The sequence below is a fragment of the Lontra canadensis genome, unplaced genomic scaffold (genome assembly GCF_010015895.1).
Source record: "Lontra canadensis isolate GAN:19392208 unplaced genomic scaffold, GSC_riverotter_1.0 scaffold44, whole genome shotgun sequence".
NCBI lineage: Eukaryota > Metazoa > Chordata > Mammalia > Carnivora > Mustelidae > Lontra > Lontra canadensis.
In genome coordinates, this window is record NW_022631038.1 from 5,545 (window position 1) to 117,815 (window position 112,271).

Here is a 112,271-nt window from a genome sequence, read left to right on the forward strand (position 1 = left end):
GGGGTGGGGGAAGCCCAGCAGCCACAGGTCCCACAGGTCCTCATGGGACAGCCCTTCATGAGTTCCAGGTGTCTAGATGATTCTTGGGCATGGCCCAAATCTCAGCTTCTTCATGACCCAGGGCCAGCCCAACAACCATGGGTCTCACAGGTCCTGTCACAGCACCAGCAGATTGGGCCTGCCATGCCCCTAGACCCCAACCCTAACCCTAGGTTGGGCTTTAATGATTCTGTCCCCAGAAGTCTGGCATCCAAGCCCTACAGATGGGGGACACCTGAGCCATACCACAGGACTCTGTCTGCCACACAGAAGGCAACCATGCCATTTGGAACTTCAGAAAGGATTCAGAGCAGGAGAAATCTGCATTCTCACCTGAGGTCACCCCCACTTTCAGAAGCCCCTGGACACAAACCCAGATCATTTCAATGACCCTATCTTATGCCCTCAACCCAGACTCCTAGGAAGCTAAACACAGCACCTTAAAATCTGGCCTGCCATACCCCTAGACCCTAACAGTAACCCTAGTTTGGGTTCTGTGATGGCCATTCCCAAGGGTCTGGCTCCAAAGCCCCAGATATCAGGGATACCAGAGCAATACCAGAGGACTCAGCCTGCCACCCAGAAGGAAACCATATCATTTGGAACACTGGGAAGGATTCAGAGCACAAGAAATCTGCATGCCCACCTGAACCACTCCCCCATGCATTTTTTGGGCCCCTGGACACAGACCAGGAACCTGACCCATGCCCTCAACTCAGCCCCCTGGGGAGCTTATCTCAGGGCCTTGAGGTCAGGCCTACCATGCTCCTAGGCCCTAATCCTAACCCTAGGTTGGGTTCTGAAGGATCCATCCCCAAGGGCCTGGCTCCAAAGCCCCAGGGATTTGGGACCCCTGAGAAACACCAGAGGACTTATTGGAATGAGAAGGAAATGGTATCATTTGGAACTCCAGAAAGGATTTAAAGCAGGAGAAATATGAATGAAAATGGGAGCCAATCCTAGTGAACCCACACTTTCAGTGACACCCTGAACACATTACTCTGAATGTATATGGACTAAATACTCCAATCATAAGACACATGGTATCAGATTGGATAAAAATAAAACTACAAGGACCAACGACATGCTGTCTTCAAGAGACTCATTTTAGATTCAACATCACCTCTAGATTGAAAGTGAGGGTGTAGAAAACCATGTATCATGTCAGTGGGCATCAAAAGAAAGCTGGGGTAGCAATCCTTATATCAGACAAGTTAGATTTTAAACCTAAGAATGTAATAAGAGATGAAGAGGGGCACTATACCATAATAAAAGTGTCTATCCAACATGAAGGTCTGTCAATTGTAAATATTTATGTCCCTAACTTGGGATCAGCCAATTATATAAACCATTTAATAACAAAACTGATAAAACAATAACAACATATGAATAATAACAACTACTGATAATAAAACAATAATGATAGGGGACTTTAACACTCCATCACAGCAATGGACAGATCATCTAAGCAGAAGGCCAATAAGGAAACAAGGGCTTGAAATGACACACTGGACCAAATGGACTTAGCAGATATGTTCACAGCATTTCATCCTAAAGCAACAGAATACACATTCTTCCTAGTGCACATGGAACATTCTCCAGAATAGATCACACACTGGGTCTCAACCATTACCAAAAGATCGGGATTATTCTGTACATATTCTCCAACCATAATGTTTTAAAATTTGAACTCAATCACAAGAGATAATTTGGAAGGAAGCCAAATACATGGAGGTTAAAGAGCACCCTACTAAAGAATTAGTGGGTCAACCAGGATTTTAAAGAATTTTTTGAAATTCATGAAAAAATGAGAATGAAAACACAACACTTCAGAACCTTTGGGATGCAGCAAAGATGTTCCTAAGAGGGAAGTACATAGCGACATAGCAAGAAACAAGAAAGGTCTCAAATACACAACCTAATCCTACACCTAAAGGAGCTAGAGAAAAACAGAAAATAAAGCCCAAGCCCAAGAGGAGAAGAGAAATAATAAAGATTAAAGCAGAAACCAATGAAATAGAAACTAAAAGAACAGTAGAACAGATCAATGAAACCAGGAGTTGGTTCTCTGAAAGAATTAATAAGATCTATAAACCCTTAACCAAACTTATCAAATAGAAAAGAGAAAGGACCCAAATAAATAAAATCATAAATGAAAGAGGAGAGATCACAACCAACACCGAAGAAATACAAAACATTATAAGAACATATCATGAGCAACTACACACCAGCAAATTTGACAATCTGGAAGAAATGGATACATTCCTAGAGACATATAAACTACCAAAACTTAACCAGGAAGAAATAGAAAACCTGAACAGACCCATAACCAGCAAAGAAACTGAAGGAATAATCAAGAATCTCCCAATAAATAAGAGTCTAGGACCAGATGGCTTCCCAGGGGAATTTTACCAAACAGTTAAAGAAGAATTAATACCTATTCTTCTGTAGCTGTTTCAAAAAATAGAAGTGGAAGGACACTAAACAATACATCTAAACTCTTTCTATGATGCCAACATTACCTTGATCCCAAAACCAAAGACTCCACCAAAAAGGAGAATTACAGACCAATATCCCTGTTGAACATGGATGCAAAAATTCTTACCAAGATACTAACCAATAGGATCCAACAATACATTAAAAGGAATATTCGCCACAACCAAGTGGGATTTATTCTTGGGCTGCAAGAGTGGTTCAACATCTGCAAATAAATCAATGTGACACATCATATTAATAAAAGACAAGAACCATATGATTCTCTCAATTGAGGCAGAAAAAGCACTTGAAAAATACAGCATCCTTTCTTAATTAAAACTTTCCACAGTGTAGGGATAGAGGGCACATACCTCAATATCATAAAAACCATATATGAAAAGCCCACAGTGAATAACATTCTCAGAGGGGGAAAATAGAGAGCTTTTCCCCTAAGGTCAGGAACACTACAGGGACATCCACTATTGCCACTGTTGTTCAACATAGTACTAGAAGTCTTAGCCTCAGCAATCAGACAACAAAAAGAAATAAAAGGATTCAAAATTGGCAAAAAAGTCAAACTACCACTCTTCACAGATTACATGATACTCTACATGGAAAACCCAAAAGACTCCACCCAAAAATTGCTAGAACTCATATAGGAATTCAGCAATGTGGCAGGACATAAAATCAACATACAGAAATCAGTTGCATTTCTATTTACTAACAATGAGACAGAAGAAAGAGAAATTAAGGAATCGGTCCCATTTACAATTGTACCCCCAACCATAAGATCCCTAGGAATAAACTAACCAAAGAAGTAAATGATCTGTACCCTGAAAACTATAGAACACTTATGAAAGAAATTGAGGAAGGCACAAAGAAATGGAAAAATATTCCATGCTCATGGACTGGAAGAATAAATATTGTTAAAATGTCTATACTACCCAGAGAATTCTACACATGCAATACAATCCCTATCAAAATACCATCAACATTTTTCACAGAGATGGAACAAATAATCCTAAAATTGTATGTAACCTGAAAAGACCTTAAATTGCCAGAGGAATGCTGAGAAAGAAAGCCAAAGTTGGCGGCATCACAATTCTGGACTTCAAACTCTATTACAAAGCTGTGATCATCCAGACAGTATGGTACGGGCACAAAAACAGACACACAGGTCAGTGGAACAGAAAAGAGAACCCAGACATGGACTCTCAACTCTATGGTCAACTAATCTTCAACAAAGGAGGAAAGAATGTCCAACGGCAAAAAGACAGTCTCTACAACAAATGCTATTGGGAAAATTGCACAGCAACACACAGAATAATGAAACTGGATCATTTTCTTCAATATATACAAAAATAAAATCAAAATGAATAGAAGACCTAAATGTGAGATAGGAATCCATCAGAATCCTAGAGGAGAACGCAGGCAACAGCCTTGATATTGGCCACAGCAACTTCTTGCTAGACACGTCTCCAAAGGCAAGGGAAACAAAAGCAAAAATGAACTTTTGGGACTTCATCAAGATAAAAAGCTTTTGCACAGTAAAAGAAACAGTCAACAAAACCAAAAGACAACCTACAGAATGGGAGAAGATATTTGCAAATGTCTCATAAAATAAAGGGTTAGTATCCAAGAACTGTAAAGAACTTATCAAACACAACACCCAAAAAGTAAATAATCCAATCAAGAAATAACCAGAGGACATGAAAGGATAGTTCTGCAAAGACATATAAATGGCCAACAGACACAAGAAAAAAGTGCTCAACGTCACTCGGCATCAGGGAAATACAAATCAAAACTACAATGAGATACCACCTAACACCAGTTAGAATGGCTAAAATGAAAAAGTCAGGAAACAACAAACGTTGGCAGGAATGCAGAGAAAGGGGAACCCTCCTACACTGTTGGTGGGAATGCAAGCTGGGGGGATGCAGACACTCTAGAAAGCAGTATGGAGGTTCCTCAAAAACTTGAAAACAGAGCTATCCTATGACCCAGCAATTGCATTCCTGGATATCTACCCTAAAGATACAAATGTAGTGATCCAAAGGGGCACGTGCACCCCAATGTTTATAGCAACAATGTCCACAATAGCCAAACTATAGAAAGAACCCAGATGTTCAGTGACAGATGAATGGATAAAGAAGATGTGGTATGTATATACAATGGGATACTACGCAGCCATCAAAAATGAAATCTTATATTTGCAACAATGTGGATGGAGCTAGAGGGTATTATGCTAAGGAAATAAGTCAATCAGAGAAAGACAATTATCATATGATCTCACTGATACGAGGAATTTAGAAACAAAACAGGATCATAGGAGAAGAGAAGGAAAAATAAAATAAAATCAGAGAGGAGAGAAATCATAAGAGACTCTTAACTCTAGGAAACGAACTGAGGGTTGCTAGAAGGGAGGGAGATGGGGGAATGGGGTAACTGAAGGAGAGGCATTAAGGAGGGCATGTGATATAACAAGCACTGGGTGTTATACGTAACTGATGAATACGGATTCATCTACCTCTGAAACTAATAATATACATTATGTTAATTAATTGAATTTAGATAAAACGCAATTTAAATATTTAAAAAAACAAGCCAACTCACATATTCCTCCCCCACTCCCAACACAAATCTAAACCTGACCTTTGCCCTAAATCGTTGTCCTCAAATCGGCCCTCTAGGGAGGTTGCCACACTGCTGGCAGATAGGACATTCCAAGCTTCTGGGCTAACCCTAATGCTAGTCATGGCTCTGGGACTAACCAGGCCCTAAGCCTAGGTCAGAAAAACAGAGGACTGAGGACACCAATCCAACACTAGAAGACTCAGCCAGCAATGCATAAAGAAGTCCTGTCATTTGGAAGACTGGAATGGAGATAGCACATGAGTATCCTGAATGAAAACCTAAGCCAGCCCACCCGTCCACCCACAGTACCTTCACACAACCCCTAACCATACCCTATTCCCTAACCACTAATCCTAACCCTAACCCCTGACCGGGACCCTAACTCCTAGCTCTAACCCTGCTGCCCCAGCCCAAGACATTCAGCCTTCCTCTCAGGCTCAGCCATGCCTTCTCTGGCCCTCTGTCCTCCCTGCACCCCCCGTCTACCACGTTAGGTCAAGGCAAACCGTGTCCTCACACACCCCCAACCTTCCCACCTCCCGTCTCACCCATCTCTGGTCTTGCTGGACCCAAAGCACCAGGGGAGCCCCCCAACCAAAGACTATAAGTGGCTCCCAGGTTTTCAGCCCTCTGGGATCCCCCCAACACACCCTGACAGTGGTGGTGGAGATGCAGCTGGAATGTGAGCTACACTGTCTGCTCATCTCACCTTCACTGAGAAGGAAGGAACTCTACCCATGAAACATACTGTGCATTTATGCTCTTGAAAAAAAAGAACCAAAAACATCTTCTTGGGAACTTTTATCCCAAAGTGTCTTCTCTAAGGCCAAAGTTCAGTAATGAAATTTCTTTCAGCACATTTTCCTTTTATGTGAGTCCTTACGTAAGTCCTTATATCAGGTTGTGCATAAAATGAGGTATGCAGTTTGCCATTTCTCTGAAGTTTGAGCCGCCAGGAGCAGAGCACCCCTGACGTTTAGCATTGTTGATTTCACACTAGGTTGAGTTTTCCCGCCGTTATCTCAGACCCAAGGACAGTGAACAAAGGCAAGATGGGTCTACACACTTTGAAACATCTGCAGCAATCTTAAACCCAGGTTCCCACAGAAGTGAGCTGAAGGTTAGACCTGAGTGACGAATATGGGGGGAAGATAGCAAGTATCCAAAAGAAGGTGTCACGGAGTCTGCGACCTTCCCACCTGCTGAGAGTGAGCCACGCCCAGCAGAAGGGAACCACACCTGGGCCTCCCCCTCTGTCTGGGCTGCACTCAGTTGTCGCAGCAGCTGCACTGAGCCAAGGCTGGAGGGAGCAGCTGGCCATGGATGCCACCTGCCAAGTACCTATGGGACCAACTCCCAGTCCGCAGCTGAGGTTTGACAATACTTGTAATTATTTGTGTATTTACTGTGACTGGTAATGTGCTCAGTGTTTTGACTACATTCTCTCCTATTTTATCTTTTTAAACCACTTTATGAAGGTATAACTGACATTAAAGAAAACCTGTAGATAATTAATGTATACACTGATGAGTTTGGAGGTGGGTTCTACCTGTGAAACCGTCAGCACCGTCTATCCCATTAACATACCCATCACCTCCAGAAGCTCCCTCCTGCCCTATTTATCTTCACCACCATCATCTTCTTCATCATTTGTGTGTGTGGTAAGAATTCTTAACACAAGATTCATCCTGTTAGAAAATTTTAACTTTGCAGCCCAGCATCATTACCTGTAGGTGCCCTGTGGTACAGATCTCTCAGGACTTACTCAGCTAGCATACCTTGCAGGCTTGGCAGCTCTGGCTGGCTCCTCTCCATTTCTGCGGGACCTGGGGTGGAGGAGGGGATGCTGCTCCCTGTCCTCACAGCTGGGATGTAGCAGAGGGCTGTGTCCTCCTGGTCTGTGCAGAGTTTACACGCCAGTGGGTAGTCGCTTTTCTCCTGCCCTTGTTCCCTCAATCACACACCCGACATGTCAGCCTGCCTCGTAGGACCACCCATGGGTTGCAGAAACCTCTATCCCATGGGCCTCCCTCTGTCTCCTTTCTCTTAGCACTCTCTTCTCCCTTTTTCCAGTGCCCCTCCTTGCCTTCCCACTGAAGAAAGAGTCCGGGCAGGAGTAACGACACGCCTGCAGGTGCCTCCGGCTGCAAGGCGGCTGCTCAGAGCGCTGACTGCTTCACACATTCAAGCCTCCTAACAACCTTGGGTAGGCAAGTACCACTATTATACAACCTTCATTTCACACATGAGGACACTGAGGCAGAGCGGGCGAGGCAAGCAACCAGCCCCACACACGATGAGTGGTCAGAGCCGTAAATAACCCAGATAGTCTTAACCCATGCATCACCTACAAGGAAGGTTCTTGTTCCAGCCCCCCCAGGAAATGCAGCCACATCCCACCTCGGGTCCTAGGAGACCCTGCTGGATCCTTACCATGATTCCACTCAAGGCTTTACGTCCTCGAGCCAAGTTACTCCAACCTAAGATGGCAGGTCTGCGAAACACCGCAGACAGACTGGGAGAGCCCACGTGAAGGAAGAGGAAGGAGCCGCTGCCTAGCACAACAGCGGGAGAACTCGGGGAGGGAGAAGATGCGTGAGGCTGGGATGGGAGAGCCTGCGGACCTCGCCGGCCCCTTCTGCGTTCGAGCACAGACTCTCACCTAGTTCGAAGCAGCATCAGGACTCGCCTCAACCAACGTCTGCCAAAGAAAAGGAACGGAATGGCTAGGTGTGTTCGCATCACTGAGGCTGAGCTGTCAGAGGCAGACACCCGCACCCTCTGCTCTTTTCTCCAGCAGGTGTGTGCTCCGGGAGCCATTCTGGACATTTGTAGATGTTATCTGCCCTTTCTCTCCACAGAGGAGGGAACTGAGAATCCCAGACCTCAAGTCCCCCGACCAGGACCACGCCCAGTCTACAGTCAGAAGTTCGGAATGTCAGCATCCTAGGGGGTTCCACTGCCGATGGAGCTATGGCTGAACGTCCTGGCCAAGAGCCAGACAGGACCCTTTGGCAAAGCTGGGAACCTGCAGTGAGCTGCCTCGTTAGTAGGTTACTCACTGCGGAAATGTATACTCAGGACAGGCGTTGCAGAGTGCAAAAGGCAATGGGGACGGCAACCCCCCACCCCGAGACTCCAGCCCAAGAGGTGCCCCCGGCTCACCTACTGACAGGTCTCCTTCAGCCTCAGGCTGAGCTACTCTGACCAGGAGCTGCCTCTGGAGTGGACACCAGGCCACACACTGCGTGTGTCTGGACCTCCTGGGACGCAGCTGCGCAACACACTGACAGCCCGAGGGGAGGTGTCTGTAGCAGGGTCGGGGTGGGGAGCTTCTGGGGATGTGGACGGGGAGACGTCCTGGGCTTGGAGGAGGAGTGTGGGGCTGTGTCTTCATCAGACCTTGGCCACGCATCAGCTCCACGGCTCAGGGACGTGCACAGAGCAGCCGCTGCCTCATTGGTAATTGCCCTGCTTTGTCTCTTTCTAACCCAAACACCACAGCCTACACCACCAGTGAGACCGACGCCACACCTGCTATATAGCATGAAAGTATTAAAGGCAGCAGCCACTTGACAATTTCTTCAGACCCTGCTCCACAGCCGAGGGGGGAGGGGTGGGCAGTGCCTGCATACATGGCGTGGCCACTTGGCTTTGTCTACACCCAACCCACACACAAGCCTGAAGCCAAAAGAATCACCTTCAGGTTCAACCTGGATACTCAGGCTCCTTCCACATGCATGTCCTCCTGCTGACCATCCCAGTCAAGTTTGGAGAAAACTACAAAGTCGGGGCACACAGACCATGGCGCGGGGGTGGGGGTGGGGGTGTTCAGGTGCAGATTCCACTTCAGTGGGTCTGAGTGGGGTGTTACTAACAAGCGCTGGGCCTTGGACCGCACTGGGCCCCAAGCGTGAGGGAAATGGTCTCACTTCCACCAAGGACAGAATTTTGTAGCTTCCCACCCTCCCTCCTCCCCATCTCCAAGCCCTGAGCTGGCCAGTGGTGCCCTAACCTGCCCCATCAAGTACAATGCTGTTCACCTCCCATCAGCCCCTTGTCCCTGCTTCTTAATAAATCTTGGGGGCTCTCCCCACCACATGACTGCTGTTCTCAGCGACTGGCAACAACCACAGACCTCGATGTGGTTTAGGGGACTTCTCTTTGAAAGAAAGTCAGCACCTCTGTGCACATAGTGTGTATCTCCCTGACATTTAAAAAAAATTCTACTTGAAATTTAATAAAATTTGCATTGATAATAAACCATTATACCATGTCTTTTGGAGCTTTCAGACCAGAGGACATCCTAAACCTTTTGTCTGGAATGGTTTTTTAACTGACTTTCTGTGGGAATGTCTTGGCATTTCCTCCTTAATTTGGAATTCGGTCTTTATGTCTGGACCCCCTGGCCAGACTGGTGCTTCTCCTATGGGCAGGGCTGTAACTGTGTGTCTCTGCGGTTGTAGTCCCGGCAGGTATGTAACAGGATATTTAGTGAAATGAAGTAAAAATCAGATTCAGAGTGTCACGGTTTGGCAATCTGTGTTAAAGGCTGTGTGTGCTCCATGGCATAGCAATTCCATTTTTTGGAGTCAGTGCTAATGAAATAATTAGAAACAAGTGAATTCAAGAAACACAATATTTTATAAAAGCCAAACATCGGAAATACCTTGTTTATCCAAAATGGAATGATTAAAAGTCCATACATGCAGCTCTTAAAAACCGTATTTCTTGAGAACACTCAATGAATATGTTCCTTAAATAACAAGAGATGAAAATAGTAGGTCGCAGAACTGGTTAAAGAGCATGATCACAATTGTGTAAAATATGTGAATATATACACAGAAAACGGAACAGAGATATATATACCAGAAGTTTAACAGAATTGATTGCTGACTACTATAATTATAGGTGACTAACTTTTGTCTTTCAATTCTTTGTATTCTCCAGATCTCTTTTACAATGAATGTATAACAATGTTACCATTATATAACGTACTTACAGTAAACTTTGTAATACTTTTAGGTACCTAATTGTCCTGTCTTCTTAGCTTCATCCCAAATTCCTGAAGGAGTTTCAGAACCCTCTAGAAAAGAGGTTCTCCGTGACGTTGCTGACAACCGATTCCATCTTTCTCCTGAGACACTCTTTTTTCCAGCGGCCTTGCGGAAGGCTTCCCTCTGCATCAGCTGGGCCTAGAGGTGCTTCCGACCCTCTCTTTATTCCACCTGTGCGGAAGTGCGCCTGAGCGGTTTGCCTCCCTGCAGAACCTTCGTCGGGGACCATCTACCACCCGGCGGCGGGTACAGACAGGAGTCAGTCAAGCCTACACTGGCTCCCGCATCGTCCAAGAAAACAGCAACAATCAGCCCAAATCAGCCTCCTGCCCTGGCCGCTCAGGGCAGGTAAACAAAATCAGGGCGGAGGCGAACAGGAGAGAGAAGTTTTGAGCACCCAGGTGGGAATGAGACGCCCGGGGTTGGTCCAAGCTGCTTTTCCCTGCTCCGGACGGCGCAGACACAAGCGCGGACCTCCCCCGGACTCAGCCGCTTCGGGGGCGGGGCGCGGGGGCGGGTCCTTGGGGCGCGGGGCGGGACCCGGGGCCCCGGGGCGCGGGGGGGGGGGCCTTGGGGGCCGGGGGGGGAGGTGGGGGGGGGCCGGGCCCTCGGGGGCGGGTCCTCGGGGCGCGTGGCTGGACGTGGGTTCTTAGGACTCGTGGAGCGGGTCCTCGGGGGCGGGTCCTCTAGGCGCGGGAGGGACAGGGGCCCTTGAAGCTTTGGGGGCGTGTCCTGGGGGGCGTGGAATGGGGGGTTGGCGGCCGGTCCTTGGGACGCGGGGCGGGACATGGGTCCTTGGGGCTCGTGGGGCGGGTCCTCGGGGCGCGGGGCGGAGACTGGGGGCGGGTCCTCGGGGCGGTGCGCGCGGCGTCCCCAGCTCCTCCCGCGCGCGGCCCCTGGAGTCCCGAGGCGCGCGGCCAGCCCAGCTCCGGCCGCCGCACTCGGAGCGGCGGGGCGGCCGAGCGAGCGCGGCTTCGGGCTGGGTCGGGGCCTGGGCCGGGGCCCGGGCCGGGGCGGGGGGCGCCGCCCCCAGCGTCCTCCTGCAGCCCCTGGAGCGAGGAGCCCGGGCGAAGGCGAGGCTGCGCGGGGCCGGAACCATGAACCGGAGTTTCCACAAGTCTCAGACCCTGCGCTTCTACGACTGCAGCGCGGTGGAAGTCAAGAGCAAGGTGAGCCGGCGCCGGCGCTCTGCACCCCCGCGAATGAATGAGCGCCCCGCGGGGGGGCGTCTGGGCGCTGCGGGGGGTACGAGGGCTGGCAGCAACTTTGGAGCGCGGGCGCCGCGGCGGGATGCGCGGGGGTCCCGCCGCCCTTCTCGCACCCGCACGGACACAAAGCCCGGCGGCGCGATGGGTGCCGCTGGAGCCCGACGCTGGGAGGGCCGAGCGGGCTCCGGACCCCCGCGGGAGCGGCTCTTTTGTTCCACGGGCGGGAGACGACCCAGCGCGCCGCACGGTGGAGGGGCGGCGTTTCCGGGGCGACCCGGGGGCTGCTCGGAGTGGGGCCGTTGGGGAGCCTGTGGGGCCCGGGCCGGGGGGGAGGGCCGGGCCGCGCCTCCTCCTTCGCCGCGGAGGAGCCTCGGAACGCGCGAGGGGTGAGCGGCAGCCGGCCGGGACCCCCAGCCCCGCCGGCTCGCCCCAGGCCCAGGCTCTCCCGGCGCGCCCGGCCGGCGGCCCCTCCCGCTGCCCGCGCCCCGGCCCGAGCGTGCCCCAACTTGCGGTGTCTGTGCGCGTTCGGCTAATTGCCGGATAGGATCAGGCGCTTCTGCCCTTTGCGGGGGCGGCTCCTTAGAGGCTGACGCCTTCGTCTGCGAGGGTCTTGGTTCCTGTTGTTCAGGGTCCCGGAGGAGGGGCTCCTCCGGCCCTTCGCTGCTGCTGCCTGGGAGTCGGCCCTCTCGCCCTTTCTCTCTGCCTCCCGCCTCCTGGAAAACGAGGCGGAGCAGCCTGAGGGCTTGGGAGAGGGGCTGGGCCGGAGGGTGGGCTCAGAGCTCCCACTCGGTGCGGGGCGACTGTGCCTAAGGAGCTGAGTCCGGCTACCCCCCTGCGCAGGCCGCCTCTGCGGGTCAAGGGCCGTAGGGCTCCTTTGGTAAGGGGTTTACAGGGCCTCCAACGAGGACCGGGGCCGGTTTCTCCGCAATGAATCAGTGAGTTGGATTTCATTCTCATCTTGGGGAGACGGTCTTTCTATGAACTCCTCCTCGCAGCCTTCTCCCTATGCTAATTCTGTGACCCTTGCCTGGGACTCAGCCCCTCTGCAGCCCAAGGGTGCCCCCACCCTCCTGAATCGCATGTGCCCGCTGTGAGTTTGGGGAGGAAAGAACCGCAGGCATGAGTGGGAGCTCCAGACAATTGTTGGTTTCTTCAACTGGGTTGGGAACGTGGCTGATCAGAGTTCTTTGACCACTCTCATAGGCACTGAGCACATGCGGTGGGTCTTTTTAACTTTTTGAAATCATCATGGGTTCACAGGCAGTTGTAGGAAACAATAGAGAGTCCCAGGAGGGTCCGTTTTTATAACGGGGACGTGGTCACACGCCTTGTTGGGTGTGCATTCCTGCCATTTCCAGCAAGCACAGTGCACACACAGAGCACTTACAGCAAGGGGCCCTCCTGCTGCCCCTCCAGTGGCCCTTTGATTTTAAGTGTAGATTGACTGACATTAAGCACTTTTCCTGAGTCACACAAGCCACATTCCTAGTACACCAAAGCCACATGCACCTTGCGGCTGCCTGATGGCAACAAGCTCCAGACCGTCTGTCTAGAAGGGGTGATCCGGAGGCAGGGCCCGCAGCAGGGCTTACGCCCCGTTCTGGGCTGGTGGCCTCGCATGCAGGCTGCTGGGAGAGGGAGGGGAAGAGCCTTTGCGTCCCCTCCAGGACGGCAGTGGGGGGCTGTGGATGTCCTGGCTGGCCAGTGGGCTGCCCCAGACTGCCCTACCCCTCTAGCTCCCCAGTAAAGAAGGGTGCTTGGGCTCAGGTTCAGATGCATTGACTGTTCCCCTGGAGGTAAGGGGCAGAGCTGGAGTTTTGTTTGAACTTGGGAGCACCCCTAGGAGAGCCACACCACCCTGGGTGGGCCCTGCTGAGCTGGCTGGTTCAACACACACACACACACACACACACACACACACACACATACCATTTTGGGTGCTGGGACTTGCCTTGTTTGTCCAGAGAGTCCACTTGGCTCTTCCCTCCGTACACAGCCTCCCACTGGCCCCCTTAAAAATTAATATTTGCTACCATGAACCCATCTCTGCCAGGAGCCTTTACTGCAGCTGCTGTTGTCAAAATACAGGAAGCAAAACTTGATGACAATGAGGTCTCTGCTCATGTTCGGTGAAGCACCAGAACACCGGGGTTTGCAGGTGGCAAAAATGGTGCTGGGGGCTGAGTGCAGCCAGGTCTGCTGCCTCCTACTCTTTGGAGCTTTCAGGAAAGTTATTTGACCCTTCAGAGCCTCTGTTAGTCTATCTGTAAAATGGGCACTGTTCCTGTTCCTCTCACCTCCCAGGACAGAATGAAGTGATGACTACAAGAGCGTGTGGAAGGCCGCAGACTGCCCACAGTTGGAACGGTCAGTCCCCACAGTTCAGGGTTCTGTGGCGTTTCAGAATATTGGGTGTGAAACTCACCTCTCCTGCTCTCAGAATTTCTGGCCATGTGCCACAGCTACTCAACTTCCAAGGCCTCAGGGACATCGTCTTTACCCGGTGGTTCTCCCCATTACACAGGCCCTTATGTTCCCCAAACATTTCTGCTTTAATACGTGTGAGTCATCTACTCCTCCCCAAACCAGCGGAATGCACTTCTGCCTTCTCAGTTCTGGCACCGAAGCTGCCATTTGCTTGACTTTTGCCTCTCCTCCCATAAGACCTGCCGTGTGGAAGGAGGGGCTGTGCATAGGTCTCGGGGAGCATGTCTCAGGCCCAGGGGAGCAAGTCTTGGCCCCTTGTAAGGTTAGCAGGAGGACCAGTGCTAGGGGAGGCGTCTACAAGGGGCGGAGTCATCACAGGTCTCCAGCTCTGTGAAGGAGCACGCTACCCCCGTCCGCAGTGTGTCCCCTGCAAGCCTCTGCCTTCTGGTTGGGCCTCAGTCACTCAGGCCACTGAGTCAGTGACTCAGTCACTCAGTCACTTAACCTGGTGGTCTGTTGGCCTTGGTTATGTGGCTTTCCCCCACCTGAAAGGCTCTCTGAGAATCCGCCCTGGGCGCCGACCCTCTCCTACCCAGCCCATCAGATGCTGTCTGGGCCGAGCTCCCGCCATCCTCCAGCCCCTGCTCATCTCATGGCCCCTTTCCCAGTGCTGGCACAGGACGACTGTTCAGGGCAGAGACCGAGGACTATGCGTACAGCCCCAGGCATGCCACATCCATTGCGTCTGGGGACAAGGTACTACTGATGGTTTTAGTCTAGTGTGCTGCTTTGTTGAAATCATGTTGGAGGCTCTTCTGTACTCTCAAGAAACACTGTCATTGCTGAAAATTTAGAGACCACATCAGGCACAAAACGGGGTAATTCTCCCATCCGAAGCTGAGCCTCTCTTGAGTGTGACAGCCTGCCCTCTGGACCCTCTAGGTGCACACTTCTGTCTTCTATAGAATCAGAGTCATATTCTACAGGCCTGTGACGGTCTAGCCTGAGTCCCCCTTCAAGTGTTTTGTCATGTCATTAGTGTTGTTAAAGAACATATTTTTAAAATTACTACCTGTGTTCTATCTTGTGTGTAAACCATAATTACTTTAACCAGTATCCTATAGGCTTCATTTCCAGTGTTTTCTATAATAAGCAATGCTGTGAAAAACATCTCTGTACTTACACATCTACACAAACATATACAGAGTAGAGGTTTGTTACGTAAAGAATGGGAAGAGCTCTCTTTTTGGGACGGATCCCCAGAAGCGCACTGTCTGTGCTAGCGGAGCTCACGCTTTGAAGACTTGGACTACATGTTGCAGAATTTTCCTGCAGAAAGGCTCTTGCACACGTTTACCTACCGTCTCCTGTCTGTCCATCCTCTCTCTGCCCTCCCCCCCTCTAGCCCTGGGTGTTTTCTTATTCTCTCCCAATCGGATAAGTGGAACCCCGTCCCATGGTTTTACTTCGATGCTCAAGTTATCAATGAATTGAAGATTTTTGTATTTGTGGACCACTCATCTGTTTTTAGCTACCTCTCTCTTCCTGGCAGTGTTACCGTTCTTACTTTTTATGGAGTTATGGGACCTGCTTGACAACAGGTTTTCCAAGCAGTGATTTAAGCGTGCGTGTTTCCCCTGGTCCTCAGACCCTATGTCTGGCTGAGGCTGTCTGCTGCTGGGTGCTGCAGGGACACGTCTCTCCATCTGGTGGGCTGGGGCCTGGGCCAGGCCCTCCCCACAGGGTGGTTGAGCACTTGCCTCCCGTGGGCTGTTGAGAACCGCCTGACGAGGTTTGACTCACCTGTGTGTGTCAGCTACACCCTTTTAAGATTCTGGTTTTGTACGTGTGCATATCTGTTCAAACAGGTTGGGTGACTTGATGAGGGAGGCTGCCGCTGGAGGAGACTCTCACCAGGGACCCCAAAAGCAGTTGGCAGGCTGGTGGGTGCCAAGGGGGTTGATGTGGACCTCTGGCCTGGGAGCAGCAGAAAGCCCAATGAACTCTCCCGGGGCAACTAGCCAGGGGTTCAAGCCCTTTCCTAGGACTCGTGGCATTGAGATAGAGTTCTCCTACCTTGAGGAAAGGGGTGTCAAGATTGGAAGGTGGAACCATTCAAGGCATCAGAGGCTCTCACGTTTGTGAACCGTGTCTAGAATCAGCCTGACCCTTTCCCAGTGAAGGGGCTTCCCACACTTTTAGAGACAAGCAGGGAGCTTGGCATGGCAGCCACAGAAACCACCATGACCCCAGCGGTAAAAGGGAGCATCAGGGGTGGTGTCAGACCTGTCCAGCTGGCTGTGGACATGCTTACTGGCTCACCCCTTCCTCTTGGCACATTTCTACTCTTCTGTGAACCTGGGGACCAATGGCAGGGACCGTGACCTTTTTTAGCCCCAACACACAGCCTGCAGCCTTCCTCTGAGGCTGCCCCGGTCACGCTGGGGGGGATACAGATGGTCCGGGCTGAATGCTGCCCTGTCTATAGGTTGTGCTCAGAAATGTTTAGGATTATTTAACTGTCCTTCCCAGTGTATAAGTGGTACACCTGCAGACGCTGCTCTAAATACATTGCACTTGCAAATTTCAGTCATTAACCTCCATCACAGCCCTGCAAGATGGGTTCTGTTACCATCACTGTTATACGAGAGGAGCACTGAGGTCCAGGGAGCTCTGTGAAGCCGCCTGAGGTCAGAAAGCCTGAGCAGTCTGGCTCCAGAGTGTGTGCTCTTGGCCATGAACTCTCAGTGGCTGCTGGGGAAGGAGGGCTCCTGGTTCCTCCTCCTCAGACAGGCCCCGAGGTGCAGGTGCCGGTGTTGGTGCAGGTGCCCCAGGTACAGTGAAACAGACCCCTCTGGGCTGCCTGCAGCTAGTGCTGGTAAGGGCAGCTCCTGTGCTTTGTGGGGGAAAGTTCTAGTCTTACGTCACCACAGTGGGTTCTGTGGCTTGGTCTCAAGGGACGTCCTCTATTCGGTAGGTGTCCTTAAAAGTCGGATTCTGCCTTGTGCTCAGCCATTCCTTTATTCATTTATGCAGCGACCACTCTGCCGGGTGTAGGGCTTGTGCTGGGGGATGAAGAGAGTTAAGATAGAGTAGAGACGTAGGGTCTAGTGGTTTGCTCTGGCGAGTGAGAAGACTGGGGGAGGGGAGGGTCCGTCATTCTAGTATCCATAGTGTCACCAAATCACTGCTTCACATCTCCTGGAGCCCAGAGGTTTCCCAGGCCTCCCAGCCGGCCTGCGCGCCCAGCAAGGGCCCTCGTGATGTCAGCCTCCAGGAACCGTTCCTGTCTCTTTCCCAGCATCAGCAATGTTGAAGTTGGCCATGATTCCTCTGAGATAAGTCAGAGCACCTTCTCCCCTCATTGCCTGCACTTTTCTAGTCTCGGGGCTGTCCGCTGTGCGAGACTGGGAGGTCAGCTCAGAACACTAGCTGCATTTCTCAGTAGCGTAGTCCAAGGAAACTCTTGGCATCTACAGTGTGAAGAGCAGTGTTTTGCATACAGGAGGTACCCAGTAAATGCTGGCTGAGTTGAATTCAGGTAAGGAACAACTCCATTTTCCCAGGAGCTACTAGTTCAGAAGTTGTTAGGGTGCTTTAGAAAAGAACTACTTTTTGAGGAAGGTGAGCAAAGCTTGACTCACCGATGGGATTATTTCCAGGGCACCTCTGAGCGGGGTCAGCGGCCTTGTTCATTCCCTCTGAGTGCCACGGGGGACAGAGCAGACAGGAGCGGGGGAAGGATGAGCTGAACAAAACAAGAGAAACTTTGGAAGTCAGAAGGAAATGGACTGAAAAGTCCATGTTGCTATCTCTGCGGTGAGGTGTCTGCCGAGTTCCTCAGTGTTTGAATACAGGCCGCAATCTCGGGTGGGGGCGGGAGGGAGGCACAGCCCACCATCCCTCTCTCTTCCCCAGGCTGCGTTCCTCACTGGGGCTCCAGGCAGGAGCTCGCCAGCAGGCTCCCCTCCTCGCCCCCAACCAGAGCTTTGGCTCTGTATTTTGCAGGGAGTGTGATGCATTTCACTTGGGGAGAGGAAAAACAGTTTTGTTGCTTACACAGTTTGAAAACCACCCCAGGCCACATGCAGGTCCCAGCTGTTAAATCCCCGGTTTGGGTCCGCAGGCCAAGCTTCTTCCAACCCGCCTGGTCCTACCCTCACCGGGCCTCAAGGCTGAGAGAGCGGCTGTTCCAGGAGGCTGTTCCAGACCTCCTTCACGTGGTGGCCTCTCTACTGTGTGACAGGAGCACACCCTCATCTCAGGCAGCCTGACGAGCTGGTGCGTGTTTGCACACCAGGCGAACACTACAGATCACGGACGGAGCGCTCCCGGATCCAGGAAGGTTCCCTCATGTCCTGTGTGGTCAGCATCCACCCCTGGTGTAACCACCGTCAGGGTCTCTGTCACTGAAGGGGACGGTGCTGGTTCTCGGACGTGATGTCACGGGTTAGCCTCGTGTCCACAAGGGACACTGACCTGTGTAGATTGCACCCCAGGCTGCGTGCGTGTCCCTGGGTGGCCACCTCCAGTTTGGTTTAACCCCCACCTGGTGAGGTTGTTCTCAGCTCTAGCCCAGACTCGACGGGATTTCGTTGAAGTGGCTGTAGGAGGTCTGACCATTTGGGAATTCCGAAAGCCTTGAACCACAACTTATTAAGAGTTTATTGATTAATAAAATAAATCAAGAAGAGATTCTTTGTCTTGCAGAATTTAAGGCCCCACCGCTGGTGTGTAAAGGGGCTCTTAGCCTCTTGCGGCTCTGTGGTTGCAGGTGCTGCTGTCTTCCTTGGCTTTCCTTTAGTCCACACCAGCTTCCGTGGGCCCCTCTGGTGGGCCTGGCGTCGTGGGAGAAGCAGAGACTCCAGATGAGCACAGGTGGGCCTGGGGGCTGCTCGACGGGTCGCGGGGCATCTGTTGCGCAGGCTGTTGCGTGAGAAAGGGAGATCTCCCCCCACGCGATTGTCTGAGCTTCATGTCCAGAGCGAAGGCCTCATGGGCCACCTGCAGCTTGGCGGGTGTGGACAGCTGTGAGGGCAAGCGTCAGACCGCCCGTGCCCTGGGAGGTCTGCCGCCTCGCCCCCCCTCGGCTCGCTCACACGCCCGCAGGTATGACCGTTGCCTTGCAGCCCGTCCTGGGGCTTTGTCCGGCCTCCTGGACATCCCACAGAGAGCCGCGAGTCTGTTCTCCGTTTCTCCCATCGGCTCGCTTGCCCGCAGGCGGCTCAGGCGCCGGCCTGCCTACAAGGCAGAGCTCTCTTGGTGCCTTTGCTTCTGAGACAGGGCAGGGACAGACAAGGGGCCTCTTTCTGGGGACGCGTGCTTCGTGGAAGGACCCCGAGGCCCCTGGGTAGAGGTTGCGGGAGGGAGACTTGTGAGGGCCATGCTGGAGGGCTTTGGAGATGATAGTCATGTCTGTATCCTGTTTTCCACGGCATGGGGGCCCGAGCCACCGGCTCCCCACCCACGGGTCCTAACCTCACTTCCCTCTCTGGTCTGTGATGATAATGGGGTGTTGCTGTGGGACAAAACAAACTTCTGTGTCTGTGGGATGGTCCCTCACGTGAAGGAGGAGGTGGCGCCCCGCCTCTGGGTTCTGGTCCCCTTGGGCCCATGAGCCGCTGTACCCATGCAGGGTTAGGGGCACAGAGCCCAGGCTCCCCGGAACATGCTCCCGTGGACTGGAAGGTGACGAGGGGCTCTGCAGGTCTGGGAGACCCTCCTGCAGGAAATGGGGTGTAGAGGACCCTCGTCCAGTCCTCAGGAGATGAGCTGCCCCAGGATCCCTTCTCCCCATGAGCTCGGCGTCACCGGCCCTGTCCCCCCAGCACACAGGCTGGGAGCAGTCTCCCCGGGGCGTGGCCCCATTGCTGGTCGGTCAGTGATGCCTCTCCTCAGCCCAGGCGGTGGAGGACTAGTCACGGCACAGCCTGGAGAGTGGCCCGGGCTGTGCCACCACGGATGCCCCACACTTGGCCTTGATTGTGTTTCTGGGAGGCACGTAGTCTCGGGCTCCCTCCCAGCCCTGGGAGCCTCCACGAGCCCAGTGGGAGCAGCTGCCACCCGGTCACACCAGCAGGAGGAGAGTCCGGGCGGTGTGACCTGTGTTCAGCTACAGTGAGGTCTCACGGTGACAGCCCCTTTCCGGGAGCACCGGCTGTGCGGGGCTTTCTGCCAGCGTGTGCATGGGCTGGGCAGAAGAGGACCCCGGGGACTCGCCTGTCAGGTCGCCTGACCGAGGTTCCGCCTGTAAGTGCCAAAACCAGGTCTTAAACCCGCAGTCGCTTCCCGTGTGTTTCATGTCATTCCCCGATTACACCTCTGGAAGCCAGACACCACCTACCTGCCCGGCCGCACTCGGCAGTCATATCCTCGACCTGCACCCCGGCCCCACGCCTCCTGACACTGGCTCGGGGCTGTGCGACTCCCTCAGCATCCCGCACGCACCCTGTGAGTACCCCTCTCCCAGGCGGCCCTGTGGGCCCCAACTTGTGCTGCGGAGATGGCAGGGACAGGGTGAACCTGACCAGCTCTCCCACGTCCTCCTCTTTGTGGCTGTGAGCAGAGTACCGTGGCGACTCCCCTGCTCCCTGGCACCCCTGGACATGCCCCTCAGCAGATGCCCCTTGAGTGGCATGGCTGCGGGTGCATAGCGGAAGGGCTGCCCGACTGTGTGGGCAAGTGTGGGTCTTTGAGAAGGGCTGAGACCACAGCCCTGTGAGCGCCCGTGTGTGATGCGTTTCTCCAGGCACTCTGGTGAGCAGAGGCCCCTCTGCTGGGACCACACTCGCTCAGCATGCACATATATTTGAGTCTCACAAAAACCCTATGAAAAATGTGTTTTTGTCCCTTTTTTTTTGAAGGAGGAAATATGCTCAGAGAAGTTTAAATTATCCAGAGGCACAGAGCCAGAAAAGGACAGTTGGGAATTTGCCCCCGCAGGGCCTTGTGCCTCATGACTCTGCCCTCCCATCTCTATGGGTAAGACATCACTGGTCCAGACCCCATCCCATCTCAGCCCATCCCCGTCCCTGGAAACTGCCCCCTTTTTTGTGACTCGTGAGTTCATACTAGGATGTCCCCTCGCTTCCTTAAGGGGCCAGGGTTCCAAGCTTCCGCTGGAGTGGATTTCCGCGTCCGAGAAGTCCCATGGAGGCAGGGCCAGGTGAGAAACCTGGCCTTCACCTCCTGCGTCCCTCCACTCTGCCAGCTCCACCTCTCAAAGCAGCCAGGTCTCCTGCACCGTGACCCTCAGCTCCAGAGCAGCCAGACCCGCCCTCATGGTCCCACCTGCCGGCAGCCCTTCTTCAGGCTGGCAGGCTCAGACACCCCTTCCTACCTGGGGAGTCTGCTCCCAGTGGGGTGTCCCGGGGCTTGACTTCTGTCGTGGAGTCCTCAGTTTATCACTGGAGCTCGTTGGATCTTTTCTGCATTCTCTCCGGCATCAGCCCCAGTTCTTCTGTTCACTACCCTCGTGACTGTGGTCAGGGATCGCATCCTTCCAGGTCTCAGTCTCCTGGCCTTTAAAATGGGACCAGTGACACTCGTGCATGGCTGTTAGGGTTAAAGAGAGCTTGTACAGAAGGCATGGCACTGACCACACCTGCTCTACCATACTGGAAATCCCTGCCAGACAGAAACCATGGACCCTGTTCCTAGATCTCTGTGTCCTCCACTCTCAGCCCTGCCCCACATCTCCGTTAAGCGGGGCTGGGTCCATGGACGCAGATCATGTGTGTGAGCAGAGGAGCACACGTGTGACCTGTAGCACACACACGTGCTCACTGAGGTGACCCAGGTGCATTGGGTTCTCCATCCCCAGCACCCTCACAGGGTTGTTCCCCTGAGTCGTCCTGTGGCTGCCACAGCTGGGCCATCATCCCTGCAGGTTGGGGTAGGTGGATGGGGCCCAGGAAGGGGCCAGGCTCTGCTGTCGGCTACACCCCATCTGACTCACAGGTCTGTGGCCTGATTTTAAACTGTTTCATCACGTCAGCTCAGGAAGTCATCCCACGGCAGGTCCCACGCTCCAACAAATGCCACATGAGAATAACAGCCTTTGCTTCCGGATCATTCTGTGAAGGGAAGTCTTCCCACCATTTTCTCTGGGGCAGACGCAAGCACTCCTGCTCCTTGACCCTGTCCCCAAACAGCCTGATATGGCTGCATCACTGTGCAGACAAGCATCTGAGATCTGTCACGTCTGGAGCTGTCTGTGCTCCTTCCACCTGTGCTGTGGCCAAGCCGCTCTGGTCCTCTCTTCACCTGGGTGTTTCGTTTCCTTAGACACACAGTTCGAATCAGGGCCTGCGTCCTGTAGTTTCTGTGTGTGCATTTCTCAGTTTGGAACTACACATCCGCATGTGTGATCACCGCCCAGCACTGGGCTCTCAAACAACCGTCAGCCCCATGAAGGCACTCGGCCCTGGCACCAGGTGCCACGCACACCTGGCATTCAGTAAGTTTTTGTTCAAGGAACCAACCCTAAACAGCAGCCCCTAGCAGTGACTGGCGAGATGCCCCCTGGGATGGGCACAGCCCTGCTTTTCAGACTGATGTGTGCCTGAGTCACTGGGAGTCTAGTGACTCCCTCCTTAAGCCTGGGGCCTGAGGTCACCCATCTGCAGCCGTTCCCAGGTGACAGTGCTGCTGCTGGCTCAGGCACACACGTTGGGGAGGTCCAGCCCCAGAGAGCCTGGCTTCACTGGTGGCAGGCGGGCCCAGAGTGCTTAGCTCCCTTGCCTCTTGGGTTAGGCAGGAGTCACAGCTCTGGGCTGGGCCTTGTGGCTTTGCTCTGTGCTGCACCCTAAGGATCACACTAGATTCAGCAGGGTTCGAACTCAGGACCCTGGGATCCTGACCTGAGCTGAAGGCAGACGCTTCACCGACTAAGCCACCCAGGCGCCCAAGACAGCATTTCTGTTGGCTTAATTACATTTCATCCTGGGAATGTGCTTCCTCTGGTGAAAATTTAACATTTTTGACAACTAAATATTTTGGTGAATGTTTTCCCTGAAAATCTTTCTGATGACTTCCCCCTTTGCTCTCTCCTGAGGGGCCTGGAGGCGGGGCCTCAGGGGTGTGGTGGGGGGTGGGGCCTCACTGGCCGCAGTGGGGAGTCTCCGTTGGTGGGGGGGGGGGCGGGTGTGGTGACACCGGGTCCCTAATGTTGGGCCGAGAGGTGCCCCGCCGAGAGAGCTCGGGCGCTGCGGGGGTAACCAGGCTGGATAACCAGGGTGGCGTGGGTGCGTCAGCTTAAGTCTGCGCTTGTCGTGCGCGAAAGGACAAAGGAGCCCGCGGACGGCCCATGGAGTATCTTTTACCCAAGACGGCGTGTCCCTGCGGGAAACGACCCTAGGAACCCTGGGCTTCGGGCTCGGGCCCTGGTCAGTGGGAGCGGGGGTCCGAATGAGACCCAGTGTCCAGGACCCTCCCGGATCCTTCAAGATGACAGCAGTTTCACGGTAACTGAGGAGTCTAGGCCTGGAGGGCATTTTTTAGGTAAAACAAGTGCTCGTTGTGTTAGGGCCGCAATCAGGAGCAGAGCGCGTGTGCTGGGACCGGCGCTGTGCGGGAGCCTCCCCGCGCGCTGCTTCCTAGAGCCTCCCCGCCGCCCATCCTGCAGGCAGGATGCGGGGGTCGCCCCATCCCCAAGCCCCGGCCGCGGCAGTGCGGCCGCCCCTAACCCGGGCTGTGTGGGGGAGACCCCGCGGTGACCCGCGGGGGCTGCGGGGAGAGACCAGCCGGCTGCCTTCCCCCGGCGCGTGGCACCGACCGACCCGGTGCGCTCGGGGAGGTACCACGCGCCCCGGCTCTCTGCGGCGGGTCTTCCCGCTGGCGCGTAGTTTTGGGGCCTCTTCTCGGCTGGGCTCCCCCCGCCGCCTGGTGCCGAGAGCAGCCCCGCGCGGACCGGCCGGCGACAGCAGGAGCCTCGCGTGACCCTGGTTATTCAGCAAGTGGGTCTGGGGCCGCGGGACTGCGGGGCCTGGGGCAGGGCAGGCATGACGAGGAGACCCGTTCTTTCCCTACGTACCCAGGGCAGGAGGCGTGGAAACAAGGCCTCTCTCCCACACACACCTTCGGGCGTTCCGGGTGCGGCGGGACCCCGCGAGCCGCCGTGTCTCCACTGCTGCGCCGTCGGAAGTGGGGTCACAGCCTGCTTTCCGCACCGACGGCTCTACATGGTTGAGGACCCTTCCGGGTCGCCTGTCACTCGCCTGCGTGCAGATAGTCGTTGGGACACCGCCTCCTTGGGTTTGAAGGTGATCACGCCCCGCTTCGCGGTGACACCTGGCGTGGGGGAGGGGCGCGTGACGCTGTTGTTTGGCTTCAGATCTAACCCCCAGGCCTGGGCTGGTGTGTGGCATGGGACCCGGCTTATGACTTCATGCTCCAGTCTCCTCCTATGTTCCTGTTTTGACTTAATTAAAATTCTAGAATTTTATATTAAAACCAGTTAATAGAAGTTTAATTCCTCAGTTGAGTGAAGACTTGTGTGCAGGAGCGATGCTGGTCTAGAACAACCGGCCCTGCTCTCGGGCTGTGCTCCTTTGCTGCTGTCACTCACGCGGTAATTACAGACTGGTGGCCGCGTGGGGTTTGGACGCATCTTACAAGTGACTCGGTTACTGAACAAATTTTAGCTGGTAAGGACTCTACCTGAATTCCTGGCTCCTGTGGCCTTGCGGGGTGAGTCTGACGACACCCTGTCATGTCCCTGTGGGCCCAGTGACTTACCCTTCCTCACTCAGGGGCCTCTGACAGCTGGAGATGCCTCCTCCACAAGACCACAAGCATTCAGAGAAGGAATGTTTTCACAGTGGAGCAGATAAGTGAAGAAAAGCACAGAGAGGGTCAGTGTAGAGGGTGTATTACTGTTTGTTTAGAAAAGAAGGACTGTGGATAGAGTTCACATACAACGCCTTCACATGGCTTTGAAGGGCACAGACAGCTGAAATCACTGGTTCCTGTAGGGAGGGGGCTGGGTGGCTGGGAGACTTTTTACTGAAAACCTTTTGAATTTTGAGCTATGTGGTTCTATCCCTATTCAAACCATAAAGAAAAACATACCAAGCAGTGTGGCTCCAATTCTTTTTTTAAAGCATGCGTGTTGGAGGTATGCAAATACACATCCTCACACACGGCTCAGGTCTCGGTCAGATGTCCCTACAAGGGCTCTCACGAGCCGGCCCGGGCACTGGACCAGCCCCAGAGCGGGTGAGCTCCGGGCTCCAGCTGGCACCCCAAGCGTCATACCAGATGCTAGACCCCGATTTTCCTCTTTTTTTTTTGTCTTGCATGAATTTTGCTGGTTTCCCTGTGGTGGCTCTGTTCACAGGCATGTATGGGCAACTTTTGTGCTATTTCAGAGCAAAGACTACCTTGCTTTAAATGCATAAGAAGGAAGAATACTTTTTTTTAAAAACAGCAAGTTTTTTAAGGAAATGATGAAAGAGGATAGACATTGAGAATTAGAGAACTTGCCCTTCAATTCCAGTTTCTGTGAAAACCACCTGAAGAGGGAGACGAGCTGGGGGTGGGGGGCAATCGAGTCAGACGCTGTGGCAAAGAGAGACCATGAACCCGCAATTGCACCCCAGGGTTTGAGCCGCTTGCCTCCGTGAAGGGATAATACCTCTCTCCCAGGTGGCTTGAGATTAAAAATGGTGTATGCGGCTGCCCCACGAGACTGTTAGAAACACAAATATGTGTGAGGCTTCAGTCTTCAAGTGAAGGAAACAGAGATGAGTCAGCCCTCCCTGTCCTCTCTGGGCGTGCAGGGACCTCACGTGGGGTTCAAGCCCCTAAACGCTGCCCCAAGCTGGAAAGACAGCCGTGGAGATGGCCTCAGTGAGAAGACCGTGCTCAGCTTGGTTTTCCTCCTCTTCCCTGTGACTTCAGCCCTCACAGGAGGGATGACGATGAGCCAGAGCTGCCTCTCAGTCATCAAAAAATGTGCCATTTTAGAGTTTTAAAGAAAACAGCACCTGAGCGAGTTTAAGAGGAAATCTGGGGACCATGTTTTCCATCGTAGGAAGAATGACTTTTCGGTTAGCTTGGAGTGGTACCTGCTTAGTGCTGCAGATGGGAACTGAATCAGAGTCAGGAAATGGGGTATTTTTTCCAGCCTGGAATCCAGGTGCTCTGTGACCTTGGGCAGATGTCTCACCCTCTCTGAGACCCTCAGTATAGAAGCTGGAGGGGCACTTCCAATGGGGAAGCTTAAAACTTAATTGTGCACATGAAGACAGGCACTGCAAACAAGCCTTTTGTGCTCTGCCATGTTCTACAGAAAACGGATTTTTTGTAACATACAGGAAAGTGTAGAGAGATCTCATTAGGTATCAGGAAAAAGAAAATTTTACATTTTTAGTATTTTTAACCTGGAAAATAAGAAATAATCCTGGTAGCACTCCTGGAGTCCCGTGACACTGAATGATGAGAACAGACTGGTACTGTCAGAGTCTTGTGACTCCAGAAGTACCATCTGAATGGAGTTTTAGTTTCTGAAGAGAAGAGGGACTGAGGGCCCTTTACAGTTTGGAGCAAGGGTGGAGATGGGTGTGAGGGAAGGCAAGTTCTACCCTGCACCGAATGCCTGCCCTCTGTCCTTACCAGTTCAACACCGTGGGACCAATCCAAACTGGAAAAGCCTGCCCTACCAGCTTGGACTGCATCTCACATCCTGTTTCTGCTCTGCAAACCCAGCAGTGATGGGGAGGGGGCTTCTTAAAAGTTTTTATTTTCTAAACTGGTGTAGGCTGACAACACATGCCTGGACACTTGGTCCCTTAGGGTTTCCTGTATGCCAAGAGCAAAAGCAGGGTCTGCATTGAACCCGTCCGATGTCACTCTCTGGGCTTTCTGTGTTTCTGAATACAGCTTCCAATCAGCCTTCAATTGGCTATTTAAAAAAATCATTCTTTGAGGTAAAACTTAAAAAAAAATAAATAACGGCTCTATAAGCTATAACTCACGTGAAATAAAATTCACAACTTCAAAGTATAAATTTAGTAGTTTTTAGTATATTCACAGAGTTGTGCAGTCATTACCACTATCTAATTTGGGAACATTTTCCTCACCCCAGAAATAACCCTCCTACCCATTAGCAGCCATTCTCAATCCCTTCTCTCCCAGCCCCAGGCAACCAGGAGTCCGTTTGCTCTGTGACTCTGCCTATCCGGTACCTTGCACGTAAACAGGCTCATACGTGAAAAAACCTGTATCTGGTCTTTTGTGTCTGGCATCTTTCACTTAACATGTTTTCAGGGTTCATCTTTATTGTAGGACATGTCAGTACTGCGTTTTGGGGGGCAGTGTAAGGCCAGGATCCACTCAGGAGAGCCTGGCACTGTCCAGGGAAAGCCCACGGCCCCATGCCAAATGTTACTGCTTCAGACCCTAGTCTTGCTGCGGGGTCAGCGTGCCTGGTGTAGACCAAGTAGAGGCTCCCAGCAGGTAGGAAAGCTGGCTGCCTCTGGAGTTGTCTTTTAATCAGAAGAAACAAGTTACAAGCAAGCAAAAGTACACTTTGACTACCATTTATGTACACCTCCGTAGTTCCATTCAGTGGTGCTGCTTGTTTCTACCGTGGATTCGGGTACTGGGCTTCTATTTCAGCCTGAAACATAGCTTTAGTATTTCTTATGAGGCAGGTCTGCTGGTGGCAAATTCTCTATTTTTGTGTGTTTCAGACTATCTCATTTCTCCCTCATTTGTGAAGGACAGTGTTGCTGGGCACAGAGTTCTCACTTGACATTCTCTCCCCGACCCCCCCGACATGACATCCCACAACATTTTAGCCTCCATGATTTCAGACAGGAAGTCATTCATATACTTGCGGATCCTTTCTATGTAATGAATTGTTTTCCTGCTTTTAAGATCCTCTCTCGGGCTTTGGATTTTGACAGTTTGCCTATAATGCGTCCAGGTGTGATCACATTGAGTTCATCTTAATTGTAGATTGGACTTTTCGGTATGTAGATTAAATTAGATTTGGGAAGTTATGGACTTTGTTTCTTCAGATATTCCTTCTGCCTTTTTCGCTCTAGGTAACCATCCAAAGTAAAGACTTAAAAAATCTTTCACTGAATGAAAACTGTTTAACCCTCCACAAGGCAAGTGTGGCGTTGGCTCTTTTGCTCCTTCTTGCCGTGAACGTCCACACTGGGAAGGCTTCCCTGGGCAGTGAGTAGATGGGACTGAGGGCTCTGAAGGCACACCAGACCCCAGCTCTCAGACTCTTACCAGGTCGTGTCTTCCTTGGGATGCGTGGTAGCCAGCCACAGATCTCTGAGACTCTGTTCGTTTTTGTCTTTCTACTCCGTAGATAGTACAGTCTCAAACGACCCATCCTCACGTTTGCCGATTCTTTCTTCAGCCACGTCTAACCATCTGTTGAGTCCCTCTAGGGAATGTCTTCACTTCAGTTATTATATTCTTCAATTCCAGAATTTCCATCTGTTTCTCTTTTTTTTAATGATTTTCATCTCTTTGTTTATAACGTGTTCCTTGCTTTCGTGGTTTCCGTGAGCTCTGTAGACGTGGTTTCCTTCAGTCATTTGAACATAATTATAATAACTGATTTCAGATCTCTGTCTTGTGAGCACAGCCTCTGGGACCCTAAGTGACTGTCTGTCTGCTGCTCATTTTCCTCTGCATGGAGGCCATTTTTTTCTGTCTCTTTATAGATCTCATAAATTTGTTGAAAACTCAACATTTTAAATAATATGATGTGGAAATCAAACCCTTCCCTCTGAAGGGTTTGTGCTTGTTGCTGCTTTTTATTTAATGACTTCCCTAGAGTAATTCTGTAAAGTGTATTATTGTCATGTGTGACCACTGTTAGGGTCCTGGTCAGCCGGTAATTGAACCAAGATTTCCTGGAAAGATTTGAACCAGAGGCTGTGCTCTGAGGCTCTTGGGGCACACCTTTAACACTCCAGCTGCTTACAATTCGCCTTAAAAGCCTTCGCTCCTGACTCACAGAACCCCAAGATCAGCCAGGTAGGAGAGATTAGAGCCTTCTCGGGGCTTTACCGATCACACTGACAGCCCTGCCTGTGTGAGTGGCTGTCCGTATCATAGGAATGAATCCGAGCTTGTCACAGCCTCCTGCGGAAATCTTATTCCCCTCCATTTCTTTTACTGTAGTAAAACACACATCACGAAAGATTTGCCGCCCAACTGTTTTACGCGTGCGGTTCAGTGTCCCTAAGTACATTCACGGTGCCGCGCAGCTGTCCCCACCATCTCCAGAACTCCTTTGTCCTGTGAAACTCAAAGTCTGCCAGTTAAGCAGTGACTTTCCAGTTCTTTGCGCCCACCACCTGCTTTCTGTCTCCGGGATCCGATGGGTCCAGGGACCTCGTCCGCGAGGATCGCACGGCCCCGAGTGCCCCAGGCTTGTCTGTGCGGTGGCGGGGCCAGAACGGCCCTCCTGTTTGAGGCTCAGTGACGCGTGTTAACCTGCTGTGTGGGCGTGAGCCACAGCACACTTAGCAGTTGCATACATTCTGAACATGCTCCCTTTTTACAGGTTTTTATACTCCACGGATCGTGTCCTCTTTTTTTTTTAAACTTTATTTATGAGGGAGCGAGCAAGTTGGGGGGAGGAGCAGAGGGAGAGGGACAAGCAGACTCCATGCTGAGAGCAAAGTCCACTGTGGGCATGACCTCAGGACCCTGAGATCGTGACCTGAGCTGGAACCAAGAGTCAGGCGCTTCACTGACTGAGCCCCCTCTGTGGACAATGTCTTCTGATACAGGAAAGGCAGATTGCCCTAAGTGCAGTGTCTGTTTCTTCTTCTTCTGCGACCTGTGCCTTTGGTGTCCTATCCAAGAAACCATTGCCAGACCCAGTGTCCTGAAGCTTTTGCCCTGAGTTTTCATCTAACCATTTACAGTTGTAGGTCCTACATTTAGGTCGTTTATCCTTTTTGAAAGACTTCTGGTAATGGTGTTACCTAAGAATCCAACTTCATTGTGATAAGAGCATCTTATTTAAAAAACTAAAGGCATGGAATACAAATCTTGTATTTTTACTTCCCCCTTATATCAGATCACACAGGTTTCCTCTAGATGCAATAATTAGCAGGTAGGATTCTTTGTTATATAATTCTTGGTGTCCTTACCAGAAATTGAGAAAGTGAATTGTGCCAAGGGTTTGGGCAGGAAATCATACAAGCCAGTTGTTTCCAGTATTTTGCTTCTAACAGCATTCAAAGTTGTCCTATTTAAAATGTCAGCTAATAGATTATCAAAAGTAATTTTAACAATAGAGCACTCTATGATTATTTATCTTTGGCACACGACCTGGTGAGAGTCCGAGAGCTGGGGTCTGGCGTACCTTCGGAGCCCTCGGTCCCATCTGCTCGCTGCCCAGAGAAGCCTTCCCAGTGCTGACGTTCACGGCAAGAAGGAGCGGAAGAGCCAACGCCACACTTGCCTCGTGGCGCGTTAAACAGTTTTCATTCAGTGAAAGATTTTTTAAGTCTTTACTTTGGCTGGTTAATAATTATCTACGAAATGTTGTGGCTGTGTTCTAATCATGATTTAATCATTGTAATGACTCGGGCTAGAACCTTCTTTACTGCAAAAAATCTATTTTATGTTACTTTATAGTTCTGGTGAAATACACATGCATTATATTTGCCATTTTAGCCAGTTTTCAAGCACGTGACCAGCCTCAGCTCCACTCACATTGTTGTACATTCAATCCAGGACTCTTTCCATAGGCAGAATTAAAACTCCATACCCACTGACAACAAAATGTAGAAGCATTCTCCACACGTAGAGCCTTGTGGCTATGTGAAAAGGAATGTTTAATTCAACTTATCTGTTTTTCTTGCACAGAAAAGTGATAGGGCACTCAGGCATAAATTATTATGATAAAATGTTGGGGCAGGGTAATAGCAACAAGAGACCAAAGAGGAAAAGCAACCCTGTGGAACCTGGGATCTCCAGAAGAGTTTGCTTATTCTATTTTAAAATGCGTGATGGTGACATCACATCACTATGGCATTTAGATTTCATTGACTGTATTTGAAAGATTATCTGATATTTATTTTTAAAAGAAATATCTGCAGAACGCCAGAAATTGTGTCCTTTGCAACTGTTTGTCTTTCTTATGAAAAAGTCAGGGGCGCCTGGGAGCTCAGTCCTTACGCCTCTGCCTTCAGCTCAGGTCATGATCCAGGGTCCTGGGATAGAGGCCCGCATCGGGCTCCCTGCTCAGCGGGGAGCCTGCTTCTGCCTCTGCTCCCCACTTGTGCTCTCTCTCACTATCTCTGTCTTGCTTTCTCTCAAATAAATAAAATACTTTAAGAAAAAAGAAAAAGTTACATGCTAACTTTAAAATATATTATCCTTTTGATCATGGTAGTTTTTTGAGTTCTTCAGGGGCACGTGATGTTTGAAGACCACTCCAGTAGTGTGTCCGGATCCCTCCGAAAATGCCTGAGCTTTCCCTGGAGACCATCTTGAAATGCCCAGAATCTCCACTAGGGTGGGGGGTCTCCCCCCAAGGCTCATGACCATGTAGTGACTGCTGAGGGTCAGACCTGCTATCCCAGTGTCAAACTGGCTGAACCCCACAAACGGGGCTGTCTGTCCTCACTCCAAACCAGTCAGGACTTCAAAGCTCAGTGCTTACTAAGGAACGTTTTTTAAGAAAAACCTTCATATGGCACCTGTTCTAGGTTAGCAGGCAAGTTAGCTGCCTGAAACCGCCCATCTTCTCTTCCCTGTGTCCTGACCACAGCCGTGACATTTCCCCTTAGAAGGACCAAGGTGCACAGAGTAAAGTAACCCACAGAATGGGAGGAATCATGCCCATGATAGTCACAGAGACAAACTGTGTGATCCCACTCATGTGAAGGACGGGGAGGAGTCGTGGTCCTAGAGTCCTGGGGCAGGTGATGGCGAGGGACTGGGAGAGGGGCTGAGGCATCGTGTTCGAGGGGACAGACTCAGTCCACAGCATCAAAGGCACATGGATGGTGGGGACCTGGCACAGATGGTCAGTTTTATGTTATGTGTATTTTGCCACAACAAAAATGTAGGGAAAATGCTAATATCCCATTTCATACCTCTTTTTGCTAAACTTGGAGGTCCATTCAACGTATGAAGCGTGTTTGCCATTCTGTGGGATCGACTAAGCCAGCCTCGTTATCAAACAGGTCAGAGTAGCTTTATCTGGATTTTCATTTCACATCAGCACAGTAGGACGTATTTTGAAGGAAACTAATAGAAGTGAGAAACAGCTTAGCTGTGTCTTAGACCAAACGGGCTTGTCCAACGTGCTGGTCCTCGCTGCTCAAGCTGGGATGTGGCCTGGGTCCCACAGGGGTGAGAGGAGGAGAGGCAGCCCGAGTTGCTTAGAGCATGTGCATGGCGTCCAGTCTGGGGAAGAAGCGCGAACGTCGGAGGTGCTCACTGCTCTCATCAGACGGGATCCAACTCCCTTGACGTGTTTACTGAACGGGGGCGCACAGGGATTCAGGCCGCTCTGCAAGCTAACTGCTGTCAGGACTGAGGTGGCGCAGGGGGGCGGCTGCTGTTCAGACACACGTTCGTGATGGAATGGCACAGCCCAAGCTGAAAAGGACTCCCCGGAGTGCACGTCATAGGCTCGGCCCTGGGCGTCCTGATGAGTCTCGTGGCCGCGGGGTGCCGTCCCCGTGTGCAGAGGCCAGCCCGTGCGGCGTGCGGGGACGAGTACGAAATCACTCCTGTCTTTAAAGAATTCGGGGTGGGACTTTCAGGTTTGCTGGGCTGTGCACCCCCATGGCAGCAAAGGGGGAAGCCCCGCCGCACCCCCTTCACCCCGCGTGTGGGAGGCAGACTGGAGGAGCCATGCTTCCTCACGGAGGGTGGCCGTTCCCAGACCGACGTTTTCGGATGTCCCGCTGTTGTGTGCCTGGAAGTGTTTTATTCCCGGGGCAGTGCAGGGTGGGTGAGGACTTTGTTTCCTTTTGCTTTTTTGCTTTTGCTCTGATTCTCAGAGATCTGTGGGTGGGGAGATTGGGAGATGGACTCCCCTAAAATCGTGGGTTTCGTATGTGCGGTCCCCAGCCCGACAGCACCCGCTTCTCCTGGGAACTTGTTAAAAATGCAGGTCTTGGGCTGGCCTCCAGGTCAGCACAGTCGTGACCTCAGGGGGACTCCAGGTGGTTCTGATGCCCACCTTGTTTGAGAGCCACACAGACCCATGTGGTGGGAGCGATTTGCCCTTGACATAATGTCTAGATGACGTAACGACTCGTTCAGCGTAAACTTCATTGGACGTTTCGTTTATGTGTATTTCGGAGCCACTGTAATTGGTTTTCAGTTACATTGAAGAGCACTCGTCTGTCCTGCCTGATGAGTAAAGGCCTCTGTAGCCAAGTGAGGGGCAGCAAGCAACCCACCCTAATCCGGAAAACCGTGGGCCAGACTGGCGGTGTCCTCAGATGCCAACACGGTGCAGCCCATGGGAGGTGACCTGGGGTCCTCTCCCCCGAGAACTGCGTGGGCACCTGAGCCAAGGCCAGGGACAGTCAGGCATTCCCCAGGGCACACGGCGAATACCAGCTTTTCTGGGGACAGACCTGCTCTGTCCTTCTAGCTAGTGCAAGGACCCCACCTCCCGAGATTTCTGAAGCCTCCTTTTCACCACCGTCCTTCCTCCCTTCACTTTGGCTTCCGATCTGACCCTTTTGAAGCACAGTCATTCGGTCCTTTAGAAATGCAAACCCTATCAGGTCAGTTCCTAACCTAAAGGCCTCGTAGGACTACCCACTGCCCTCAGGCGAATGCAGAGCTTCCAGGGGGCTCTTGCTTCCCTCCTGCCCCTGAGGGTCTGACCCTGCCTCAGGGCTGTCCAGACCCTAACCTGGGCCTGCAGGGCAGCCGTGGGTGGAGGCCCTCACCGAGGCTCCTGTCGTTCCACGCGCTGTCCTGGTGATTAGTTTTGACGTTGCTCTTTGCGTCCAGCCTGAGCGCCAGCACCCGTCCTGCCCGCAGCACTGGCGGAGCTGCTCCCCCCACTCTTGTCTTTGCACAAGCTCCGTGAGGACAGGGATACTGTCACATGCTTGTTGTTCAGGGAACAAGCCTTATTTCGGCCGCCCTTCCCCACCCCTCATTTACTCCCTGTCTCTCGCGCTGTAGTTTGGGGCTGAGTTCCGGAGGTTCTCCTTGGACCGCCACAAGCCTGGGAAGTTTGAAGACTTCTACAAGCTGGTCGTGCACACGCACCACATCTCCAACACGGACGTGACCATCGGCTACGCGGACGTGCACGGGGACCTGCTGCCCATCAACAACGACGACAACTTCTGCAAGGCCGTGTCCAGCGCAAACCCTCTGCTCCGGGTCTTCATCCAGAAACGAGGTACGGGGGCGGGGGTGCTGCCTGTCCCCAGTGCCCGTCACACTGGTGCAGCTCCCACTGCCGTCTGTCAGGACAGAACCACGTGGTTCTTGTGTCTACCCCGTGGGCAGATGAAAGAAAGTGATGTTTGTTTGGTCAATGTTAATTTGTTAGACAATTTAAAGATTTTTTCTTTTTTTTATTTGATAGAGCGAGATCAGCAGGCAGAGAGGCAGGCAGAGAGAGATGGAGAAGCAGGCTCCTTGCTTGCGGAGCAGAGAGCCCGATGCTGGGCTTGATCCCAGGATCCTGAGATCATGACCTGAGCCGAAGGCAGAGGCTTGAACCCACTGAGCCACCCAGGTGCCCCTTGTTAGACACTTTAAAATGCATTTTCCGTCTTCAGTAGTGTTGACTTCTGACGTCCAAATACTGAGGAAGGAATAATATTGACGCTGTCATATTTGACTGGAAGCAAGGGAGTTCACTAACAAACAGGCTTTAGCCAGTAACGCGAGAGTGAAGCTGTGGCTGCCAGTGTGTGCTCTCCACCGTCTTCTCAGGGTTGGAAAATGGTGCGAGCTTTCAATTATAACTTCGGTTAACTTTTCGCTCTCAGGGCCTAGCTTTGCTGTAACAGTATCATTTTATGGGAAAATAAGCCGCTCATGTAGGTGTCTGGTTGGGAGGGAGGACCCCCGCTGCTGAGTCCAAGCGCGTCCTTGTGCCACTCCCAGCTGCATTTTAGATGTTTGTTTTCATCTCAGACTCGGGAGAAACTTCCCGTTTCACAGTAAAATACTGAGGAGAACCCCTGCAGGTGCAGCTCGACATTTGGAAAACAGCGCTTCCTGGTCGACTTGGTCATGACCAGACCTTCTGTGCCCCCAGCGAGCACCTCGGGGACCCCGCTGGCCGCCCGCACGGGGCAGAGCACCTCGGGGGCACTTGCAGAGGGACAAGAGCAGCTCGCGGTGGGGACAGGGGGCTGGGCACACCCTGTGGCCACCACAGTGTTGGCGGCAGGAGGAGGCTGGGACCCAGGGCCATGTGTGGGGCCAGGAGCCCGGCTCTGAGGGCAGGCAGGGTCCTCGCGGCGCGGATGGCCATCTGGACGTAGGTGCCGTCAAGCGGCCGCACATCCAGGTGCCTGAGCGAGCTGGCCAACAGCCCGTGCTCCATGCGGACTCGCTGGGGCCGACTGGTTTGTGGGCTGGAAGGGAGCACACAGGGGGAGCCACAGGAGATCTGCTGACCTCCCTTTCCGACGGGTCCTCTGGCATGAGATCACACAGCTTTGCCTCTGCCGTCTTGCTGAGCTGGGTGTCCCGCTGATGGTTCCCAGAAGCCTTCACAGCTGTCACTTCCTCACAATGACGTTGGCTCCGTCCCAGCCCCTGGCGTGCTGGGCCCCCAGCTCAGCCGCAGCCTCCGGGGTCCTCCTGCTCTTATCCCCTTCCCTGGGACCACACCTGCCACCCCCGCCTGGCAGCCTGTGCCGCCCACGGCGCCCCGGGGCTCCCTCAGGCCACCCTCTCCCAGCGGCCCAGCCCGAGCTGCTCTGCCTCATTCCCTCACGTCCCCCCCGGCTTCCCCGTGTGGCGTGTGGCATGGGTCAGCTGTTCTCTGAACGCCACACCCCACGGCTCCGCCCCGGCCGCCCCAGGTCAGGGTGGGTGTGCGAGCTGCAGATCTGCACGTGGGCCTCGTCAGCCACCCGAGGCCCCACCGAGAGCACCCTTCTGGGCTGAGGGCTGGTGGCGCCCGCCGCCCCGCGCTGCTAATTCACTGAGGCTGAGGTGATGCGGGAAGCCCCGGGGTTTGTGTGTTTGCAGCTGGGCACGTGTCAACTTCCCGAGGGAAGCTCAGATTTCTTTGAGGCCCTCCATCCTGTCTTAATTGTTTACTGTTCCTTCTCCACTGTCCTCGGACAAAGAGCCCAAAGTTTAACCCGCTGGCTTCGGGTTTCTGAGCCCCTGGGTTTGCAGTGTGAGCACGTTCCCTGCAAGCCTGCCTTCCTCTGTCAGGTGACAGCAAGGAGCATGGGGGACCTCAGTTCAGACCCTTGTCACCAGCTCCGTGACCAACTGGTCCTTAATGCCGTTTCTGGTCTGTAAAATGGGACAGCAGTGCCCACCTCACATAATTGTCAGACTTGAGTAGGAACGTGCCGCTAACATTCACTCAGCCCAGCCTCGTGGTCCCGTCCATGGGGACACTAGGGCCCCATTCTCACCATCCTCAGTGGACGGTCACTGTGAGCACCGTGTCCAGGTGGGAGAGGCAGGGAGCTTGGGTTTTTGTGGACGGCAGGAAGCAGGAGCCATCTCCACACCCTGCGTGTTCAGGACGGACTTGATGACCGGGGGAGTGTCCGTCCGTGGGCAGGGCCTTGCTGAGGCTACCCTGCAAGGTGACATCCAAGTCCCCTGTCCTTTCCCTGCAGCAAGGGTTCCAAGATGTCCATCACATATGCTGTTCTCATGGCTGGGCTGTGGCCATACACTCTGTCCTTCGCATCCTGACCTTAGGAACCTGGATGCGTCCTGTAAGAAAAAGCTCATTACTGTCCCGCGTGAAAAGTCCTCAGTCTTCCAACAGGTGTTGAGTTGAACCCGCAGTTCGGTTTGGGAAAACTACTTTGCCACTTACTAATCTCTTTCCCCAAACCTACACAGATGGCACAGTAAAACTCCAGACCCGTGTCCCTTCACCAAAGCCCCAGGATGTGGGACTCACCTTCCCACACCGGAACTTGTGCGGGGCTGCTCACGGCAGCCGTGAGTGGACAGCCTGGATGTGCCATGGGACAGGACAGAGGGGCCAAGGGGTCACGGACCCAGCGCGCAGGCACCTTGGAGAGAACGAGAGGCGAGAGCAGCCGGGCGTCCAGGCTGCTGTCCTGGGGCTCTCTTCAGTCCATCCTCCCAGTGAAGTCGCTCCAGTCTGTTTGTGGCCCACATTCAGTACTCAGGGCACCCGCGGAGCCGTTCGCAGATGTGCAGATCAGGGAACAGTCAGCGGCCGATGCGGCTGACGTTGGAAGGGCTCCACTCCACCTTCCTGCATCTGCTCTCAGGCGGAAGAAACGTCCTTCCCACGGTCCACGCAGTGTCCTCTTTGTCACTTTCTTCTGCATTTTCTCTTCTTTAACTGTGGCAAAATCCATGGGACGTAAAATTTGCCATCGACCCGTTCAGGGACTTTAATACATTCCCAGTGACGTACAACCATCACCACCCTCTGTCTCCATGATGCTTTTCATCTTGTAGGACTGAGTCAGTCTGTCTCCTAACGAACTCCCCATGCTGCCCTCCCTCCACCCCCCGGCACCCGCCACCCTGCTTTGTGGAATCCCATAGCATTTGTCTCCGTAACTGGCTCATGTCGCTGAACACAGCGTCCTCAAGATTCATCCACATTGTGTCATGTTGCACAACTTCCTTCCTTCGTGAGGTTGGATACCGTTCTTTCATGTGGACAGAGCACATTTTGTTCGTCAGTCGTCCATCAGCAAATGTTTGGGTTTCCTCAGTGTTTTGGCTGTTGTGAATAATGCAGCTATGACTGTGAGACAACATCTCTTTGAAAGCCTCCTTTCGATGCTTCTGGGAACACACCCTGTACTATGTATGCTGCTGCTTCATGTGGTAGCTCTGGTTCTGATGTTTTGAGGAACTGTCCTACTGTTCTCCACAGGGGCTGCCCCAACTTGCATTCCCACCAACAGTGCACAGGGGTCCAGTTTATGCACATCCTCTCCAATACCTCTTGTTTTTAGGATTTTCTTTTTATCTTTTTTCTTCCCCCCACACCCTCCCCCCCAATGTGGGGCTTGAACTCACAACCTCCAGATCAAGACCTGAGCTGAGATCAAGAGTCAGATACCTAACCAACTGAGCCACCCAGGTGCCCCTCTGATTTCTATAGAGTGGCCATCACAATGGGTATAAGGTGGGATCTCGTACTTTTGACTCCTAAGTCCCCATTATTTAGGGATGTTGAGTATATTTTCAGTGCCTAATGGCCACTTGTCCATCTTCTTTGGAGAGACGTCTGTTCAGGTCCTTTGCCCATTTTTGCACCAGATTCTCTTTGGTTGGCGAGCTTCAGGCGTTGTTCATATTCTGGATGATCATCCCTTATCACATGTATGACTAGCAAGTATTTTCTCTAATTCTGTGGGCTGCCTTTTTCCCCTGTGGGATTACGTCTTTTGATGTACAACATTTGTAATTTTGTACAAAGTCAAATTTGTCAATTTTTTATTTCAGTAACTGTGCCTTTGCTGTCAAATCCAATGTCCTAAGGCATTTGTCCTAAGTATTCTTCCAAGGTTTTATAGTTGTAGGTCTTACATTCAGGTTTTTAGCTTTTATAACTGGCCACGTGTTAGCCTTCCCTGAGACCTTCCTCCATGCACGGCTTCCCAGGACTGTCTCCTGTCCTTCCCTTGTGCCCGTCCAACTCCCAGGAGCAGCTCTTGTAGGAGAGGCTCAGTGGGCACCCGATGGCCACTGCTTTGTCTGTCTGGCCACGTCTTGGTTTCTCTCTCCCTTTGCCGCACGGTTTTGCTGGATAGAGGGTTCTCTGCTGACCAGTTTTTCTTCTTACAGCTTTGACCGTATTGGTGCAGGTTCGCTGAAACCAAAGTTTCTGATGAAAAGTCTGCAGATAATCTTACTGGGCGTCCTCTCTTGGACGTGAGGACTCTCTTGTCTCTCGCTGCTTTCACGGCTCTCTCCTTGTCTTGAAAGTCTGGGTGTAAAGTATCTCCAAGTGGGTCTCTCCGACTTCATCTGACTTGGAATTTGCTGACCATCTGGAATTTTATATACATGTCTTTCTTACAGTTAGGAAGGCTTTCTCCAGCCATTATTTCTTCAAATACTCTCTCTGCCCTTTTCTCCTCCTTAGACTCCAACAGTGTGTATACTGGTCCTCTTGATGGTGTCCCACGGGTCCCTTGGGCTCTGTTTTTTTTTTTTTTTTTTCATGGACTTTCTATTCCACAGTGTTAATCATTTCCACTGTCCCCAAAGATGTCCTGTCTTCAAGTTCACTGATATTTCTTCTGTCTACTCAAATCTGTTTTGCATCTCTCTAGTGAGCTTTTCATCTCAGTTACTATACAGCTCCAGAACTTTTTTTTTTTTTAATGCTCATTCAGCCAGCATATTGTACACCATTAGTTTTTGATGTAGTGTTCAATGATTCATTAATTTCTTATAACACCCAGACTTCTTTGGGTTTCTTTTCTGATTTTTCTACTTCTTTATTTATATTTCCATTTTGTTCATACTTTTTCTTTCGTGATTTTACCTACATCTTCCTTTAGTTCTTTGAACATCTTGAAGACGGTTGTTTTAAAGCCTGTCTAGTAGATCTGACTCAGGTCTTTTTCAGGGACTGATTCTGTTGAATTCTCTTTTTCCTTTCAGTGGGCCAGACTCTCCTGTTGCCTTGTGTGACCTGTGATTTTTTTGGCTAACTGACCACTGGACGTTCAAGTCTCATGGTGTGGTGACTCTGGAAATCAGATTCTCCCCCTTCCCCAGGGTTTGCTGTTTTGCTGTCGAAGTTCTTTGGATTGTCGGCGGGCTGTCTCTGTGCCGAGAACCAGCCTGAGGTGTCAGCTGCTGTCTCCTCGGGTCTTGTCTGAGCCTTTCCGTAGGCACGCACAGTCCCTTCCTAATTCCTACCTATGCAGCTGTTTCTGAACGTCCTAATGTGTGGCTCCCAAAAGGGGGCCAAGGGGGCCCTTGCCCTTTTAATGCCCTTGGTGTGTCGCCAGAGCTGGAGCTGGAGGGGCGGCAGCGATGGCCGCCAGGCTCGGTGTCGGCACCTGTGTGATGGGAAGCCACCGTCAGTGTCAGAGCGTAGACCCTGCTACTGGGAGGACAGGTCCTTGCCCACCTGGCGTCTGCAGGCTGTTCCAGAAACATGTGCACAGCTGCCTGCGGCGTGGCTGGGTGGCTGCGACCGTGCTGAGAGCTCGGAGAGACCCAAACTGACGACTTCCCCTGGACAGTTGCAGGCTTCGGCAGACCCCATGGTCCCCAAAGAGTCCCATCAGACAGAGTCTGCCCCTGGAGTCGTTGCCTGAGTGGGGAGAGATTCCTGGTGCTCCCTGCTCTGCCCTCTTCCCAGTATCCTCCTGTGTTTTTCTTATGATGTCACTGTTGAAAATGACCCCAGGCAGAGTGCTGTTGCGTCTTCCTCAGTGCAAGAGGGATAGAGTGTTCTCTATGTTGAAAGTGCTCTTGGCTGTGAGCTCAACATTGTGAGTTGGTGACATACAGTGAATTTGTGTCTTTAAACAGACACACACATAGCACAAGGGTTTGTATTGCCCAGTGGATAAAGACATGATCAAGAGGCTCACAGGAACCTGCCCCTGTATTTTCCCAGGAGTCATGGTTCAATGTTCCAGAGACTTTATAGAACATAACTACTGTGAATAATGAGAATCAACTCTATATGAGAAGTCCAGAATGGGACGATCCACAGAGACAGACACAGATTCGTGGTGCTGGCAGAACGGGTATTAGGAAGGTTAGGGTTTCTTTCCTGGACACTGGAAATATTCTGGAATTCAGCAGTGATGTTGACTGCCGGGCTTGTAAATATACTCAGGACCGTTGGATTTTACTCTTTAAGTGGGTAGATATATGGTACGTAAATTAAGCTTCATTAAATAAATTATATCTCAGTATCTCTGTTCGAAAAGTATGAGATTTAAACCAGACTCTCCTGGGTCTGAGCTTGGACCCTGGGTGATATTGTCTGGGCTCGTCTTTAGCCTTTGTTTCCGAAATTCAGCCATTTTCAATAGGTGTGAATACTTGTACTTTGTAATTAATTTCTGTGGTATCAAAACTCAAGACAGTGCTCAGGACCCTCCAATTGGCTCCTGAGAGGCATGTGTTTTGGGTCCATTGGTAAACTTAATAGGAACGTGACCAACACTGGGCAAGGTCAGCCAGACCTGCCACTTGGCTGCCCGTAGAAATCTTGTTCGTTGTAGCAGATGTCTGAATAAGATTTGCAGTGATTGTCATTTTAAAGGAGTGGTACAGGTTGTTATTTAACACATTAAATAAGTAAGAAAGCACATATAATGTTGTATCACATATTTGCTGTTGGATTTTTATCATCTTCAAAATAACTTATTTCCTTTGTAAATACATGTGTTTTACTTACTGCTTTTAAGAACGTGATTCTGAGAAGCAGTTTCCCAGCACCCTCAGATTCCTGAGGGCCCATGGAGCGCTCAGGGTTAAGAACCCAGTTATGCATAGTCTGCCCCTGAACTTGGAAGTTCAAATGACAGGCCACGAATGACTCAGACTTTGTCCCCCTGGGACTGACTTGGGGACATCTTCCTTAGGGTGTGAGATGGCGTTTCTGCCCTGCCTGCGAACCCTGCCTGTGGCCTTCATGTGCACAGGCTTCTCTTTCCCAGCATTTACCAGACTTCTGCAGTCCTCTGTGTGGGGCTGGACTCCTGCTAAAAACTGGGGCTTCTCCCCATGGGTATATAACAGATGTCCTTATGCCTTTCACTTTAACGCTTTGCCCATTAATAGGTTATAGAATCAAGAGGGCACAGTGGGAGAATGTGGACTCAGGTTTGGGTAGCACACTCAGCCAGTGTTGAGGAACCACTTTCTCTGTCCCTGCGTGCTCCTCTGGCCCTCCCTGAGGACGCAGGAACATTTTGGAAAGCTGGCCCAAACCAGAGAATGCGGACAAGACCGGCAGAGATCCTCAGAGTATCTCTATTTTTAGCAGAACAAACAGGAAGTGCAAACACTAACTTTTTACCACTTATCCATCACATAAACCCCCAACACCAGCACTCCTAGCACTCTCATTATTTGAGAGATGGGCCTTTTGCCTCCCAGGCCCCAGCCCAGATCTAGAGCTGGAAGCCTTGTCGAATTTGGGGGCTCCTTTGTCCCGCAGGTGACTAGCTTCTGCAGACGTCATGGGAGGCTTGTGCAGACTCAACCGTGCCACAAGATTTTCAGCACGATTAGAGTGTTCTGAAATATCTACTTTTAAAGTACACGTAAACACTGCACATTTCCATGTGTCTGGTAACTGTTTCTGGCCTTCTGGCCTTCTTCTCGGTGCCTGGAATAAGGAAGACATGCACGTCTCATCTATCAGAAGTTGCACGATGGGGGTGGTGGGAGGTATTTGCTCATGATTTCACTTAAGTGAGTTGCCAGAGAAAGTACCTACGGGATATTCTTCAAAGTAAGATGTTTTTAATCATTGCGAATCCGGTTTTATGCACTGGCAGAATCTTAAAGTGTTGGGCATAGGAGTCCTGCTTGGGATTGCTTCTCTCCACTTCTTCGTGAACTAGTGGGAGGCACGTGTGGCTTCTCGGCTGGGGCTCACGGCTCAGCAGGAGGCACTCAGTGTCTCCCACTTTTTCAGATGCTGTAGTTCTCTTTCCGCAGACACTGCCCAGGGTTTGAGGCTGTACGTGGTGAGGGAAAGTGTGGTTTTGCTGAATTAACCTTATCGTGTCCTTGTGCTCGTAGGAAGGGATTGATACCCTTCCACTGTGGGAGCTTTCTCGTGAGACACATTTGCTTCTTTAATTGCCACTGATTTCTCCAAGTTTGCATATTTGGAGAATTTCTTTCTTTTTTTCTTTTCTTTTCTTTTTTTTAACTGAAAGAAAGGGCACACACTCTCCCACTCCTCCACCGTGGGAACATGCAGAAAACAAAATGCCTAGAGCCCGCATTCACCCCTGGAGTGGGAGTGGAAAGGGGGAGAGAATGTGCTGATGTAGCTCATTAGAAAGAAAACAAAGCCAGAGACACCCACCATCCAGAAGAATCCAGGGGCTGGTCCTGGCAAGGCTAATGTCCGTGCGGGGAGTCAGAGAGCATGTGGTCGTCGGCGTCCCCGGACGCGGCCAGCGGGGAGCACCTGGGCCCTGGGCCCGCCTCTCCCCCAAGCTGAGCCTTGGAAGGGAGGCGAATGCCCCATCCCGGGGAACCTTGTACGTGAATGGTGAGAGGGAACCGGATTCCAGTCTCTTCTTCTTTGTTGTCTGGTCCCGTTTACTTTTACACAGTCAAGCCCATGGTATGCTTATGATTTGGACTCCTGCGTTTAAAACTCTAATATATCATAAGCGTACCCTGTCATTAAACTCTTTGTAAGCCTTTTTGTTTTTAAAAAGCCTTTTCTGCTTATAACACACTCGTAAAAGATATGTCAGACAAGGTGGAAACAAACACCACCGGCACCCCAAGGAACCCACAGTACATTCCGGTGAGCCCCTTCCACGCTGCTACATCCCACTAAACCAGCGAGTTTATCTCATAAATCGGCTCATAATACACAAATGCCTTTAAAGTAATTTCAATTTTTAGATATTATTTTAAGGTAGTGTTGTATTTTTTACTTTTTGTGGGTGTGTGTAGATACACACTAGCCTTTTAACAGGAGATATCAGCTATATAAATATAACAGAATGTAACCAATCCCTTATTTTATATTTAAACTGTTCCAACTTTCTATTCTTAGAAACTGTGTTGTGCATTTTTACTTTGTGCCGAGTTCTCTCTGTGGGGTAAATTAGGGGAAATGTCTCGCCAGGTTAAAGGCGTGCATACTCTGAACTAAGGTACCTCGTGCCCGCGGTCTTCTTGTTAAAAGGGCGTTCGATGGACATTTGAATGGAATCTTTTCATCCACCTCTTTAAAAACTGTCCTTTTGTGGCATGAAAACTCGTGAGATTTGACTCTACCCTCTTGAAGGCTACAGTGAAGGCCGGTGAGGGTCCGGCCAAAAGTGTGGGCTGTGGGCTGTTCTCCCCTTAGGACAGCACCCAGGTGGGGACCCTGCAAGGCTGGGACCTCAGCTGGGACCTCATGAGGCTGTTGTCCTACTCCACCTACCTGGTGTGCCCCTCTCAGCCTGGCCTTGCTGGGTGGGAGTGGCAGACCCCTGGGCCTGGAGCTGAAAGTGGAGAGCGTGGTAGGTGCTCGGGCCCCACCGTGCCTGCTAGCGCCTCCGTGCCCAAGTGGGGTCTGGCCGGGGGAGACCCTCTCCCTGGTTCTGATCCATCATGTCACAGGGCTGGTCAGAGGATGACCAACATGTTTATATCTCAGCCAGTTCTCAAAGGGGGCGAGCTCACGGATGGCCCGTTTGAGGCGGAAACGGCAAAGCATGGAGGCACAGCATGGGGCTTTCTTGGCAGGGTTGGGCTGACAGGCCTGAGCCGAGTGATTGGCTGTCAGGCCGCCTGTGTTAGCGGGATTTCTCTTTGAAACAAATCTTTTTAAACAAAAAGCAGCAAACTCCTCAGTTAATAGAGCAGGACTGTTTCTGTTTCCAGGGTGGGGCAGGGTTCTGTGCCGTCATCTAGGGTCAGAAGAAAGGGGTTCTTCGGCAGCGTGGATGGCCTCCCGCTGAGCTGCACACCCTGACCAGCCCTGTCTGGTGGCTTTTTGGAAGCAGTCAGAGCTAGGAGCTCAGGCACTTCCCATGGGAGGTGCCCCCGACCACAAAGGCCCACACTCCGGTCACCCCAACCTGGAGTCACCAGATCTCAGGCTTCCCTCTAGCCCCGTGGCAAGCAAACTGGAGACTCTTCCCAGTGGCTGAGTGCAGGTGTCCCCTGGAGCCTGTGAGCCATGTAACAGAGCCCAGGAAACAGGCCTGGCCCCTGCAGGTTGTGTTGGGTGATGGAGAGCCACAGGAAGGGACAGCAGGGCCTCTGTGGGGCCAGACCCAGGTGTTGCTGTCGGGGGTGGTTTATGGGAACTCTGCCTAGCTGCCTTCTCCGAAGCCCAGGGATAACCACACGCACTTGCTTGTCCTGGACCACACACTCTGGGAGACAGAGGTGTTCTGGGAAGTGTCTCCCACAGCAGGACCTAGGTTCACTTGGGACCTGCTTGTCTGGAATGGATAGAATCGAAACCTGATGGACTGTGTTAGGAAACGTTGCCAAAGGCTGACCAAATGAACTGCCAACTCCCTCGAGGCTTTGTGAGCAAGGGGTTAAGTCTGAGCTTTCTCGTCTGTGTTTGGGGGTTGGCAACCGAGGGATAACCTGGCCTCTAGTCCCTCCTGAAAGCAAGGTCCTTGCTACTCCCCTTTGACTGCGACAGCGGTACCGGGGGAAGTCCGCCAGCCCCAAGTTTTCAGCACGAATTATAGAGCCTTCCGCTGAAGACTCGCTTCCCGAATGTCACTCACAGCATCCCAGAACGACCAGCCCTTTCCAGCTACCCGGTGTATGGACAGGCTCACCTCACTTATGGGCTTCAGCAACCCACGTCCTGTCTAGGGACACAGGGACCACTCGGGAGCATGCTGCGCAAGCCGGAACCGAAGGTCCGGGGGCTACACAGGGAGGTGGTGCCAGGCCAGGCATCAGCGGGCAGACTGAAAAGTCTTTGTGCAGTCCCGGGAGAAGCACGAGACTGGGGCTCGGTCCAGAAGTGCCAGGCTCAGTGAGCAATGGAAGAGAGGGTGGGAGGGCCCCAGGGCCTGACGCGCCCCCAGAGAGCCTGGTGGTTGTTTCCTCACCTGCAAACAGTAGGTATACACTAAGGAGCAGGGGAGCCCCTGGCAGAGGGCACCGTCGGCCACGAGGCCCTGCCCAGGACAGGCAGACAGGCGTGGAGGACACACAGGGCGAGCGCCCAAAGTGACGGGCAAATTCTGTGACCAGCGGCACGTCCCACGGGGACTCGGTGCCCGGATTACCGTGAGCTGAGGCGTGTTTTGGTGTGTTATGAAGCGGCTCCCCGAGCGTCTAGTGTGCACAAGCGAACGCTGGCGTCCGTGTTAACGTGTCTTCTCTTCAGCACTTTGCATCTTGCTCTGGAAGCGTCTTTGCTGGGAAAAGGCACCAGGGACTGAACACGTGAGGCTCTTCCTCTTAGCCAAAGGCCAGCCCACTGGGTCTGCCCCCAGGTTGTGGTCTGATGCTCATGGTCCTGTACCAGTCATTTTAAACCCAATCAAACGCCATCCATTGGGACAAAAACCTTCTTGGGAAGGAATGAAGTTGCAGGAGAAAGTTACTGTTGGCCCATGAGGGCCCCCAAGGGAGGGACCAGGCCAGGGTGCGGCCCACCCAGAGGCATGCGCAGACGCTCTGGGGACCAGCAGCACCCACTCGGGGTCACGGTGTCTTTTTCCAGGGTTTTCTCATCCCAGGGACAGGTGTGGGAGGCCGGGAGCCGTGGAAATCCAGGTGGGCTTGTCAAAGCCACACGCCCACTGAGATGTGGCCTCGGCAGGGGTCAAAGGGAGAAGAGGGAGTCGTCTCCCATCGGTGGTTGCACAGGGAAGGCTGTGTTTTTAAAAATGGTTTCCAAAGTCCGGAATGAAATGACAACGTGCCCCCACCTTCTAGGCCCTTGGACTCCCGGCTTGGAGAGGGCTGCCTGCCTCATTCCTTTCTTACTTTTCTTTCTTTGTTACTCTTTCTGAACGCTGGCCTGTTTCCCTGCTTCCCGCACTGGCAAACTGGCCTCAGCCCTTCTGTGTGTGTCTGCGGCTCCACTGGATGGGCCATCAAGCAGCGACTTACCTGCCCTGGCTGGGAGTCCAGAGATAAAAATTTCCACTGTGAACTTTCCTCTCCCAGAAGCGTAAGCAAGACTTGGATTTCCTCCTGCACAGTGGTCTGTCTTCCTGTTTTTGCCCAGTATCTCTATTTTCCAGCCCGTCCTGTGGGAAGGTGACTCAGCATGGAGGCCAGCAGCCCCAGGGCGCCCCCAGCACCCCGGTCTCACTCCGGGTCCTGAGCCGTTTTGTGGCACCTGACCCTTGCAGACAGCACTGGGGTGAGGCCGGTGGTTGGACTAGGGAGTGCCAGAGCAGAAGAGCCCCTCGGGCTGCCCAGCCCCTCCCCTGCCAGGCTGCGCCTCGTTAGACCAGGAGGCGGCTGGTACCACAGCATGTGCTGACCAATGACAGAGGCTAATCTTTTATTCTGGAAAAACATACATAAAATAAAATTTACCATTTTAACCGTGTGTAAGTGGACGGTCAGTGGAGTCCGGGGTGTTCCCATTGCTGCGGTCACCGCCAGCCCCCTGAGTTCCCCAGCCCCTGCTGAAACTACACCCATTAGAGCCTCATGTGTTGGCCGAGTTCAGCTCATGCTCTGCCAAGATTCGTTCCTGTAACACATCCACAGATGTCTGATGTCTGTCTGTCATCTTGTCAGAAATTTCAGGTCACAGGCCGAGAAAGGATACTTTTTACCAAAGCAGCTTGTCCCGTGCTGCTGGGGTCACCACATCCCTGCAGAGGCCCGGGCCTCCCCAGGGCCAGTGTCTGTGGCCGACCCTCCTCACACCTGGGTCTCAGGCACGGACATGCCAGGACCAGAGGCTGGCAGTGACAGTCATGTTTCTTGGATTCTCGATGCCATGTTGAGTCTCAAGTCCTCCCAAGAGGAAGTACCTCCCGGACCCCCCGGACATACCGGGGCATCGCTGGTCACTCAGAAGGGTCGGTCATCCTACCCCCGTCGGCCACCTGCTCGCGACCCCGACGTCGCTGGGCTTTCTCTGCCCCCTCCAACAAAACGCTGTGCACGTGCTTCCCTCTGGACGTGTCTCCTTCCGCCTCCCAGATGCGGGGGCAGGGACCTCGGGGCGGCCAGCTCCCTCCCTGCAGCTAACAAGCCCAGAGGCTGTGCTGACAGACCTAAGTGCAGGAAAACGGTGCGGTTTGGGACCGGTGACCATCCTTGCCTCCATCCTGCCTCCTTCCCTGGCATTGCTGAACCTCCGTGCGTCTGAGCAGCTTGGATCTGCTCTCCCCTCGGTCCTGGCCCACTCCGGGCTCCGGGTAGGTCCTCTCTGTGGGCCTCTGCCCACCCCTGTGTGACCTCGGCGGAGAGGTCAGCTTCTTTGGCCACCAGGAAAGCGTGTGTTAATGCTGCTTGCCGGCAGGGGCACCTGGCCTGGGACAAGGCGCGTCATTGGTGTCTGTGCTTAGAGGGCCATCTCCCCTGGGACCCGCACCCCTCCTAGGACCCTCCGTCTTCCCCCCAGTGATTGCACAGAGGGGCTCAGTCCCAGAACACGCACTTTCAGGGTTCTGAGTCAGCAGCAAAAGCGGAGAGCTTTGACCACCTTTAGGGTTCGGGCTTTGGGTGCTGGTTTGTCAGCATGAGGAGGGGACCCCCGCCTGGAGCAATGGGTCCAATGTAAACTGTGTCTCCGGTGAACGACTCTTCCGGGTGACTTAGTGAGCGCTCACAGAGCACTCACAGGACTTCGACATTGCCGTGGGCCCCAGGGCGGGTGGTCCAGCCCCTGACTTCCGGGTGAGGACACACAGTCCCGTTATGCTGCGGGTCCTACAGAGCCGATTCTGCAGTAGGAGTTCTTGGGGGGACGGAGGCTCCTGCAGATGCCCAGGTGCTTCTGGAGTTAGAATAAGTCCTCTCTACCCTCTGTTGCTGCAGACCCAACCGGATGTCCCCATGCTGCCAGGCCTGCGTGGGGCCTGGTAAGTACTCCCAGGACAGCGGGAGAGGGCCTGCAGAAATGCCATGTGGTTCACAGGAATCGGGGGTCTCTGATCGGTGGTACAGTATGCACACCCGGGCCCTGGTTCCCGCATGCGGGCGGTGTTTTTGGTGGATGGGCTGCAGGGGACAACAAGCATCCCAGGGTTGTGCCGCTGTCACAGAAGCATTGGACAGTCCTGGTCCACAGACCCTACAGCACCTGTCCCCCTGCCCGCTGCCCCCAAGCCCAGAGAGGCAGGGATGGACTGTCCCTTTCACAGAGGACAAACCTGAGCCCCAGGGAGCCACCAGGGTCAGGGTCCAGCCTGTGCCCAGGTCTGCTGCCAACGTCTTTGTGCTGGCGCGTCCGCCCATAGCCCAAGCTGTGGGTGAAGCCGAGTGATGGCCTGCAGGTCAGAGTTCCGTCTCGCCCAAGGCGGAAACGTCAGGAAGTGGCCAGGGCAGCACACTCCTTCAGACGGTGACGTCTGGACAGCCAGTGGATGCACAGGGTAGTTCCTGGCCTTCAGAGCTCTGCCCACTGTGGGTGACCCACCCAGCAGAGTCTCCCAGGCCCAGTGGCTGTTCCTGTGCTGGGACAGAGTCTCAGAAATGCCAGGAAGATGACAAGTTCTGTGCTTAAAATCCAGGGTCTTCGAGACATAGTAAGTGGAAGACACTGGCTACGAAGAAGCATGTGTGCCCCATTCCTGTCTGGAGTGGACCGAGAGGGCAAGCGTCTGCATCCACATTTGCTCATTTCTCCATAAATAGACTCTAGATACATAAACTAAATGAAATAGCACAAATCACAACCTTGGGTGGAGAGGGAGAGTGGCTCAGGGTTTGGGGTTTCTTTTCGGGTGATGGAATGTTCTGGAATTCAGCAGTAGTGGTGCTGGTCACACAGCTCGGCAAAGGTACCAGGAGCTGTCGGTTTGCCCACGGGGAGCACTCTGGGAGATAAATCACGTCCCGAGTGAGGTCAGTCCAGCCGTTGGAAATGTCTCCTGAAGCAGCAGAGCGTCTGGCTCGGAGCCCCGGGCAATCATTTAACACCAGTTGGGTTCTTGGTGCTTTGTCTCCCCAGAAGGAGACAGAGGTGAGAGGGGATCCCCAGGATGGAGGGGCCCCCGGGAAGCCGTGTCTCTGCAGGAAAGGGTGCGGGCAGGGGCTGTACCCTGAGCACGGTGAGGAAGGGGTGCCAAGCGGGGGTGCTGGGGTCCTGCTAGTGATTACGTGCAGGGGTGGGGGGAGGACACCAGGGACTGGGGGCTCGGAGGAACGGAGGCGTTGGTGCAGTGGCTGTATTGAGGAGGGCTGTTCCTGCAGGGCTAGGCCTTGGTGGAGGCAGGGAGCTTTGCCCACTGGCCTCCCTGGGGCTCCTGTCATCTTCTCTGAGTGGAAAGAGGTTGGTCGGCCGGCGCGCCAGCCAAGCCTGGGCCGTGGGACCCCGGCCACGAGAAGCGCGGAGGAGGTCCGCCCTAAGTACGGGCTTCCCTGCCAGTGGCTATTCTGGGCCGTTTGGATTATAGCTCTTGTCTCTGGTAACTGCCACTGTGTCCCGTAAATACAGCAGCCGGGCCCGGAGGGAGGACGCGGGGACGGCCCCACTCCTCCCTGGACATGCCGGAGACCCTGTGAGGCTTTTGGTGGCATCTCAGAGAAGGTGGAGGGGGGAGCACTTGGCGCAGCCCAACAGAGCGCCTGACACGGCTCCCTGTCCCCCCACCCCCACCCCACTCCATGATCTGGGGGTGCGCAGCGGCACGCAGCCCTGACTCCCGGGACAGCCCCACCAGGCCTGGACGGGTGTCTGATAAGCGGGCTCTCTGCCCTGGCGGTCCCAGCATGGACGCCATTCTCTTCCTGAGCTGGGCTCGGAGAGGCTGTAGGAAGCCTGTCCCGCCCTCTCACTGGAGACGGGTTTCTTCTTTCCTTTCGGTTTTCCCAGCTCCTCTCCGCCACCACAAACCAGATTTCAGCGTGAGGAGTGGAAAACAGAGGGTGCTCCTTCTTGGAGAGGGGCGGGGGCTAGACGGGAGCCACTTCAGCCCCCAGCAGGGCTCAGCGGGCCTGGGGGGCCAGACCGTGCTCTCAGTCCGTATTCCCCACTGACCACAGGCCAGCGGCCCTTTACCTGCCCTGGTTGGAACGGAGCTCGGGAGGGTGGTGTCCCAGCCGGGCTGGGAGACACATGTCCAGCTCCATGTCCTGGTGCCCGCAATCTGGGCGGGTCCAGCCGGGCCCCCAGAGGCTGTGGGAGCCCACACAGCCACTTCTCTGTGGTTTCTGAGTCTGGGTCAGGTGTAGGATCAGACAGTGCGCTGCGGAACAGCATCCCTCTGCAGTGGGAGGGACAGACGGAGTCCAGGATACCCAGTTCGGGTTCTGATACCTTTTGTGAGGTCTCTTGTCTGAGATCAGCTGCCAGAACTCGAGTTTTTCTAAGTCTCGCTCCCTGGGAACCACTCCTGTCCTCCACCTCCTGGCCCAGCCATGGTCCTCGGGGGCGAAGGGGAGCCCCAGCCTCTCAGCCCGGAGCCATGCAACCCTGGGTGGTTCTCGTTTCTCCCGTACCTTAGCGTCCTCACCCATCAGACCTCGCAGGACAGCACACCGGGTGGTGTCATGAGTGTCAGCCACGCTCCTTCCCCTCCCCATGGCCTCTCAGGCAGTTGGGGCAGGGCTGTGGGTGCAGGAAGAGGGGTGCGGGCACCCCAGGACCTCCCTGAGTGCAAGCGAGCCACACCCCTGCCACAGCTGGTCCCCGGGCCTGCATGTGCGCATGTGTGCGTGCACATGTGCTCTGTTGGGACCCAGGGTCTCTGGTTGTGTCTGGAGTGACTGCGTCAGGATGGCCTGACGTTCAGGTAACTAGCTGTACGTTTAGCAAGATAGGAAAGGGAAAGTTCGTTTACTGTAATTAATATTTGTTTTTAAATCATTTCTTCCTAACTTCTGACTTCCCAAATCCTAACTTCCTGTTGGAAGTTAAAACACCTTCTCGGGCTGTAACTGGCCCCGTGAGTAGAAGATCCATGGTTTTGCCCCCGTGGGCCCAAGGGAATTCATTATTCACCCAGCGAAGCGGACCAGCTCTCACTAGACCTTCCCTAGCCCAGATCATGGCCGGAAGCTGTCAGGCTGCACAGCGGAAGCAGGCAGGACCTTCCAGCCATCGCGGACCAGGCGATTTTCTAGTGACAGTTTGGAAGCAGCCGTTTCCTTGGGCCCGAGCAGCCCCTGGGGGGGAGTGAGATGGCCTGATGTAGGCTCCTGTGCAGCCTCGTCCAATTCTGAGCATCTGCAAGCTGCCCGCAGTCCCAGAACCTGGTGCCGGTGACGACAGGAAGTCCCCAGAGCAAGCCCAGCCAGGGCGTCTGGGTTTGTCCTCTCGGCCGAGCCTCACAGAGCCGGCAGATGGCTCGTCGCTGAGATCCTGCTGTGCCTTTGGCTGCCCGCCTGGAGAGCTGGACCGTGGTTCTGACCCACGGGAGCCCGGCCACCGGGAGGTGGGGTCTTGCCTGCTGAGTGGATGCTGCCCCCTATGGGCGTGAGGAGGGGCGCAGGCTCTTGGGGCTGCCCGGGATGCCACGTCCCCGAGAGATGGTCACCAAGGCAGCTCGTCTCTTCTTCTCTGCACCTCGTTCGGGTCTCTTACTGTAGCTCCTGGGTTTCTGCCACGTGCAAAATGGGGATCATCTTGCTTCTCCTGGCTTCTCTGATAGACGCGCCCTTGGGTCACAATAATTTTGGCAGACGACGGAGAAGCAAGGTGCAGTGTTTGAACACCCCCCAGGCTGTGCCAACAGGGTCTGTCCTGCTGCTCCCCTGTCTTCTGGGGACCGAAACTAGCGGCAGGCATTTGGGATCTCCTCCGCAAACCCTGTCGTCTTCACCATTGCCCCCGAGACCCACACAGGCTGGGATGGAAGAGTCTGGAAGGAAGCAGAGCTCCTCATCCGCCCCTTCATCACAGGGGATGGCTGCTGAGGTGGCAGATGCTCGTGATTCCCAGCCCCCGTGCTCCGTCCGGGGTGGCAGCCCCATCCCTGCTCCCATGAGACCCTCATTCCGGGGACGGGAGGTGTGTGTGGAAATAGACACAAGCGTGCCCCGGGCAGCACACAGCCTGCGCTGGGTCCCGTGGTATGACTCAGTGGCAGTGACTGCTGTCCACTTGGGAAGGACCAGAGATGACCAGTCGGGGAGCGTCAGCATCACTGGCAATCTCGTACGGCCAGGAGGCGCCCTGCCCAGGCCGCAGCAGGGGAGGACGCCCTGTTAGGCCAGTGGGGCCTGTGGTCCCCGGAGCAGGAAGGGACCGTCTCATCTCTCAGTTCAGGTTGTTGGATAAAGATGCTATTTGAGATGTAACTTACATATCATAGAACTTACCGCTTTCAAAGGTGCAAGTCAGCGGCTTTCAGGATGTTCACAGAGCTGGGCGACCTCGAGCAAGTCAGCGGGACGCCTCTCCTCATCCCCAGACAGGCTCTGCAGTTGTCCCGTCGTCCTGCCAGCCCCAGGAACCCCAGCCCGCGCTCTGTTTGCAGGTTGGCCTATCCTGGGCGGAGCACGTCGCTGGAGTCCTGCGCTGTGTGGGCTTTCGTGACGGCGGCTTCCCCTCCCCACTGTGTTCCTCCAGGGGAGCCGCTTGGCCCTGCGTGTCCGTGCCACGGTCCTTCTGTGGCGGGTATGTTCCACTCCATACGTTCCGTTGTGTGGATGGGCCAGCCTGTTTGTCCGTCCCTTAGCTGATGGACACTTGGGGGGGTCCCGCCTCCTGGCTGCTGTGAGCATTTGCAGACAAGCGTCTGCGGACGTGTGGGTTCCGTTCATCCCGGCTGCTCTCAGACAGGTAGACCCGCACTCCACGTGGCCCAGAAGCCCAACTTGAGGGTTAGGGTTACTTTTCCCCATCCCACCTGGGTGCTGCTTCTGTCCTTTTCTCAGCTCCCCACCTGCTGGAACTCCAGTGGGACATCCTTGTTCTGTTATGAGCTGGAGTGGGGAGCACCAGCCCTCACCCCGGGTGGGCCTCTGTGGGCTCATCAGGCTGCACACCTAGCGTTTCTTCCTTATTTGGGGCTAAGTGCCCTGGGGGCAGCCTCTTGATTTCATCTTGTTTGAGAAATAAAAATGACCAAGGAAGACAGAGCTACAGGCACTAATGTTTACCCAAAACACGACCGTAAAAGCAGGAGTTAAAGCTCTGAGTGTTGACACCCCTGGGGTGAGAGCTTGAGTCCGAGTCTGCGCCTGCCGTGCCGTCCTCTGTGTGCTCAGCTAAGACCAGGACGTGTGAGCGATTTCCTGACTTGAAGAACGTTAACTTTATGCCATAGCTTTATTTACAAGAGTCTTTAATTTGTGGGGGGGTTATTTTCTTTTCTTTTTTACTTAAAAGTTATGTGAGGAGTCATCGAGGCTGGTTTTCATACAGAAAGCTCACTGTGACTGGTTTGCTAAATTCAGCTTCTGTGGCCTGGGGACCAGCGGGAGCTAAGCCAAAGGAATGTCTGCGGAAGAGCGTGGGTTCCTGTGTGTGATTCATAGCACGGGGACGGGGCACAGGACCTCGGGGTTTGTGTGTGAGTGGGGCTTCCCTGGGGTCGCTGTCCCATACCCGCAGCCCCATGAGAATTGTCCAAAGGATGCTGGCCCTTGTTTGCCTTAGTTTTCATGGGAAACTTTGGGGACCCATGGCTTTGCCCCCACGCTCATTCACATCTGGTTTCCCGGAAAGTCCTCGGTGCCACATCTTACCGACCGCCTGTCCTGCCAACAAACCCATGTGTATATTATTGTCCAAGTGTGGATCCGGAGCCCACAGCTCCTCTGCCCCTGGCCCCTCGCCCCTTCCTCCAGGGCAAGCGGGAATGGGAAGCAGGGCTGCTGTTTCTCAGAGCTGCTCTGCAGAGGCTCCAAGGGGCCCAGGCATTGCGGGAGGGACGCAGCCATGCAGGGTCAAGGGCAGCGTTGCAGTGTGGATGCAGAAGGACCTCCCGCCTCAGTTTCCCTCCTAGCGTGGGTGAAGACGGGGGAGGCAGATAGGGGTGTGTGAGAGCTCCGGGCTGCACACGGGCCTCGCCCCTGCAGCATGCACATGGCCTGGTTAGATGGCAGGTCCCTCTCCCTGGACAGCTTCACAGACGGCACACCCAGCACAACCCCAGTGCTCCCCCAGGGCTTGCTTCCCGCATTTGTTCCACCCCGGGGTGGGGGAGACCAGACAGGCAGGAAGGCCAAGGGCAGAAGGCAGCTCCCAATAGAGGCCACACCAGAACAAGGAGAACGGCCCAACCTCCTGCCCTGTCCTGCTGTGGGCCTGAGCCCTGGTCCGACCCCAGTGAGAACACGAGGGTGAGAGAAGGGGAGCCTCTCCAGGAGGCTCAGCAGGTGCTCTGGGACCCCCATCAGAAGCAGGGTGGCTGGGGGTCCATGCTCACAGAGGCTCCAGGCTCCGGGCTATCCTGAAGGCGGCCTCCTGCCCAGGCGTGTGTGTCCCACTATGTGTCATGGGACTCCCACAGGCCAGCCAAGGCAGAGGCCAGCCACACACCTGTCCCTGGCCGGAGCCGGCCCATGCTTCGCGGACCACGTGCAGGATGGCCCATTTCTGACCATGCTCACACGTACTTTGTGGTGGCAACGCTGTCATAGGTTCCACCATCATGGGGACATCCTGTCTCGGGGGAGGATTGTCAGGCAGGACAGGCTGCCTGCTTCCCGCCTCCCACCCCACAACTTGGTATCTCCAGCACCCGTGGTAGCCTGTCCGATCTTCTGGCCCCAGCCTGGCGTGTGGCCTGCAGTCCCTGCCCAGCCTGAGATGGGCCTCCGAGCGCCAGCCACCAGAGACACTGCTGGGAGTGCAGGGGGAGGAAGGGAACATCTCCAGATATGGTTCAGGTCGGACACTGTGGAATTTAGGTAAAGGGGGTGTGCTCACGTGCTCTTTGGGAGCAGAGAGAAGAAGTAGTGGTGACCTTCCATGGCCTGCAGGCTCCCTGGGGCTCACAGCAGCATTTCACCCAGTTCCCTGGGGCCCTGGCAGGCCATCCTCCTCGGGCACATGCAGGACATAGCCAGGGTGAGGACTTGAGCTCGTGACACCCCAAAGTCGAAGCCCACACCGAGTCCCAGAGGGGCTGCCCCTGCAGGACCCAGAGCCCGCCTGCATGGGGCCCTCAGAGCGGCCCAGTCCCACGTGGGTGCTGTAGGCCCACGCCATCCCCGCAGGGTCCTGTGTGCACATAGCAGCAGCTCCCCCAGTGTTCAGCCGGCCTCTGGGCGGCTGTGTCTGCAGGGGCCACACTCTAGCCCCCAGGAGTGTGTGTGTCAGGCACTGACCCCTGAGTACTCCCGACTCCTGAGGAGGCACAGCTCTGTGCCTTGTGGGCGTTGGTCGGCACCCCTCACTGTGACAGCCACAGGTGTCCCCCTCATCACATGTCCCTGGATGTCATCCTGCGTGCCGTGGGGAGGATAGAGCTAGGCTGGCCGCCGAGGGGCTTTCTTTCCCGGGAGAGGCCCGCCCCCGGGTCTCAGGCACATGCCGCTGTGCTGGGGGACAGGCCAGAGCTAGAACTAGCCTGGTCTTGCTCTTACAGAGACCAAGAGTCCCCATCACACAGCAGCCCTCAGTGAAGCATGGCAGGGGCAGGAGGCTGCCGAAATGGGGTGGGGCCTCGGCCCCAGGCTCTGCTGCACCTGAGCCTCACAGGGCCGCTAGAGGAGGACAGGGACACTGTGCTGGGGAGGCTGGCCCACTCAGTGTCCCAAGGGCCCAGCGTCTGTGTCTCCGGAGAGCACCTGGCCAGGCCAGGGTGGCCCCAGAACAGACGGTGGTGTGGCACAGGGGTCCCTCCCACTCTCTGGACCCCTGGGGAGCCCATGTGGGGCCAGAGCCCTGCTCCCCCGGGTAGAGAGCTGAGCAGGGCCCAGGCGGCCCTGCGGGTCCGCCCCACACCCCACCAGGGGCTCCCTGCACAGGAGCAGGAGGCCAGCGGGCCAGCTGGGACCATACCTCCCAAAGCCCGGATTGTGGGACTACCAGCCTGGGCCTTCGTGTACCTTACGCGTGGGCTCTGCACTCTCTCTTCTTGAGCATGACATCTGCCCCTGCCAGAGTCACAGCAGGCACTGTGCTCAGACATCGGCCTCCATCCACAGGGAGACAGCCAGCCAGGCCCTGACCTCGTTTGTCTTTCCCAAAGTTGTTAGGTGAGAGAGCCAGGAAACCTGCCTCCAAGTCTGACCGTGGGAGCATCTGCATCAGAGCCGCATTCCTAACCCTAACTCGCCGTGTGTAACATTGTTTCAGAATTTGTGCTGTCCCAGCCGAGGGCTCTAACGGGGTAGCACCTGGGCTTGGCAGGCTCCCGATGGCGTACACCTTATGGTAACAAGACCACCAGACTTCAGCCACTGAACACGCAGGGCAACCCTGCATTGGTGTTTGACCCTGGGCTTGGTTACCCAGTGGGAAAGCGTGGCCTTGAGGGGGAAGCAGAGGCCGCCCTATGGGGCCGCAGCCGCGTTGAACCCCAAGCCACTGGGACACCCTGCGCTCCTCTCCAGCCACTCCACAACCAAGCCAGGCTCTGCTCCCAGCTGCTGGCTGGCTTCCCCCTAGATCTAAGCCCTGCTGGGAGCCGTGGCCAGCACAGCCGCTGAGGAGACCGGAGTCATACCTGTCTCTGTGGACAGCGGAGGGGAAGCACAGGGCCTGTGGCCCTCGGCAGGGGTGTTGGGGCTACGACCCACCAACAGCAGGACACAGCCCTGGCAAGGAGAGGAATTCCCCTGCGCCGGGCAACCGGGCAGGGGCATGTTGCTGCAGCTTGAGGCCTGTGCCTGAATGATGTCATCACGCCCCAGCCCAGCTATGGGTCTCCGCTGCTTCCCTGAGACACACCTGAGTGCTCCCAGCTCCCAGGGATTACTGTGTAAACACATTCCCCTCTACTTAACAAACAAGGCCCTAGTCCTCCTTCAGGCCTCCCTTTCAGAGGCCGGTGGGCTGGATGCCTTGAGGTTTGGCGAGAAGCTCTCCCACATCGGCTTGAGGCGGGAACAGCCAGTTCCAAGTAGGGCTTTGTAATCAGCCTTTGTGGCTTCTGCAAAAATGTAGGAAATTGGGTGTTGACTCTTTCCCTTGACTCTGCATGTTCTTACCAAACAGTCGGCCCAGACTGGGCTCTTCCTTTGGCTTCTGGGTCTACCCACCTTCCCAGCGGGAGGCAAGCGATATGAGCCTTGAAGGCTGTTTGGGGACCAGGAAGCGTTAGGGCCGAGGACATGGAGAGAAGAGAAGACACTGCCCTGTTCGCAGCATTGACAGGCCTGGCTCGGGGAAAGACGCTGAAGAAAAGCATGGTGAGCGCCCAGAAGGCCCAGGAAACGGTGCCCCTCACCCCCTTTGTCTCAGATCCATGTCCCTTCTGAGCAGCACAGAGAAGCCAGCCCCCAGCACCCTCCCACAGACACCTCTCTCCAAGACCGACTTGTTTTCTGCCATGAGCTCCCTGTAGATAAAGCCCCTTAGGTTTTCCAGAAGGGCGTGACCAGAGAGCCCCCCCTCCCGGAGCAGCGCTGGCTGGGGCCTGTGTGTCCCTGCCGTGGGAGGGGCCCCAGGGCCACCTATAGGGCCAGTGGGGAATCAGTGTGTGGGCTTACCAGCGTCCCCGGAACCCAAGGCTCTGGAGTCTTCCTGCCTAAATGCAGCCCCGGGGTGGGGGGGGTGGGGCGCCCAGACCACAGGGCTTGCCAAAGGGCTCCACCACCCTGACTCCGGGTCAGGGCCGGGGGCTCTGCGGGGTTGGGGGTTGTACCGAGATGAGCAGTAACGTGGAGGAGATCGCCTGTGCTCAGCCCAGGCTCCCCAGCGGGGACATCCTAGGGGACTGCAGCAGAACAGGACACCTAATGCTGTCTGTCCACCTTGCTCCGCTCCACGACTCCACTCACAAGTGTGTGCCCTGTGGTTTCTTACTGCGAATCTCAGTTCTATCTGGTCAGATCACACACACAGAAAAATCACTGTTGACCGTCAACGGCGAAACGTGCTGTGGCATTGGACGGTGACTTATCCTGTGCCGGCTTCCTGTGCGCCTGGGGCCCGGGGCAGGGCTGCGTGCTTAGATCATGGTTCGCCCATGGCCTGTATCTGACACCTGTCAACACTTGCTCCGCCCTGGGGAGCTGCTCTGGGGCCTGGCTCCCCCCGTGAGTGGGATCCGCCTACCCAAGGGAAGTGTCAGCCTGGGCTGCTGGCCTATGCTTTGAGTCCTTCCCGTTTTTCCTGCCAGTCCCCTCCCGTTTCCTCCCGCCCCAGGCCACTGGAACCTGCCCTCTTCAGGCCACAGCCCAGACCAGCCTCGGCTTCTGTGCTCTGAGGCTTTGCCGCCTTGTGTTCTCGGTGTCGATGGGAGCGGCAAATACACTTTATAAGGAGGATAACTGCTTCTGGAAAATTCTCCCATTTTCTACATTCAGACTTAACATATCGGGTGTATCCACGAGTGTCTTCTCTGTTTGTGGAATTTTTCCAGGTGGAGATGTTAGGAAAAACTTGATGTATTTAGGCACACACTTTACTTTTTTATTATTATTGATTAAATCATCGCCCATTGGTAATTATACTCAATCTCCAGGCCTGCTGCCCTCACTGGGTGGGGTTGGGAGACGGTCCAGCCTGCTAGGCACATGGTTGGCTTCCCTGGCAACCAATCCCGTTTACGACACCTAAAGGTTTTCTTACCCTTCTTTTTTCATTTTCTTTTTTTTTTTTTTTTTACATTTTTTAAATTGAGTTAATTAACGTATAATGTATTGTTAGTTTCAAGGGTACAGGTCGTGATTCCCAGGGCTCATTAAACACAAAGGGCTCATTACAACGCAAACCCTCCCCTCCGTCTCCCCAGTTACCCCAGTTCCCCACACCCTCCCCTCAACAACCCTCAGCTTGTTTCCTAAGACTAAGAGTCCCTTATGGTTCATCTCCCTCTCTGGTTTCCTCTTGTTTGATTTTTTTCCTCTTTTCCCATATGATTGTCCGCCTTGTTTCTTAAATTCCACATATCAGTGAGATCATATGGTAATTGTCTTTCTCTGACTGACTTACTTCGCTCCGTTAAATGTCCTGTAGTTCCGTCCACGTCGTTGCATACGGAAGACTGCTTTCTGACGGCCTATGCACACTGAGTCTAGTCAGCCACCTGCTCTGATATCCTGCTTCTCCTGTCCCTTTGGCCATTATTCCCTCCTGGTTCCCATACTTCTCTCCGTTAGATTCTTTCCAGGTGAGCTGTGAGTTCCACCACTTGTAAGAATGTCCCTTGGGCCCCCACATCCCTCTGCCCTCCCCCAGCCTTCTGTCTTCGTCGTGACATGTGGCCCCTCTGTGTCCTCCAGCTTCTAGGCCATTCCTTCCCACAGACCCTCGGGGTAAAACAACAACCTGTCCTTGCCGAACACCTCCTCCAGGAAGCCTGTTGGGATATGCTGTCCTCTTATCAGAACAACATCACAGCAGGCTGCTGGTACGGCTGGGCTGTGGGGACACTGGAATCAGATACACGGCCTGTGGAGCCTTCAGGGAAACAGGCTGGAGAGCAGCTTACCGTGTGCGGGCTCAGAGCTCAGCTTCACCGCTTCTACGTAAACATGGATGCTCAGGGGAGAGCGGTTTTAGGGTCAAACGGAGAAACAGAGGCACATCCCTTCTAAGTGAGGTCGAAACCGCTACGGAGTTAAGAGGGGTCTCTCCCAGGCAGACGGCAGAATAAAGGAGCCAGCTGTGGCCACGGGCATGGGCCGGGACAGCACTACACCTCAGCTCCACACAGTGAAGACCTAAGCCCGGTGGGGGGGACTTTAGGAGACCGTTAAGGCAAACTGAGGTTGTGGGTGGTCCTGGTCCTCATGGGATGAGGGGGAGCGCCATCTCGCTGACCAGAGCCCCTCCTCTGCACGAGCGTCTCGGGCAATCTCTGGAGCAGACCGGCAGGTGTGTCAGCAGACCCAGGGCACAGATGCCCTCCCCGTGGGTGGGCATCGGTTCTTCTCTCTCTGTGAGCTGGAGTGACCCTCTCCTCCCTTCAGACATCAGAGCTCCTGCTTCTCGGGACTTCAGACTTGGACTGAATCTCCCCACCCTCCACCCTGGGTCTCCGGGTCCCCCGTGGTCAAGGCTGGAGCCAGTTCCCAAGTGAAGCTCCACTTCCCCGTGAGAACCCGTTCCTGGGGTCTGTTTCTCTGGGATCACGGACTCTGACACACAGGCTCCCTGCACCAGACAGTCTGGGGAATCAAGCACCAGACTGTGACAGGGGCTGGGTGACAGAGTGTGACAGGGCAGGATGACATAGTGTGACAGGGGCAGGATGACATACTGTGATGGGGGCAGGATGACAGAGTGTGACGGGCAGGATGACATAGTGTGATGGGGCAGGATGACGTCCCCTTTGTGTACATGACCCCTGACCCGTTCTGCCCCAGCACATGGGTGAGCTCTCCCTCCGCATGTTGTTTGTTTGTTTTCATGAGCAAACAGCTGAGCGGAAGGTAAGGGGTTTTCAGCGAGGTCTTCGCTCTAGCACAGGCGCAGGTCTGACCCGGTGCTGGTGGCCTCTAGCATCAGCACCCTCAGTCAAAGCAGGCGGTCACTGGCTCCAAGGACAAGGAGGACCCTGGAGGAAAGGGTGGGAAGCTCTTGTTAGGGCCCAGCTTTCAGGAAGGGGTGTTCTTGGCCAGTGTGGCCTGTGGGGGCCTCAGGAGAGTCCCCCAGGAGTGGCTGCCTGGCCCACCGAGTCTGCCCTTTGTCTGAGGCCCTCGGGGATGCCGGGTTTGAGGGACCGGCCCTAGCACAAGGCCAGGCAGCCCCAGCAGGCGCGAGCACAGCCTCGGCACTGAACTTCCTTCAGACACGGTGTGTGCAGCCGTCTTTGTGTCTCCTGCTCAGGATCCCGGGGAGATGTGGGCCAGGGCTCAGGAAGGGAAGATAACGCGCCCTCGGTTCCCAGGGCTGGGCTGTGGGCTGGACTCCCCCTGTACCCTGAAGCCATAAAATAGAATCAGACTCGGTGATGCACTCGTCACCCACTCCGTGGCCACATCAGTAACTAGGACCCTGAAATCGCCAGAGGGTGTTGGGGGCTGCCCAGGACTAAGGACACAGGGGCCCCAGCACCCCTCACTAGGGGCTTTGAAAGTCCAAACCCCCCCCAAAGTATAGACGTGGCAAGTTATTTCAGAGCTGACTTTACTTTTACTTTGAGATGCTTTCCAGAATGATCTGTTATTTGAAGAAACTTTTAGCTGGGAAAAAAAAGTTGCTTCGTGCTTTCCCTCCCCACTTTTTTTTTATTATTTCATTTATTTATTTGAGAGAGAGCACGAGCAAGGAGGGAGGGGCAGGGGGCAGGGTCCCTGCTGAGCAGGGAGCCCTATGTGGGACTTGATCCCAGGACCCCAGGATCATGACCTGAACCGAAGGCAGACGATTCACTGAGCCCCCAGGTGCCCCACTTTCTCTCCCTTTTGCTGCTGGGCGTCTGCCAGGGCCAGGCCACCTTTTTCCAGGCAGGTCCAGTTCTTGTTAGTGTGGTCTGCATCTTCTGCTCTCCTCCATGATAGAATTTTCCAGCATCCCAGAGCAATGCATTTCCTGGCACACATCACATTCCTGTGAACTTGGGGAACCTGGTAGCTGAGCTCAATGGTACTTAATTCCTTAAATGAGGACTGAGCACACCGCGTAGCTGGTTGGTTCATTTCTACATCGTGCTGGTTCCAGACCAGCAGGTCCAGCCTGGTGTCCGGGTCTGGACCTCCGCTCCAGGGCAGACGGAAAGAGCTTGTAAGACCAGACCCCAAGCACAGGGCTTTTTCTGTGTTTCTGTTCGTCTGAACTAGGGCCCTAGCTGCCTTGCTTAGAAGTGACCTGGGGAGGGACACCTAGGTGACTCAGTTGGTTAAGCGGCTGCCTTCGGCTCAGGTCATGATCCCAGTGTCCTGGGATCGAGTCCCACATCGGGCTCCTTGCTTGGCGGGGAGCCTGCTTCTCCCTCTGCCTCTGCTGCCTCTCTGTCTGTCTGTGCTTGCTCTTTCTCTCTCTCTCTCTCTCTCTAACAAATAAATAAATAAAATCTTTAAAAAAAAAAAAAAAAAAGAAGAAGAAGAAGAAGAAGTGACCTGGGGAGCAAAGAGGGACATGACTTTGGATTAAGTGATGGCTTCCTAAATAGGACACCAAAAATGACCAAAAAATAGATAAAATGGATTTCATCAGAATTTGAAACTTTTGCGTCAGAAGATACTACCAAGAAAATGAAAACAACCAGCAAAATGGAGGAAGATATTTTGAGTCACATATCAGAGACTTCTATCCAGAATTCATAGAGAACACTCAGATCAGTATAAAAAGGCAGTCCAAATGTAAATGGGCAAGAGGTCTGGATCGACATTTCTCCAGAGAAGACATATGGATGGCCCACAAGCCCAGGGAAAGGCCGGTGAAGGCCAAGGAGGAGAAATGCCAAGACGGGGCAGCCCCTGGGGAGGAGAGTCTGGACTATCAGACGTGACACACGGAGCTTCCATCTGACCGGTGACTCCATCCTGGGGAAACACCTGAGAAAAGCGAACATGCAGACCCCAGAATCCCGCACACCGACATCCAAGCAGCGTTCTTCACCATTGCCAAGAAGTGGAAGCAACCCAGCCTGTGGTGCCACGGGGCGAAGCGTGGCCCGTCCACGCGGCAGGCGCAGTCAGCCACTACAGCGTAGATGAACTGTGGGGACATGGCACCGAGAGGTCGGACGCAAGAGGCCCCAAGTGGTGTGATTATTCAGTTGGCAAAGCTGTCGAGACGGGAAGTGGTGTCTGCTCAGGGATGGAGGGAGGAGGGCGTGTAACACGTGGGTGTCCTTTGGGGATGACGGAGGTGAGTTAGATTATTGTGATGGCCCCACAACATTGCTAATGCACTAAAAACTGGAGCTCCTGGGGGTGCTCAGTTGTCAAGCGTCTGCCTTCAGCTCAGGTCATGACCGTGGGGTCCTGGGGTCAGGGGCTGTGATGGGCTCTGCGCTCAGGGGGAGCCAGCTTGAGATTCTCTCTCCCTCTGCCCCTCCCTGGCCTGCACACGTGTCCTCTCTCTCCCCACCTCTCTAAAAATGAATTTATTTATATATATATGTGTGTATGTATACAAACACACTAAAAAACATTGAATCATACAGTTTAAAATCGAGTGAATGGTGACTTTTACGTTGCATGAATTTTATATCAGTCTTGAAGGCAGATGCAGGAGGGTGCATGTGGGCCGGGACCCATGTCTCAGGGGACTCCGCGTGCTGTGCTGACCTCCCCCTGGCTAGGGCAGGGAGGGGGCCCGCATGTCCTCTGCCACGGAGGAACTGGGAGGAGGGTGCGGGGGAGCAGGGGGGCGGGGGCGGTGTGATCTTCCCGAGGGGAGCCCAGTGTGAGGGGATGGAGCAAAATGCTGACAGCGGTAACCTCTGGGGCAGTATTTTAATTTATTTTGTAGTAAATATGGATCCACAGTAAGTGGGGATCCTTTGAGTTAAGTTTTTTAGTAGAGGGAAATAATAGAGAATCAGAACCAAAATAAGATGCTTCTTAAATGCTCTCCGCTCTGCCACTTCCTTCCCTGTGTCTCCTTGCCTTGGGCTGGGGGTGGGGGAACATTCCAGAAACAGCACCCTGGGGCTATAGCTCAGGAGTAGAGCATTTGATTGCAGAAACAGGACCCTAATGTAAGTCAGGAATTTCGTGCCCTGAAATAAAGTTCTTTAGAAGTTACAGAAAACACTCTCTAGGTGAAAACTGGTATTGTGTGGGTTTTGTTTTCTTTTGTCAAAAGGAAGGCTTGTCGTCAGCTCCCAGCCTCCCTGAAATCTCACGTGAGGAGAGTTTATCTTGAAGACTGTGTTTCAAAGTGAGTGGGAAGGAGGGCTCCAGGACCCGCCATCTCAGTTCACCTTTTGTGACAACAGGGGCAGAGCTGCCTCCCCTCCGTCCACCCTCGGAGTCCCCAGAGCACACCTGTGTCCCAGCCTGTGGTCAGGTGCCCTTTGCTGTTTGGGCAGACAGGTGTGTCTCAGCCCAGCTGCCGGGCCGTTCCCTGCTGTACCGCCTGGCACCCTGCATACCACCCGCTGGGCACACGGCAGACCCCCGTCCACTGCAGCATCACAGCTGCTAGTAATAACTAAAGTTGTGATGATACCGTGTACCCAGAAGGGGGGCCGCAAAGAGGCTTGTAAGCGCTCACTTGCTCCTGGCCAGCCCCTGGGGAGGAGGCACACTGCCTGAGGCCACTGGCCTTCTCGCTGCCCAGGCTGTGGGCAGTCAGCAGCCCTGCCCGGCCAGCGCCGCCCCCTCCAGGGCTGACTGGGCCCCGCTGCAGGCAAGGGGGAGCGCTCGGGACCACACCCCACTCACCGGCCTGAGCATCCTTGTCTGCCCAGAACCAGCCTCTGGGTGGGATGTGCTGCCAGGACCAGCAAGAGCCTGTCTGGAAGGTGCTGGGGAGGCAGACTGAGAGGAAGGCCGAGAGAGGGAGGAGGAATAAAAGAGCACCTGGAAACAGAGAACAAGTTCGGAAGCTCGTGGGGGGTGGTCCCAACCAGCTCTGGTAATCTGAGAAGTAGAAGCCCCAAGAGGCAAGTCCAGGGAGCCCTGTCCAGGGACCTGGCACCCCCCCACCCCAGGGACACAGGCGTTCACGGCCAAGGCACCCGCCTCCAGGGAGCTCTGCAGGTGTCCGCAGGCCCCGGCCTCTGGGCACTGTCCTTCAGGGTCTGTGACACCCGCAGGCCCACCCTGTGCTCAGAGTGGACCCGCCTCCCCTCACCCCACAGGGGGTCCTTGGTAACCCAGAGCCCCCCGTTCCTTCCCAGATGGGGGTAATGAGCTGACGGACTTTGACGCCTGCCGAGCGGCCCTGTGGGGCCCCGTGGCTGTGCCGCTGAGGGCAGCAGGTGTCCCGGGCTGGGAGCCCTCTGTGTCCGGCCTGTGGCACACGCCCTGAAGCCTTGTTTGCCTTCAGCAATGGCCTCCGTCACTCTGGACAGGGTCCTGGGACCACAGCGACAAGGACCCCGGTGGGCCTGCATCACAGGATCTGAGGGAGAAGTAGGCTAAGGGGTGTGCAGGGAGAAGACAGGCTGCCCTGTGAGCGCCAGGCCCCCAGCTCCCGGCTGCCGCCGCTGCACATCTCCTCCACTTTGAGTCGTTTTGTGACGATAACTCTGGCTCCGAGCGCAGGGCCAGCCCTGATGAAGGCCAGCACCGGGCCGGAGCAGGTGCCAGAGCACACGGGCCACTGGGTGCAACGCGGGCACCCGGCCCCTTCTGGCAGCCCGGGGTGAGGGCTGGGAGAGGACACAGCGGGCGGGAGGGCCCTGCGCCCCGGGGTTGGGTGGCACGAGGGACTGACCCCAGGAGCAGGGCGGTCCCCTGGAGCACAGGGTAAGCTGGGGGGCACCGGAGTCCAGGAATCCAAGTCGGGCCCAGAGCCTCAAGGGGAAGTCTGGCGAAGGAGCCCTGCTGGGAGTCGTGGGTTCCTCTGTAATGTGGGGCACGTTTTGTTTTGCAACTTAGGTGGCAGACGTTAAAAATGTTGACACTTCCGGTACCTTTAAGAATGAAATCTTGTTCTGACTTGTTTCTTGATCCAGTGGCGCAGTTCTCCAGAGTGTTTTTTCTGTGTCTGCATGTTTGTTTAATTATGGAAAGGGGAGCTCTTTGGTCATAGCTACCCTTGGGCAAGCGGGGACTGGAAGAGGTATTTCCACACAGCCGTGCGATGTCTGGTTAAAGTCACCCCATGCCTGTGCGTCTGTCACCACCCAGAGCGAGAATCCCTCGTCCTGTCCCCGCCCTCCCCACCAGCCTCCTCCCTCTCCTCCATTCCCCTCTGCTGTCCCTCCCCATGCCCCTGCCCCCCTTCCCCCCCCTTCTCCTGTCCTCTCCCCTCCTTCATTGTTTATTTCTAGAACGCTTTCACCCTGAAGCCAGCAGTGCTTGTGCCCTCCTCGATGACTGAAGTGGGGTTAGGGTTAGGGTTGATGGCTTGTCCTGTGATCCTGGTATCAAGTCTGGCTGGTCAGTGAGCTCTTCTCTTCACGTCGAGGGAGGGAAAGAGCTTGTAGGGACACCAAGCCAGCGGCAGCACGAGGTTCAGCTGTTGTAGGAAAAGCCTTGGTTTCTGCGTCTGTCTGAGCATGTGGCTGGAGGCCCCGTGGGCCCAACCCCACCCCTCACCCTGGCCGGTCCATGCTTGCCCACGGCGTCCATCCTGCTGCACAAGACCCCAAAGACATTCACTGCCCCGGGGGCCGCTTGGCAGAGGGAGGCCTGTGCATAGGCCACGACCCTAACTGCTGTCAGCAGCTGCCCTGGGGCGTTTGCCCACGTTTCTGTGTCCGTGTTTGGCTGTGAGACCTGAGTGAGTGGGGTTATGCTGGGCACAGCCAGTCTCCGGGCCCTGACCCCACAGGCCCTTGAGACGCGCCCACCCTTCAGGTCCAGCGCGGGAATCTGCCTTGAGGAACAGAGATGCGCGCCGTGTCTTCCCCCGGGCTGTTCGTGAGACCAGGAAGGAAGAGCAGACGTCCGACTGCAAGGGGGCGGCTTCCGTGACCTCCCGTGACGTCTTGCGTTGAACCTTCTGTCGTCTTGAAAAGTATCTCAAAGCAGCATATTCACAGCCGATGCTTCTAAGCCCTGACGTTGAGGAGAAAAACATTACCCCAGACCCAAGGTGTGAGCCCCCCCACACACACAAAAGGCAAACGACAAAGGTCAGAAAAATCACCCCAAATTGTGGAGCAGATGATCTCGTGAGGTCATGTATCCACCCAGCGTGGAAATCCAGCAGCGAGCCCGCATTGCTCCCCAGTCGGGAGGGAAAGAGCAGCAGTGGGGAAACGTGCCCCCGACAAGCAGGGCCTCACGCCCTTCCTGGGGCTGGAGCCAGGCGTGTGACCTGCCGGCTGCTCCCCTCAGGCGTCCTTCCACGTGATGGGGGGCTGACACGGCGACAGCACCGGGCAGCTGTGGGGGTGCAGGGCATGCACGGGCGTGGGAGCCCAGCCCCAGGTCCCCTGTACACCAACGGCGCTCGGGCTGTCCAAGCCCAGCTCTGACGGGGGGGACGCGGCCACTCAGAGGCCTTTCTGGGTGCCAACGCCCAGGCCCCGCTCTTGGCCGCTGTGTCATCCTGATGGGGGGGCTCTTCTGGGCCACGTATCCCCCTGGGGCCGGGGGAATGGCTGAGGTGCCTTCTGAGAGCACCAAGCTCTTCCTCCTCAAGTGCGGGAGAGCCCAGCTGCTTTGCCCTGTTATCTCCTTCCTCTAGATTGTGGGCATTCCTGCTTCTGGGGACGCCCAGAGCAGCCGCAGCTGAGTGGGTCACACGTGTGCTGGTTACGTGAGCTTGACTTTATTTTTGCTGGATGAACACCCAGACTGGTAACATTCGCCTTGTCCGGCAGCCTTTGCACTTTGCACTTTGCACTGCTGCTGCCAGGGTGGACGACAGATGGGAGGCCCTGTGGGTCCTCCCAGGGAGCAGGTGCGAAGGGTAGGAGAGCCCGGGGGCCGTGGCCGCTGCCCCACCATCATCTGGGGCTGGGAGGCAGGTGGACAGGCCCTGAAGTCCCAGGCAGGGTGGAGGGTGGGCAGGACGCTAAGTTAAGAAGCTACCTGGCTGGATCCCGGGCCTGTCTGCACCCCAGGCCTGCCGCCCCAGAGGCTGTCCCTGTTTGCAGGTCGCCCTGTGCCCACTGCATCCCGTCCACACCTCCAGGCTCTTCCCACCCTGGCGCTGACCCTTGCTCAGCTTCTCTGCCCCCTGCAGACCCTAAAATCACCTTGTGGGGCCTGAACAGGTGGCCAGGATGCGAATGGCATGTTTTATCGTTCTAGGCTCATAGGTTGTTTATGGTGATTCAACAAGCGATTACTGTTTTGTAAAGTTCAAACTTTGACTTTCCAGTGAGGTCCTGTCGTTGCCGATTATGAGATAAATTCTTAATTAAGCGTGCCCAAAGGTGCTGTGTGATGGATAGCTGGAGAGGTAGGGTCTCCAGGTTCTGTGGTGGCTGAAGGGTGTATTGAGGGCCGAGGGCCCCCGGCAGACAGCTGTCCCTGCCCTCGGGGGGCGAGCTCAAGGCGGCTCCTTCCTGGACCCCAAGGTAGCTGCTTTGTGTGATGGGTGAGGGGAGCAAGGTGCTTTCCGTGGGCATCCCCCCAGCCATCCTGTGTGTGCCCCTGTGTGCGGAGTCCGGCGTGCTGGGCAGAGGGAAACACGGAGTGGCGGGGAGCAGCTGGGAACTTTTCAGGGCCCCAGGGACTGAGCCACCTGGGAGGGAAGCCCACCAGGACTTCACCGTGAGCGCCTCCCCTTGGTGGGGGAGGGGCTGGGCGCAGGGTAGTGAGGCTCGCCAGAGTTCTCCAGCAGGCGTCCTGCCCAGGTCAGGGACGCTGTGGGCACTGGCCTCTGCCTCGGGCCAACAGCCTGCATCTCCTGCCTCATCCCTCAGGCCCCTGGGCTGCAGATACGGTAGAGGGCGTGGCGGTGGCCTCTTGGGTCCAAACTGGCTCCGAAGGAAAAAGATTCAGGGGGCTCCCTCGAGGGACAGGAAAAAGTGTATGGTGACTTCTGGGCCCCCACAGAGTCTCTGTCTGTCTGTCCCCCCCCCCACATCCTGGAGGACCACTGCACGTTACTGAAAGAGGAAGACAGGCCCTTACGTTCGCCCGTCTCCAGAAGCACTGAAGTGTGTTCGTCTCCTGGTGCTGCTGGGCCCGCCAACTGCTCCCCGTCCGCGGCTGGCACGTGGGAGCTCTGGACCCTCGCCCACCCTAGTCCCTTCCCAGGGCACTGGCTGATCACTGCTGTTGCCGGCTGTGAGTCCGAGGCGGAGGCCCCGCCTGTCCCCGGCACAGTGGCCACAGAGGGGCAGGTGCTGGTGTGAGTGACCATCCTCCGGCCTCTGGAGCACCCTCTAGTCCCCAGACAAGCCCCCGAGGTCCTGAGAGCCCACACACGGCCTGCTGCTTCCCGGCTCCTGTGTTGGGTAGCTCACCAGCATGGGCGGGCGTGCCGGGCTGACACGTGGGAGCTGAAGAGACCTTCCCACAGTCCTCCTGCCGCTCTACGGTGCGTGACCGTTGATGCCTAGCTCCCTTTGAAAGGCAACAGTTACACTAAGGGGATCGTCTGTTTTGTGTTTGAACCGTTTCATGATCTTAGCCTTTTACGTTTTCAGGCATTTTAAAATTCTATAGACTTAACTTTTTCAGCGCAGTTTTAGTTTTATAGAAAAAATTGAGCAGAAATCTCAGCAGGCCCGGTTTACCCCCATCCTGCGCACACGCTGCTACTCTCCTGTGACATCTCGCATCCGTGTGTGACCTCGTTGAGTCGATGAGCCAACACTGATCCATCAGCATTAACTAAAGTTCATTGTTCATACTCGGGATCACTGGGCGCTGCGCGTGCGTGCGGGCTTTCCCAAGTGCACGAGGACACGCGCACCCTGTAACTCTGCGGACAGAGGAGCCTCACGGCCCTGGAGACCGTCCGTGCTCGGCCTACGCGCCCCTCCTTCCCCTCCAGCTCCCGGCCACCACGGGTCCCCACTGACTCCATGGCTCCGTCTTCTCCACAACCTCTTAGAGCTGGAGTCCTAGAGGACGTCGCCTTGTCAGACCGATCCCTGCACTTACGCTACGCGTGCAAGGTGTCGGTGGCTTGCACTCATTTCTGCTTGGTGCCGAGCGACACCCCGTCGTCTGGGTGGAGCACAGTGCGTGACCCCCGCTTCCGAGGGACGTGTGGGGTGCTTCCGGGGTTTGGCAATTAGGAACAAAGTGGCTGTAAACATCCTTCTGCAGGTTTCTATGTGGACGTGGGTTTTCAGTTATTTGGGTAAAACCAGGAAACGGGCTTGCTGGCTCGTACGGTGACAGTATGTCTAGCTTCACCAGGAACTGCGAGCAGTCTTCCACCAAAAATTGGCTGCACCATCTCTCTTCCTCAGCCTCTCTGTTCGCCATCTCATTGCTCTAGGTGACTGTGCGCACCGGGGCATCCCTGCCATGCGTTTCCCAGCACACGTGTCCCTTGTCCCCTGTGAGGGTGCACCCCTACCACAGCGCTTCTTCAGGACACATCTCAGCTGAACGGAAAGGACCCCCTCCCCACCCTGCCGGTCCAGGGGATGCCTCCTCTCGCAGGTGCCCCGGACAAGGTCCTAAACCGACCTGCATCCTCCTTGCGAGGTCCCTAGGGTCTGCAGAAGAAGGGTTCCCCACACTCTGCTGCTGTCTTTCCACCTTTTGTGACCAGGGAGGAGGCGGGAGGCACTGACTCAAACGGCATTTTTGCAATAGTCTTTCTGTAACAGCAAGGAGAGAGAGAGTCTGCTTGTCTGCCAGTGATTCTCAGGGGGGCGTCTGACTTCATCTCTTGGATGCAGCAGGGAGCTCCTTCCCCGCGGCCAGCGGCTCGCCCAGAGGCTCCAGTTTGCATCCTGGCCGTGGTGTCAGCGTGCGTCCGTGGCCATGCTGGGCTTCCTTGGCCACGGCTGCTGGGCTCACCTGCCTGGTGCGCCTTCCAGGAGTCGGGCCCTGGCAGAAGGTCGAGTGCGTGCCTCTCAGCTTGCCCTCATTTGCACTCATCCCTCAAAAGCTGTGACATCAGGGCACTTGTCCACCTGGGTGGCTCAGTGGGTTAAGCCTCTGCCTTCAGCTCAGGTCATGATCTAGGGGTCCTGGGATTGAGCCCCGCATCGGGCTCTCTGCTCGGCGGGGAGCCTGCTTCCCCCCTCTCTCTGCCTCTCTGTCTACCTGTGATCTCTCTCTGTCAAATAAATTTTAAAAAATAATAAAATCTTTAAAAAAAAAAAAAAGCAGTGACATCAGACATTTTCAAACTAAAGATGATTCTGAGAAGCCTCTTCTCCCAGAGGAGTCCCCGTGTGTGATGTATGTGTGTTTGACATGGGTTGAAGCAGCTCCTGGCTCTGAGCTTGTCTCCTCACCTGCGAGGGGGGCTGGGAAGTGGCAAAAACCTGACTCTTGCAAGGTTTTTGGTGCCATCCTCGCGACAGAACCTGTCGAGCCGGCCCTGGGCAGCGGGAGAGAGACAGGAGGGAAAGTCAGCACCTGCGCCCGCCTTCCCGCTCTGACCTGCTCGGGGAATCAGGGCCAATGTCTCTTTTTCCTTCTGCCGAAGATCTCTGGAAATAGAAGTAGACAAAAGAGTGTAATTTTGGTGAAAATGTAGATTATGATGGGGGGTAGGTGGGTGGACATTTACCTGATCTGTGGACCCTATCTCAGTTGTTGCTTCGTGGAAATTGGACAAGATACTGCCTGACAGAAAGCAGCGGGGGCACTTCTGCTCTTGGAAGAGGAATTTCAGGGACAGGGTATTCTTGGTAACAAATTCTGTTTTTAAGATAGTTGGGAATTTTTGACTAATGAAGTGCATATGCGATGGTCTATGTGTGAAAGGGGAACGTCTGCACGGAGCTGGACGCCTCCTTCCCGGCGCCTCCCGCCCTGCTTGCGGAGGACACCGGGGGCTTTTAGGCCTTCACCGCGGCTTGTTGGAAAGTGGACGGACAGTCTGTCCCTTGGTGCTGAGAAAGGGGCCCAGGAGAAGCTGCAGCCGGCCCATCCCTCGATCCCGTGCGCTCTCTCCCTCTTCTCCAGAGGCCGCCTGCATGTTTCCACCGAAGGACCCCTCACCCTCTGACCAACGCCCAGAGGCTCGTCGGCTCTCGGTTTTAACAATGGTTTGCCTACCGTGGAGGCACTTCTGACCGCATCAGCTCCCTTGTTACTCCAAATCAGCCAGTGAACTGAGAGCCGCAGCCACCCGAGGGCCGAGGGCTGCGTCCCAGACCCTGTGGTCAGACTTGCACGAGACCCAGGCTCAGTGGGAAACACTGCATCGGCCCATTTACAAAGCAGGTCCTCGAAAATGCCCTGAACAGCCTCATCCTGGGCCACACGCCGGTACTCCTCACTCTGGATCCAAGTCGCAGATGAGCCGCATCCTGAGAAAGAAGGTGGGAGCCCCTGAGCCCCAGGAGCCTTGTGACGGCTGACCGATTGCCTGAGGGGGCCTCAGATCCAGGCAGGTGGCAAAACACCTTTCTGGGCATGTCTGCCAGGGTGTTTCTGGAAGACCGAGTCGAGCAGACCTCCCTCTCCCGTGTGCGTCGCCTCACCCGGTCCCCGTCCACTGGGGACCTGAATAGAACAGGAAGGCGGAGCAAGGGCAGACTCCCTTTCTGCGTGCCCTGGGACGTCGGAGCCCCGGTTCTTGGGTTTTGGGGCTCGGTCTGCTGTTGGCTCTGCCCGGTCCGCAGCTCACCTGTGCGACTTGTGAGTGACCCAGTGCTTGGTAAACCTGTGTATCTGTAACCTCCCCGTGACGCACTGGGGGCCCTGCCCCCGACACGTGCTTAGGGAGAGATGCCTCCCTTCCAGAGAGGGGCTCATGCTGGGTGAGGTGTACAGGTGGCCACCACCCATCATGGGGGCCCCTCTCGGGGTGCTGTCCTACCCCAAGGAGCATTCCCAGGTCTCTGGACCCGTGCTCGCTGCTCACACATGTGTTTCCCGGGGAACGGGGCACTCCTGGAAGGGGAACCACAGCAGAGAACCCACAACAGGGTAAGGGCCACCGTTGGATCTGGGTCTTGCCAGCGTGATCAAGGTCAGAGGTTAGAAGGCCTGGAGTGGTGTGTCCTTGAAGAAAGGAGGCCATCATGTGTCGGGAAAGGACCCCCGTCCACCGCTCTGCATATGTGACGAGGAGGGTCAGTCTGGCTGGAGTGAGCTCAGGACCCTCTAGCTGAGGGTTTTCAAGCCTGGCGGCCGCGTCCCAGACCTACACTTGCACACAACCCTGCTCCCCGAAGGTCACGAGGACAGAGACGCGTTTTGTAAATGGGCAGGTGCCTGGGAGCTGTAAGAAGCAGACACAGGCTGAAACGGGCAAGAGTCTTCCCCATCCTGGGTAACCTCCACTGAGGACATTTAACAGAACATTTGGTTTTTAATTACTAAGCTGGCTCTGAGCCATTGTGTTTTCTTGTCCAGCAACTAATGACATCTCATGATCAAGGGGCAGGGCCAGGGTCATACCCGGAACAGGGAGGTTTTAATTAGTCGCTTACTGTAGGAACCCGCCGGTCTTTAGATTGGAATGGAGGGCAAGTATGTGTACGTGCGCGTGTAATTGGATAATTAATACCAACGTTCGGTTTGAACATTTACCTGGTGGGGCTGGAGGGCGTCACCATTGAAAACAGGTTAAAACACTGCAGTGTACAAGACATTGTTCAAGGAAAAGTGTCAAAACCAAAATTGTGCCTAAAGAAGGATTAGAAACTCAGAAATTGCCAACTTCATGCTGATTAATAGTATTCTGAACAAAAAGTTATGTGTATTATTTGGAAGTATGAGCTGGCTGTTGTTAAAGTAACTTTCGGACTGGCAGTCAGGTGAACATGAGAAATAGTTGGTATTTCTGTGCAGGAAGTGCTCGAAAGAGCAGCTCTCATGGACTGGCAAGTCTCCCGTTGACGGAGAACGCCACCACGGCTCCAAACCATGGACACGCTGGTGACTGCCCGTGCTGAGACTGCATCGCGCCCTCAGCCTTCCTGCCAGCCTCCGGCCCATCTCAATAAAACCCAATGCCAGAACTTCCCACCAAGATGAGGAGTCGTCCAGGTTCCCCCCAGGCTGTGGGGTAGGTCCGGTCAGCGGCGTCTGCCACACACAGGTGCCCCCAGACGGTGCTGTCTCAGTGGCAGAAGGAAGCAGGGTTTCCCACACACGGGGCAGGGACCGCCGGGCGCACGTTACTTGGGTGGGGGAGTGCGGCGGATGGATGCAGCGGGTGGCAGAAGCACAGGAGTTAATGACCAGGGCCAACTGAGCAGATGGCCTCAGGGAGCCGGGCAGGGCCTTGTGGGAGTGCTGTCGGCAGGCCTATCTTCATTTCAGAGCAGAAACGCACCAGAAGACTCAGGATTTGTTTACAAGTCCAGATGGTGGCAAGGTGGTGGCTTTGTCACTCAGGAAGTAAGTGGGAATAAATGGTCACGTTTTCTGGCAGCTTCCTAGAGGGTTAACAGTTCAACACCATTTTTTAAAAAGCGCTTATTAAAATGTGAAGTTGGCTGGGATTACACTTCGTATTGTTGTCAGGTGCATAAACAAGGCTCCCCCCCAGTCGTCTATGAGCATCTAAGAAGGACCAGGGCTCAACACCCAGGCACGAGGCTAGTGAAGAACAATATGGACCAGAAAGTATCCAAATATGGAAGTTTCATAAGCTGTATAGCCCTTGAGACAAGGAAACATCATGGAGGGGATGCCGCTTGACGTTTGACAGATGTCCACTCCAAGGAAGAGAGGACACGTGTCAGCAGTCTTGGACGTTATGTGGCAGGGAGTTAGGATGGCCCCATGAGTGCATAAGGCAGATGGAGAGGAGAAGCCCCGGTGGACCTGGAGCACAGATGGGAGCACAGCAGAGCACCAGTGGCCCAGGACTCGGGGGAAGGACCAGGGGCCAACGACCCAGTGGAAAAGGACCAAGGACCCAGTGGAGAAGGACCAGGAACCAAGGGCCAAGGACCCGGTGGAGAACAGCCACAGGATGACTGCGTCCCCATGAGACTGTAACAGGAAGACCAAGCTCTTAATTTCATTGATTTTTTTTTTTCTGTTGTTTCTCTGTCACAGAATCACTTCCTGTCTGTATTATTTCCTTCCTTCTGTCTCTCCTGGGCTTACTCTGCTCTCTGGGCCTGCGAGGTGAGATGATCGCACCTGGGGCAGGGCCCCCCGCAAGGGGTGTCCCACACATTATCTAGTGCTGTTTCATTCTCACGCTGGCCAGTGGTGGGTTTATCCCTTGGAGATTATGTAGAAGAGTGTTATTTTCCGCGTGTTTAGAGAGTTTCCTGTGGTCTCGCCGTATGGATCTCGCGTTTGAGCTCAGGAATCAGAAACGCAGTCAGAAAACAGCACAATTTCAGTTTGCAGCCGTGTGTATGCCAGGACGGGAGCGGGTCTGCCCTGGCGTGTGTCCTGCAGGCACTTAAGAGGAGCCCCTCGCCTTGGCTGCTGTGGAAATGCCTACCCTGTTGGCCAGTGGCCCTGTGGGGTCACACTGTGTGGCTGGTCTGCTGCGGATGCGGGACGTCAGCCGTACATTAGGGTGGCGGTGTCCCCCGACTCCCCTTCGGGCGCTGGCGCCTTTGTTTGGTCGTTAACTCGGGGTTATGCGGCTCTGCAGTGCACGCGTCCAGGCCGTCCCGGCGGGTTGCCATTTGGGGGTGGGCCGCCCCTCTGCACGACTCCTCTCTCCAACATCAGCGCAGCTTCCCCTGCCTGCTTGTGCCCAACGGCCGTGTGGTCTCACCTCTGCACTGTTTACACTTGTGACCGGGGGAGGCCCTCGTGACCACCGGCCAGAAGGGGGCTCCCGTGGATCCAGCGAACTGTCCCCTCACGGCCTTCACTGACCCCACGGGGGGTCCTCCCACAGCCTCCACTGTGGCTGCGTTTCTCTGCCGCATCTGGATGGCAGGAGCGCACAGGGTCTGAAAGGCTCCCTTTCCCAGCTGCCCCTTCCTGGCCTCTGGAGAGCAGGCTCGCGTGGGTTCTCATCTGCAGCGGCTGGTACCACGCCAAGAAGCCAGGGCTTGGGTTCTGCAGGGCTCCCTGGAAACCCCCGGCCTGCCGTCCTGTCCCTCGGCGTCTTCTCCCACCGGAGTCCCGTGTGCAGCCCCGGGTTTCGGTGGAACTCAGCAGCAGGTGGGGAGATACACCCCCTCTTCTGGGAGCAGAGGTCCTGGCCCCCTCTGTACCCCGACTTCCATGCCGGCGCTGGACGCACAGGTGAGGGGTCCCCAAGCCTCAGTCTGGTCAGCCACACACCACACCCAGAGTGCCCACATGCCATGGGCCCAGTCCCGGTGACAGACCCCGAGCAGGCCACATGGGGGGGACGTGCCCGTGGGAGTTGGGTCAGCAGCGGCTCAAAGACAAGCCGCTTTGAGGGAGTGGGGGCTGCTACAGCTCTCACTCTGCCCGTGTTTGTGCTCAAGCCCTTCACACACTCAGATGCACACTGTCGTGTTCCCTGGTCAGAGCTGGCCTGTCCTCCCCGCAGCTCGGGCCGGCCAGCATCCCGGTGAGGGCTTGGCCTCCAGTGCGCCGGGCTCCTGGGCAGCACCGGGGTCCTGCTCACAGCTCCCCAGCAGCCAGGCCCCCCACAAGAAGGGATGCGGGCCGGTGAGCCCGGGCAGCACGCAGCCCCCCAGAAGTGTTTCTGGAGCCCCGCCCTCGGCAAGATGCTCTGATCTGTTGTCCATGCAGATGCAGTCAGAGTCCCCGTCCATGGGAGCTGCCGTCTCTGGTGTGGGGTCGCCAGGAGCTACCTGCCCGTGAGGTTGAACTGAGGCCCACACTGGGGCTCAGGTCTTAGTCTTGGGAACGCACCCTGTCCCAGGCCCTGAGCCACACCCCAGCAGCTTCGGGGCCCGGGGCCCCCTGTCCTCCCAGTTGCACGTCCACCCGCTACCTCCCCCCACCACCCGCCCGCCGCTGCCCCGGGAGCCGCAGCCGGGCTCTTCTCAGGCACTTCTGGAGCAGTTGTGTGTGGGGTCCCACCGGCCTCACTAGTTCCACGGTTTCCTCAGGGCAAGCAGTTCCCTGAGCATCTGCTGATGGCGTGAGGTTCGGACAGGCCAGGTGCCAGCAGGGACACACGCTGCCCGTGAGAGCAGCCGAGACCCTGCCGCACGATGACAGAGTCCAGGGCAGCGTGTGCAGCAGGACCCTTTCCATCAGACACCAACCGCACAGACGGCACAGGTGTGCCCGTGTGATGGGGACCCCAGCCATCGGTCCCGTCTGCCGCTGACAGCGCCACAGATCCATCCATTACAAATACGACCGCAAAATCTCCTTTTCTCGGAAATCCTGGCCCTTGGCACATCAGTGTGGGTGAGAAATGACCGTAACTCGGTTGCTGGTATAATGGAGTGACTAACGGACTTGGCCATCCAGCTGGTGCCTGTCATGGCCTGGCGGAGGGCTGTACCTGCCTCAGAGGACCCGGTCCTGTCCCTGCTCAGGTCCTGTGCCTGCAGCTCCGTGAGGGGCGCTGTGCCTGCCAACCATTGGGGTCCAGCTTGGAAGAACTGTCCCAAGCTGTCGGCTGGTGTCCGTGGCCCCCGGAAGATGTCACAGGGTGGGTGCGGGCACTCAACAGAGCCCAGCCACCGCCTGGGCCTATGGGCAAGCAGCCATCCACTCTGGGGCACCTGGCAAGGGGTGTGGTGGGTTCCTCTAAATTAAGAGAAGAACTGCCCATGAAGAGAAATGGTTTGACAGGCGCGTACAGGTGCTCTGCTGTTGGCTCCCATGGCTGATGCTTCCCCTTCCTCGGTTTCTCTGACCGGGCTTTTCCACTCAGCGTCCTGGGCTGATTTCCTTCTGATCGATCCGTTTTCTGTTTTGCAGCCAGCACAGGAGGAAGGGCCCGTGTTGACACGTGGACTGTGGCGTGGGTGCCGGTGAGGGTCCTCACCACCATGGCGGGGAGGGGGCACCCATCGGGGGAAGCAGCGGCCTTCTGCGAGGGGAGGGGTGTGGAGACGTTAGGGGAGCAGTGGCGCCAGCCCCCAGCCTGAGCAGCCGGACTGTCGGGTGCCGCAGAGCCCCTGGGATCGGGGTGCCCAGTGCGGACACAGCTGTGTGGACAACAGCTGGGGAGAGAAACCACTTCCCTCTGGTCCCAGAAACACTTGCCTTGGGGAGCCCCACATCACAAACAGAGAGGCCTGGTGTGTGTCCGCGTGTGTGTAAGAGAGAAAGAAAAAACACATGAACCAAGCTGACAGGAGGAAACACTTCCTTCAGGGTTTCCGAATGCCACCTGCCTGTTTCCTTCCTGTTCTTTCAACTTCTAGAAGCTTTCCTGGAGGGTGAGCCCCTTACGGCAGCTCCCTGGCTGAGGAACGACCACTTGGCCTTCGCCGTGGCTGCCACGACCTCCTTAGGGTAAAGCGTGACCCCACTCGGGCCAACACTGCAGGTGCATGCGGCCAGGTGGCCCCAGGGGGCCTGACCGTAGGCGCAGCCCCTGGGGCCGTGGGAAGGGGTGAGGCGGAGCACACGGGCGGGCAAGAATCTGCCTCCACCTCCACGCAGGCCTGCAGGACTGTCGAAAGGAACAGACTTTCCTGCCGCTGCTGCTCCCTCTGCCCCGCCTCTCGCCCTGTCAGTCAGTCCCCAAAGTGAGGAAGGGCAGGTCACGGGCTCTGCCCACTGCAGACCACATCTGCGGTCCCACTGAGCTGCTGGTTGGCCAACGCTTCTGTTCTTGGGTGCTTGTTTCTGACAACCCTAGAAAGAGGACAGAGTCTCTGATTCACAGGCAAAAGACAGGACAGACACAGAATGTTTTCAGGAACTCAACTGGGTAAGTTCGGGGAGTCCTCAGGGCCAGCCTCCTGCCCCCATGGAAGCTCCCGGTGCCAGAAGCCCTGCTGGGATCGACGCCGTCCTCTGCAGGAGCGGTGGAAACCCGGAGGCTTGAGTGGGGCCCAGTCAGAGTGTCCCTGCGCCCCAGAGGCCCCCAACCCCACCCCGGGCGCCCCTGGACATGCTCCTGCAGCCAGAAGCTGGGGGACGCCTCACGCTCAGGCAGCCCCAGGGCTCCCTGTTCCTGGCACACGTTGCTCATAGCACGGACAGAACCCTTCCCTGGTCGTGTGCAACCAGTTATAAAAATCCATACTGCGTAAGAGTGAAGGGAGTCGTGGTCACTGGTTGCCCCCTGTAAGCCCACCCAGGGGACTCTAGGGGCTCAGGCTGGAATGCAGTGACATGTAATGCTGTCACGCAGGAGAATTTTGTAGATTTTATTCAGGTTTTCTTGTTGTGGTAAAATGCCCAGAAAATTTACCATCTTCACCATCTTTTGGTGCAGGAATGAGTGGAATCCTGATTGTACCACTGTCATCACCATACCCCTGCTCTTTTCATCTGGAAAAACTAAAACTCCGTCCCCATGAAGCCCTAAGCCGCCTGCCCCAGCATCCCCACCCGCTGTGTGACTCTCCTCTAAGGGCTTCGTCCGCACGGAACCTGCCATCTCTGACTTTCCGTGATGGGCTCGTTTCCCCAGAGCACATGGTCCTCCAGGCTCACCCATGGTGTAACAGGTGTCAGAATGGCCGTCCTCGTACAGGCTGAGGGCTTGTCCCTCGAGTGGCTACAGCACAGGTCGGGTTGCTTCCACTCTTTGGCTATTGTGAACAATGACACAAGGAACATTTCCCTAATTATTAGTGATGTTGCATGCTTTGTGGCCATTGGTGTGTCCTGTTTGGAGAAGTGTATTTCCCAGTCCTTTGCCTTTTGTTGTTGTTCCTGCCGTAGCCACAGCTGTGTCTTTCAGAGTCTAGTGCTCACCATTACACATGGAACCGCCGCAGCTGTGCTTTTCATTGAGCAATAGTCGACATACATTTTACTAGTTCAGTTATACAGCTGGTGCATCATAAGTGCATACTAGGTATACAGCAGTTCTTTGATATTTGTACAGATTACAAACTCTGCTTATTTCTGAATTGGGACCCTGTGACTGAGTTTTAGGAGTTTTCTGTATTCTGGATATATATCCTGGTCACACGTGCAATTTGCAAACATTACCTCCCATTCTGCAGGTTACCTTTTTTTACTCTGTTGATGGCAATTTTGATGCACAGAATTTTAAAAATTTTCGTGAAGTTCAGTTGTCTTCTTACTCTTGTTACCTGTGCCTTTGGTATCGCATTCAGGAAACCACCGCCAAATCCAGTGTCCTGAAGATTTTCTGCTGCATTTTCTCTTGAATTTCAGATTTCCAGGTCCTACATTAGGCTGAGAGTTTCAATCCATTTTGAGGTAACTTTTGTGTGTGGCATCAGGTGGGCATCCAACTTCACTTTTTGCCTGTGGATGCCCAGTTTTCCTGGCGCTGTTAATTGAGAAGGTGCTCCTCTCCCTGCTGACTGCACCTGTGAGGGCTTCCCTGTGGGCTCTCCGTTCTCTTCCACTGGCGTGTCTGCCTCTACCCCGAGGGTCTGCTGTCTTGGTTAACAGAGATTTGTGGTTAGTTCTAAAACCAGGAAGTGTAAGTCCTCCATTGCTTCTCTTCACCTAGGGAATTATTTTGCCTGTTTTGAGTTTTCTCAAGATTCAGTATGAATTTTAGGGGGGGAGTGGTTTACTGTTTCTACAAAAAAAAAAAAAAGTCATTGGATTTTGATGAGGTTCCACTGAATCTGCAGCGTAATTAGGGTAGTCCTGATGCAGAGCCATTTAAGTCTCCACTCCAGGGCCATAGGATGTGTTTCCATTTATTTATGTCTTAATTTCTTTCAGCACTGCTCTGTAGCTCCCCTTGTACAAAATCAGCTCCTTGCTTGAGTTCATTCCTGAGTCTTCTGTTCTTTTTGGTGATATCTTAAATGGAATTATTTTTGTGATTTCCTTTTCAGATCATTCTGCTCCTAGTGTGTCGGCTTTGTACCCTGCTGCTCTGAAGAATTCATTTATTGGATCTAACAGCTTTTTTATGGGGTCTTTAATGGGCATTTTCTCCATGTAAGATCATATCACCTACAAACAGAAATGGTGATTTTACTTCTTCCTTTCCAGTTTCAATGTGTTTTATTTCTTTTTCTTGCCTAATGGCTCTGGCTAGGAATTCCAGTACTGTGTTGAGTAGATGTCATAAAAGCAAGAGTGTGTGTCTTCTTTCTGCTCGTAGAGGAGAAGCTTTTTTTCACCATTGAGTATTGTGTTTGCTACATATGTTTCATACGTAGATGTAGATTTTTTATGTGGAGTTTCCTTCTACTCCTATTTTGTTGAGTGTTTTTATAATGAAAGGGTGTTGTATTTTGTCAAATGCTTTTTCTGCATTGAGATGATCGTGTGTTTTCCCCTTCATTTTGTTTATGTGGTGTGTCATCTTGATTTTCACATTTAGAACCATCCTTGCATTCTGGGAGGACATCCCACTTGGTCCCATCCTTTTAATATACAGCTAAACGCTAAGTATTTTGTTGAGTATTTGTGCATCAGTGATCGAAGGAATATTGGTCTGTGGCGTTTTCTCCCTTGTGGTATCTTTGTCTGGCTTTGGTATCCGGGTAGCGCTGGCCTTAGAATTAATTAGAAAGTGTTCTCTCTTCCTTGAATTTTTGGAAAAGTCTGGGAAGGACTGGTATTATTTCTTCTTTAAATGTTTGGGTGAATTCACAGTGAAGCCCTCAGGTCCAGTGTTGTTCTTTGTTAAGAGACTACTGATCACGGATTCAATCTCCTCACTAGTTACAGAGCTATCCAGTTTTTCATTTCTTCTTGAGTAGATGGTGGTAGGTTTTGTGCTTCTAGAAATTTGTCCATTTCATCTAGATTATCCAATTTATTGGCATGTAGCTATATATAGTGCTTTCTTAAAATTCATTTTATTTGTGTAGAAATGGTAGTGATGTCCCCACTTTTATTTTTTATTTTAGTAATTTGAGTCTTCTCGTTTTCTTAGTTCATTTAGTTAAAGGTTTGTGAATACTGTTGATCTTTTTTGAAGAACCAACTTTTTGTGTCATTGATTTTTCTCTACTGTTTTTCTGTTCTGTACTTCATATATCTCTGGCCTAATCTTCATTATTCCCTTCCTTCTGGGAGCTTTTAATTTAGTTTGTTCTTATCTTTCTAGTTCCTTAAGTTGTAAAGTTGGGTTGTTGATTTGATCTTTCTTGGTATTAATGCAAGCATGTATCACCATGAATTTCCTTCTTAGGACTGCTTTTGCTCCATTCCCTAAGTTTTGGTATGTTGTGTTTTTGTTTTCATTCATCTCTAAGTATTTTCTGATTTCCCTGTGATTTCTTCTTTGATCCACTCATTATAAAGTTGTGTTTTGTTCTCACATTTTAGAGAATTTTCCAGTTCTGCTTATGTTCCTTATCTCTACCTCATCATGTTGTGGTCCGAGAAGATACTTTGCATACAAGATATCTATCTTTTAACATCTGTTGAGGCTTAATTTGTGGCCTAACATTCTGTCTATTTTGGAACATGTCCCATGTGCTCTTGAGAAGATCACACGTGCTCGTCTTGCTGCGTGCACTGTTCTGTATTTCTCTACCAAATCTACTTGGCCCTCTATCTGCCGACTTCTCTTGTCTGGTCTTTGTCTCCATTCCTGGGGAGGAGTACTGAAGTCCCAGCTATTACTGTAGAATGATTTCTGCTCCAGTTCTGTCGGGTTTTCCTTCGTATATTTTGATGGTCTGTCACTAGGTGTGTCAATGTTTGTAACTGTTCGATCTTGCTCTGTTGAACGCTTTGTTAATCTATAATGTCCTTTGTCTCTTGTCTCATGCGAGGTTTTTGTTTGGAGTCTGTTTCATCTGGCGTTAGTAGAGCCAGCCGGCTGTCCTTTGGCTACTACCGCCGTGGAGCCTCTTTCCGTCTGTCACTTTCTACCTGCCGGTGTCATTGGGTTAAAGGTGAGCCTCTGGTTGACAGCATGTTGTTGGTTCCTGTGTTTTTACTCATTCTGCCAATCTGTTCTTTGATTTGAGAGTAAAATTCATTTACATATAAAGTAACTGCTGATAAGAAGGGACTGACTTCTGTCCCTGTGTCTTTTGTTTTCTATGTGCCCTGCAGCTTTTTTGTCCCTGGGTGACTGCATTTCTCTCTTCTTTCCAGTTAAATCTTCTGCAGGCAGTGTTAAAACCCTTCCTAATTTCCTTCCTGTCTATTCTGTAACTGTTTTCTTGGTGGTTACCATGGGAATTCCATCTCACTTCCCATGGAAATAACATTTGAATATTAATTTATAACAGCAGAACTTCAGTAACAAAGTAAAACAGTTCTACCCCTTCTCTTTGAGTTGTTGGTGTCACAGAATTACATCTTTATACATTGTGTGACCAAAACATAAACTGATAATTCTGGTAAATGCGTGAGTCTTTTACATTATGTAGAAGACAAGATTTGAAGTCACAAACCAAAGTCACAGTAATGCCAGCTTTTAGACGACGTTTCTCCTTAAATGTGTTAGACTTGAAGTCATGGAGAAGGAAGGAGAGCAGCTACAGACTGGACCGGTGGCATCATAACGGCAGCACTCGAGATAGCCCGCGTTCTTACCCCGACTCGGATACTCTTCAGTGGCCCTCAGCTGCCGTCCGGCATCTTTCCTCTCCCTGCAGGCCCCGGAGCAGCTCCTGCCCGGCAGGTCCTAGTGAGGCAAAGCCCCCCAGCTGTTATTTTTCTGGCAATGTGTGACTTTCTCCTTCTTTGCAAAAACAGTATGCCGGATACAGGACTGTTGGTTGACAGGTTTGGTTTTTTTTCCTTTAGTACTTTGACCAGATCAGCCCCCTGGCTCCTGGCCTCCTGTGTCTGATGGGAAGTGTTGAGGACAGACGAGTGCTAATGTGATGAGGGTCTCTTGTGTGACTCCCTTCATGCCACTTGCAAGAGTCTGTCTTTGTACGGGTTGATCGTAACTTGTCTTGCTGTGGATCTGAGCTCACCTGAGAGTTTGCCGAGTTTCTTGGATGTTGACACTCATGCATTTCATCAAATTTGGGGAATTTTCAGGCACTACTTCTTCAACTGTTTCCTCTTCCCCTTTCTCTTCCTTCTGAGAATCCCATGATGCACATGTTGGTTTCCTAAATGGTGTCTCAGATTTCTTTAAGTTCTGTTCACTGTTCTTCAGACTTTTTCCTTTCTGCTCCTCAGACATGACATCTTTGTCTTCTACTCAAGTTCACGGATTCCTTCTGCCTCTTCATATCTAACAGTGAATCCCCCTAGTGATTTTGGAATAGTTGCATTACAGTATTTTCAGGCATACGACAGTGGGTCAGCAGTTGTCTACATTGTTACAGGGTCACCATAGTGAGTGTCGTCACCATCTGTCCCCATAAAACTTGAGAGTCTTACTGACTGTATCCCCGGTGCCGTACTTTGCATTGGCGGGGCTTGTCTATGTTATAAGTGGAGGTTCGTACCCTCATCTGCTCCACGTCTTTCACACTGTCCCCTACCCTGTCCCCTCTGGCAACTACCAGCTCTTTCTCTGTATTTACTACTCTACTTCACATGCTGTTGTTGTTAGGGTTTGTTTTTTACGTTCCACGTGCCAGTGAAATCATGTGGCACTTGTGTCTCTCTGACTTCTTTCACTTAGCATAATGCACTCAGGGTCCATCCACATTACTGCAGATGGCCAGATTTCATTCCTTTTATGGTTCAGTAGTATTCTGTTGTGTGTATATACACCACATCTTCCTTATCCATTCATCTGTTAGCACACACTTGGGCTCCTTCCATCCTGGCTATCGTAAATAGTGCTGTAATAAACATGGGTGCTTGTATCTTTTTCAAATTAGTGGGTTTTTTTTAAATTTTTTATTTCTTTTCAGCGTAACAGTATTCACTGTTTTTGCACCGAACCCAGTGCTCCATGTAATCTGTGCCCTAATACCCACCACCTGGTGTTTTTAACGTGTAATGGGTGGTATAAGAAAGTCGTCTAGTTTCATTCTTTTGCATATGGCTGTCCAGTTTTCTTGGCCTATTTCCTGAGGATAGCGTCATTTACCCAGTGCATATTCTTGTCTCTTTTGTCATAAAGTAGTTGACCACAGATACGGGTTTATTTCTGGGCTCTCTGCTCCGGCTTATCGGCCCATGTGCGTGCTTGTGCCAACACCACACAGTCTGGTTTGCTAGAGCTCAGTAATCGAGTTTGAAATCAGGGAGTGTGATGTTTTGCTCTTCCTCAAGTTTGCCTTGGCTCTTTGGGGTCTCTTGTGATCCCATATAAATTTTAGGATGGTTTGTTCTATCTCTGTGAAAAATGGCATTGGAATTTTTGTAGGAATTGCGTTGAATCTATAGACTGCTTTAGGTGGTGTGGACATGTTAACCATATTAATTCTTCCCACTGCGAGCATGGAGTATTTATCCATTTACTGGTGTCTTCTTCAGTTTCTTCCGTCGGTATCTTACAGTTTTCAGTGTACAACAGTTTCATCGGTTAACTTTACTCCCAGGTGTTTTACTCTTTTGGGGTCAAGTATAAATGGGACTGTTTTCTTAATTTCCCTTTCTGCTAGTTAGTTATTAGTGTAGAGAAACAAATAGATTCCTGCATATTAGTTTTGTTCCTTGCAATTTTATTGAATTCATTTATTCTAATAGTTTTTCGGTGGAGTCTTTAGGGCTTTCTATATATAAGACCCTGTGATCTGCAAACTGTGACCGTTTTACATCTTGCTTCACTACTTGGATGTCCCTTACTTCATCTTCTTGTCCGAATGCTCCGTCTGGGGCTTCCAGTACCGTGTTGAATGAAACTGGTAAGTGGACATCCTTGACTTGTCTCCTACCTTACAAGGAAAGTGAAAATGGGACGTGAGCTGTGGGTTGTCATATCTAGCCTTCATTAGCTTGAGGTATATCCCCTCTCCGCCCACTTGGTTGAGTTTTTATCATAAGCAGAAGTTGAATTTTGTCAAATGCTTTTTCTGCATCCATTAAGGTGATCATATGACTTTTATCTTTCATGTTGTTAATGTGGTCATCACACGGATTGATTTGCAGATGCTGAATCTTCCATGCATCCCTGAAACAAAACTTGATCCTTTTCATGTATTGTTGAATTTGGTTTGCTAATATTTTGTTGAAGATTTTCACATGTATGTTCATCAGAGACATCTGTCTCTAATTTTTTTTGTTTGTAGTGTCTTTGGTTTTGGTATTAGGGTAATGCTGGCCTCAAGAATGAATTTTGAAGTTTTCCTTCCTTTTCCGTTTTTTGGAAGAGATTGCAAAGGACAGGTATTCACTCTTCTTTAAATGCTTAGTAGAATTCACCTGTGCCATCTGGTCCTGGACTCACCTGTTTGTCAGGAGTTTGGTCACCAATTCAATTTCATTACTAGTAATCAGTCTGTTCAGATTTTCTATTTCTTCCTGATTCAGTCTTAGAAGATTACATGTTTCTAGGAATTTATCCATTTCTTCTAGGTGTCCAATTTGTCAAAATATAATTTTTCATAACAATCTCTTATAATCTTCTGGATTTCTGTGATTCAGTTTTAAATTCTCTCATTTATGATTTTATTTATTTGAGTCTTTTTCTTGATGAGTTTGACTAAAGGTTTGTCAATTTTGTTTATCTTATCAAAGAGCCAGATCTTAGTTTATTGATCTTTTCTATTGTCTTTCTGGTCTCTAATTCATTTATTTTCACTCTGATCTTTATTACTTCCTTCCTTATACTAACTTTGGGCTTTTTTTTAATAGTTTTTTGTTTGTTTGTTTGTTTGGTGTACCTTTAGATTATTTGAGACTTTTCTTGTTTCTTGAGGTAGGAACTTCCCATGTAGAACTGCGGGAATAGGGGCGCCTAGGTGGCTCAGTGGGTTAAAGCCTCTGCGTTTGGCTCAGGTCATGATCTCAGGGTCCTGGGATCGAGCCCCGCATCGGGCTCTCTGCTCAGTGGGGAGCCTGCTTCCCCCTCTCCCTCTGCCTGCCTCTGCCTACTTGTGATCTTTGTCTGTCAGACATTCCTCATTAGACCAGTTTAGTGATTATGAACTCTTAATTTTCCTTTGTCTGGGAAATTCTCTCTCTCCTTTAGTTCTGAATGATAACCTTGCTGGATAGAGTATTCTTATTGTAGGGGTTTTTTTCCCTTTCAGCACTCTGACTCTGTCATGTTACTCCCTTCTGGCCTGCAAAGTTTCTGCAGAAATATCCCTTGTATGTAGCCAGTAGTTTTTCTCTTACTACTTTTTTTTTATTATTATTCAGCATAATACCTTCTAGTTCTATCCACGTCGTTGCAAATGGCAAGATTTCATTTCTTTTGATGGCTGCATAATATTCCATTGTGTATATGGATCACATATTTTTTTAATCTTTTTATCTTTTTTATCTTTTATTTTTTATTTATCTTTATTTGACCAGTCTCATCTTTCAGTTCTTTTTTCTTGTTGTTTCTCAGCATGGGTACTTTCCATGTCTGTCTTCCAGACCAGTGAACCATTCTGCATCCTCTAATCTCATTCATTTTCTGTGATGTAATTTTCATTATAATTTTCATATCCATTATATGATGTAATTTTCTATCTCATTATTGAAGTTCTCAGAGCTTATCCACTCTTCTTTAAAGTCTAGTGAGTATTTTTATGACCATTACTTTGAATTCTTTATCAGGTAGGTTCTTTATCGCCATTTCTTTAGGTCTTTTTCTAAGGTTTTGTCTGATTCTGTGTTTATTTCTATGTGTTAGGGTCCACCAGCTACATCTTCTGGTCTTGAAAGTAGTAGCCTCACATAAAATGCATCCTTTAGGGCCACAGTCCCCTCTGGCCACCAGAATCATGTGCTTCAAGGCTGTACCCCATGTGGCCTGCGTACCCCCTCCTGTTTCGATGGGGCTCTGACTGCTGGGAGTCTGCTGGTAGGTGGAGCTGAGCCCCCTCCTTGGGGCAAGAGTCCCTCTGGAGGGCTGTCAGTTCCAGCTGGGGACTCCCCCTGGGGTGTGGCAGGTGGGGGCTGCTTGGTGGGGCGGGGGTCTTGCCAGGGCAGGGGAGACAGTACCAGCAGGTTAGACGGAGCATGCTGGAAGTGGTGTCTGGCAAGCTAGGTGGAAGGAGGGCAAGAACAGTGGTGCCCGTCAGCACTTCCGTTCCCAGAGAAAGCGCCTGCGGATCCCCGCCCCTCCGGTACATGCCCTAACACTAGTCCATGAAGCTCCTTCACGTGAGCTCCAGGCACTTTTCAAACTGCCATCTCTGTGCTGGCACCGAGTGACCTAGGGCTCGAACCTTTCAGAGCAGTGGCTGGCGTCCTCTAGCCCTTGCTCTCCTGGAATGAGGCCCCACTTGTTTTCAAAGCTCCCAGGGTTAAGCCTCGCTGGTTTTCAGAGCTGGGCTTTATGGGGGCTTCCTTCCTAGTGCAGGTCCCTAGTGCCGGGGGTGCCCCTGGGGCTTGATGCCCTCAGTCCTCAGAGACGAGCTCTTCCCCTCTGCTCTCCCTCACACTGGTGGGTCATGTGCCAGGAATCGGTTTCCTGCTCTGCCCTTCTTGGTATGTCTTCTTCCTTCTGTCCTTGGCTATGGAAGAGCCCTTCTGCCAGCCTCCAGTGGTTCTCAGGGTGAGTCGCTGTCTGTGTGGTGGATGCCTTGGTGTGTCCCTGGGAGGAGGTGAGCTCAGGGTCCTCCTACTCTACGTCTTACCCCATTGTCCCAGGGCATTTGTGTTAGAATCTGTCTAGTAGATCTGACTTGGGTCTTTTTCAGGGACTGACTCTGTTGAATTCTCTTTTTCCTTTCAGTGGGCCAGACTCTCCTGTTGCCTTGTGCGTCCTGTGATTTTTTGGCTAACTGACCACCGGACGTTCAAGTCTCATGGTGTGGTGACTCTGGAAATCAGATTCTCCCCCTTCCCCAGGGTTTGCTGTTTTGCTGTCGAAGTTCTTTGGATTGTCGGTGGGCTGTCTCTGTGCCGAGAACCAGCCTGAGGTGTCAGCTGCTGTCTCCTCGGGTCTTGTCTGAGCCTTTCCGTGGGCACGCACAGTCCCTTCCTAATTCCCACCTATGCAGCTGTTTCTGAACGTCCTAATGTGTGGCTCCCAAAAGGGGGCCAAGGGGGCCCTTGCCCTTTCAATGCCCTTGGTGTCGCCAGAGCTGGAGCTGGAGGGGCGGCAGCGATGGCCGCCAGGCTCGGTGTCGGCACCTGTGTGATGGGAAGCCACCGTCAGTGTCAGAGCGTAGACCCTGCTACTGGGAGGACAGGTCCTTGCCCACCTGGCGTCTGCAGGCTGTTCCAGAAACACGTGCACAGCTGCCTGCGGCGTGGCTGGGTGGCCGTGACCGTGCTGAGAGCTCGGAGAGACCCAAACTGACGACTTCCCCTGGACAGTTGTAGGCTTCGGCAGACCCCATGGTCCCCAAAGAGTCCCATCAGACAGAGTCTGCCCCTGGGGTTGTTGCCCGGGTCGGGAGAGATTCCTGGTGCTCCCCGCTCTGCCCTCTTCCCAGCATCCAATCAGGCACCTTTAAACTTTCCATCTATTGTCAGTTCTCTTGACTGCAGTTTCTTATTTCTGCCTCTTCGCCTTTCGGTCATTTTGTTGGTTTCCTGTGGGTGGTTTTGGAGAGTTCCAGAGAGCTAACTGTAGGGAGGCAATGGGACTTGAACCCTTGGGGCCAGCTCAACAGATGCCAGGAATATTTGTGGACTCTGTGAAACAACTCAAAACATGACCCCAGGGTACCAGCCTGGAGGTTGAGGCTTCCCCAAAAAGTGAGGTTTGGTGATACAAACTGGCACCCCTTAGGCAGGGGTGAGCGCCGCAGGGAGTTAACGGACAGACGGGACGGGATTGTGGCGCGCTCCGCTCAGCGCTCCGCAGGGCCGCAGGGCCACAGGGCCGGTGCGGGAGCCGCCGCGGGGTCAGCAGCGGAGAGGCCGGCCCTGCCGGGCGCGGGCGGCCCCTGCGCGCAGGCGTCATGGTGCCCCTGGGGGCTTCCCCACCCCTGCGGCCTTCCCCAGCCCTGTGGCCCCGTCCTGACCGCCCCGTCTGCCATTGCAGAGGAGGCCGAGCACGGCAGCTTCGGGGCCGGCTCGCTGTCCCGCCGGAGGAAGGCGCTGGCGCTGCGCGAGGACGGCCCCCGCCGGCGCGCGCACCTGCACATCGGCCTTCCGCACGACTTCCGCCCGGTGTCGTCCATCATCGACGTGGACATCCTGCCCGAGACGCACCGCCGCGTGAGGCTGTACCGGCACGGCTGCCAGAAGCCGCTGGGCTTCTACATCCGCGACGGCACGAGCGTGCGCGTCGCCCCGCAGGGGCTGGAGAAGGTGCCGGGCATCTTCATCTCGCGCATGGTGCCGGGCGGCCTGGCCGAGAGCACGGGGCTGCTGGCCGTGGACGACGAGGTCCTGGAGGTGAACGGCATCGAGGTGGCCGGGAAGACGCTGGACCAGGTCACGGACATGATGATCGCCAACAGCCACAACCTCATCGTCACGGTCAAGCCGGCCAACCAGCGCAACAACGTGGTGCGCGGCAGCCGCGCGTCGGGCAGCTCGGGCCGCTCGTCGGACAGCGCGGCCAGCCGCCACAGCCTGCCCGCCGCCCCCGCGCTGCTGCCCCTGCAGCCGGACGACGCCGACAGCGACGACGAGCCCGACGTGGTGCTCGAGGGCGTCCTGGAGCCGCCGCGGCTGGCGCCCCGGTCCCCGGTAAACGGCGCGGGCCCGGCGTCTGCGCGGGACGGCCCCGCGCACCGGCTGCTCAGCTCCCTGCGCGCCGACCCGCGCCACAGCCTGGCGCTGCCGCTGCCCCCGGGCGCGGTGGAGGAGCACGGCCCGGCCGTGACGCTGTAGGCCCCGGACGAGCTGGGCGCGCGCGGCCGCTGTGCCCCGGCGGGATCCGGATCCTCTCCCGCAGCCTGGCGCGGCCCGAACCCCTGTGGAGAACGCACAAAGGCTGTTTTTCTGTGGTTTCTCCGCAGACCACGGGAGGCTCCCGTAAGCCCAGCCAGGTGCGGGGCGCGGCTCCCCCGGCGGCGCGCGGGAGGGATTTCAGCGGAAGTTGTCGAGCGACTTTCGTAAATGAAGCTTTAAAATCACCTTTTGTAAAGAAGAGTGACTCCGCGGTTTCCACGTGACTCTGCAGACACAGCCCGGAGGTCAGCCCCAGGCCCCGGCGGGAGCGCAGGGGGAGGCGTGTCTCACCCCCGGAAGCACGAGGCCCGGCCGAGGCAAGGGTCCCCCCACGCGCACTTCGTCTCCGAACCGGGGTGCAGAGCGCCCCAGCGTCCCCGGGGCAGGCCACCGGCCGGGAGCAGGCCAGTGCATGCGGGCGGTCGCAGGCGGCCGGTGTCCAGCCTCGGGCCGAGCCAGCGCCGCGGGACAAAACGCTCGTGTGGCCTTGCCCTGCGCCCCGATGGAGTCCACGGCCGGTTGTGAGTGTTGGCCGCGGGCAGGACGGACGCGCCCCCACGCGCCTCCAGCGGGCCCGGGAAGCTCGCGGTCGTCTGGATGTACAGTTTCTGTTGTCTCTGTTTTTAAACAAGTCGCTTGGAACCTGATTTTTACGCAGATTAAATTCATTGACGCTTCGCTTTGATCTTCAGCAATATTTATATATTTAGTCATTGTAAGGTTTCCTCATTTGATCCAATTTTATATGAACTGTTTTGTTCGAGTCCGATGTCCAGGAAGAAACAGGACCCCTTCACTTGGAGAACGAGGCTCTGGCCCGGTAAAGCTTTCCTACAAATAACGCGTTTTTCTAGGAGCCTCCGGGCGGCGAGCGCCCCGGCTCCTCCTGTGGTCCGGCACCACCTGCTGCTCAGTGGCGAAACGGTCCTGCCTCGGGACGCTCAGGCCCCCAACTGGAGAACAGAATCTTACCATCTTCACTTTTGCTGAATCCATTGAGTGTAAAAGCCAATTATTTTTCTTTTGGAAACTATTTATTGGGCAGAAATACTTTTTATTGAGTAGTTGTGGTCTGCCACGCCTATGTTTGATTTTGTTATTTGTGCGCTTTTGTTCCTAAACACAGGGAAGACCAAAGGTGCTCTCCCTTTGAGGTCTGGGGCGAGAGCTCAGATACACCCAGATTTATGGGCGCCAGTGAACATATGAGCATCTTTTCTGGCACCCAAGCAGTCAGAAGTGTTTTTGAGGTTTTGGTTGTTTTTTGTTTTTTTGTTTGTTTTTTTTTTTGTTTGTTTTGTTTTGTTTTTTACTACAATAAGTATTATAGAACCAAAAACCTAATGCTAGTTACTATCACAATGAAATGTTCTTTTACTAAGTTATTGCTGGTTATCAAATATCTTGTTGAGTAATGGGATCTGTTACCAAGAAGGAAAGTTAAGTTTCTTACCATGTTTGAGCTAAGCAAATGTGAATAATTTTTTAAAGAAAAAAAAAAAAAAAGCCTCCTCTGAGACTTGTATTCTGTTGTTCATAATTTTAGGAGTTCTGAATTTCTTGGAACAGCTGCTTGAGTGTATTTTTGTACCCATATCTTCACTTCTGCCTTTTTCTTCTTAAATAAAAAAAACTATGATGTATACACATTAAAGTTTTCTTGGTTTTATATATCAAAGAATAAAAACTTTTTTGTTACATTTAATATTTTTCACTTGTGTTCTAAGTACTGGAGAGATTATTAGTGTTAGTGATGAGGAGAAACTTGCCCCTCAGAATGGAATTCCTCTAATATTTACCAAGTGCCTGTCATGTGCCATATTTTTTTCACTTAATCATCACATGTGCTCCATGAGCCAATTAGCATTACAGATGAGAAAATGAGCTCAAACTCAAAAGTAGGTCATTCCAAATAACTAAATTATAATTGTATTTGATGGGAGATGGATGTGTCTTAGGTCTAGAAATTTCTTAAGTCCTTTTGAAAAATGTTTCTAAATATTTATTATCAGCTCGTCCTAAATACACCCAGGTTTGCAAAATTACCATTCAAGCTTTTTCGCTCTGACATCAGTAAACATACAATGCATAGCATCATGATGTACTCATTCAATCATCAGATGCTATGGTGATAGCAGCGAGCACCAAGAATTCCGGGAAGAAATGTGCTTTCTACAGGCATTCATCAAGTTAACCCTTTCACTGCCTTCTCCAGTTTACAGTTGGGGAACCTCCAAAAGCTGGCCCGTCCCCCCACACATTCCGAGGAGATGGAGCTGCCGGTGCTGGGGGAGGGGATGCAGGGCTTGCCTGTGTGCGAGGCACACACCCCTGGGTGCGTGGAGGGAATGCAGGTCTCCCTGACCCAGTAGTCCACATGGCCAACCCTGGGGCATATGGTGCTGTCCAGAGGAGCCCACCTGGAAGCGGGTGATGAAGCCATCCAGGAATCAGAAGTTAGGTGGCATCTTGCAGAATGACACAAAGTGATCACACGGGGGGAGTGGGTCTCATGGCAAGCTGCAAAGGTACCTGGAAAGTACTGATTGTTTCAAAATCCAGTTGAGCTAAAGTCTAAGTCTTGCAAAAGAAGGCTGTTACATTATTTTCATGTCCCCATCAAATGTTTTTTGAAAGCTCTGATGCACCTCCAGGGTCCTTATTTCCAAGATGACCAAGAAAAGGAGGCATCGCTGTCGTGCTCACGAGGGCCAGGGCCGCACATGGTCTCCCTGCGGCACCAGCTGCACCCGAGGGCGCGGGAGGAAGTTGGCGCTTCTGGGGCGAGCAGGTGCTCCCAGCCCCGTGAGCCCGCACTGCTGCGGGAGCCTGCACCACGGTGAGGTGGTCAGCCCCACCCCTCGGAGCACTGAAGGACCCAACACCCCGTGCCAAATTTCCACCTGCAGATGCTGCCACAGCGCCTCCACCAAAGCCCACGCAAGGAGCGAGGTCCTCAGGGACTAAAGGAAAAGTGTTCTCTGGAAACAGGTGAAATGGAGATTGGACTTCAAAAAATATGTAAATGAATGAAAGCTCTGATGCAAGTATGAACCAAACAAGCACCAGGACTTTGCTCCAGTGTGTTCTATGCTGGCATGGAGACCATTATGTGACACCAGGTTACCTGCATGTGTCCTTCCCACTGTGCAGAAACATTTCCTCTTCCCCACCATGCTCTACCCTCCGTCCTGCCCCTAATGTCTGATTCCCCGGTGTCCTAAGGAGTCCTCATTCCAGAAGACGCCCTAAGCCAATATACAAATTCTTTTTCTCTTTTTCCATCTCATCTCTCCTCACCTTGTTTTCTTCTCCTTTATCTTCATAAAAAGAGAACTTTCGGAGACTGAGAACTTTTCGTTTCTGAACCACATTCCCAAAGTATGGAATAAAGTCTAATTATGTTAATAAAAAGCAAACAATTGATTCAACATTGGTCTCTCCAGCCCAGGAAATGACTGCCATCTTCTAAATTCCTTTCCCCAGGGAGATTTGAAAGTGAACATATTATTTCTTAACCCAAACCCTCTTAGCCTCAAGCAATCATCCCAGGGCAGTAAGGGACCCCTCATGGCTCTCATGGCTGAGCCAAATCCGGTCACTCACTCCTATGTGGCTGAGACAAACACAAGGCTTTCTGACTCAAAAGTTCACATCCCTGCACTGCACAGAACTGACAGGGTACCCTAGAAAAAGTCTACCCAACACCCGATTTCTCCAGGGCCTCTAGGTGTTCGGCGGGAGCCTGGGGACACCATGAGAAATCAGAGCCACATACAGAGCTCACATCAAGTATCTTCATGTGCCAAACCAGAATCTCCACCCTCAGAGCCTGTTTGTGGCCCCTCGTCTTCCCGGGTGCCCATCCCAGCTACCCACAGAGTGCTCCAGAAACGCAACTCACAAACACACAATTCCTGAGGAGAGACAGCTGTGTAGACATCCACATGCGTCGGCACTGAAACAGTGTTAGGCAGTGTGGACGCACAGAGCACACAATGTGGGCCAGAACCAGCGTCTGGGAATGGGGCCGCAGACTTTTCCTTTCTGACTCTTTGAGGTTTTCAGAAAAATGCAAACAATCCATTCTGAAGTCAGAAAAAATACAGAATCTCTCACTTAAAAAAAAAAAGTAAAGTAAATGAAGCAAATGAGAATTGTCAATAAATCCTAGGACTGCGGTATGCTTAGAGGACCACGAGTGCTCTCCTTTGAAAGGCTCCTGGGAGACAGTGGGATTGTGTGGGGTTTTTTTAAACTTTTTCCTCTGATTATAAATGTGTGTATATATATATATATATATACATGTATATATGCTCATTCTGGAAAATCTGAAAAATAGCACGTACATAAAGAAGAAAACCACCCACAGTAATCCCAGCAGACAAAATCACGCTGACGTTTAAGGTGCTTCCTTGGAAGTTAGATAACTCAAGAGATGCTAGATAAATGAGAGACTACCCAGCATGTTGCATCTGACTTTTTCCTGAAGCAATAAAAATTGTTCCAAGCAGTATTTTTAATAGCTGCAAAGTAGGAACTAAACCTAAGTTAAGTTGGCCATTTTCCTGATAGATACTACATTACTGACAGAGCTTAAATTACAAAAAGTATGTAAGCTTAATACATAAATTTTAGGTTAAGTTTCTGATTATTTCCTTAGGGCAGGTTGCTGGAAATGAAATCACTGTGTCAAAGGTTATGAACAGGGGTGCCTGGGAGGCTCAGTCGGCTGGGTAACTACCTTCAGCTCAGGTCATGATCTCGATCCTGAAAACGAGCCCCACATAGGGCTCCCTGCTTTGGGGACCCTGCTTCTCCCTTTCCCTCTGTCTTTCCCCCATTTGTGCACTTTCTCTCTTTCTCTCTCTCTCAAATAAATAAACTCTTTTTTTTTTAAGTGGGAGGGGGGGATACGAACACTTTTGAAGTTAAAAAAAAAACCTCACAGAAAAATTATAGCAAAATAGCTGAAGAGTAAACTGCCAGACCCATGTAAAGCCTCCTAGACAACTTAGAAGGTAGCTTCTGTCTTCATCCTCTCCCTCTGCCATGCTCCAGGGTGCCAGCGTCTCTGGAGGAGAGCTCTTACACAGCTCTGGCACCCTAGTTCTTCCATCTAGTGTCCCAGTTTTTATGGCTGCCACCCTGGGACATCCCCATGAATGACTGGCTCTGGTGGCCAGGGGGCATTCCTGGGTCCCATGGAGGCGTAAGAAAGACGGTTCTTGGTAGGCTACCATGCCCAGGGCCCTACAGGCAGCAGACTGGCACACACCCTGAGTCTCTCTGTAGAAGAGGCCTATCTGCTTGTCCTGGGGCTTCAGCCTTGGGGCAAGCTTCAGGTTTGCCACACATCTAGAAGCTACAGAGGTGCCCTCAGGGAACTTGGGCCAGGAGACCTCCAGATCACTTGTTCTGGTGGCCAGCAGGGCTTATGTTTGTGGCCCCCACAGGACTGTACAGATTTGTATACTTTAAAAGCTATTGCCTGAGTCTGGCTTCCAGTCAACCTGGATCTAGGTGCTAACTGAGATCTCACCCACTGGGACACTGATGAGCCTTGGCACACCCTCAGCAACTTGGAGCCATGAAAATAGGCTGCATGGATAATCACAAGGTTCTAGACACAACAAAGAACTAGGGCAAGTTTGAATGATAATGTTCATCTCCCACAGAAGGCCACTCCTCAGAACTGAGACAGATGGCTGTTTCATCTAATACATAGAAACACATGGAGAGAATCAAGGAAAATGAGGAAACAGAGGAATATATCCCCCAAAAAAAGAACAAGATAACACCTCAGAAAATAACCTTAATGAAATTGAGACAGGTAGTTAACCTGATGAAGAAGTCAAAGTAATGCTCACAAAGATGCTCACCAAACTTGAGAGAAGTGTGATGAACACAGTGAGAATGTCAACAAGGAGAGAGAAAAACTTGAGAGAAGTGTGATGAAATGGTGAGAATGTCAACAAGGAGAGAGAAAAACTTGAGAGAAGTGTGATGAAATGGTGAGAATGTCAACAAAGAGAGAAAATATTAAAAAGTACCAAACAGAAGTCACAGGCTAAGGAATAAAGTAACTGAACATAAAAATACATTGTCTGGGTTCAATAGTAGACTAGATGAAGCAGAAGAAAGGATCAATGAACTCAAGCACAGGGCAGTGGAGCTCACCCAATCAGAGCAACAAAAAGAAAAAAGAATGAAAAAAGTGAAGACAGCTTAAGGGACTTAAAGGATAACATCAATGGAATAACAGTCACGTGATAGGGCTCCCAGAAGGAGGAGAGAGAGATTATGGGGCAGAAAATTATTTAAAGGAATAGTGGCTGAAAACTCTCCTAAACTGGGGAGGGAAACACATCCAGGTCTGGAGCCTAGAGAACTCCAAAAAAGACAAACACAAAGAGACCAACACTGAGATACTGAGACACATTATCATTAAAATGTCAAAAGTTAAAGACAGAATCGTTAAAGCAGCAAGAGAAAACTTGTTATATACACGGGAACCTCCATAAGACTATCAGCAGATTTGCAGTAAAAACTTTGCAGGTCAAAAGGGGGTGACACAACATATTGAAAATACTGAAAGAAAAAACTCCCAACCAAGATTACACTACCCAGCAAAATTATCATTCAGAATTGAAGATAAGACAAAGAGTTTTCCAGACAGCAAAAAAACTAAAGGTGTTCATCACCACTAAACCATCCCTACATGAAATGTTAAAATGTTAAGCTTAAAAGAAAGGGTGCTCATTAACAAGAAAATATATGAAAGTATAAAACTGACTGTAAAGGTAAATATACAGTAATGGTAGTTAATCACTTATAGCTGGTATGAAGGTTAGAAGACAAAAGTAGTGGGATGCCTGTGTGGCTCAATTAGTTAAGCATCTGCCTTTGGCTCAAGTCATGATCCCAGGGTCCTGGGATCAAGCCCCACATCAGGGAGCCAGCTTTTCCCTCTCCCACCTTGCTCTCATGCTCTCTCTCACTATCTCTCTCTCTCTCTCAAATAAATAAAATCTTTTCAAAGAAGACAAAAGTAGTAAAAATTACTATAACTACAGTAATTAAAGAATACACAAGATAAAAAGATGTAAAATGTGACATCAAAAACATAAAATGTGAAAAAGATTCATGATCATCTTAATGGAATGAAGTTAAAAAAACTAAGTTTTAAAAGTTTTTTAAAAACATAAAATGTGGTAGGGACTAAATATGTACAGCTTTAGAACATGTATAAACAAATTATTTTCAACTTAAATTGTTATAAATACAGGTTGCTATATGTAAGCTTCATGGTAACCACAAAGCAAAGACCTGTAATAGATAAAGAAAAGAGAAAGAGAAAAGAATCTAAACATACCACTACAGAAAAAAAAATCATCAAACCACAAAGAGAGAAAGAGAAGAAGAAACAGAGGAACAACAAAACAGCCAGAAAACAATTAACAAAATGGCTGCAAGTACATACCTATAGATAAATACTTTCACTGTAAAGGGACTAAATGCTCCAATCAAAAGATATAGAGTGGCTGAATTCAAAAAAATTTCACTTGACAGAAATGTGGGTCCAAGTGCAACACAAGTCATGCCCAAGAATGTTTATAGCAGCCATTGCTAATGGTCCAAAACCAAAAGCACAAAATGCTCATCAACAGTAGAATGGACAAATAAATATATTTTACACATCTATGATTCTATATTTCATATATATTTATATGTAAATGTATGAGAATAATATATTCTTATAATGGGAATTTTTACAGGAGTGAAAACAAACAACAGCTATGTACTGCAACACAGATGGATCTCCAACCACAATGTTGAACAAAAAGAGCTAAACACAAGGAAACATACTGAATTATTCCATTTATACGAGGGTCAGCAGCACTCATTGATGGTGCTGGGAGGCAGAACAGTAAAATCACTGAGGAGAAGGGTGGGGAGAGTGTCTGGGAGGCAGCATGAGGACTCCTGGGGGCCTGCTCATGTTCTCTTTCTTGTTCTTGCTGTATTCATTTTGTAGAGAATCCACCGCACTGTGCATTTGTGATTTATGTGCTTTTCTCTATTTGAGTTCTACTTCAATGAACAGATTAAAAGCAATTTTAATGGTTAAAAAAAACAAGACCTATTCATACGCGACCTATAAGAGACTCACATCAGATGTAAGGACACACACAGATTGAAAATGAAGGGATGGAGTAATGCAAATGGAAACCAAAAGAAACCTCGGGTAACTATACCTATATCAGAAAAAATAGACTTTACGGGTACCTGGGTGGCTCAGTCAGTTAAGCATCTGCCTTTCACTCAGGTCATGAACCAGGGGTCCTGGGATCCAGCCCTATGTCAGGCTCCCTATTCAGCGAGAAGTCTGTTTTCTCCCTCTCCCCCTGCCCCATCCCCTCCCGCTTGCGCTCTCTCTCAAATAAATAAGTAAATAAATAAATATTTTTAAAAAATAAAAAATGGACTTTAAAGCACACTAATAAGAGACAAAGAAGAGCACTACATAATGATAAAGGGGTCAATCTAATAAAAGATTATGTTTGTAAATATTTATGCACCCAACATAAAGGCTCCTAAATATATAACACAAATATTAACAGACTTAAAGGCAGAAATAGACGGTAATGCAAGAATAGTGGAGATATTTAATACCAAACTTTAATCAATGAATAGATCATCCAGACAGAAAATCAAATAAGGAAACATCAGTCATAGATGAAACATTAGACCAGAAGGATTTAACAGATCTATACGAAACATTCCATCTGAAAGCAGCAAAATACACATTCTTCACATATCTTTTCTGACCAGTGGTACAAAACTAGCAATCAATCACAAAATGAAACCAGAAAATCCACAAATGCTACTGAATAACCTAACAGTCAATGAAGAAATCAACAACTTGAGACAAATGAAAATGGAAATACAACATATCAAAATTTATAGGATGCAGCAAAAGCAGTTCTAAGAAGGAGGTTCATAGCAAGATATGCCTGCCTCAAGAAACAAGAAACATCTCAGACAACCTAACGTTACACCTCAAGGAACTAGAAAAAGAACAAACTTAGTAGAACTTAGTAGAAGGAAGGAAAAGTACAAAGACCAGTGCAGAGATCAATGAAATAGACTAAAAAGACAATAGAAAAGATCAATGAAACTGAGAACTGGATATTTGAAAAGATAAATTTGACAAACCTTTAGCTAGACTCCCCTAAGGAAAAGAGAGAGGGCTCAAGTAAATGAAATCAGAAATAGGAAGAATTAAGATGGCCAAGGATTGAGGGGACCTAGGCTTGTCTTTTCCCTCAAACATAGCTAGATAGTTATCAAATCGTTCTGAACACCCGAGAAACCAATCTCAAAGAATAAAACCTGCAAGTCTACCAGTAGAAAAGCAACCACAGTTGAACTGGGGGAGATGTAGCCGTGGATACAGAAGCAGGGAGGGGCCTGCTTATGGAGGCTACAGTGAAGTGTCACAAGCAGCAGGGCACAAAACCAGAACGTTTAGAGGTCTACTACAGTGGGGCACAAGCCTGGCTTAAAAGTACTCAGCTGGCGAAGTGGGGCAGAATCCCAGGTATGACAGCACGGTCTCGGGATCCCCAGGGTTGCAAGAACGGATGATGCCTAAGTGCCACACTGTCCCCAGGCACAGGTGCAGGGAAGCCACTGAGAGCAGTGGATCTAGGAGGGGCTTTCTCTTCACTCTTTCACTCTTGCCATAAAGTGTGAACCACTACACAGTCATGTGACCACTTTCCTGGGACTCCCCAGCAAATGGCAAAAGTACAGCGAGACACGCCCCACCCCAGGAGAAACAGCAGGGGTCCTCACCAGGAGAGTCCCTAAAATTTGCATTTTTGAAATTCGTGTGCCTGAGATAAAAAAGTTCAGACAAGGCAGGGTGAATGCAGGGTTCTGATGGAAACCAGGGACACAGAGTGATTGGCTGCTCTTCTGGGAGGGCTCACAGAAGAGTGGAGGGGTGCATCTTCAGCTCCAAGGCTAGAGGACAGGTACAGCCATATTCATCCCACCCACCCATGCTGAAAGCCTTCAGTGAGCAAAACACTGCCTCCTAGTAGACTCTGGAGCCATGTACATCAAGGCCTGGCTCTCTGTGTCCTGGAGGCACATTTCTACTAGGGCAAGTCCACCTGAGAATCAGCTCAGCCGGCCCCAACCCCAGAAGACCAGCACAAACAACTAGCTCGCACCAAGTTTGCTGATCGTAGAGTGCTGCAAAGCTTCAGCTCTAGAGGAAACAGGATCTAGCTTCCCTTTATCCTTTTTTTTTTCATTTTCTTATTCAATTTCTTTTCTTATTTTTTATTAATCTTATTTAATTTGTATATATATTTTTTATTTTCATTTTATTCTTTTATTTTGGGACCTAGATTCTTTTTTTTTTTAAGATTTTATTTATTTTAGAGAGAGAGAATGCAAGCGAGGGGAGGAGCAGAGGAGAGAGAATTTCAAGCAGACTCCATGCTGCACATGGAGCCTGATACAGGGCTCAGTCCCACAACCCTGAGATCATGACCTGAGCCAAATCAAGAGTTGGATGCTTAACCGACTGAGCCACCCAGGTGCCCCTGGGATCTAGATTCTTTTAACAAGGAGACCAAAATACACCCAGGATCCAGGTTTTTGTTTTGTTTTGTTTTGTGGTTTGTGTTTTTTTTTTTCTTTCTTCTTTTCTTTTCTGGACAAAATGACATGACAGAGAAATTCACCCCAAAAGCAAAGCAGGAAGTAGAACCCAGTAGGAATCCCAGACAAACAAAAACTAAAGGAGATTTCCCACCAAACCAGCCCTGCAAAAAATTTTAAGGAGAGCTCTGAGTGGAGAAAAAAAGACAAGAGCAACAAAGACCACAAAGGACCAGACAGCATCATCAGAAACACAATGGCACTACATTCGTATCTTTCAACAATCACTCTGAATATAAACGGACTAAATACTCCAATCAAAAGACATAGGGTATCAGAATGGATAAAAAAACAAGATCCATCTATATGCTGCCTATAAGAGACTCATTTTAGACCTAAAAACACCTGAAGATTTGAAAGTGAGTGGATGGAGAGCCATCTGCCATCCTAATGGACATCCAAAGAAAGCCATACCTATATCCAGCAAACTAGATTTTATTATTTACTGTTAATTTTTATTTATTTATTTATTTATTTAGAGAGAGAGACAGCACATGAAGGGGAAGGAGCAGAAGGGGAACAGAGAGAAAGAACCCCAAACAGGCTCCACATCAAGCACAGAGCAGGATACAGGGCTCAGTCCCATGACACTGAGATCACAACCTGAGCCAAAATTAGCAGTCAGGTGCTTAACCAACTAAGCCACCCAGGTGCCCCAAGACAAACTAGATTTTAAAACAGACTATAACAAGGGATGAAGAAGGGCATTATATCATAATTATGGGGTCTATTTACCAAGAAGAACTAACAATTGTAAATATACATGCCCCCAACTGGAACCACCCAAATATAAATATCAACTAATTTTAAACAAAGAAACTCATTGATAATAATAAAATAATGGGGAACTTTAACACCCCACATACAGTAATGGACAGATCATCTAAGCATAAAATCAACAAGGAAACAATGACTTTGAATGACACACTGGACCAGAATGACTTAACAAATATATTAACAACATTCCATTCTAAAGCAGCAGAATACGCATTCTTTTCAAGTGCACAGGAGACACTTTCCAGAATAGATCACATACTGAGTCACAAATCAGCCATCAACAAAGTACAAAAGTACTGAGATCATAACATGCATATTTTCAGACCACAACATTATGAAACCTGAAGTCAACCACAAGAAAAAATTTGGAAAGACCACAAATGCATGGAGGTTAAAGAACATCCTACTAAAGAATGAAGGGGTCAAGAGGAAAATTTTAAAAAATAAAAATAAAAAAATACATGGAAATGAATGAAAATGAAAATACGTTTGTCTAAACCTTTGGGATACAGCAAAGGCAGTCCTAAGAGGGAAGTATATAGTAATACAGGCCTACCTCAAGAAGCAATAAAAGTCTTACACAACCTAACCTAACACCTAAAGGAGCTAGAAGAGGAGCAGCAAAGAAAGCCTAAAGCCAGCAAAAGCATGGAAATAATAAAGATTAGAGCAGAAATAAATGATATAAAAACAACGACAATATAAACCAGGAGAATGGATTAATGAAACGAAGAGCTGGTTCTTTCAAAGAATTAATAAAATTGATAAGTTTTATTTAGCCAGAGTTATCAAAAAGAAAACAGAAAGGACCCAAATAGATTAAATCATGAATGAAAGAGGAGATATTATTACCAACACTACAGAAATACAATTATAAGGAAATATTATGAAAAACTATATGCTAACAAACTGGGCAATCTGGAAGAAATGGACAAATCCCTAGAAACCTATAAAATGCCAAATTTGAAACTGGTAGAAACAGAAAAATTTGATCATACCCATAGCCAGCAAAGAAATCCAATCAGTAATCAAAAATCTCCCAACAAACAAAAATCCAGGGCCAGTTGGATTCCCAGGGAATACTACCAGCCATTTAAAGAAGAGTTAATACCTATTCTCAAACCATTCCAAAAAATAGAAATAGAAGGGATACATGTAAACTCATTCTATGAAGCCAGCATTACCTTGATTCCAAAACCAGACAAAGACCCCACTAAAGGGGAGAATTACAGGCCAATAACCCTGATGATTATTGATGCAAAAATTCTCAATAAAACACTAGCAAATCAAATTCAACAGTACATTAAAAGAATCATTCACCATAATCAAGTGGGATTTATTCCTGGGCTGCAAGGGAGTTTCAATATTCATAAATCAATCAATATGGTATACCACACGGATAAAAGAAAGGATAAAAACCATATAATCCTGTCAATAGATGCAGAAAAAGCATTTGACAAAATACAGCATCCTCTCGTGATAAAAATCCTCAACAAAGTACTGATAGAAGGAACATACCTCATCATAATAAAGGCCATATATGAAAATCCCAGAGTTAATATCATCCACAGTGGAGAAAAACTGAGAGCCTTTCCCCTATGGTCGGGAACAAGACAAGAATGTCCACTTTCACCATTACCATTTAATACAGTACTGGGAGTCTTAGCCTCAGCAATCAGACAACAGAAAGAAGTAAAAGGCATCCAAATCAGCAAGGAAGAAGTCAAACTTACACTATTTGCAAACGACACGATACTCTGTAGAAAACCTGAAAGACTCCACAAAAAAAAAAAAAAAAATCACTAGAACTAAAGCATGAATTCAACAAAGTTGCAGGATATAAAATCAATGTGCAGAGATATGTTGTATTTCTATCCACCAATAATGAAGCAGCAGAAAAGCAGAAAGGGAAACCAAGGAATTGATCCCATTTGCAATTTCACCAAAAACATAAGAGACCTAGAAATAAGCCTAACCAAGGAAGTTTACCTGTACTCTGAAAACTATAAAACTCTTATGGAAGAAACTGAAGAGGACACAAAGAAATGGAAAAGCGTTCCATGCTCATGGACTAGAAAAGCAAATATTGCTACAATGCCTGTGCTGCTCAGAGCAACCTACACCTTTAATGCGATCCTTGTCAAAATACCACCAGCACTTTTCACAGAGCTACAACAAGCAACCCTAAAATTTCTGTGGAACCAGAAAAGACCCTGAATTGCCAAAGCAATTCTGAAAAGGAAAGCAAAGCTGGAGGCATCACAGTTCTGGACTTCAAGCTGTATTACAAAGCTGCGACGACCAAGACAGCGGTTCTCGGAAGTTGTCTTTAGAGACAGTTTCCCTGCTCACCGGTCCACCCGGTCCCCGTGGTGAGTGTCCTCCCTCCGCCCGGTCGCCGGGGGACAGGCGTCCAGCTCAGGCTATGATGCAGGCGTGAGGGGAGCTGTGTCCCCCCGGCTGTCGCCTGCTCGCTCTGCCGGCGCTCCCGAGGCGGCCGCAGGAGAGACACTGGGGTGGCTGTGCCGGTCCACACGGGGCCCGCACCGCGCACTCGGACCGGCCGCCTGCACACAGCCCAGCACGCCACAGAGGACAGAGAGGCTCGTGATACGTGCGCTTTAAAATGAGCACGTGATGGGGGCGCCTGGGGGGCTCAGTGGGTTGAAGCCTCTGCCCTCGGCTCAGGTCATGGTCCCGGGGTCCTGGGATCGAGCCCCACACTGGGCTCTCTGCTCAGCGGGGAGCCTGCTTCCCCCTCTCTCTCTGCCTGCCTCTGCCTGCTTGTGATCTCTGTCAAATAAATAATAAACTCTTAAAAAAAAATGAGCACCTGATGGAGAGCACCCCAGCCCGTGCTCCCCCGTCCCCCGAGGTCGCACACATGGCAGTAACGGAGGAACAAGAAAGCAGCTCACCAAGGCGAACCTGTGGTCACGCCTGTTAAGCAACTTCTGTTCCCAGTTTTGCTATTCGAATTAACAAGCTAGTAACCGACGCTCTTCTCTCTAGTCATTACAAGCTTTTTAACAATTCTATTCACTAACTAAATGCACAGCTTCAGTTAATCCTGAAGTAATGCTTATTACAGACCAAAGCTTTAGACGTTAGTCGTAAAGCTCTTCTGGAGAGAGGCGATGACTGTGTGGCTCGGCAGACGGTGGACACGGTCCCATCCCGAGCGCTGCTGCGATTTAAACGCTAAGACGTGGTCGTACATTCGAATTACAAGCTATATGGAATTCAAGCTATCTCCATATTCACATTCCAACTGAATTTGCAAGGTGAGGAAGAAAACTATTTGCTCTATTTACTTTCTTCCCGTCTCAGGCTACGAGCACCTGGCTAGAAACCACGTGTTAGAATTTAAATCTCTAGGGGCCTCCAAGTGGATGGGTTGAGTCTCTAGAAGTTTTTCAGTCCAGCATTAATGACTGTTTTTGCGTATTTGAGAAGCCCACGTCATGCAGTAATGAAGACCTCGTTCAGTCAAATTTACGTTGTCAGAGTGACTTATTCTGGCCCCACCCTTTTAGATACCCGACCTGCCCCAGCTGCCGGTCTTGAAGCGCACCTTCCCCTGACCCAAGTGAATGAAGCGGACAACGGAGAAGCGGGCGCCTGATGTTCGGAAAGAGCCCGTGGGAACCCCACAAGGACTGTGTTCAGCAGCCGAAGCCCTTCATCTTGTTTTACTGGGCCTCAAGCCGCCCTTTGCTTCTTTCTTAGCATCTTTCTCCTCCCAGACATGTCATCTAAGTCAACATAAGCCTTGCGAGGCAGACACATGTATACAGCATAGACCCAGGGAAATTTGGTCCAAATTTGCTTTAGGAAGAAAGAGATGCGATGTTATACCTATAGTGAAATATTTATAAAATGCTGTAACATTGCTGATAATCTCAGAGGGTGCCCACAAAGTTTTAACGAGAAAACACCATTGGAGGAATAGAACATTATCAAGTTAAGGGTAGCAGCTTAATTTTTTAAATAAATATTAAATTTTAGTTATTTTTTAAAAGACTTTCTCTTCCTCTCTCTCTCTCTCTCTCTCTTTCAAGATAGAGAGTGAAGGTGGGAGGGAGGAGCAGAGGGAGAGGGACAGACACCGAGCTGAGCACGGAGCCCAACTCCGGGCTTGATCTCACAACCCTGAGCTCAGGACCTATCCGAAACCAAGAGTCAGACACTTTGTCACCTAAGCTGCCCAGGTCCCCCCTAAATATTAAATCTTGAAGGAAAATTAGCCATTCTGACCCTCTTCCTGCACACTGTTACCATCATAGGCAGACGGACCTGGTCAGTGAGGGAGTGCAGAGAGGAGCACAGAGAGAAATCTCCTTGATTTGTATGATTTTTCTAAGATTTTTATGCTAATCCAAGTAGTTTGATTTATGCAACGCAACCCGATAACCTGGACTGAGGCAGACTCGATGTTAGAGAGCAAGACGACTGTTATGGGGCCGCCTGGCTGGCTTGAGGGGAGAGCATGTGACTCTTGATCTTGGCGTCCTGATTTTTAAGCTCCACGTTGGGCACGGAGCCTGCTTGAAAATAAACAAACCCACAAACATGGTTATGGAGAATATGCCATATTCCCAACTCTTTGCATCTGCCTGTCTAGTCTATTATATTTTGTATATAATATATAATTCTTTTAAGACTTTGAGGGAGAGAGTACACACAAGCAGGGGGAGGGGCATCTGAGGCGGACGGCGCAGGGCGCAGAGCCAGACGCGGGCTCCACCCCGCCACCGAGACCATGATCTGAGCTGAAATCCGGAGCTGGACACACAACTGACTGAGCGCCCCCGGGTGCCCCGTGTCTAGTCTTTATGTGCAGCCCCTGGCAATCCTGTGGGAAAGCAAGTTACAGGCTAATTTATCCTTACGCAGGTCACTGCAAGTAAGCAGCTGGCTAATGAACTGTTTAGGAAGTGACAAAGACCCATTTTCTATTTCTAGTGCATGGAAAATAACTATGATTATACTGAGACCATTTCTTAAGAAACACAGAAGGAATCACTGTCCCATCCCTTGCCATTTTGTAAATGGAAAATCCAACATACGGGACAAGATCTTGGCATCCGTTCTCACATACAATATGATTAGAATAAGTTCATTTCAGAACTTCTTAAATATGGAGAAATTAGACAGGGGATATTGTTTAAATTATACTAAGTCCCTCAGACATTATGGTAAGTATTTTGATCCAGTTCTAAATGTACATTTAAGGATTTCTAAGTGGGAATCAAACAGATTAGAACTTACACACATGGTAATGTCCCAAGATCATTAAATTTTTATTACTGAATAGTTCTCACACTTAATTTACCAAGTTTTTCATTTTAGTTTTGGAAACACTGAATTGACTCATTTACTATTTCGGTAACAATAAATCTATTCTTAGTATCTCCGACTTTATCTCTAGTCATCAGATCAGTCGGCGCAGACTGTTTGCAGACACTGGAACAGCGGGACCTCGGCTAGGAGGCAGCGGGAGCACGTGCCGGCGTGTGACTCGCGCTTCCTGCTCACCTCTGAGTCAGAACCTTCCTGGATGAAACGGCCATGACCGCCGCATGCAAATAAAAATGAAGTCCACAGTGAAACAGACTGAGCCCCGGCGATGGAACCCTCGAGCCGCTGTAGAAGCAATGTCAGTTCATACGAGGTTCTTAATTTTCTTTAAGATTTGGTTTATTTATTTGACAGAGAGAGTGAGGGCGAGAACACAAGCAGAGAGAGAGGAGGAAGCAGGCTCCCCGCCGAGCAGGGAGCCCGATGCGGGGCTCGATCCCGGGACCCTGAGGCCATGACCTGAGCTGAAGGCAGACGCTTCACCAACGGAGCCGCCCAGGAGCCCAACATTCTCGGTTTTCTAAGTCACTACAAGAGCACCTTGGAACTGATTGTAGCTGAAAGGCCTCTGTGGGTGCAACATGGTGTCGTGTGACCAGAGTGGGGCGGCCTGTCCCAGGCTGGGACTGACCAGGGGCTCCTCTAGTAGGTCCGAAACTCCCACGTCCATTAGCAGGCCTCCGCTTGTGTAAGCTACCTTACTGACACAACCTCCTCACTGCACTCAGTCATCTGAAAGCACATATAAATCCTAGACAAAGTGTGTTTTATTAATTTGAGAGAGCACGTGCAGTGTGTGCGAGAAGACAAGCTGGGGGGAGGGGCAGGTGCAGAGGGAGTCCAACTGGGGCTGGATCCCAAAACCCTGGGATCGTGATCTGAGCCGAAGGCAGGCGCCCAACCCACCGAGCCCCCCAGGCACCCCAAAGCTAGTTTTCAAAAATAACCAGAAATTAGCTTCCCTCCAAAGCGCGTAATTCCCTTCAAATGCCCTCTTCTGAATATCCCATTTTCAGAAGTCCTCTTCCACAAACGCCAACTGCAGATGTCTCCTGCCCTTTTTAGGACCAAAGACACTATCCTCATAAAAGACCCTAAACCAAGTCTGCTTGGAAGCTCTCTCCCGCGTCCACGGACACCGCCTGGGGGATCACACTAACACGCGCGTGTGGGTGCTGGGAGCGCGGGCGTTCCTGCTTATTCTCCGAAGCTTTTCTCCGGGCCACTGTTTCACAGACAGTGCAGGAAATTCCAGGTCTTCAATCTCCATTTCTGAAAGCTGCTTTGAAGGAGGTTGGGGAAGCAAAATGAGACAACTTATCTGTAAACTGGCAAACTTTTTTCTGGATTTTATAGCTCAACTAACAATATTCTCTTTTGAGGCAGAACTACATACCTATACGGAAAAGTTGTCTTAAAAAAATGGAGCCATTAAAACCTTACTATTCGTTGCTATTAGTCATTCAATTTTCTCTAGCTTACTTGTAGGTAAATGGTAAATTATTTAACATTATATCAAACTTCCCAGATCATGGATTGTAAGCTGTAAACAACCAATTTCTGAAAACACATATTCATTCATGACAATGAATTCTGAATTTGTATTTGAACAGAAGACCACACAATCTTAGTTTATTTGTAGTAAATATGCTTATATGGTTGCTGAAGTTTGGTTTATAATTTAAATTTTAATAAAATTTTACATTTTTATTGGAAAAACTTCCCTCCTGAAAAGGATTCCGTGTATTTCTTTTATTTAAAAATAAACATAAAGCTCACGATTTTGAGCGGGACAAGGAAGAGCGGTCAGGGGAACACCTTCTTTAAAGCTACGAAAAGCTCCCCTGAGCTACTACTCAGCACCTTCTAGACGGTTTACCCTCAAAATGTGTCCGCAGATCATCTGAATGAACGAATGGCTGGTATCAGTGTTTGTTCTCAGTATGACAATATGGTGGACACATACAACGTGTTTTTAGTCTGATTTTGGTCTATAGATCTCGGGACAGAAGAGCCAGGCCTGTGTCTGGAGACAGTAGGCGGAGTATGAGGCACTGTGGCACTCTTTTTAGGGACGGTCACCCTGGGGAGTAGACAGGCCTTCAGTGAGGTGACCGGCTTGTCCGTGCGTGCCCGGACGGGAAGTCCAGAGCAAACTGGGCCAGCTGGTCCCTCCACCTCTGACCCCACTTCTCCGCTGTGGAATGCAGATGAAGTAAGAGGCAACAGTCTCACCATGGTGGAGAGCGTGAAGCTCTCCTCCCGGCACCACAGCTGCCCTTCCACCATCCTGGCTCCCTCCCCATGCATGGCCCCGCATATGCACCCGTCTCTGTGTAAGACGCAGGGGTGCCGTGAAGACCAACTGTTTAGGGTGCAGGGTGCCCTCCAGCAGAGCCCAACACAGTGGCGCTATCATGGGTGCTATTATTCAAGTGGTCAGCCCATTTCCTAGCGATAGCAACAGCTGACAAATGTCTAGAAACGCGGCTTGAAAACTAGAGTAAAAACCAGGATGGAGTTTGAGGCCTCATTGCTCTTCTTTTTCTACGAGTTCTGTGTTGCTTTGTTTAGTGAGCAATTAAGAAATCGAGACCCACGCGGTATTTGCCAGTCCAAAGGGGCTGTCGGAGGAGGGCGTAAGAGCAGGTGGGCGGCTGCCTCACGGCTGCACTTGCCCAGGAGCCTGCTAGGGCCCTCGCCTGGGCCACCACCTCTGCGAGCAAGACAAGGTGGGTGAAGGGCCAGCTGCGGCCCAGCATTTCCAGAAGTCGCACCCCAGAACTTCTTAAAGAACAAGAACCACATGGACTTTTGCAAGGACACTGAACTGACCTGAATTTGAGGAAAGGAGGACGTGCACCCAACACCAACGAGGCCGGGTGGCACCAGCACTTTCCTGATGTGGAACGTCCCAGAAGAGCTCTGGAAAACCATCTCTGCCCAGAAATGCGAGTCCAGTGTGGCGGTACAGCAGCTATGCAGGTCTCTGTTTCTGGGGTTGTCTGGTGGCGTGTGGACAAGGGTCTTCCGGCTCCCCACTGGCTTTCCGGGACCAGACCGGCTTCTTCACGGCTCGTCTCTGCTTGGTCTCCGTGACGGGGGTGAAGGGAGAGCCGGCGTCCACGCTATGGACCAGCTCCTCCTCTGCAACTGCGGCACCACGCGGGGACTGCAGCCAGCACCGTCCCTGGGCGCGGCCCTGGGCTCCTGCCTGCCTGGGCTGTGGGGCCCAGCCCTGCACGCTCCCAGCCGGTGCCGCCTGCCGTCAGGGGTTCGCCCCCGGGCCCGTGTCACAGAAGCAGCTAAGGGCAGCCCCTCCCCACAACCCTGTGGCCATCGACCTGCCTTCTGCGCCGCAGTGCTCTGGGCCTCCTCCAGCCTCCCGCTGCGTTCCAGCCCACGCCTCTGCCCTTCCCAGGCCATCCACTGGTGGCTTTTCGACGAGAACGTTCGTGAGCCCTCAGGTGAGGCGGAGACCCAAGACGTCGCGTCCAGATCCCTCAGCTGCGTGAGAAGCCGCCGTTCCGTGATTACGGGAAGCGGACCGACGGGCCTCCCGAGAGGGTCTGACCAGGAGGCACAGTCCCTGGGGGAGGCGGCATGCTGATGGAAGGGGCGGCGGGGGGAGCGATCAAAGGAGCGTCCACCAGCGAAGCGACCAGCGCGACACCCAGCACACGGACCCTGCCCGGCGCAGCCTCGACACAGGCAAGCTCGTGGCCACCCGACATCCGCTTCGACCGCTGGAGGCCAACATTACAGAAGCATCAAGAATCTCTAGCCACGTCTCTTGTGAGGACAGAGGTGACTCACTGGCCCTTTTGGGTTATGCTTTCACGGTGACAAGTAATGTTTTCAGCAAGTAAATGTGGTGTCTATTTCCACATTCAGATTACTCTTGAGTCACAGTGACGTACCTGTTGAAAGAATTAAGCGGTTCTGTTTGCAGTGGTATAACAAATTTTAATTCAAAATAGACACTCTGAAACAATAGGTTAAAAAAAAATAAACTTCAACAAGCTCTTATTGGATT

The 112,271-nt window shown here is 52.2% G+C and overlaps 1 protein-coding gene across 1 annotated transcript; it reads left to right on the forward strand.

Moving 5' to 3' along the window:
* The first annotated feature begins 11,126 nt into the window (after positions 1–11,126).
* Positions 11,127–91,335, forward strand: PARD6G (par-6 family cell polarity regulator gamma). Its single transcript, XM_032872175.1, has 3 exons — positions 11,127–11,374; positions 33,992–34,214; positions 90,501–91,335. Exons 1-3 carry the CDS (start codon positions 11,303–11,305, stop codon positions 91,295–91,297), a joined length of 1,092 nt encoding a protein of 363 aa, XP_032728066.1. The 5' UTR covers positions 11,127–11,302; the 3' UTR covers positions 91,298–91,335.
* Positions 91,336–112,271: the final 20,936 nt, after the last annotated feature.

Excerpts from the sequence above, each read along its gene's own strand:
- PARD6G (XM_032872175.1), top strand. The coding sequence starts at position 11,303 with ATGAACCGGAGTTTCCACAAGTCTCAGACCCTGCGCTTCTACGACTGC. Across the intron at positions 11,375-33,991 it reads CGGTGGAAGTCAAGAGCAAG|TTTGGGGCTGAGTTCCGGAG; the intron begins GTGAGCCGGCGC and ends CTCGCGCTGTAG. Across the intron at positions 34,215-90,500 it reads GGTCTTCATCCAGAAACGAG|AGGAGGCCGAGCACGGCAGC; the intron begins GTACGGGGGCGG and ends CTGCCATTGCAG.